At 34.9% G+C, this 144,179-nt stretch overlaps 1 protein-coding gene across 1 annotated transcript; it reads left to right on the top strand.

Annotated features, from left to right (window-relative positions):
- Positions 1-71,681: 71,681 nt before the first annotated feature.
- On the top strand, positions 71,682-143,595 carry LOC118185056 (lysosomal alpha-glucosidase-like). Its single transcript, XM_035354848.2, has 19 exons — positions 71,682-72,449; positions 77,483-77,628; positions 81,090-81,255; positions 83,162-83,258; positions 88,843-89,081; positions 96,336-96,467; positions 98,519-98,629; positions 103,464-103,580; positions 106,068-106,264; positions 110,061-110,194; positions 117,302-117,453; positions 118,957-119,105; positions 123,411-123,495; positions 125,065-125,243; positions 125,825-125,913; positions 130,929-130,978; positions 133,033-133,170; positions 135,716-135,829; positions 143,173-143,595. Exons 1-19 carry the CDS (start codon positions 71,931-71,933, stop codon positions 143,236-143,238), a joined length of 2,880 nt encoding a protein of 959 aa, XP_035210739.2. The 5' UTR covers positions 71,682-71,930; the 3' UTR covers positions 143,239-143,595.
- The last annotated feature ends 584 nt before the right edge of the window (positions 143,596-144,179 follow it).

Here is a 144,179-nt window from a genome sequence, read left to right as displayed (position 1 = left end):
TAAAAATAGATCATGACTCATCCTTTCTCTAATGGCAATCATTCCATGAATGAATCACGATTTGTTTTTCAAAAGAGTGAGACAACATTCCCAGACGAAAAGGGAAGGGGGTCGTTAATTTTTATCATGTCTAAGACAAAAAAGTTTTTTTTTTTTTTTTTTTTTTTTTTTTTTTTTTTTTTTGAGTTGTAGAATTTTTCTCAACTCTGAAAATTTTTTTCCAGCCGACTCATGACTTTACCATTTATATTTACGAATAGTCTTTGGATTATTTATTTATTTTCTTTTAAAAAGAAAAATTCTGAGCTAGACCTATCTATTGGCTTAACATTCTGGTCATAGAAACAGTCTAGAATCTCATTTTATTTTTCGAGGCTAATGCACGGGTTCTCCAATCAAAAGGGTTACTATAAAGGGATTGGTTTGAATGCATTTATCTGCAAATGTTGTAGGATTCTGTTGTTGAGAAGGGGATATATTATTATTATTATTATTATTATTATTATTATTATTATTATGATAATGATGATTGTGGCAGATTCGTTTTCTACATGGAAGTCTAATCTCCTCCGAAGACCTTTTCTGGGGATCGTCGATAGATGGTTTTTCAATAGGAATCGTTTCCCTCGGATCCTCAAGAGATAGAGGGGGGTCCTGTCTTGAGACATGGAGCGGTCTCTCCTCCTCCTCCTCCTCGAGAAGTCTTGAGAAAGGGAGAGGATTTTCGGTTCCCTTATTCTTGAAGGGTCTTGACAAATTGAGAGGTCCTTCCTCTTCGAAAGAGAGAGAAGTTTTGGTTCCCTTATCCTCGAGGGGTTTTGACAAATCGAGAGGTCCCTCATTTTCGAGGGGTCTTGATAAATGGAGAGGTTTTTCATCTTCGAGGGGGTTTGATAAAGGAAGAGGGCCCTCCTTCTCGAGGGGTCTTGATAAATGGAGAGGTTTTTCATCTTCGAGGAGGTTTGACAATGGGAGAGATTTCTCCTTCTCGAGGGGTCTCTCTTCCTCAAGGGGTTTTGAGGAAGGGAGAGGTTTTTCATCCTCGACGGGTTTTGACAAACTGAGAGGAATCTGAACAGGCTTCTCCTCATCCCCATCATTATCGAGGAGGATGAGGATAGGCTTTTGGAAAGGTTTTTTCTTTTTCTTCTGAACAGGCTCCTCTTGATGCTCGGGGAGAGGGATGGGGTAGTTGTTCCACCATTCTATTTTTTCTTGCTCGAGGATTTTTTCAAAAGTCGTGGCCTATGATGAGACGAAAGAGGAGAGTCCTCGAGAAGAATATAATAGGTATTCTTCCCAGTCTTCTCGATCGAGAGAGGTTCGTGCAAACATTTATGCAACCATTCACTAAAATGAACGAGAATCCCTTTTGTCTTCTCAAGACGATCCATAATCCTATTCATTTGCGAGACGGTTAGAAAGTGGGACGTGTAAAAATATTTGGCTCGTTTCATCAACAAAATTTGTGCATCCAAAGATGGAATGTCACGAGCCATCAACACGTTTTCGTCGGACAAAAATTCGTCCCGCATCTTTTGATAACTCCCCACGGTATAATAACCCGCACATTTTGAAAAATCGGAGGCTTTCAGGTAAACGACTCCTTGGATGATATAAAAGGAAAGATCAACATATTTATATTTGAAAGGAATACACGTAGTGAGCTGGGGATGCCTCCTCATGATCCACTTGGACAAAAATACGACTTTGGGGCTCTCCCCTTTTATTTATAGAGAGAAAGAGAGTGTGACCTTCCCTTCCCTCCTCCTCCTCTCTCCCTGCTTCCTCTATCTCTGGACGTCCTTGGATTGGAAAGGTTGACTTTGAAAAAAAAAGAAGGTCATGGTTGGATAATTTTTTGTTTATTAAATTATTACTTTCACTTCCTCATTCCCACACACATTCATCTTTTTAAGAAAAGAAAAAGAGATCATAGAGATAAGATTTCTTGGAAAGAAGAGAGAGAGAAACAAAAAAAAACAAATAAAACGGACGTCATAGAGCCTCTATGTGTGTCTGTGTGTGTCTATATAGATATATAAAAAGACGAGAGTACTGGGCGAGATCATTTCGAGAGTACTGGACGAGAGTACTGGGCGAGACCATAGGGAGCCATGTCGCTATTAGACGTTTTTCCAACTCAACGGATTTCGAACGGGGAGGATTTGAAGACGCTAAAGCAAATCTCCAACTTGAAAATTTTTTTCGCGTGTCATTGTGCGACATTTATTCCGCATTTACCACCTCATCAAGCGATCGTTTCTTTCAACCAAGATGTCGAATCCTCCAACCTGCTCGTTCAGAATATATACAGAAATTTATTCGAATCGCAACAAACGAAAGAGGAATCTCCCTTCTCTTGGAATCGGATGGATCGAGCTTTGAGACGGCCCATTCAAACAGACCGGCGATATACAGATCCGCGCACGAGTTTTCGGTGGAAGAATATTTTTCTGTCGAAACGATATTTTACGTTTGGAGTGAGAACGACGGCTGAGGACGAAGTTCATATTGTTCAAACCACAGCCGCTCCTCTCGCCTATTACGAATCATCGTCCCCCAATCTGAAGGAAAGAAGTTTTAAAGTCAGCGACCGGATGAAATATAAGAAATATATTCTAAGACCTTTTCAAAACTATGTCGTTCCCCCGAAAACGCAATATCTCATCGTCACAACCCAGAAGAGTCTCTTTCTCGTCGATCGGTGCTCGTACTCGCTTTGGAAACAATTGAAAGAGGAGATTTCTTTCCAATCGCCGATGATGTTTCAAGAAAAAGAAGAAGAAAACCCTCCGCCACCTTTACCCATCCCTTCCTTAAATGATAAGAGGAGCTGGACCAAACCGTTATTTCCCGAAACAAAATCGACCCGGCAACGGAATGAAATTGAAGTCATCACAATTGAAGATGAGGAGGAAGAAAAAAAATTACCTCTTAAAAAACGGTCGACTTACCGGAACCTACCTGGCGTGCAAGATCCGCTTCAGAATCCAGAAGCTTCTTCTTATTATTCTTCTTCTTCCCCGACTTGTTCAAACAGGCAACCTCTTTCGGACTCCTCACAGACAGAACCTCTTCCAGTATCCTCTTCTTCTCCTCCAACCTGTCCTGACATCGTAGAGGTAGAATGTCAGACGGGTCCACAAGCTTCAAAAAGTCCCGACATCGTAGAGGTAGAATGTCAGCCGGGTCCACAAGTTCCAACAGGTCCAGAAATCATGGAAGCAGAATCACAGCCGGGTTCACAAGTTCCAACGGGTCCAGAAATCATGGAGGTAGAATTTCAGCCGGGTAAACAAGTTCCAACGGGTCCAGAAATCATGGAGGTAGAATCGCAGCCGGGTCCAGACATCCTAGATCCCTCCACTCATCCCAAAGAGACTCCAAGTGTTTCAAGACAGCCTTGTGAGGATCCAGCCCTTCCCGTATGGAATGATTATATGGACTTACAAAATTTGGTGCAACAGGAAGGAGAAGAAAATAATCATACGGATGGGTGGGTCAAAGACTGTTTAGATCATTTAACCTCGAATGAAATTGAACTGTTATGGAATTGCATTTCTGAAATCACATCGGAAATGGGATAAAAACCAAAACAAAAAAAAACAATTTTTTTAATAACAAATGGGAGGAGGGTCATGATGTCAATTAAAAAAAATATTATATAGAGTCCAATCTTGGTGGTTCACTTCAGTTTTCCAGCATGAGGTGATCCACGTTTCCCGAAATATGGATCCCATTCCAAGAGAGATTGTGTAGAGCCTTCACTTCAGTTCTTTTTTTTTCTACCAAGAGGAGAGGGTCCCCAAAGGGTTACCCATGTCCAAAGAGAGAAAGTGTAGAGCATTCATTTCAGTTTTTTTTTCAAGTTTAGGGGAGGGAGGTCTCAAAATGACACCCCCCCATTTTCAAAGAGAGATGGTGTAGAGCGTTCATTTCTGTTTTTTTCCAAAGTTAGGGAGTTTTCAAATGGCTACCCATTTCAGAGAAAGAGAGAGAGAGAGAGAGAGAGAAGGTGTAGAGCGTTCATTTCAGTTTTCCAACATTAGAAGGTCCCAAAATACCTCATGAATTCAAAGAGAGATCGTGTAGAGCGTTCATTTCCAGTTCTCCAAGATCAGAAGAAGAGGGTCCGCTTTTCCCAAAAGGGCTTTCCGCATTCAGAGACAGCGAAATGCAGACTTCAGTTTTCTCCCTCCCCAAAAATAGAGGGTCCCAAAATGGTTTCCCATTTCAAAGAGAGAGGGAGAGGCGTTCATTTCCATTCTCCAAGATAGGGTCGTCTGCTTTTTCCCAAAATGGCTTCCCAATTCAAAAAGAGAGAGAGAGAGTAAAAGGGTGTGTAGAGAGGTTATGTTCATTCTCCAAGATAGGGTCGTCAGCTTTTTCTCAAAATGGCATCTCCCCATTCAAAAAGAGATCGTAACCAATTTTTTCCAGTTTTTTCCAAGATGGGGCAGAGAAGAAAACCTAGGATGGAATAATACGACACACAGAGAGAAAGAGAAAAAAAAAACGCCATCTTGTCATTTTCTGATAGGGTACCGGTGTTCGAATACTTTTGTGACCAATTATACGAAATGTAATGAGTACCTTCTCTACGCCAAAACGAAATTAACCACGTTCCTAAAAACGATCCTACAGAATGACCCTAGTGATGAGAGGGAAGATTGGCCGCAAGCTGTTGTCCATCAACTCCTAAACGTGATTCACGAGCATCGACAATTTCAAGATCTCGTTTATAAACAAATTGTCACGCTTCGAGCCCAGTTTCCGAACATACCGGATCCCATTGAAGAATTGGCGAATTCGGTGATTTTATATTTCGAGCAGGAACGAGACCTATACCGACGGCAGTTAGAGGAACGTCCTCACATTACCGAAGTGAAAGAACCCACTACTGTACCGGCCATTACGTATCCTACGGATCAAGTGGAGGAATTACAGCGGGAAGTGAAAGATTTACAAAACCAACTGGAAGTGTCTCGGTCTCGAAACCAAACTTTAGAAAACCAACTGGCTAAAGCTCTCGTAGCTCCGCAGGATGTAGAAATGTCCGATACTTCGAAATATAAACGAAAGCACGTATCGACGGTCGACGAAGACTATGTAAGAGGTCTGTCATTGGATTTACAAGAGGCCAAACACGCTTTAGATCGATGTCTGGATGAAAAAGCCCACTTGCAAAAGGAATTGGAACACATTAAAACCGAACTAACCCCTTCTCCCTCCGTATCGTCCGATTTCAAAATGCTCAGCGACCTGTTTTATCAATTATACGTGTCCTATTTTCGATTACGATTTGATGTCGTGTACGGAAAAACCGTTTTTTCGTCGGAGGAATATATTAGATCCGTGCTGAATAAATTGGATTTCGTGGATCGAAGCATTCGATCCAATATGACTGTGAAAGAATGGACCGATGTTTTATTGCAATACATCAAATGGGACGTACAAACTCTGACAGGAGGGTTAGATTGGCAGGGGTCGCATACAGCCTACATTAAAGATGAATTCTTAACCTATTGCATGAATCAAACGATTGAAATCATTGACCGGTACGCGAAAGAATTGAGGAAACAGACCGAGATGTTTAGAAGTCCATAAAATAATAATAAAGGGGAACTATGGAATATTCAGAGTTAATCGATCGTATTCTTGCGCACCCGATTTTAAAAGCGGGGATTGACGAAATCGTTGAAAATAACCCGAGAACGTTAAACCTCGTGAGCCGAGAATGGAAAAATATATTAGCCAACAATCCTCAGTTTCAAGATTTTCAAGCTGAAGCGATCCCGTTCCAGCATCCCGTAGAAAAAGGTTATATTCAGATTGAAAATATTAAAGATTTCAATCATCATTATAATATTCTCGTAGCGGGGTATTGGGTTCTCTGCGCTACTAATTATAAGAGGAATCTGAATGCCCATTCTTTCATATGTAAACTCTGTCCTCCTCTGGTGGACATTACCAAAGCCGTGGCTGCCGATCATTCCCAAATGCTGATTTCAGAACAATGTCGGTTCTTCATTGAAAAATGTAGACCTTCTCTCTGTAAAGCGTGTCGGCAAATGAGTCAACGAAATGATCTGAATTCTCAGATGTCTCAAAATCAATGGTGTTTACGCAAAACCAAAGTGTTTGATGGAACGACCCTTTTAAACGTGTTTCAAGAAACCCTGGACCAAGAATTTGTGAATAACGATATGTTTATTGGTATTTTAAATATTAAAATTAATTCGCGGTACTTTTACGAAACGGACGCTTTGTATTGTAGAGTAGGAGGCATTTGTAGAGATATGATTCTCTTTCAAGAAGATGCTCTGAATATGATCGAAAAATCCGTGTTTCAGTTAAATATTTTAGAACCTTCTTCGAGAAATATTATTAACGAAACCATTTCCACTACCTTCGATAAAGAGAAAATCAAAACTGAAAAGGTGGATCCAGACCAGGTTCCCATCAAAAGCAAGATCAATCCAGATCTGTGCAAACCATTCAAGAAAGAGAATTCTAAGAAGGAGGCTGAGGATGTAAAAGGCAATGAGGATCCAGTCTATTTAGGTGAGGTTTCTGCCAGTTCTATGAAGAACAAGTTTAGTAAATTTGCGTATAAACCGTACGCTCTCAGGTCTCGTCGTGATCTGGATGATCTGGATTAGAAGTTAAAAAAAAAAAAAAAAAACACTTTTTGTTAATTTTTATCATATCTTTAGACATGATAAAAATTAACTACCCTCCCCTTTTTGTCTGGGAATGTTGTCTCACTCTTTCGAAAAATAAACCGTGACTCATTCTTGGAATGATTGCCATTAGAAAGGATGAGTTATAGTCTATTTTTAGAAAGTGTGAGACAACATTCCCATACAAAAAGGGAAGGGGGTTGTTAATTTTTATCATGTCTAAAGACATGATAAAAATTAACAAAAAGTTTTTTTTTTTTTTTTCAGCCGACTCGATCAACAAGACCATCATTTTTTTTTCAAGAATGTGTTCTCACTTATCTACTTAAGCCATTCGAGTTTCATTTCCGATCGTTTGATGCTGTGGCCTGTGTACAAGCTTCTACATGATGAAAACAGATTCTGTGTCAAGGTATATTACCATTTTGTTTTTTTTTCCTTTTTACATAATAGAAATTTTTCTGTACTGACTTTTTAACCCCCAACCAAATCAATTTTTTTCTCCATTTAGCAAGTTAGGAACCGCGTATCAGAAAACTGCATAGCATTTTTCATAATGAGATTATCGGGCAAATCCTTTCTCGTCAATTGTTTATTTAAAGCCGTTTCTTTGGGATACGTGATGCATTTGGATTGATAGAGATACGAAGATCCTGTTTCTTCTCCCATCACAACAATCGGTTCAGGGTGACAAATATCTTCTAACGTATAAAACCCAACCCCTTTCTTGTACGCGACATTCGAAATGACGGTTTCGGGAACGAGGTCTAAATTGGGTAGTTTATGAAAATCGAATAAACAATGCGCCAGCAGGAAATTGTAAAAAGGAGAGAATTCCGTTTTAGGGTCGACAAAAAGACCTCCATTCGCCATGTCGCATACCTTTATCTTGTCGAAGAGCGTCGCTACATTTGAATTATTAATATAGTGATATAAACCGCAAAGACGTTGCTGAAGCGTGCTCTTGAAATGCACCATCATTTCTTCTTGCATCTTCGTGGTATTGTTCACGCCTAAACCAATTTCGTTCGTGTTGCCAACACTTAAATTCCGTAGCAGTTCGTAATGGAAACGCCGATCAAACACATCCATGGCGTTATTGCGTTTCAAGTCGGTCGGGTCTTGAGAATACAGGTGGTTGATATAGTGCTCGATGCACGGGTTGAGTTTAAATGTGAGATCGTCCAACTGGACGTCGTGTAAATCGGGTCGGAATCCAGGATCCTTACCTTTTAAATGTAGTGTGTCCCATAGGACAAACCGGTTTGTCCTATGGGACACACTACATTTAAAAGGTAAGGATTTTAGGATCTTTGTTATTTTACGGTCAAGGAAAATTTAAAAGTTTTATGGAATCCTTATATTTTTTTAATCAATTTACTTTTTAGGTACCAAAAAAGGATTAGATTAAAAAATATAAGACGAAGTGAAAAATAATAGATAATAATTAATAATGAAGGGTAGGAGTCAAGATGGATACTGAGGAACCTACAATTTTATCTGAAAGGAAAAGAAAAAGAAAAGCATATTTGAAACATTATTGGTCACTGGAACGAGTAAAAGAAGCAAATCGATGGAGAAAACGAGAAAGGCGAAAAGATCCAAACGTTCGATTCAAAGAAAAAGAATACCAACGAATGAGACGATGGAAATGTTGGGATAACGCTCTTCCTAAACATAGACATAAGCCTGACAATACAGTATTCAAACAATGTCCGTCGATGGAGGAATGTCAAAATATTATTAAACGTATGAATATTTCGGAAGGAACACGAGCTAAGTATGAATTTTATTTTAATGAATTCTATGATTGGTATCAAAAACATGGTGACGGTATAAAATATCATTATAAAAGAGCACTAGAGATATATGAAAAGTATCTGACTGAGGAAAAGAGGAAATCGTATAATAAAATAAAAAATAAAATCGTGTTTTTATACCGTTTGCTCGGTGAAAAAAGGGAGCGCTCGAAACAAATTCATATTAAAAGATGTCAAGGTCCTCTTCTTACATTAAATGATCTCAAAAAACTTAGAAAAATAGTTATAGATCGCTATGAATATGAAGAGATGGCTTTATTTATTCTTGTCATTCTTGAAACTGACTTAAAAGCAAACGAAATTTTAAAACTTCTGAACGAAACAGATCTTCGACGACATTATGCAGAAAAGAAATTGGCATCGTCCAATATATGGGATCAACGTAATCGGTTTTTGTATGAATTTTTGGCTTGGGTTATTGCCGGCCCACTTTTCCCTCGATCATTAGATGGTTGCTTAAGAAAATTAAAACGATTCTTTCAAAAGTATTTTCCGAATCGATCCTTTAGTCCTTCCTTTACCATCATTAAACGTTCTATGAAAATTGCAGGTTATCGTAAATATATACAAGAAGAAGCTAAAAAGGAGATGGAATCAGTAACACAAGAGTCTATTCTTTAAAAAACTTTCAAAAAATATAGGGATCATTGCTTTTATGGATTGAAAAAGATAACCAGATTGGATCTTCAAAAGCACTTCGTAATCTGAAGTAGAACTCAAAACACTTAGATAGGTTCAAAAAAAATAGGATAATCATTTCTTTCTAGTAAAACGAAAAATAATTAAGAAGGAAAAATCTCTTACCTGTATTGAAGCATTTGTCGTAACGTAGAAGCTGCGTTGAAAGATGTTACCTCTTCAGCAGTACAGACTGATCTGTAGGGAATGTCGGATTGTTTAAATAGATAAGTGAGAGTCTGGATAATTAAAAAACCATAAGGATCAAGTCGATTAAATTGGTAGAAAAAAAAAAGAAATCTCTCTTTTCGTCCGAAATTGATGTCTTCAATTTTTCGAAATTGTGAGACATCATTTTCGGACGAAAAGAGGGGTAATTTCTAATTGCACCCAATGTAAGATAGAGTCACGGTTTGTTTTTTCAAAAAATTTGAGACATTTTCAGACGTACATTTTTTAATGATCCAGTTCATTACGGATCCCGATAAAACCGAGCTATATTTCTATGCACACACTGAGGTTTTCCTTGAATCATAGCCTTTACTTGTGGAAATTGACACATGCATTCATGCTGATTGAACCCCCTATAGATAAATGTACCATTTTGACAAACGTCTTTCGCCAATTCTCCACAATCCGGTCCATTGTAAAAAGCTGGATCCGTACAGTAACACGACCACTGATAGAATCCATTTTTTTCGGTAAGAATAATCATACCCCCTTTTTCAGTTTGACACGGGTAAGGATTCAGTTTGGGCATACAGAGTCCTCGAACACATTGCATTTCTTCCCCGTTTGTGCAAAAAAAATCACATGTATCCACACACCAGACTTTTTCTCGTCGACAATCTTTAAGCGGTATAGATTCGTTCATGGGGATGGAATCCGATTCTATGACAGAAGTAGGAAAGAAAAATAGAAAGAGACCAAACATCATCAAGAATATATACATTTCAGCCATCTTTTTTTTCTTTGGACAAAAAACAAAGGATAAGGATATGGAAAGACGAGTTGATCAACACGAAGAACGTCGATCTTGTCGTCAAACGGCTCTTCAGTCTAAAATTAATACTTGGCGAGATGCTTGTACGGCATGCTTTAAAATCATGGATGATTGGGCCACGATCGATTTTAGAAAATTCCATTTCATATTTGAACGATGGGTCTCGATTCTCAATCGTATCTTGGAAAATCCAATTCGTCGATTGGAATTCGTCGATTGGACGAAATGTCCATGTATTATTGTGAAGAGCCAGGAGGACCCAAAGAGGTTATTCAGTTATATATTAATGAAACCGAAACCGAGGAAGGAAAAATTCCCGTCTACGTTATTTTTAATCTTTTCGAGTTTATTAAAATTCATCGCAATTACTGCTTAAACTATTCCACTTCGAACAAGATGCTAGTAGATCAAAACAGGGGCACGATCAATATGAACACCTATTATGCTAATCAGGTCAATGTAGATCAAACTCGATTTTATCGTAATGAAACGACATGGCAATTATTATTCATTTTTACTTTACATGCCTTGGCTCATTTAGATGTGTTTGATTTATACGATCACGCTTACTATGATACACACCAGCACGTTCGAGATTCAGTTTTCTTCCGATTATATTTCTATGGACAAGTCATTTGGGGAATATAAAGCAAAAGAAAATGTCTTATCCTTCCAAAGTTCCTATTGAGTATGTTCGAAAAGTGTTAGAAGAGAAATTAAATCGAAACGTGCGTCGTTCTGAATTGACAGGGACATGTTCGTTGGGGCACGTTTTATTCGACTTGTCTCATTTACAAAAATTTTTTCCCCGCTATAGTCCAGAAGAGTTTATAAAGTTTCGAGACGATAAATTTATAATCATTCCGGGAAATTACTGGTATGACGCTATGAGTGAAGAACCTCGTGTCCAAGACTATGTAAAACGTTTCTTAAACCGTAATAAAGTAGAAATAAATCCAAATATGCGGCGTCGATCTCAACGTCAACGTTCTAGAAGTCGATCGAGAAGTCGATCTCAAAGTCCAACGAGAGTCCGAACACGATCTCAAAGTCCAACAAGAGTCCGAAGTCGATCTCCAAGTCTAACAAGAGTCCGAAGTCTAACAAGATCCCGAAGTCGCTCTTCGAGTATAGATATACCCATTCGGCATTACTTGGCTCCTCTACCCAAAAAAAGAGGGAGAAAGAGAAAGTCTAAACTCAAAGCTCGTGTTGGCTACGATCAAAAGTTTATAAAAGCCCTCGAGACAAACGAATCGGGTCTGATTCTAAAACCGACTCGAGGAATGGATCGAGATTTAAATTTGCCGGGATCTATTTGTCGGGGTATTCGCCAAGTCTGTCGCTACAAGGATCCTCAAACGAAACGTTACATCAATTTTGTTCGTGACGGGAGTGAAGACGATGAGTACGTGCTGCAACTGGAATATTAACAAATGATGGGATTTTCTAACGGATTAAAAGCCAGCGGGACAAGAGCCTTCCAGTGATCCGAATAATATAAATTATAAGGATCGTAATCATATACATAAGACGGTAAAATGGCTTTATCGGTATGATTCTTCCAAGCATAATCATCTCGAAGGGACAATAATACTGATTTAGAAGTGCACGGTGACAATAAACCTTGAATCATGCGTGTTTCCAGTAAAAGAGATGAACGAGGTCCAAAATATTCGGGATCCATAATTTGATGAGTGATCTTGGCCGTTTTATAGTTATACACCCATAATCGTATGGACTGGGGTAAATATCGAGTACTTTCGTCGTGAGTTAAGTTAAAAAATTCTCGAATGGCAGGAATGTTACTATTCAGATACATTATGAAATTATAAATTTGTTCTTCGAACATCTTGTATTTAAACATATCAAATTCAGCAAGATGGTGACTGGACAGTTTAACACGAAAACATTTTTCCGGATATTGATTTATATTAAAATCTTTAGGATCGATTTGTCGTCGAATAACCAATTTACTACTCTCGTCCGAAGTGATAAATTCCAGTTTATATGGATTGGGTTCTTCTAAATATCTTTGATTCAACTCGAAACATGGGGAGTCAAATCGTTTTACTTTCCCGTCTGATTTATAAACCTCTTTGTAATAAATATCCATGACCACATAACCCAATAAAATGGGATATTTTTTCTGTTTCAATAAATCGAGGACGAGTTGTTTATAATCCATCTTCTTGTTTATCTCGCAGAAAGCCACGTTCGAATGAGTTGACGAATAGGCTCATGGGGCATGAGTTCTTGAAAAGTATCTAAAACCTCGGCCAGACTGCGTTGTCGACTTTTACAAATCAGTTGATGCGTTACATCGTTGAAGACGACTTTCTCGGAGAGAATGCATTGACCACGACATTTCTTCTTAAAATAATCCGGATGCATGAGTTTCACGTACCGAATAATGTCTCGAGTCGTTCGTCGTTTCAAGAACCGATGCCATTTCTTCTCGTTTAAAAATTCTCGATGACCGATGCGTTCTCTCTTTTCCACATTCAGAGCTCCAATATCCACGAGCACGGGATGATGGTCCGTGTACACAAAAGAACATAATTTTAAAACGGGAGCCGTTCCTCCGAGTCGATAACAAATACTACACAAGAAAACAATGAACGTGTAAAACGTTTCTGCTAAATATTCCGGTTGAAGAATGCGAGCACTATAAAGTCCAGGATTCATTTCAAAGAGACCTATTGTATATCCCGAACGTTCTCGGAAATGCGTCGCAAAAGGCAACACATACTCCGAACTCAATTGTCGATGAAGAAGGATCAAATCGAAAAAATGTTCGGGCAAGTCACAAGAGCTGCTGGCACTGTAAGATCTCCACTGCATCGAGTGGGAAGTAAACAGGCAGTGGAATCGTCTTTGATTGAAATTATTTAAAATGAGAAAACAGGCATAATCAAAATGCCAAGGACATTTGGAAGGAGCATAATAAACAATTTCTTTCACGTGTTCAATAATAGTATGAGTGGTGGATCGACTCATCTTCTTCTTTCTTTAAAAAAGAAAGATGGTGGTGGTCTGTGTCTTAGATATGGATGAGACGCTTGGATACTTTGAAGGAGAAACATTTCAAATTCGACCCAAAACCAATTTCCTGATCCAGTTTTTACGTCTTTGCAATATCGATATCATTTTGTGGAGTAAAGGTTCGGATGATTACGTCGAGCGAGTGATCAATAGTTCATTGCACGATATTGCACGATATGCGTATCGGATATTTGGCCGCACGCAATGTGAAAAGTCGTGCCGAAAGTATAATATTTCAAAATGTTCGGAACATATCAGAGTCTTGTACGATTACGACATTCTTTTAATTGGGGTCGATGATAACGTCAATGAAAATATGGACGAGCGCTATGATTTAAGAATTCACGTGAAGCCGTACAAGCAGATAGATCCCCGTGATCAAGAACTGTATAAAGTCGTGGAAAAAATTACCCAATTTTGTATCGATCATCAACGAGAGTTGTAGATGAAGCGAGATAGGGTTTTTGCTATGTCAGCTGGGAACCCCATTCCGTATAGAGAAGTGAATACGAGAAAGTTATGTGTATATAGTTCTTGAAGCAATGACGTCATTTTTAAACAAACCAATAGTGAGCCAGTTTTAAAAAATGATGATTGGGAAAAGGTCGGTTGAAAATCTGGCTGGAAAAAATATGTCAGAAAAATTTACAACCATTAAAAAAAAAAAAAAAAAAAAAAAAAAAAAAAAAAAAAAAAACTTTTTGTTAATTTTTATCAAATTAATGACCCCCTTTTTTGTTTTCAATGATGTCTCAGCACCATGTTTCTAAAATACACCATGACTCACCATTTCTAAAAATAAAATTCCAAGAAAAGAATGAGTCATAGTTTATTTTTAGAAATGGTAAGACATCATTCAGAGACAAAAGGGTGGTAGTGTTAATTTTTATCATGTCTAAAGACAATAAAAATTAACAAAAAGTTTTTTTTTTTTTTTTTTTTTTTTTTTTCCTCCAGATATTTTTCTTCCAGCTCTCACAAATTTTTTTTTTCCACTCGACTTCATCAACCAAACAAGACATTGCCAAATTCTTTCTAGAATGAATTCTCGCTTATCTATTTAAGTCATCCCATTTTCGCTTCAAATCAGTTTGTGCTGCTGAAGAGGTAACATCTCCTAAGGCCAGTAGTCTAATAACCAAGATACTACATTCTACTTTGTTCGAAAAGAAGAAATCTATTGAGTAAGAATGGATTATTCGTTGATTATCAAGAATATTCTTTCTTCTCCCATCCTTGAGAAAGCTATCGACGAATTAAAAGAACGTCAAGGTGCTCTCATCTTAATATGTCCCGACTGGGAAAATGTTTTAAATCACGATCCGCTGTACGAGACACATTGTCAACAAAAAGTTCAATTTTCCAAAGGAACTCGAAAAGATACTGTTCACATCCGAAACATTATTGGTTTACAAAATTGCTATAATGTTCTCGTGGCTGGTTATTGGTATTTGAAACCGGGGGAGAATAATAAAACAGCATGACTCGACTGTGTGCTCCTTTAACTAAAATTGGCGAAAGCATGAAAGAGAATCCGCAACACAAATTTGCGGAGAATTGTCGTTTTTTCATGGACCGGTGCGATCCCGCGTTCTGCTCTGCTTGTAAAGGAGCCCAAGATAAATTTCAAATTCATAGAAATATGTGGTGTATACGAAAGAGTCGGATCTTTAATGGAGAGGGTTTAAAAAATACTTTTCAGTGTTCGACTGAAAATATGTTTGGTACGACAACTTCTTTTCTAGGTATTCTAAACCTTCAAATTTCTAACCGGTACACGTTCGGAGAAAATTCGTACAAGGTAGGAGGTTTAGTTCGCGAATTTATCTTATTTAAAGAATCTGTTCTGTTCTCAACCGATCTGGATATCGAAACTCCTCTTTCCCTCCCTGTAGTCGAAGAGATGGAAGAAGGGGAAGAGAAGTGTCCCGAAATTATCGGCATTCCCAATTACTTCAAACCCGTTACTCATTTTTAAATAAGAAGAAAGCATTTAGAAATGGATTTATGGAAAATCCATCGTCGACATTTATTATCCAAACGACGTTACCGATTTTTTGCCAAGATGGCTCAAAAAGAAATGGATCAACTTCCCTATCTCACCCCTCATAATATGTTTATTCATCGAGGTTTATCGGAATCGCTGTTGAGTAACAGTTTTGTGATTACCGATCATATGCTTTCCAGAATTATACACCGAAAAGATAATATTGATCCTCAGTACAGTCAATATTTGAACAAAATCGTTCCTTGCCGCAATTTTAATCAACCTCTCTTCCTTCAGTTAATAGCCACCTCGATCGCGGAAAAGGTGAAAACGGAACAGAAAGAATTACCGATGGACACAAGAGGACTTCCTAAAGACCCAATAGAGGATCCAAATGCTAAAAAAGTAAGTGTTATTAAGGGGGGTCCAGGAACCTCCACGGAGGATGCACTGAATCAAATGTTTGGCGTAAACAAGTAATTTAAAAAATAATGGACGACCCTGTCAAAATGGTGAAGGTTCAACGAAACGATATGGTCTACAGTGTTCGAAAATATTTATTATCGATCCAGAATCTACAAACCAAATATAAATTTTTGCAATATTTTGAACAAATAGGGGCTCAACGAGATAATGCCGGTCTGGTGCATGAAGATCGAGGCGATAAAATAAAAGTTGTGAACCTCTATTGAAAAAAAGAAGATGACGCTTTGGATATTTCTTCTCGTCTTTTATCTTTACCTGATCATGATCTACCTGTTTCGAAACGTCTGTTTCAATCCATTTCCTACCACCCTCCTCAGCGGACGACGCTTTATTCGACTTGCATTCACGCAACCGATTGTGACGACGATCAAATATGTTTTCGGGGTGAATGTCTTCCCAAACTCCTTCCCCATTCCACTTGTTCTTTAGCTACGGGAGAGTGGGTTCTGGTGAATCAAAAAGGATTGAAATTCGCGACCTGTTTTTGTAAATATCCTCATCTCGTCACGCAAAAAGAACGCGGGGGGAATTGTGACGTAGACATTGCTTGCGGACCTCACGGCCGATTAGAAAGTTTAGACAAAGATCCTTTGAAAGAAGGTAAATGTGTTTGCGATTTTGGATACAAGCCGCTTTTGCAAGGTTTCGGGTGTGAAGAAATGACCGCTCACGAACGATTAGCGTTTTCGAAGGAAGAAGAAAAAAACAACGTATGGGATCCGACCGTATTTTCCGAAAAGTATCTCGCGTCTTTCCAAAAACCCGGTTACTTCCAGCAGCCCTGTTCCTTCGATGCTTTTACAGGTCAGCCTTTAAAACATACTTTTTATCATGCAGAATTTGGAAGTTGTGTGTGTGATCCGAGGTATGGGAATATCGGGGTGCGACTCGATCATCCCTATTATTTGAAAAATAACGATAAGGGCTATAATGCTTGCGCGAATATTTTTAAAAGCGAACCCGATTCCCCGATCCATCATGTGAAACTGTTTGCCTATTTCTACATGTTTGATTATTCGCCGGTCGCGTTCATCGAATTTGAGAATTTAGACCCGACTCAATTATCCTATCCTTTCAATTATTACGTGGTCCAATCCAAGAAACACCATCTACAAATCGAAGAAACGTGGCCTTTTGACTACATGCAATATGTTTTTAAGTACCTTCCCTTTACGGTGCATACGCGTCACTGCCACGAAGATCCTGTTTTTCATGTTAAAACGTGCTACGAAACCATTATTCGACAAAACCAGCTCACACGTTGCCATTTGATCGAGCAAGAACTGGATGGAAAATTAAGTCAACACGCGAACGCCTACACGCTCCTGTATCGATATCCCGTATGTCTTTTTTCAGAGGAGGATCGACGCGTTCCCGAAATTTATCAAGGCCATGTCGTTCTCAATCCTTTCCATTTACTGTTGAAAGCCCTCCCAAACCTTCTTCGATCGAACGGTATTCAGATGAAACCGAATGAGGAAGGCATGTGGCATGTTACGTTTGCTCGAGCTCCTTATGTAGAAACATATGCGGCGACGTTAGATCCAGCCGTCTTTCCCGATATTAAAGGAGAACCCACGAAAGCGTTGGAAAAAGGTCATTTCTTTTAAAGAGAAAGAGAGAGAAAATCAAAATAAAAGAAAGGGAGACATATAATCAAAATAAAAATGAAACGCGCTCATGAAGAATCCGAAAAGGAAATGGACCATGAAGAGGGGGAGAAGGAGGAAGAAGAACCTACCCATAAACGAATTAAACAGTCGGACGTGTCTCTATTATTAGAGCTTCAAAATAAACACACGGATCCCGGTCAGCAAATGAATCGAGAATTGGAAACGGCTCGCGAAAAATATCTCGTTTCTTATCTACGGAAAGTCATTGAAAAACTGCCCATGAGTAAACACGTTCTAGATTCAACGACCGAAATTCCAGAAGGCTACGAAGGATTTTTAAAAATGTACAGTATCGCTAAAACATGCGTCCATTCGGAAATTCAGTTAAAAAAATTGATGGCGTTTAATTCCATCTTTGACATGTTGAATGGCGTGATCGGGAAAGTCATTCACGATAAATATATCGCTCCATATTTAACGAAACTCGTTACCGATCATGATTTGAATCGGGCTTTTGCCGTATTCTAAGAAACTCTGCAAGCAGACGATACGAACGTATCCACGGAACTCCATTGCGTTTCGTTTTTGATTCAAGACGAATTGTCAAAGAAGGAACCTCTCAAAGTCCCCAATCCTTTGTATAATCGTTTCACGCAGCAAATGTATGCCGTCAGTAAATACGTGACAAGTATATTAATGGCGATCGCAGCGAATCATGCAACTGCATCTACGCCTGACTTTGAAATGATCGGAACACCTAGAAAAGGAGAAAAATAACCAATGAAAAAAAAAGCTTAGGAATACGAAAGTCCATTAGTAACAAAACATGACAACAAAAATTTTCTAAGAGCTAAAAAAAAAAAAAAAAAAAAAAAAAAAAAAAAAACTTTTTGTTAATTTTTATTATGTCTTTAGACATGATAAAAATTAACTCTACCCCCTTTTTCTTTTTTGTTGTGAATGATGTCTCACACTTTCTAAAACTAGATTTCTAAGCAAAAGAATGAGTCATATCGTTCTTGGAAATTTATTTTAGAAACATGTTGACACCTGATTCAAACCAAAATAAGGGGTGAGGGGTAGTAAAGTTAATTTTTATCATGTCTAAAGACATGATAAAAATTAACAAAAAGTGTTTTTTTTTTTTTTTTTTTTTTTTTTTTTTTTTTTTTTTTTAGTCAATTCGATGTGGACAAGAAGTTACCCTTTTTTAACCAGAATAAACTTTCACTTAACTATTTAAATCGTCAGTCAGTGCTGTGGCCTGGATCCAAGCTTATACTCCATCATAGGAAAAACCTTCTTATTTGGGTCCATATTCTTAAAAGAATTTCTTTTTTTGAATGTCTATTCTCCATTCGATAAACCACGCAACGAACACCAGAAACACGATCCATCGAAACTGAAATATATAGAAGAGTTTAGGAAAGAAATGAAATCCATGGAATATAGTTTCGGCCGCTTCATGGTATCGTAAACGCCGATCAAGGTTGACGAGCTGTTTAACCGGTTCAGGAGCGATTAATAATTGTCTGTCTTGATTCACCAGGATCACGGAATGAGCCCAATCCACCTCATTTAAAGAATCCACGTTGAATTTTTCTGCCGAGGGGTAATTGGGATAAACATGTTCCGTTACATATCGTAAATGCGCGTCTAAGAGTTGAGCTGTAAAAATAATATTTTTGGGATACGTCAATAACAATTGACTTCTTAGAAATTCTTCCTGATAAGGAATCCAAGCTGATGAACGATCAAGAATCGTTTCCATCATGATATTATTTCATCTACTCTGTTTTTTCCTTCTTTACCTATTCCAATGTTTCATGTACCGAAATTTACTCGTCTATTATTCGGGACAATCGATCCCTTTACATTTCAATCTTCTTCAATGGTATCGACAAGTCCATCAAGAAATCACATAATAAAGGAATCATTAGTGGATAAAACAATGTTTGGTTTTAATCTTCGTTCGACTCTCGCCATAACCATTTTAATATGTCTGGTGACAACACTGGTCATCATGGCCCTCATCGTATATCGTCTCTCCTACGGCAGTGTGGCTTTCGTTTACGATGCTGCTGATCCGAATAAAGTCACGACCAAAGGAACGACAGCGAGCGATTTCTGGGCCAACAATAAAATGTTGCTCATTGCTCCAACGGTTGTCAATGTGATCAATATACTAATGGTCGGTTTATTACTTTACGTGTAACCGAAAAGAGAATAAAGACTAGATTCAAAAATACATCACGATGGATACAAAGGCTATCATGGTAATTATCTTATTAGGAATTGTATTTGTCTCGTTACTCAATTTCGGCTACCTGGCAACAGCTATTTACAGTGATGCGACACCCAAAACAGGAGCCGAACATTTTAATCAACGCAACTGGATGTTTTACGGAAATATAATGCTACATATTATTGCTCTGATGCTAGGTGGAGGCATTTTTATGAAAAAGTAATGATTTAATTAAAAAAAATATGACAAGACCTACCCAAGATGAATCCAAAATCTTTCAGAGAAATACTTTCATAGATAACGATGAGTCACTCGTATTCATAAACACGTTCAAGGTGATGGACGGGCGTAACTTCAATCCAAGAAGAAATATACCAACAACTGCTTTTATTGACATCTTGCCCACTCAAGAAGGAAGAACAAGAATGATCAGAGTCAGCTAGAAAAATTTCCCAAGAGCTGAAAAAAAAAAAAAAAAACTTTTTGTTAATTTTTATCATGTCTTCTAGACATGATAAAAATTCACTCTACCCTCCTTTTCGTTTTGAATGATGTCAACATGTTTCTAAAAATAGATCTCTAAGAATGAATCATACTTTTCTTGGAAATCTGTTTTTAGACACATGTTGACATCATTCAAAACGAAAAGGAGGGTAGAGTTAATTTTTATCACGTCTAGAAGACATGATAAAAATTAACAAAAAGTTTTTTTTTTTTTTTTTTACTACTAGAAAATATTTTTCTCAGCTCTCAGAAATTTTCCCAGCCAACTCGATTGACCAGACATCACCATTTTCTTACAATAATGAACTTTCACTTATTTATTTAAACCATCCCAGTTTCACTTCAAATCAGTTTGTGCTTGAATACAAGCTTCTGTTCAGGTATGTTAATAATATATTTTTTGTTTCTTTGGCTTTTCGCGTTTAGTTTATGTGATTCGTCTTTCGCTATAGAGATCCAATATTTTATAATGGCAATTTTGATTTAGATGGTCACCATTTTCGCCATTTTCCGTAGCGCTTGATCTGCTCGAGTGTCCATGTTGCGTCTATCTTCATAAGACATATCTAAATACAGCTCATTGGCGTTCGGTTCAATATTTAGGTGATACACTTCATGATTGCGTTCTTTGTCCATGAGAAACTTGAACACATCAAATTCATTTGGTCGGCGATCGGATTTGAACGGTTTCAGGACTCTCGGACTGTAAAGTCGTTTCTCCTTCGGATCAAAGACGAAACCCGGACAAGGTCCACCTTTTTGAGAACGAACTTCCACCTCGTCCGGTTCAACATCTTCTTCGACCTGTCGGCCATTGTCGGAACGATACTGTAATTTAAACCGTCGCCAATTGTCAATAAACGCGTCGAGAGTATCCTCCGATTCTGGAAAATATTGTCGGTAAAGCGTTTCGGCTTGAGTTTGTTCTTCGGGTAATAAATTGGCATACTCCACATATTCAGTGAACAATTTCCGGAAAATAGGATCTTTCTCACTTAAATAAGTGGCCATTTCATCCAACGTCATTTCGTATAACTGTTCGACAAAATTCATGATGGAAGTGCTTTTTTCTTCTTATTATTATTATTGAATTTTCAAAGCGGACATTATATCTTCCATTCTCTCACATTGATAGCGGTATTTTAAATATTTGAAAGATGTAATGGCCATGAGCGCTAGAAAAATGATGAGCGTTAAGACCGTGAAATGAAATTTAAAGTGAGTTTCTTCCTCATGCACAATCAACACGCAAATGGAATAGAGTAATCCGCCCGCTAAAGCAAAGATACCGAACGGTTCTAGCTTCGAAATATTCATGGGGATCCTAAAAGCGACTGGGCAACTCTCAAGTTAGTAAATACTTTATTCCAAAATTCTTCGTGAATAGCGAGCGAATTTTCTAAAGAGGCCTGGAACGTTTCGTACTGAGGCAGAGTTTGAGCAAACGATAAAATACAGTCTTTGGGATTCTGCATCGGCGTATGAACTAACCATTCGCGTAACCGGTTCCACGTCTCGGGCCAACATTGAATTTTTTGGTTGAACTGATCGGCAATTGAGGGACCGAACGTTTCATTCAAAAACCAAGAAATGCAAGCTACAGTTTGTTTCATAATCGTTTCTGAATTCATGGTTCCTTATTTTTAAATATTTTTTTTCATTTATTTCAGAAAAAGAAAAAGAAGAGCAAAGAATGAATCATTTAGATGAATTGTTTCAGTACCTTCTCCAACACAAGAAAACAATTGTGTTTGGGAACTTGAGTCGATTACCCTATGTAATCAACGATTACATTTCCAAACATTTATCCCACCTCACCATTTTTGTCATTTGTCCCTTTTATACGTACCCGTCTTCCCCTCATGTGCGTGTAATTAAACCGGAAGAATTGAGCACGAACACGTGCGATTTATTATTCTACATTGAACCTTTTCCGCATGCCGTTTTACACCACGACATTAAAACGGCTCAGCGCCTCGTCATTTCAACGAGCCACATGATTTTTATCGATCGATACCATACGTGTTCCTATTTATCCTATTTTCATTTCCCGGGAAGTTTAGAAAGGTATATGGAAAAAACCAAACAGCTGATGGATTTGGAACAGACGTTCCTTTACAAAACGGATCTACCCGAAGTTAAAGAATCCAAGAAAGCTCTTTCGATCGGTCCTAGTCCTACCCTGGATCGATGGATCAGTCCCGAGAATCCCGATCCGACTCCCTTAGAAAACATGTCATGGATTTTAATCGATCTCACGTCCTTCCGGAATACGTCGTCACTGTTATTTCATTTTTGGACAGCTTTTGATTACATGCTGAATCATATCGATCGCATTGAAGGCTGGCAATTGTGTTTTAAAACGTCCGCGGAGGCTCGTGCTTATAAGAAACTCGTTCAGAAATGGATCGATTATCTCTGTTGTAGGGAATTCCAGCACGGGAACGTGTTACAATTGAATGAAATTCTCTCCCTCACGCCTTTTTATCGAGCAGGGACGGTCGATCTTCCCATTATTTTAGAAAAGAAACGATTCGGACCTTTGGAATATATTCTTTGCACATCGGTTCAAGATGCGTATCGAGCTTCTATGCGATATAACTTAGATCCTGTCGTCGGATCCGTGTTTCGATTGAAATAAAGTCAGAATGAATGATCCTAACGAGGATGATGTTTCGAAGGAAATTCCACCTCTTGGAACACCCGAAGTTATTTATTATGACGATATTCTACCTTCACAAATTCAAAACCAAGTCGACCTTCCCGACGATTTCGAACTTCAATTTCCTCTCCACACGTATGCCAAATCCGATGTAACCACTAGCCCTTACATTATTCGACCGTCCGTTTCTCCTTCTTCTCGAAGTTCGAGTCCAAGTTCAAGAAGAAGTCCAAGAAAACGCAGTCCGAGTCCAAGAAGGATCAGAAGTCCAAGTCCAAGAAGAAGAAAAAGTCAGAGAAATCGTAGTCGTAGTTTAGAAATACGTCATTCTAGAAGAAGAAGTCCTGTAAGAAGAAGTCGTTCGGCTTCCTTTTTATCGTCTGCATCTTCTTCTTCCTCTCCTTCCAATATCAATCGTAGAGGAACACAAAGACCCATTCGTAGAAGACCTATGAGAAAACGTCGAGGATACGTTCTTGGATCTCGAACCGTTCGTGTGGGTCCTAATCGATTGCTTCATAAATATGGTAACCATTCCATTACGTTTGTGACCGAAGGTGGGGCCCACATACGAAATAAGAAAATTCCCAATAAAGCTTGTCGATATCTATTAAGTCATTGCTCACGACGGCATCCAACAGCTCGAGATCGATTGCCACGACAAGCTCGTATTGTTTTGAGAAAGAAAAGAGCTTAAACACAACGAGTTGAAAAAGAAACAATATCCAAGCAATTCAACAAAATAATAAAGTTCACTTACCAAAATGTGTATATAATAGACTTTAACTGAAGCTCTTTCGAGGCTGGTATCCAAAGCACAGACTGATCTGAAACCAAAACTCGAGTAATTTAAATAGTTAAGTGGAAATCTTTTTCTGGTTTTATCGATCGAACCAACTGGGAAAAATTTCCAAAGCTGTATTAAAAAAAAAAAAAAAAAAAAAAAAAAAAACTTTTTGTTAATTTTAATCATGTCTTCAGACATGATTAAAATTAACTATCCCCCTTTTTGTTCAAATGATGTTAATCTGTTGTCTCGATATGTTTCTAAAAATAGAACATGACTCATTTCTTTCTTGGAAATTTATTTTTAGAAATATGTTCGAAAAGATGAGACATCATTCCCAGACAAAAAGAAGAGAGAGTTAATTTTTATCATGTCTAAAGACATGATAAAAATTAACAAAAAGTTTTTTTTTTTTTTTTTTTTTTTTTTTTTACTACCCAACTTTTGCTTCTCCTTTCTACCTCCCCCCTTTCCTTTCACAGTATATAAACAGCTGGAGCTGAGACGATTTTCTCATTTCATACTGAGGACAAGATGGATCAGGAAAACACTGTAACCCTGGAGCCTTTGACATTACCCTTGAAGGATCGTCTCAAGTACGTGTTGGATGAAGTCGTGCTGGAAGAATTTAATCAATCTAATTTGTTTACGACTAAAACCACCGTTCAGTTGAGAGTTTTAAAAAGAATAGCTAATATGATGATGTTTCCGTGGACCTTGATTCAAGATTTGAAACCTCTTGTACCCGTCCATCGATACTGTTTAAATACCATTTGGCGTTTATGGATGGATGTGCAACAGCAGTTGGTACAAAATAAAACCATCTCCACGCCAGATGAATGGAATATGATCGAGAAAGTTTTATTATAAAGTTATTATTAAAGTTATTAAAGACTTTTCTAGATCGACCGATCTAATAAGACTTTCCAACATCTTATTCAAACGACAGGAAATACCTAAGATAGAAGTGTATAAATTATTTTCCGTAGACGGATTGCTGGGCGAGGATCTGCAAAAGTATGATTTTAATCTACAGTACGGAGGAGATGAAAAAACACCTTTAAACGAACAAGAAGCTCTAGATTTTAAAGCAGTTCATGCTCGAATCGTCCGTTGTTTATATCACGAAGTTTCCAAACAATCGGAATCTCTTCTCTACGTGGATGTGATTCGACGTACTATAGAAGAAATAATAAACACTACACCTTCTACCAGTGATGAAGTAAGCGAATGGGGTGCATTGTATTTAAAGTATCTTGGAGAGGATCTATTTTCAAATATATTTTACGAAATTAAAGTCTGGAAGACGAAAGAATTGGAACAATACCAGGCGAAAAAGAATCAACAAGAAAATAATTCTCAAAAGAGAAAGAATGTGAGAGAGGATCCTAGAATCAAGAAGAAAAACAGAAATAATATGTCGGACCCTACTTTAGCTTCAAGTGATTATTTCGACCCTTCGATTGTCGATTTGCAACCTGTTCGTTATCCTTCTCCCAAGAGTCCACCTCCATCGGAAAAGGGGGAAGAAGATCCTATTTCTCCCGAGAGTCCACCTCCATCGGAAAGGGGAGGAGAAGATCCTGTAGAAGCTTCCTTCGAAAGACTAGAGTGTGAAGACGAAAATGTAGAAACTACAAGTAGTGAACAAGGCAAAATGAACCCCTAGAGACTCGGAAAATTTTTTCCATGGCTCTTTAATGGAATATAAAGAGTGAACAGTCCAATAATACATTGAAGGTATGTGGGAGACTATATATATATATATATTTTTTTTGGAATAGATTTAAATACTTTAGATGCACAAATATTAGACGAAATGAACTTGTTTTTGTCCTTTACAAGAAGAACTACTAACCATGATAAAATGTTTTTCGAATAGCATCCTTTCCAAAATATTTTTTCATCAGGTTCCATCCTCAACTGTAAAAACTGATTTTGACAAGATTTTATAGATAAGATAGTTCATTAAAAAAAATTTTTGAGAACTGGTTTTTATCGCTATTCCATACGCAACTGTAAAAACTAAAATTTATAGGATTTTATAGTTGAGACAATTTATTTTTTAATTAAAAAAAAATTTTTTTCGAACTGGTTTTTGTATATGTTCCATACGCAACTGTAAATACTGAATTGAATCTCATTTTATACTTGTTACTATATAAAAAAAAAGAATCCTTTTATTTTTGTTGTTAAAAAAGCAACAACATCGAACATTTTTTCGATATATAGGAACAAAGCCCTCCTCCAAGATGAAATGGGATTCCTTTCAAAATAGAAATGAATATACTGTCACTTCTTACGATCTCGATCACGCTATTCGGTATGCTCAAGAAGCGACTCAACTCTATATTTACGAACAAGCTCTTCAAAGTCGGTACGCTTTTATTTTTAAACATACCACCTTCCAAATAAGAAAAGCCGACTCCAAACGGGATTACTACATACCTAAAACCCTCAATCCGGAACAATGTCACGTCGTCGAAAAATTTGTTTTTACGCAAACGGGATGTGACATGATTGCCTGCTTCCCTTTGCAAGAAAATTTAGAATCGTGTTCCCCGGAAGATGAACCGCGATGGATTCGACTCGGAACGGGTTTCAGTTTAGCTTGCCAACCCGCCTGCGATCGTTTATATTCCAACACGCAGCAGAGTATGGACACAGAATATCGAAATGGAAAATGTGTAGCCGTAAATCTCGCCAAGAAATTATTAGCTCTCTTGCCCGAACAAGTTTTCTTTCAATCAAATCATCCTTCTCTTCCTCGTCATCATGCCGACCTCAATCTCGTCGAGGGTCATTTACGACTCAATCAGCCTTATTGTGAAGCGTACGGTCTTGTTTTCAACGGGTCTGATTGTGTGACGACGACGGGGCAAGATATTGGCGAATTTTTCTTGGGAAGCAGTATCTATCGATCTATTTCCACTCTGCAAAAAAATCATACATTACCACCATATCCTCCTCATCTTCCCGACTTTGTACAAAACTGGCCCAAGAAACATGTGAAACGGTCCTTGGTTCATGAATTGGCGATTGATGTAGGGATCGATATCGGATTAGAAGCCGCGCAAAAAATCCTTGAAAAACGGATGCCTAAACTCTTAACCAAATTGAGTATGCAGTCTCTTCCCATTCAATCGGCCATCCTTCAAGCCGTCGTTCGGACCCAATTAAGTACGCTCGCAACACTTTCCAGAATCGCCGCGACAGGATTCTCGATTACTTCCAATGTGCTGACGGGTATAAGTATTCTGTCCGCCGTACTCGATATATTGGATCCGTTTCATTTCAATAAAGTGCTGACCGCTCGAACTCTTTACGATATCGACTGGCGATTAGACGTTCAGTTTTATCAATCGGAAACGGACCATGTTCTAGAAATCACACCCGATCTTCTATGGGACGTGTTAGAAGAAGATGCGAGCGATCGATACCTCTTCTTTGCCGAGAAAGTGCAAGAATATTTAGATGCTATCCATAAAGTGCCCATGACCGATCGACCCCAAACGCGAATGTCATTTCTCCAAAAATCACGAACAGACGAAAGAACCCCGAAAAATTGGATTTATTTCACGATAATTGTTTATTTGTTAACAGGATTCACCTTCCTATTTCAACCCTACATGCATTACTTATGCGTGACCATCTTTTTCCTATTTGTGTTTTATTTTTATCGTCATTCTAAATGAAAGCTGAAGATTTTTGGAGGGGAAAAAAACGAATGACTTGGAGGGGAAGTAACTAACCAGTGAATAAACTAAAAAATCAGTTAGTACTTACAAATTATAAGAAGATGTTTCTTCTTTCACAGCACAGAGTGATCTGAAGTGAAACTTGGAGTTTAAATAGATAAGCAAGAATCCCTTCCAGAAACAATTTTGACATGTCTGGTTTTGTGGATCAAGTCGGCTGGGGAAAAACTGTAAGAGCTGAAAAACATTTCTAGATTAAAAAAAAAAAAAAAAAAAAAAAAAACTTTTGGTTAATTTTTATCGTGTCTAAGACATGATAAAAATTAACTACCTCCCCTTTTGTCTGGGAATGTTGTCTCACACTTTCTAAAAATAGACCATCACTCCTTTCTAAAGAATAGAATTCCAAGAATGAGTCCTGGTTTGTTTTTTCGAATGGGTGAGACATCCTTCCCAGACAAAAAGAGGGGACAGTTAATTTTTATCATGTCTATAAGACATGATAAAAATTAACCAAAAGTTTTTTTTTTTTTTTTTTTTTCAGCTGTGAAAAATTTTTTCCCAGCCGACTCGATGGACAAGATACCATTTTTTAAGAATGGACTCTCGTTTACCTATTTAAGCTTTCCAAGTTTCGTTTCAAATGAGTCCGTGCTGCGGATACTGTTTTTCTGAAGATCTTTCAATAATACCACTTTCTCGGATAAAATTCATCACCATTCGCTTTTTTAGCATAACTTAGATAGATATAGAGAAATTCCTCGTTTTTATGATCTTTCGGGTAATACTCATTTCCATTTTCGTCTCGTGCATATCGGATGTAATTCGTCTCTGGCTTTTCCCGAATTCTATCCTGTATATAATATTCTTTTCCAATGCTGGATTTAGGATAAATATCTCCTCCCCTCGCATTGACAGCATACGTTTTCACATTTACATCCAATGAATTTAACGGGTATTCTCCTCCATTGTTTAATTTAGGATAAAATTCGTCTCCGGAATTGGATTTGGCGTACCGACGAGGAAGCGCTATATATTCATGACCCCGATATTCCACAGCGTAATATTCATTTCCATGCTCGTCTTTGGCAAAAATAGGTCGATTGTCATTATCGAAATAATACAGCTCCTGTTTAGGTTTTTTAGGATCTTTTGGATATCGTTCTTTTCCAAATTCATCTATGGTGTAAACCGAAACCATGTTTTTTTCCTTTACCGATCTTGATATTTACATGAGTCACCTCCGATTATCCAGTTATCTTTTGATACATCTTTCGAATCCAGTCTTCAATCGATTGGCCCGTCGTTTTGAGATGTTCGGAATTATGAACGGTCAAATAAGCCATGTAAGCGGCTAGACCAAACGTAAGGACTAATAAAAATAAAAAGATGAGCCGGTTCGTTAAGAGGGTGACTGCGACTAAGATGATGCTGATATAAACCGTAGAGTAAAACAATATGCCTTGACCTAAATAGCGATCCATTTTTTTTCTACTTTATTCCATTTGAATCAACGAGTCGGCCGAGACCGGATAGTCATCGGTCGTGACGGGCTTTTCGGTCATTTCACCTGTGTACAACAACGTCATGTCAGGATCGGGGAGGGCTTTTAATTTTCGGTCTTCCCAGTAAGCTGAACGAGGATGCGTGACGAGAATTCTAAAAAACAATTTCATGTCGCGCTCGGTCCAAATTTCATAGACTGAGGTAAGGAGGGGGATACCTTCGGGATGCTGCGTCGCATCAAAAACAGCTTCTCGTCCATCTATTTTATATCGCGCTCCATGTTCCGGTATAATACGACTCAGCTCTTGAACTTCAAGTCGAAGGGTTAAATAGCCGGTAAAATCCCTTCATAGGCTTCTTCTTTGGGTACGCATACGTGATACCCGTACGGAGTGGCTCGAATTCCTTCTGTGGAGGAAGAAGGACAAAAGACAAAAGGTTGACGCCAATTACAAGTGGCGTATAATACGGAATCGGGAATAAATCGTCCCGATCGTATGCGATGGCCTTCACGACACGTTTCGGGAACGCTATAAGTCGAAGCCTGTTTCACAAATCGCTGCGACCAAAATTTAAAACCTTGCCGTCGAACGCGTTTCTTTCGAATTTTTCCCTTTTCGAAAAGACACATGTGAGGAGAAGTGGGTAAATAAATAGCCGTTTTCAATTGTTTGAGGAATGGGTACGGCGTGCAGTCGGGATGAGAACAAATATTATAGCCGGGAATATAAACTTCTTCGTTGGTTTCGTCACAAGAGGTACGAGGTTCATGATCAAGAGTCGTCCAGGGCCGAATCCAATTCGCAACGATCGATAAATGATCGAATTTAAACACATCGAGATGCCGATACTGAAACGCGCCGGGGATGCACTGTCGACATTCATTTCCGTCAAAAAAATGTTTGAGGAGGACACGTTTGAATTTCCCTCCGAGCGCAATCAAAATATTGATCGCTCGTATCGCCTATCGCGAGTTTCGACGACTTATCCTCACAAGCCCATTCAACCGTATATTGATCCGACACTCGATAGCCTGGTTCTAGAACCGTACGTTTTCGGGTTGGATCACACGTGTAAGCTACAGCTCGATCCAAGGATGTTGAAAATTGATAGGACGGGAGATGTTTCGTATACTCGTGAGCGGGAACGACAGTTTCTTTTGAGCTCGGTTGAACATTTTCACAGAAAAGAGGCGGTTGACATGTTTGGGACGTTTCGTCGTACACCATCGGTAAATGGAATAAGGCATCGCCGGTCCATGTATCCCAGGAAAGAGGACAGGATATAGTGTCGCGAACCATTCCGTTTTCACAAATCGCGTAACCCGGAGAGTACAGAAAAGATCCTTTTTGGACGATGGGGAGAGGTCGTTGCGTATTATCCGGAAATCCGTCGCAGAGATCAGACACGCATCGCCGATAATGTGTCGAATATTTTTCTCCGGGCGAACATCGAATCATTTTCGGTCGATGGCCACGACACTCGATATACGTCACCTCGTCAATCGGAAAATGTTGACCGTCTTCACAGTAAGATACGAAATGTTTTCGCGAAGTGCAAGCGTCGTAGTAGAAAAATGTCTTGGGCGGACAGGCGATTCGAATCGGTTGTTCGTTCTGGCATTCGTAATAAAAACGTCGATTGGTTGGATCGGGTAAAACCGATCCGTCATGCTGATCGATGCAGGGATTGACGGAAATGCAGGTAGAAGGAGAATGTTCTTCTTGACACATGAGCACGTCTAGAACACGACCGTGCCGACATCGATAATAATAATACATTATGGACTTTTCGCGGGGTACAAAACTGCGATCGTAATAAAAACAGGTAGAGGTTTTTCCCCGTTGCGGGGAGCTGAGTATCATCGGGCTGTCCAAAACATTCATCTTTTTCCCAAATCCGTCCTTCCGCGAAATAATATTCGAGTGGGAGAGGAAACGTCCATGTTTTTCCCGTGGAGGTGTGAAACGAAACCTCGTTGTCGTTTGAGGTCTCGATCTGATATTGGAAACGCGTCGTTGTCGTCCGAGGAGAAGAAGGAACTTTCGGGGACGGGACCGAAAAATTATAGAAATACAAGTAGCAGGAGTATAAACCCAAAACGAATAAAAGTATGGCGAGCATCCAGCCTTTATTCATAAACGAGATGTGCCAATTATGGAAAGAGCAAAAAATTCCGAAAAAGGACGCAGCAGCGTGTTGTTCCAAACCGAATTATCGACATTTTTTAAAACAAGATCGCGCGTTTGATGAAATGCCGGCTCTGTATCGTGAATGTTTATCCTGTCAACAAAAAAGAAAGATCTTGTCGCGATAAAAAAGTAAGTCAGAATGGATTCGTATCGTCTAACCCGACGTTATTTTCGTCAATTGCAACGGCTTCACTTCCTCTCGCAAATGCGGCAACGCGATTGGTATCATCATATCGTCATCCAATACGTGATGGATCCCCAAAAAGGACGCCATTTCACACTTTTTCATCCGGCTATGGATACCCATACAGAAGAGTCGCTGGTCTTCTTTGGAAAACGTCGCTTGTTTCTTACGTTTATGTTGAAACGGATCGTTCACCAAGGTTTGAATGCCGAACAACGGTTACAACCGAACGCGTTATTACCTCTCAAATCGCTCGACGATCCCGTCTATGAAACACAACGCAAGGCTATTCAAAATATTTGGGAGGTCGATGCTCATTGGTATACTACGGAGAATAAAAACGATATTGCCGTGAAGAATACGGCTCCTTTCATCAAAACCGAACCTCAAGCTCTGTAATTTAAAATATCCATCGGATGGGTGAGATGATTCGGATACGACACGATTTCAATCGTATGAGGCCATTTTAGCATGTATTTATAATGTAAAAGATCGTGCCGCTTCAGCGTATCGAGCCGGATAGCTGAAATATAGGTTTTTTCTTCGTTGGTTTTCTGGTACAAGTAACAAATACCTTGATCGAAGAACACGTAAACATCCTGAGGAAACAGTTGCAGAAGCGACTTGTCCTTGGAAAAGTGTCGAATCACAGTATAATGAGAACTCGTAGGGATCGGAACCGGTTCTAATTTATAAAGGAGGAAAGAAAGAAAAATGATACACCCAAACGCGATCATTCTATGCATTGTATTTCTAGTGACTCTCTTGAATTTTTTTAATAAACCCGATCTCCGGATGCCTTCTATTCCTCCCTCATCATCATTAGCCTTACCAGAAATTTCAACCGAGACGTATTGCCCTTTCCAAATCTTTCAGTGTCCCGATAGCCATTGCGATTGTTCTCAGCTCTGTGAAACAAATCCCACGTTTTACGAAAAACTCACTCTTTCTGATAAAACATGGAATCATCTCGAACCGGGTACTTATTGTATTCCCCAAGGAATCCGGACCGCTTGTCTTTCTTCCTCGGAAATTCCTATTTTTTCGGCCTCGGGATGGCTCTGTGCTCCTCGTTCCTCTTTCACCCATCCCTGTCAACATCCAGAAGCCCGTGATCCTTCTCTCAATGTTTTAATAAATCGTCGAACCCAACAACCCGTTCAAGAAGTAGCCGATTATTACGAAACGTTAGAAGATGGATCGTTCCGATACCAATGTCAATGCCATTCTTTAGATCGACGAGGTAATCGAATGATTCAAACATCTCCGTGGGTCTGTTCTGCGTTCGAGATTTGTGGAACGTGCCCGGACTAGGATGGGACGCCGAACGACACGTCTGTGAATGTGGACCCTACGTGCATCGAGTTCTGGGCGATCTATCTTCCCCCTGTGTCTTGGAATATACACACATAGACGAAAAGCATAGGTTAACGTGAAAACGAGAATGTATGACCGACCAATCTGTTGAATTCCGACCGATTTATTGTCCAGAGAATCAGTCGGTTTTACGGTTCACAAAACGGGTCTTGCGAGGCAACACAGCGTACGATTATGTCATTGTACATGGAACAAGTGTTCCTAAAATTTCGAGAGGTCAAGAATGACATCTCATTTCAAACGAATCGAGAAAAACTTTCAAACGGACCAAGAATTGAAATATATTCGTTGAATATGGGACTTGAAGAGTGGATGATATATAAAAAAAAATTTGAAAAAAAAAATGAAGAGGGAGAAGAGTAATAAAAAAGGAAGAAGCAATAATTTAACCATGGCGATGGATCCTGTACTTATTCATCTATCTCCCAAAAATTCTGAAGGTAAAGAGTTAGATTTGGAAATATGGATAAACCCCGATGATACGGATGACAAGATTATAGAAATACATCGTCATGATCGCAAAGACAAAACGAAAGAATTTGAACCCTGTTGTCAAAATCCTTTTTTAACTCCCGCTATCCTCCAACGTAGAGAAAATGAAAAGAATAAAACGATAGATAAAACAGTAGAATTGACCAAAGAAGCCATCCACATGTTGAAAGAAGTCTTTTCGGGAAATGGAGAATTCAGTACAATGGAATTTGATGCATCGTCCACTGAGGTAAGAGCTGATTTTAGACAGCCGACCAAAAAACCTGAAGTTGAGAAAGCAACAAGTTGTCAAGGTCGTAAACATAAGAAAAGAGTTAATAAAAAGAAATAGTACATTTAAAAAGACCTCCCCATCCTTCTATGAATTTCTTGAACAATGAACTGTTTTCACGAGACTCAATCCACATCTTTGCTGGATCTAAAGAGAATCTTGAGAGAAGACATGGCTTAAACTGTTTCCAGGAGAGTTGAAGTGCAGGCTTTTTCAACAGCACAGAGGGATCTGAAGCAACAGTTGAAATGCTGAAATATATAGAACAGAAATTCCATTCTTAAAAAAAACTGGGATGTCTTGTCAATCGAATCGGGTAGAAAAATTCTAAAGGTAAAAAAAAAAAAAAAAAAAAAAAAAAAAAAAAACTTTTTGTTAATTTTTATTATGTCTTTAGACATGATAAAAATTAACTCTACCCTCCTTTTTGTTTTGAATGATGTCTCACCTTTCCTAAAAATAGATTTCTAAGAATGAATCATACTTTCCTTGAAGTCTATTGTTTACAAACATGTCTAGACAACATATTGACATCATTCAAAACGAAAAGGAGGGTAGAGTTAATTTTTATCATGTCTAAAAGACATGATAAAAATTAACAAAAAGTTTTTTTTTTTTTTTTTTTTTTTTTTTTTTAAGGTTAAAGAATTTTTTCTCCCAGCTCTCAATCAAAAATATTTACGATGTCTCGATACCTCTACCTACTTTTATTTCCCCCTCCTCTTCTCTTAGTATATAAATGGTTGAAAAAGAAATCGGAGTTCATTCTGTTTCGTAAAAAGATAGCGAACACATGGCAACGGATAACTTAGTCATTTCATGTGAAGAAGATCCCTTTGAGGATATTCCAGATACGGAACCCACTTTTTATGGACCATTTTCACCCGTTTTTAGAGTACCGAAAAAGTCTTCTCCTTCTCCAACTTATTCTTTGGAAATACTGTCTTCTCCTCCCTCGTCATCCACTCATCAGCGCTCTAGAAAGAAGAAGTCCTCACAGACCAAGCTCCACCAAAAAATTGTTGGTGTGTTGGCTGTCACCTCTGATGGATATACTCTTACGAACTGCGTCCGGTTTATAGCCAGAGACCTGAAAACACATACGAAGGAATTTATTCAGCAATTGAATGCGGATCTGGAACGACTTCATATTGAAAAACTCTACGTGGCGAATGAACCCACTCGAGAAAAAATTCATCAAAAGGTACATCTCAAGTTTTTATGGACTGTTATTTACAAACCTCAACATCGTCAGCCACAGCAATGTCCATCTTGTCGATCGAAATCTTGTCATCGATTTATGGCCATGCTAGCGCTCCAACAATTAGTGAAATTTGCTGTTCATAAATGTATTCATTCAGTGGATAGGTAATCAAGGAATTTTTCTCTCTTTTTCCTTTTTTTCAGATGATCCAGAGAAACAAATACTCTACTTCATATGGTTTAGTGGTAAAGACCTCATCAGGACAGGTGGTGATGATTCATTGAAAAATGCCATACTGTTTTCAAAATTATTTAATTCAGCTTTTAAAAAATAAACGTATCGAACCACCCTTCGATTTGGAAAAAATATCGGTGCTTCAAGATGAATTTGAAAACCATATTTATCTGACTCTCCATCCCAATTTACAAGACGATTATGATCGGTACAAGGCTAAATTAGCTTATGAAGATGAATGGGATTTTCCGCATGGACAAATGGATAAAAGACGCTTCAAGAAAGACGACGACCCTCGATTCAAATGGTTCAGAGTCGCGTATCAGGAATTTGAAGAAGAGTCCGGCTACCGATTCGCCTACCAACCCTCGGACGTGGCTCAGTATCCCTTAATCAAACTAGAATTTACGGGATTAGATCAATGCATTTATACACAATATTTTTTTATAGTCGAACATCCTAAACATTTACTCCGTAATACCTACTTTGATAATTATTCTCCTTTCCAATCTCAAGCTGCTTATAGAATGGCTCTCGAACGCAATATCGGGAGTATTGATGATCGGATGGTCTATCGGGGTTACTTAATTAAAATCGAAGAGGCTCTAAAGTATCTAACACATCAACAGGAAATGAAAAAGGACGGGAAGGATCAAGTGTTGCTATATTTTTTAGAAGGAGATAAATGGAATCCACCCGATTCTATATGTTATTTAGAAAAGTAAAAAAAATGGAATAAGATCCCTTAGCCACCCCGCATTTCTCATTTGAAGAATCCATCCTATCTATTCTTTTTTTAAATGTCTAGGGATGTCATCCGACGCATTCTCTCCGCCAAAAAAAAAACGAGTTCCTCCCACCTACCCCAAAAAGAAGAAGAAGAAGAAATTTCCCATGAGTCTTTTCGAGAACACTCCTTCTCCTCTCTCTTCCTATATATAAAAGAAGCTGAGAGAAAAGTTGTCTTTTCTTTTTTTTTCCATCTCATCCTCAGGAGAAAGAGAGAGAAAACCAAACGCCATGGAGTGGTTACGGCGAGAGTCTTTTTCCCTCGCGATTCGTTTCCGTTTCGCCAAGACAATTCCCCTCACATTTTACTTGGGGTCGGGCACGCTCTATTTTCGAGGATCGGAACTCGTGACTTGCCTTTCCCAGCAAGGGACTTGGATGAGTTCGAAAGGTCAACGGACTATTCAGCAATGGATCTCTCGAGCCCCTTTTCGCCCTTACCGATCCTTAACGACGGATCTCTGGATTGATACGTCGGACCGCCCCAGCCGGATTCTCCGCTATACCCCTTTTACCACCTTCGATTCCCTGGAAAGACTCCTCAACGATTTGGGTCCAGACGCTCTCCTCTTTTCGACCTGGCTTCAGAGTGTGATGAGAGAACCTCTTCAAATCCAAGAAGATTCTCAGACCGAGGAAACTTATTTTAGTCCCGTGGAGAACAAGGTGATGGACTTTCAGCTTCAAAATTTATCGGAACTGTTTCAATGTGCTTTATGTTTTTATTCTTCTTAAAGAGAAATGGGGGGAAAGAAAACCTAAAAATTGTAGAATAATCATAAAAAATAATTTTGTTTTTCTTTAAAAAAATATTGAGATAGTCCAATCTTGTGGAGGAGGTGGAAAATTCAAAATTATTATCTAAAACAGATATGGCGGTCAGTCCATTTCGATCCACGGAGGAGGATATGTGTGAGATTCTCTGATCCATAGAGGGTTTCAGGAAAAAAAAAACTGCGAAAGTTTCCCCCCTATCTCCAAAGAATGGGTATCCAGGTTGAATGCAGAGTACAGACTGATGGGAAGCCGAAACTCAAGTTCCTTAAATAGAAAAAAATGAGAGCTCCTTCTAGAAACAATTTTAGAAGTCTTGTTTGGATGAGTGAGTCGACTGGGAAAAATTTCTCAGCGCTGTGGAAAAAAATTTCGAGTTATGAAAAAAAAAAAAAACTTTTGGTTAATTTTTATCATGTCTTATAGACATGATAAAAATTAACTCTCTCTTCTTTTTGTCTGGGAATGATGTCTCACCGTTTCGAAAAATAGAACATATCCCATTCTTGAAATTCTATTATTTTAGAAAGGATGATGAGTGATGATCTATTTTTCGAAACGGTGAGACATCATTCCCAGACAAAAAGAAGAGAGAGTTAATTTTTATCATGTCTATAAGACATGATAAAAATTAACAAAAAGTTTTTTTTTTTTTTTTTTTTTTTTTTCAAATTCAGAAATTTTTTCTCTGAGCTTTGCCAATTTTTTTCCCAGCCAGCTCCATCCATAAAACAACACCTCTCAGAATCTTTTCTCACTTATCTATTTAAACCACTCGAATTTTTTTGCTTCCAATGAGTCCACGCATCTTGGCCTTTCTTCCACTCTGCTCTGAGAAAGATAGGATAGATTGCTTTGGGTGGACCGTCCTGTTGACGCTTCCGATTTATATAGAGAGCTATATATAGATAGGGTCCCTCCTAACTCCCTCTATTATGACTATTAGTCTTTTTCTTTTTTTTTTCCCAAGAAATATACAAAGAATGATCCACTGTTTTTTTTCCGTTAATGAAAAAAAAATATGCTTCTACCTTCCGACTTCTTTTTTAGTACCTCTTTAGGTGTCTCCTCCTTCTGGATCTTTTCCTTCTCCTCTCTTCCTCGCGAGCAGGGAATTGAAAATGCTGTTCAGGATGCAACGCTCGTAAAGACTCCACTTTCTTCCTGGAGAGGGCGTCTACGGCAAACACCGTCTTGTCATGAAATTGGAGTTGGTAGTAAAGAGGTCCGTGAATAATGTACACGGAGCGAGCTCGCAGTCGATAGAGAATCATACGATTGTTAATTTTTATCATGTCGGCTTCTGATTCCATTTCCCATCCATAAAGACGGATAGAAGCTTCTCCGGTTTGAAGAATATGAACCCACTCGGGTGAAACGTAAAACAGTTTTAAAAAAGTTCCAGCATCGACGGCGATCACATTTTCCCATCGCAGATAAGCGTGTAAGCGAAAGGTTCCTGCCTCCATCATCGATTGGAAAGCAAAATGCTTGAAAACTTCGATGGACGAAAAATAATGCAGGATTTTTCCATCGTAACAGGATAAATAGCACATGGTTTCTTGGACGATTTGTTCCATACGCTCCGGATCCCGAAACCATTCTTCGAAACGGGAGAGAGGTTCCCATTGATGAGCTACTTCGAGATGACAGACGGGCGTGATTTCCACCAGGGTAGGTAGAACTGCAACAGCATCGGTCGACATTTTAGTTTTGCTCGGTTGAGAAGGAAGAACGAGAATGAACCCTGTAAGCAGAAAAACTCGGATCTATATAAATACTAGAGGAAAAAAGGCGGGGGGAAGGGAAGTTCTTCCTTCCTCCCAAAGATTAAGAAAAGTGGGTGGAAAGAAAAAAATCATTTCACTCTCAGGAAAAAAAAAGAATTTTTTTTCTTGTCAACATGTTGTCTAGACATGTTTCTAAAAATAGATTTCCAACAAAGGTTCATTCTTTTCTTAGAAATCTATTTTTAGAAAAGAATTGACATATCCTTCAAAACAAATTTCTTTTTTTTTTTTTTTTTTTTTTTTTTTTTTCTCCCTCCAGCAGCCAACTGGATGGGCAAGCGTTTCGGGTCAGATCAGTCCGTGCTGACATTATTTTTTTTAAATACAATGGAATTAGTATAGGAATGTACTAGAAACTGACCCAAGGTTGAAAAGAAAATATCAAAATCAATACTCACTACTTGACGATTTCTTTTTCCAAAAACCTGTCGAAGAATTCTTGATGGGTTATCCAATCTCTAGACCTGTCTGAAGGGAATCCAATCTAAGGTGAGCGCGCATTTACCTGACGCGAAACTCGGAATATCTGCATAAATAACAAAACGTCCATTTTTAAAAACTTATCGTCTAGTCCATTGAGTTGGTTGGGGGGGGAAAATTTTTCTGAGTAATAAAAAAAAAAAAAACTTTTTGTTAATTTTTATCATGTCTTATAGACATGATAAAAATTAACTGTCCCCTCTTTTTGTCAAGGAAGGATGTCTCACCGTTTCGAAAACGAAACCAAAACTCATCCTTCTCATGGCAATTATTCCAAGAATGAGTCACGGTTTGTTTTTCGAAACGGTGAGACATCCTTCCCAGACAAAAAGAAGAGAGAGTTAATTTTTATCATGTCTAGAAGACATGATAATAAAAATTAACAAAAAGTTTTTTTTTTTTTTTTTTTTTTTTTTTTTTTTATCACTCAGAAATTTTTTCCAAAGCTCTGAGAATTTTTTCCCAGCCGACTCGATGATCCAAACAAGACAGATCCAAATTGTTTCTAGAAGGAACTCTCCCTTCTCTATTTAAACCACTCGTGTTTCCAACTTCAGTTCAGTCTGTGCTGTGAATTCGACCTGGATACACACTTCTCCCTCCTGGAAAGAATTTCTGTGAAGGTATGCGAACATTTTTCTCAGCTCTTAGAAAAATTTTACCAGCTGACTTGATCGACGAGAGACATCTCGAACATTCTGTTATCTGCGGAAGCCGTTTCATTTTCGTGCAGTCCATGCTGTGGACTCACCTGAATATCCATTGTTCCCTCCCCCTTCTGGAAAGGATCGTAGCTTTTTTAGATCCTCGTCGCTCTTTTTACGTTTCGTTGGATATCTAGGACGAACTTTTTTACCTTATTCCTTTCAAACTCTAATATTGCGGTTGGAGAGCCGTCATGGAAAATCAGCCATGATCCTGACGAATCTAAACCGACTCCTTGAAAACAGAGCTATGTCATGTTTTTTTTTTGATGACAGATTTCCAAGCTCCGAGTGATGAGAAATTTAGAAATTTTGCAGTGTTAACGGAAAGGAGGAGACAGAAACCTGGAGAATGGAAATGAAGCTGAGAAAAAATGCTAAGAGCTCAGGAAAAAAAAGGCTCTTTCCAGGAGGGAGGAGAAGCGCAATTCTAGGTTGAGTGCACAGCACACACGGATCTGAAGTTGGAAACGCGAGGGGTTTAAATAGAGAAGCGAGAGTTTCTTCTAGAAACAATTTTGGATGTCTTGTTGTTTGGATCATCGAGTCGACTGGGAAAAAAATTCTCAGAGCTCTGAAAAAAATTTTCTAAGTGATAAAAAAAAAAAAAAATTTTGGTTAATTTTTATCATGTCTTTTAGACATGATAAAAATTAACTGTCCCTCCTTTTTGTCAAGGAAGGTTGTCTCACCGTTTCTAAAAATAGATCATGACTCATTCTTGGAATAATTGCCTTGAAAAAGGGTGAGTGATGGTCTATTTTTAGAAAGGGTGAGACATCCTTCCCAGACAAAAAAGAAGAGAGAGTTAATTTTTATCATGTCTCTAAGACATGATAAAAATTAACCAAAAGTTTCTTTTTTTTTTTTTTCAATCTCATCTAGAGAATTTTTTCTAGCCGACTCGATCGACAAGACATGACATGACCATTGTTTCTTTTTTTTAATAATGGATTTTCACCTATCCCTTTCAACCCTCCGAATTTGGCTTTGGATCCGTGTCCTTGCTTCCACATTCAGAGCTCTTTTCTTCAACATTTCGATGCAGGGGAAGAATCAATTCTCTCACGACGTTTAGATATTCTTTCAGAATGCTAGAAAACTCATTCAAAGAAGAAGTATCTAAGGGTGGAGTTGCCGGTTGAGGAAAATTCACGAGTCTTGGAACCGGATTATGCGAATCCGTCTGTATGCCAAACTGTAAAGGAGAACCACCCGCTTTAGGAGAGCATATAATAGTAAGATCCATCTTTTTCCAATTTTTGATTTGAATATACTTGTTTCTTCTTACTCGGAACATTTTCCTTTTTCTTCCTCCTCATCCAGGAACTGAATTCCAGGTGGAACGGAAGCATTTGTAATAAACTGTTGTTTCTTGGTTCCACACGCCTGACATTTTCCCGTGACCATCGGCCGTCGATTTTTCGACATGCGATAGTGGACGTCGACCGTATCGGTCTTGGTTCGGCATTTCACACACCAAATGGAATACGAAACAGGTTCCGCGTCAGAATGCTCCATTGCAGTAACACACTCTTTATTATTTTCTTCTCTTTCGATAGAGAGAGAGAGATCTTAACCAGAAGTGTAGATATAAAATTTAGGATACGTTTCGGATCCGTCGGCTCTTTTCGCATACCCCACTTCTTCACAGAGGTATTCCGTTTGCTGATCCGCTCTTCGAGGATAAAACTCGTTTCCCCAAGCATCGCGAGCATAACGAATTCGATCGCCGGCCGTTAAACAATATTCGACTCCATCCGCCTTTTTAGGATACATTTCATGCCCCGATTCGTCTTTGGCATAAGGGAATAAAACAGACGTATAAAGCGAATACTCGTCCCCATTTTGAAATTTCGGGTAGTATTCTCGTCCAAAAGACGTTCGGGCATACCGTCGAGGAGCTAAAATGTATTGGTTTCCGTTTAAATCTACCGCATAATACTCATGACCGTTTTCGTCTCGAGCCAAGATAGGATTTCCTTCAGGATCCGTAACGTATAATTCGTAATGAGGATGTTGGGGGTCGGTCGGGTATCGTTCTTTCCCCGATGCGTCTACTCGATAAACAGACATGCTTAGTTCTCGTCGCTTGCTCCTTCCTTCCTCCCACTCGAGACCCGTTGAGATGAGGGTATGAGGTTGATATCTATAAAATGGGTTGACCCTTTCAAACTATTCCATTGTTTAAAGACGGGTGGGTTAGGAAAAAAAATATTAATAAAAGCAAATATCTGAACGGTTCAACACAACGGGTGAATGGAAAAAGGAATAGTTCTCTCTCTCCACTCACAGGATGGTTTCTTCTTCTTGAACGGCTCACACTCAACTGAAGCGAAACTCGGAACTCGAAATGTTTAAATAGATCATAGAGTCCATTCCAGAAAGAATCCGGAGATGTCTTGTCCATCCAAGTCGGCTAGAAAAAAAATTCTCAAAGCTTTGAAAAAAAAAAAAAACTTTTGGTTAATTTTTATCATGTCTTATAGACATGATAAAAATTAACTGTCCCCTCTTCTTGTCTGGGAAGGATGTCTCACCCATTCTAAAATTCGAAAAAACAAACCATGACTCATTCTTGGAATTGTTGCTATTAGAAAGGGTGAGTGATGGTCTATTTTTAGAAAGAGTGAGACATCCTTCCCAGACAAAAAGGGGGTTCATTAATTTTTATCATGTCTAGAAAACATGATAAAAATTAACCAAAAGTTTTTTTTTTTTTTTTTTTTTTTTTCAGAGTAACAGAAATTTTTTCCAGCCGACTCGATCGACAAGACGTCCCCATTTTTTATTTAAGAATGGATTCTTGTTTATTTGTGTAAGCATTCCGAGTTTCGTTTTAGATGAGTCTATGTTGTTGAAGAGGAAACATGGGTACCCTCATTTTTTTTTTCCTATCTGATTTCTAAGATGAATTCAGTGAGTTCACCTTGACCTTTTCAAATTTTGTTTGTTTACTTTTAGCCCAAAGGTCGACGGATAAATCATTCTGATTTTTTATACATTTTTTTTGTGTCGCTCTCTCTCTTTCTAAGAAACCTATCTCGTTCCAAGTCTTCTCGAAGTGCTATTGGTTCGTTTCGAGACGAGGTCATTTCACATCCCCCCCTCCTCAAAAAGTATATGTATATAAATTAAAGGAAGTGATTTTCTATACACACACTTCACCTTTTTGAGTGGTGTCACGATGAGCCTATCCAGTAGAGAACGTCTTAGGGAAAGAATGCGTGAACAGAAACGACGCTGGCGAAGCAATTCAGCTAATCGAGAGCGAGAACGAATACTTCAAAGGGAACATTATGCTGTTCTTAAAAAGAACTCCCGACCGCGAAAGAAACATCTTCCTCCCAAGCAGTGGGAAAGCTATACGAATTTGCAGTATAAGGATATGTGGTCCGAAGAAGCCTATCAAAAATGTATTCGACAATGTAATAAAGAGCAATACAATTTCCTGATCTACGTTCTCGTCCGTTTGTACACTTATTACGCGTTACCTGAATCGAAACGTCCCCCTCCTCTGGATATTATTGTGCAAGGATCTGCCGGAACGGGTAAATCTTTCCTGATCCAAGCTTTATACCAAACTCTGATTCGAACGCCTCTTTTTAGCGAAGCGTGCTCGATTCTCAAACTCGCACTTAGTGCTCAAGGAGCGGTTTACATTACGGGAGATACTTTGCATCATGCCCTGCGTCTTCAAATGAACGGGACTTTTGTTCGACCTCTGACCCAAGAGACTTTAGACTATTACAGACCCCTGTATGCTCCTTTACGGATGGTGATTTTGGATGACGTTTCCACAATCGGATCCAATTTATTTTCGCGCCTCGACCAGCAACTTCGACAATTGTGTCATGTGCCGGATAAACCGTTTGGGAATGTGCATATGATTAAATTCGGAGATTTGCAGCAGCTCCAACCGATTCGCGACACGCCCATTTTTTATTCTGAAGGGTGGTGGACGCCTCAATCCACGCTCTACTATGAACTAGTCGAATGTATGCGATTCTCTCTGGATTACGAGGAGAGACTCGATCGTTTAACGAGAAATCACTTTTTAGAACCGGACGATGTGGCATTTTTCCAGTCCCGCGTTCGCAGTTTCGACGAAATTCCTCGCGAAGCTATTATTCTCTGTTTTTCGAGCAAGGATGCAGAGAAATATAATATGAAACGTCTCCAATCCCGAGGGACGTACTGTTCGTGTCTGGCTCGAGACGTGATTTATTCCGAGAGCGAAAAATTGCGGAAGAGGATGATGAAACGGAGTCAACATTTACATCGATCTCAGATGGCGAATCTCGAATCCGTCCTCCATTTACAAAGAGGAGCGCGATATCAATTGACTAAAACGCTCGACAGATCCAAAGGATGGATGAATGGAGCGATTGGAACACTACACCAAATAGACCAGGATGAAGACGGAGTTGTGACGCGAGTCTGGCTGCAATTTTCGAATAGTCTAGCTCCTATCAATCGCGTCTCCATTCGTATTGACACCTGTTCGACAAAAACACTCGCATTTTATCGCGAACAGTTTCCTTTGATGTTAGCCGAAGCGATTACGGCTCATAAAGCCCAAGGAGCCACCTTTCCGTCGATCGCAATTTACATGCACGGACCTTTTAATCGATATATGTTTCGATTAAAATTAATCGATATATGACGGGAGATATATGTTTCATCTTGAAAGAACTGGGCTACATCACTTGCGATTTAACCTTATGCGGATCCATGATTTTTCTCCCTCCTGTCCATTACGATGACTTATCGTCCCGCAATCAAGCTGTGGTCAACCAGACTACAAATAACCGACACGGCCTGCAATGGACCGAGGGTCGTCTTTCCTACGAGCATCTTCCTACAATCCTGAAAATACTGACCGAAAATGTGGAGGTGATCTACGTCAATGGATACGATAAAGCCGAATTTTTCAGCAAGCTCTGCCAGCGATCCGTTTATGAGTTTTACATCCCAGGGAAAACCGAGTGGCGGAACAAGTCGAAATGCACGCGACACCAATATTTCCAAAAGATGATTCATTGTGCCGAGAACAAGGTGAGAAATTTTCGATACCATTTGATGGAGGGTAGTTACGTTTTCCGGAAATTACATTGTTACGCCTCCGAGAGCAAAGCTGTCGAAGACGAAGAGGAGGCGGAAGAATCTCCCCAGGAGAACTCGTGCGACGATGAGGAGGAGGAGGAGGATGAACTTTCTAATAATAATAATAATAAATGTCTAAGTTGGGATGCTTTAGAGACCCAAGAATATCGGTCTCAACCCTTATCTCACCTAGACCTGAAAGAGGATCCTCAAGTGTACTCTTTGTGGTCCTCTTCTAAAATTTGGTCTTGGAGAGAACCCTTGAATGTTCATGAATGAAATGGTATGTAAATCCCTAGAGAAAAAAAAAATAGAAAAAAAGTTCCTTTTTTTTGTAATATGTTGATTTCTTTCCAATCCCATTTCTTTTCCTTAACTCCACCCCAATCGACGAGAAGAAGAAGAATTTTCCAAGTTACACAAGACATAGAAATATTTCACAAGGATTTATAAATTACACGCTCCCACATGATATATGTATAGAGAGAAAAAAACCCTCTGTTCTCTAGCCAATACGTCAAGACTTCCCTAAACTAAGAGAGATCATGAGTACCGAGGAAATCTTAGCAGAGCAAGTGGAAAGACTTTCAAAGAGATTAGAAGAGTTAAGACGGGATAGATTTACAGTTCCGCCGACTAAAGAGGAAACTATCATCGATTTCAACAAACCGCTGTACTTTCATCCCCTACCCCAAAGAATGAGACGAATGGACTCGCCGTTGAACAGTTCCAATGAGAAACAAAATGTCACTTATTTGAATAGCCAATTTCAACACATGAATATTTCATAAGTATTTTTTTTGTTTTTTTCCCCTAAAGCGTAGGGAGATCGGATCAGTAGTTTTTCCCTTTTCATCGTCGAAAAAGATTGGGAGGAAAAATCTTTCTCAGCTCTCTCAGAAAAATTTTTAAGCCTTAAAAAAAAAAAAAAAACTTTTTGTTAATTTTTATCATGTCTTAGACATGATAAAAATTAACTCTACCCCCCCTTTTGTCTGGGAATGTTGTTTCACACTTTCTAAAAATAGACCATCACTCCTCCTTTCCTAAAGAATAGAATTCCAAGAATGGGATTTGGTCTATTTTTAGAAACGGTGAGACCCTATTCCCAGACAAAAGGCGGGTAGAGTTAATTTTTATCATGTCTAAAGTTCAGGGTCCATCCATCTTCTTATGTGAAACGGTGACCCTGACAAGATCGAGATAAACAAGTCCTGTGAGTTACTTTGTAATCTTGACGCGATCCAAGAGAGACATTTTATTTTATTTTTTTTGAAATAGGCGGGGGGTGGGGAGAGAAAATATTCTCACGACCCTCAGATATCTTTTCATAAATATATTTTTTATCAAAGTGAAGAGGTTGGAATGACCCTGACATTTAGGTGGGGTCGCGATCCCGACAGATGTCGCGCGAGTATAAAAGTGTGTATCCTCCGCGAGATTTCTTCAGAGAACAGAAGAAGACGTGAACTGAGCTGGTAAGTCCCTTTGGTCCTATGAATATGGTTTAATCATAACTTCATTTAAAAAGACCTTTGAAACTTTGAAACTTCTTAACCCTTTGAAAAGAAAAATGTCTCTTTCAAGACGACGACTCTAAAACTTTTTATTGTTTTTTTTTTCCCTTTCTAGATCTTCCCTGTTATACATATATACCTTTTCGATTCTTTTTTTTTGCTCCTGTTTGTGGAAGACATCACCGTATTCATCGCCATGGCGTGTTCAGAAAACTTTATCGTGCTCGATCTAGAGGGTTTCCAGTCCTACAACCACAAGAAGGGTGAATTTACCTACGATTTAAAAGAATTGGGCTATGCGACAAAAGATTTTTTGACCGTGGGATCGTTGACGTTTGCTCCTCCTCACCCCTTCCACCAACTGAATGAAAAAAACCAAAAGACGAATGCCTGGCTGACGAGAAACCGGCACGGACTTCGTTGGAACGAGGGTCATATTCCCTACAACCATTTAGGACGCATTCTCCAATCGCTCACTCACAGCTTGTCCACGATTTAAGTGGTGGGATGTCAGAAAGCTAAATTCTTTGCTAAATCCCTGGATTATCAAAAATGCGTGACGGAAATTTATGTGCCAGATGGAATCATTTGGAAATATCGGGAAAAATGTGCCCGACATCATCAAAGGATGAAATATTTCCATTGTGCCGAAAACAAAGTGCGCAACTATCGATGGCATATTACGGAAGGAGATTTTCATATCAATCACGTCTATCCAGACGGAACGGAGAAAGAGGAGAGGATTCAGGAGGAAGCAGACAATCCTCTGCAAGCTTTTGATAAGGCCTACGATCAGTTAGAGAAGGATCCGTCCCCAAAAGCGTGCGATAACCTCATCCAGAAATGGGATAATCTGTCCTGTTTCCAAGTGATGGAACATCCGGATGAGCATACGCCTTTAAACTTGATGGGCTCTTCTTCTTTGTCGTCAACTTCCTCCAATAACTCGAGGAAGACGGAGGGTTGGGGAGACATACCTGAAAATATTCCCCATTACGATCCAGCAGCCTGTCTGCACGAACCTTCCAAAGAATCTCATGAGACCCCCAAAATATCTTCAGAGGATCCAAAGACAAAATCCACTGAGTGTTGGGACAATGAACGGACCACTCATGCTCTAAAATCCACTAAGACTATGTCCACTGAGTGTTGGGACAATGAACAGACGACTCATGCTCCAAAATCTATTGAGACTATGTCCACTGAATGTTGGGACAATGAACGGACGACCCATGCTTCAAAATCGACTGAGACTATGTCCACTGAGTGTTGGGACGATGAAACCGAAAAGACGACCGAGAATTGGGATGACCGTTCTCAAAAGTATTTGAATTGATATATACATAAACTCAGGAGAAAAAAAAATAAAGAAAAGATTTTTAGAAATAAGTAGGGAAAGGTTCTCCGCTTTCCCTATATTTATGGAAATGGACTGAGAAGAGAGAGAGAGAGACGAATCAGGAGACCAAAAAAAATGGGTCTTGGAAGGAATGAGTGCAAATGCATTCGATTCCTTCCAAGACCCATTTTTTTTGGGGTCCCTCTCTCATCCAATCTTGGAAAAGAACTTTGTCCTATTTTTCTAGGTCCATTCAAAAAGAAATGAATCTATCCATAAATTTTCTTAAAAGAAAAAAAACAAAAAGATCCTTTACCTCTTGACGGTCCAAAGTCGAGAATCTTGGAAAACGTTATCCACTCTCTCCATCCAGTCAAGCTTCTCTGTAGAAAATCTAGTAGGTGCATCTGCATTCTTGAACACCCGGCAGTTATTATTGGACGCGAAACGTCGAATGCTGAAATAGTTAACAGTGAGCCCATTCTTAAAGAAACGGGGATGTTTTATTCATCCAGTCGAGTGCGGAAAAATTTCTGAGAGCCGGAGAAAAATTTCTCTAACTGAAAAAAAAAAAAATATACCCCCTTTTAGTCTGAAAATTGATGCCTTCAATTTTTCAAAAATTGAAGACATCAATTTTCAAATTTTCAGACTAAAAAGGGGGGTCATTTATTTTTCAGAAACTTTTCCCAGCCGACTCGATGTGAATAAAACTTTACTGTTTGTTAAGAATGTTATTTAATGGATCGATTTCAACCTATCGAGTTTCGCTTGAGTTCCGGCCGTGCTGTGGGCCCACCTGGATACAAGTTTTCCCCTTTTGGAATAGAATAAAACTTTACTGTTTTTTAAGAATGTAATTTAATGGATCGATTTCAACCTATCGAGTTTCGCTTGAGTTCCGGCCGTGCTGTGGCCAAACCTGGATACAAGTTTTCCCCTTTTGGAATAGAATTTCCGTCAAGGTAGGCTACTTTTCCTCTTTTTGCATTTTTCATGTCATTTCATTTGTATTACAATATACTGAAAACGGGCGTTCGAACTGATTTCTAGGCTATTTCAATACAAATGGAGCTCGATCCAAGAAAGAAATGATGTCTTTTTTTTATTTTGTGGACAGCCAATTTGTATTGGAATATACTGAAAACGGGTGTTTGAGTCGATTTTCAGTATATTTCAATACAAATAGAGCTCGGTCCAAGAAAGAAATGATGTCTTTTTTTTTATTTTGTGAACTGCCAATTTGTATTGGAATATACTGAAAACGGGTGTTTGAGTCGGTTTTCAGTATATTTCAGTACAAATAGAGCTCGATCCAAGAAAGAAATGATGTCTTTTTTTTTATTTTGTGGACTGCCAATTTGTATTGGAATATACTGAAAACGGGTGTTTGAGTCGGTTTTCAGTATATTTCAATACAAATAGAGCTCGATCCAAGAAAAAAATGATGTCTTTTTTTTATTTTGAGGACTGCCAATTTGTATTGGAATATACTGAAAACGGGTGTTTGAGTCGGTTTTCAGTATATTTCAATACAAATAGAGCTCGATCCAACAAAGAAATGATGTCTTTTTTTTATTTTGTGGACTGCCAATTTGTATTGGAATATACTGAAAACGGGTGTTTGAGTCGGTTTTCAGTATATTTCAATACAAGTGGAGCTCGATCCAAGAAAAAAATGATGTCTTTTTTTTTATTTTGTGGACTGCCAATGTTGTATTGGAATATACTGAAAACGGGCGTTCACGTCGGTTTTCAGTATATTTCAATACAAATGGAGCTGGATCCAAGAAAAAAATGATGTCTTTTTTTTATGTTGTGGACAGCCAATTTTGTATTGGAATATACTGAAAACGGGCGTTCACGTTGGTTTTCAGTATATTACAATACAAGTGGAGCTGGATCCAAGAAAAAAATGATGTCTTTTTTTTATGTTGTGGACAGCCAATTTTGTATTGGAATATACTGAAAACGGGCGTTCACGTTGGTTTTCAGTATATTACAATAGAAGTGGAGCTGGATCCATGAAAAAAAATGATGTCTTTTTTTTATTTTGTGGACAGAAAATTTTGTATTGGAATATACTGAAAACGGGCGTTCACGTTGGTTTTCAGTATATTCCAATACAAATGGAGCTGGATACAAGAAAAAAATGATGTCTTTTTTTTTTATTTTTTGTGGACAGCCAATTTTGTATTGGAATATACTGAAAACGGGCATTCACGTTGTTTTCAGTATATTTGAATACAAGTGGAGCTCGATCCAAGAAAAAAATGATGTCTTTTTTTTTATTTTGTGGACAGCCAATTTTGTATTGGAATATACTGAAAACGGCCGTTCACGTTGGTTTTCAGTATATTCCAATACAAATGGAGCTCCATCCAAGAAAAAAAATGATGTCTTTTTTTTATGTTGTGGACAGCCAATTTTGTATTGGAATATACTGAAAACGGGCGTTCGAGTCGGTTTTCAGTATATTCTAATACAAATGGAGCTCCATCCAAGAAAAAAATTATGTCTTTTTTTATGTTGTGGACAATCAATTTTGTATTGGAATATACTGAAAACGGGCGTTCGAGTCCTTTTTCCGACTATTTCTATACACATTCCACTATATTAAAATGACGTCATGGTTGAGTCCAAACAGAGTCGTCCCCGGATAGAGTCGTCTCCGGACAAAGTCGTCCCCGGACAATTTTATACCGAATTTGTATAGAAATATACTTAAAATGGGCTTGGAGGGGGGGCGGAGTCCAAACAAAGTCGTCCCCGGACCATCTTGATGACCAGACATATTGCCTTTTCAACAGCCCGTATTATTCTGAACAAAAATGTGGAATACTTTTATAGAAAAGAGAAGAATTGAAAGTGAAAGTCAAAAAGCAAAATGGGATCGGCTGGGAAAAATTTCTGAGAGCCGAGAAAAAATTCTGAGTCAGAAAAAAAAAAGAAAAAATATATAATATATATATTATATAATATATATTATATAATATATATTATATAATATATATTATAAATACTTTTTGTTAATTTTTATCATGTCTTCTAGACATGATAAAAATTAACTCATCCCCCTTTTGTCTGGGTATGTTGTCTCACCGTTTCTAAAAATAGACCAGAACCCAGTCTTTTCTTGGAATTTAAAAGGATGAGTCATGGTCTATTTTTAGAAAGTGGGAGACAACATTCCCAGACAAAAGGGGGGTGAGTTAATTTTTATCATGTCTAGAAGACATAATAAAAATTAACAATTTTTTTTTTTTTTTTTTTTTTTTTTTTTTTTTTTTTTTTTTACATCTCAGAATTTTTTTCTGAGCTCTGAGAAATTTTTCCTAGCCGATCCCATTTCGTTTTTCGACTTTCACTTTCAACTCTTCACTTTTCCTATCCACTGTCGTTGGAATTGTGTTCACTGGAGGCTATTTCTTTTTTTGCAATCTCGCTTTTAGTTTTCTCTGAGATTCTTTAGAAATGGCTATACAAATTTCACCATCTATATAGAGATGATGTCCAAACAAAGTCGTCCCCGGACCATCTTGATGACCGAATATGTATAGAAATAGTGTGAAAATGGGCTTGAGGGCCGGTTTCTGGACGATTCCTCTACAAATTCGGCCGCATCCAGAAAAACAAAAATACATCGTTTCTTTTTGGGTGGACAGGAGATGATAAATTTCTTTTCTCTCTCTCTCTCTCCCAATATTGGAGGAGAGAGTGGCCAAAAAAATGGGTCTCGGAAGGAATCGAATGCATTTTGAAATGCACTCATTCCTTCCAAGACCCATTTTTTTGGTCTCCTGATTCAACTCTCCAGTCTATGGAATAGGGAAAGCGGAGAACGTTTCCCCTACTTTAAGCGACTGGAGACCATATCGCATCATCATCATCATCATCACCATCACCATCGTCCTCTTTCTGATACTTTTCAACGAAGGCTTGATGTCTCTGGATGATTTTGGGGAGATGATGGATCCCGAATTGAGTGATGAAAAAGAGAGGACTCTTTTTCCTTTCTTGTTCGTCTTGCACAGTCTCTCGGAGGGTGATATACGTTTCCCCGTCCTCCTCAATTTTCGTCAGAGATCTCATGAATATTTTACACATCCAAGGGAAGAGCGACTTGTTATGCAGGGATTTCGAAGCGACGAAGGCCGCTTCATTCGAAGTGAGGACAATCTGGTTCGGTTGACCCCATTCTTTGGAGTAGTTGTCCAAATCGCCTAGTCGAAGAAAATGGTGTCGATTAGGAAAAAAGACTTGGAGAACACTCGTCGTATGCGAGACGTTCGTAGGCAAGAGAGTCAAGATATCTTTGGCATTCCAGTACAGGAATCCTAGATCCACATACGCGTGCACGTAATAGTCATCGTTATATTCCAGTTTGAGCAGCATGGCTTTTGTATTTTTTTTCCGTTCTCAAGGCGAAACACTCGTCTGATATGAACAAGAGCTCGCTGGCGATCCGTTTATATAGACTTCTCAGAGAGAGAGAGGGAGAGGGGAGGAGGAGGAACAAGGTTGATGAATTCTAAAATAAAAAAAAATAATAACGAAATGATTGTTTGTGAAGGTCATAGAGAGATGATTATAGAGTTGTTTTATTTTTTTATTTTCTCAAAAGAAAAAACCAAAAGGGTCCCATTCCATACGACATGGCCTTTGAGAAGGTGACGGGGTCATGTGTCTACAAAGTTGATAAACTTTAGAATAAAAAAAAAGCTTTCATCACGTAGCTCTCGAGAAGAAAATGACAGGGGTCTCTAGGAGAAGGTCATAGGTAGTATACAAAGGATGGTTGTTTTTTTTTCTTTCGTTCCTCTCAATCCCATGACCTTTGAAAAGGTGACGGGGTGTTCTTTAGGAAAAAAATAGAAGGTCATAGAGAGAGAGATAGACAAAGTTGATTTTTTTTTCTAGAAGTCAACCGTCACGTCGCCCATCACGTGGTCTTCTCGTATATATAGAGAGGCGAGTGGAAGACAGACTCTATTTCCCAGAGAGAGAGACTGCTATGCGTATCCATATTTCTACTCAAGATGATGATCCGCGTCTTATATAATGAGTTTGTGAGCATTCGCTGTTATGTGGATGACGGAAGATTGTTTTGGAACGCTACGGACATTTTGCCTCTGATTCATACTTCCAGTAAAAGAACCTGGGACATTCTCTCCGTGTTTTTCGACGAACACCACGTCTTCAGGAAAATAAAAGATCTTGAGAGTCTCGGCAGTTCTCAAGAGGGATATGTCCTCTCCAGCGAAGAAATGTTACATCTGGCCGAAAATAATCCTAAAAATAATCAGCTTCTGGCCTGGGTGTATAGCATTTTAACTCAGCCGCTGGTTCGAGTTGTACCCAATCAACCCGTTTACCGACTGCTCTATCCGGGGGAGAAATTTCCCTTCATCACCCTCTTTAATCTGGGAGTGCGCTACATACCGCCTCATCCAGGCATGACGGATTCTTCTACTTACCCTAAACAATATGCCAGCGCTTATTGCCAGACAGACCCCCGTCAAGAAAAGGTCGTCGAGACTCAAACGGATCCTCTGGTGGTCTCTTTAAATGTCACTAAAGTTATCACCTTCTAAAAAAAACAACCACCACCACCCAAAAAAAAATTTGCTCCTCCTCCAAATTTTTTTTTATCTTCTCGAAAGAAAAAAAAAAGAAACTTTTCCATCTAGCCTCTTTCTTTCAATCCCTCTTAAGAGAGAGAGGGAGGAGAAAAGAAAGAGAGTTCTGAGGAGGCAAAAGAAATGGGTCTGGAAGGAAACGGGTGCATTGCGAGAAAAAGAGGGTCCTCTTTTCTTTTCTCGAAATGCACCCTTTTCCTTCCAGACCCATTTTTTTATCACTTCTTCAAACCAATCTTGGAAAGGTGGGGATACAATAAATTGTGCGTAAAGTTCATTTCGATCAAGACTGGATTTTTTTTTGAAAAGAAAACATAATGTTATATATAGATAGCTAAATCTTTATCATGATATTCTTTAAGAATTTCTTAGCCATTTGTCAAAGAAGGGGACTATAATTGAAGAATTTATGAATTTGGGAACATGTCACCTATGACAAATCTAAAATATTGGAAGTGGATACTGGAAAGCCCCGCTCTGATTATAATTCTGAGTTCTAGCATGGGACATTTTTTAGATCAATAAGCTAAACTATTTTTCTAGTCTCATATTCTCTCGTGACTAGGGTTTCAGATTTGGGTAGAGAGAGACACTGTTCTGAACAGAAACGTGGAATGCTTTTATAGAAAAGTGAAGAGTTGAAAGTGAAAGTCGAAAAACGAAATGAGATCGGCTAGGAAAAATTTCTCAGAGCTCAGAAAAAAATTCTGAAATGAAAAAAAAAAAAAAAAAAAAGAAACTTTTTGTTAATTTTTATCATATCGTCTAGACATGATAAAAATTAGCTCACCCCCCCTTTTTGTCTGGGAATGTTGTCTCCCACTTTCTAAAAATAGACCATGACTCATCCTTTTAAAGAATAGAATCCAAGAAAAGACTGGGTTCTGGTCTATTTTTAGAAAAGATGAGACAACATACCCAGACAAAAGGGGGGTGAGTTAATTTTTATCATGTCTAGAAGACATGATAAAAATTAACAAAAAGTTTTTTTTTTTTTTTACATCTCAGAATTTTTTTCTGAGCTCTGAAAATATTTTGCCAGCCGATCTCATTTCGTTATCATTTTTTTTATTTTAGAATTCATCAACCTTGTTCCTCCTCCTCCCCTCTCCCTCTCTCTCTCTGAGGAGTCTATATAAACGGATCGCCAGCGAGCTCTTGTTCATATCAGACGAGTGTTTCGCCTTGAGAACGGAAAAAAAAATACAAAAGCCATGCTGCTCAAACTGGAATATAACGATGACTATTACGTGCACGCGTATGTGGATCTAGGATTCCTGTACTGGAATGCCAAAGATATCTTGACTCTCTTGCCTACGAACGTCTCGCATACGACGAGTGTTCTCCAAGTCTTTTTTCCTAATCGACACCATTTTCTTCGACTAGGCGATTTGGACAACTACTCCAAAGAATGGGGTCAACCGAACCAGATTGTCCTCACTTCGAATGAAGCGGCCTTCGTCGCTTCGAAATCCCTGCATAACAAGTCGCTCTTCCCTTGGATGTGTAAAATATTCATGAGACCTCTGACGAAAATTGAGGAGGACGGGGAAACGTATATCACCCTCCGAGAGACTGTGCAAGACGAACAAGAAAGGAAAAAGAGTCCTCTCTTTTTCATCACTCAATTCGGGATCCATCATCTCCCCAAAATCATCCAGAGACATCAAGCCTTCGTTGAAAAGTATCAGAAAGAGGACGATGGTGATGGTGATGATGATGATGATGATGCGATATGGTCTCCAGTCGCTTAAAGAAGGGGAAACGTTCTCCGCTTTCCCTATTCCATAGACTGGAGAGTTGAATCAGGAGACCAAAAAAATGGGTCTTGGAAGGAATGAGTGCATTTCAAAATGCATTCGATTCCTTCCGAGACCCATTTTTTTGGGCCACTCTCTCCTCCAATATTGGGAGAGAGAGAGAGAGAAAAGAAATTTATCATCTCCTGTCCACCCAAAAAGAAACGATGTATTTTTGTTTTTCTGGATGCGGCCGAATTTGTAGAGGAATCGTCCAGAAACCGGCCCTCAAGCCCATTTTCAGACTATTTCTATACATATTCGGTCATCAAGATGGTCCGGGGACGACTTTGTTTGGACATCATCTCTATATAGATGGTGAAATTTGTATAGCCATTTCTAAAGAATCTCAGAGAAAACTAAAAGCGAGATTGCAAAAAAAGAAATAGCCTCCAGTGAACACAATTCCAACGACAGTGGATAGGAAAAGTGAAGAGTTGAAAGTGAAAGTCGAAAAACGAAATGGGTCGGCTAGGAAAAATTTCTCAGAGCTCAGAAAAAAATTCTAAGATGTAAAAAAAAAAAAAAAACTTTTTGTTAATTTTTATCATGTCTTCTAGACATGATAAAAATTAACTCACCCCCTTTTGCCTGGGAATGTTGTCTCCCACTTTCTAAAAATGGACCATGACTCATCCTTTTAAATTCCAAGAAAAGACTGGGTTCTGGTCTATTTTTAGAAACGGTGAGACAACATACCCAGACAAAAGGGGGATGAGTTAATTTTTATCATGTCTAGAAGACATGATAAAAATTAACAAAAAGTATTTATAATATATATTATATAATATATATATTATATATTTTTTCTTTTTTTTTCTGACTCAGAATTTTTTCTCGGCTCTCAGAAATTTTTCCCAGCCGATCCCATTTTGCTTTTTGACTTTCACTTTCAATTCTTCTCTTTTCTGTAAAAGTATTCCACGTTTTTGTTCAGAATAATACGGGCTGTTGAAAAGGCAATATGTCTGGTCATCAAGATGGTCCGGGTACGACTTTGTTTGGACTCCGCCCCCCCCCTCCAAGCCCATTTTAAGTATATTTCTATACAAATTCGGTATAAAATTGTCCGGGGACGACTTTGTCCGGAGACGACACTATCCGGGGACGACTCTGTTTGGACTCAACCATGACGTCATTATAATATAGTGGAATGTGTATAGAAATAGTCGGAAAAAGTACTCGAACGCCCGTTTTCAGTATATTCCAATACAAAATTGATTGTCCACAACATAAAAAAAGACATCATTTTTTTCTTGGATGGAGCTCCATTTGTATTAGAATATACTGAAAACCGACTCGAACGCCCGTTTTCAGTATATTCCAATACAAAATTGGCTGTCCACAACATAAAAAAAAGACATCATTTTTTTTCTTGGATGGAGCTCCATTTGTATTGGAATATACTGAAAACCAACGTGAACGCCCGTTTTCAGTATATTCCAATACAAAATTGGCTGTCCACAAAATAAAAAAAAAGACATCATTTTTTTCTTGGATGGAGCTCCATTTGTATTGAAATATACTGAAAACCAACGTGAACGCCCGTTTTCAGTATATTCCAATACAAAATTGGCTGTCCACGAAATAAAAAAAAAGACATCATTTTTTTCTTGGATCGAGCTCCACTTGTATTGAAATATACTGAAAACAACGTGAATGCCCGTTTTCAGTATATTCCAATACAAAATTGGCTGTCCACAAAATAAAAAAAAGACATCATTTTTTTCTTGGATCCAGCTCCATTTGTATTGGAATATACTGAAAACCAACGTGAACGCCCGTTTTCAGTATATTCCAATACAAAATTGGCTGTCCACAAAATAAAAAAAAGACATCATTTTTTTCTTGGATCCAGCTCCACTTGTATTGTAATATACTGAAAACCAACGTGAACGCCCGTTTTCAGTATATTCCAATACAAAATTGGCTGTCCACAACATAAAAAAAAGACATCATTTTTTTCTTCGATCCAGCTCCACTTGTATTGTAATATACTGAAAACCAACGTGAACGCCCGTTTTCAGTATATTCCAATACAAAATTGGCTGTCCACAACATAAAAAAAAGACATCATTTTTTTCTTGGATCCAGCTCCATTTGTATTGAAATATACTGAAAACCGACGTGAATGCCCGTTTTCAGTATATTCCAATACAAAATTGGCTGTCCACAACATAAAAAAAAGACATCATTTTTTTCTTGGATCCAGCTCCATTTGTATTGAAATATACTGAAATCCGACGTGAACGCCCGTTTTCAGTATATTCCAATACAAAATTGGCAGTCCACAAAATAAGAAAAAAGACATCATTTTTTTCTTGGATCGAGCTCCACTTGTATTGAAATATACTGAAAACCGACTCAAACACCCGTTTTCACTATATTCCAATACAAATTGGCAGTCCACAAAATAAAAAAAAGAGATCATTTCTTTGTTGGATCGAGCTCTATTTGTATTGAAATATACTGAAAACCGACTCAAACACCCGTTTTCAGTATATTCCAATACAAATTGGCAGTCCTCAAAATAAAAAAAAGACATCATTTTTTTCTTGGATCGAGCTCTATTTGTATTGAAATATACTGAAAACCGACTCAAACACCCGTTTTCAGTATATTCCAATACAAATTGGCAGTCCACAAAATAAAAAAAAAAAGACATCATTTCTTTCTTGCATCGAGCTCTATTTGTATTGAAATATACTGAAAATCGACTCAAACACCCGTTTTCAGTATATTCCAATACAAATTGGCAATCCACAAAATAAAAAAAAAGACATCATTTCTTTCTTGGATCGAGCTCCATTTGTATAGAAATAGCCTAGAAATCAGTTCGAACGCCCGTTTTCAGTATATTGTAATACAAATGAAATGACATGAAAAATGCAAAAAGAGGAAAAGTAGCCTACCTTGACGGAAATTCTATTCCAAAAGGGGAAAACTTGTATCCAGGTTTGCCCACAGCACGGCCGGAACTCAAGCGAAACTCGATAGGTTGAAATCGATCCATTAAATAACATTCTTAAAAAACAGTAAAGTTTTATTCTATTCCAAAAGGGGAAAACTTGTATCCAGGTGGGCCCACAGCACGGCCGGAACTCAAGCGAAACTCGATAGGTTGAAATCGATCCATTAAATAACATTCTTAACAAACAGTAAAGTTTTATTCACATCGAGTCGGCTGGGAAAAGTTTCTGAAAAATAAATTACCCACCTTTTTAGTCTGAAAATTTGAAAATTGATGTCTTCAATTTTTGAAAAACTGAAGACATCAATTTTCAGACTAAAAGGGGGGTATTTTTTTTTTTTTTTTTTTTTTTTTTTTTTCAGTTAGAGAAATTTTTCTCCGGCTCTCAGAAATTTTTCCGCACTCGACTGGATGAATAAAACATCCCCGTTTCTGTAAGAATGGGCTCACTGTTAACTATTTCAGCATTCGACATTTCGCGTCCAATAATAACTGCCGGGTGTTCAAGAATGCAGATGCACCTACTAGATTTTCTACAGAGAAGCTTGACTGGATGGAGAGAGTGGATAACTTTTTCCAAGATTCTCGACTTTGGACCGTCAAGAGGTAAAGGATCTTTTTGTTTTTTTTCTTTTAAGAAAATTTATGGATAGATTCATTTCTTTTTGAATGGACCTAGAAAAATAGGACAAAGTTCTTTTCCGAGATTGGATGAGAGAGGGACCCAAAAAAATGGGTCTTGGAAGGAATCGAATGCATTTGCACTCATTCCTTCCAAGACCCATTTTTTTTGGTCTCCTGATTCGTCTCTCTCTCTCTCTTCTCAGTCCATTTCCATAAATATAGGGAAAGCGGAGAACCTTTCCCTACTTATTTCTAAAAATCTTTTCTTTATTTTTTTTTCTCCTGAGTTTATGTGTATATCAATTCAAATACTTTTGAGAACGGTCATCCCAATTCTCTGTCGTCTTTTCGGTTTCATCGTCCCAACACTCAGTGGACATAGTGTTAGTCGATTTTGGAGCATGGGTCGTCCGTTCATTGTCCCAACATTCAGTGGACATAGTCTCAATAGATTTTGGAGCATGAGTCGTCTGTTCATTGTCCCAACACTCAGTGGACATAGTCTTAGTGGATTTTAGAGCATGAGTCGTCCGTTCATTGTCCCAACACTCAGTGGATTTTGTCTTTGGATCCTCTGAAGATATTTTGGGGTTCTCATGAGATTCTTTGGAAGGGTCGTCCCAACAGGCTGCTGGATCGTAATGGGGAATATTTTCAGGTATGTCTCCCCAACCCTCCGTCTTCCTCGAGTTATTGGAGGAAGTTGACGACAAAGAAGAAGAGCCCATCAAGTTTAAAGGCGTATGCTCATCCGGATGTTCCATCACTTGGAAACAGGACAGATTATCCCATTTCTGGATGAGGTTATCGTACGCTTTTGGGGACGGATCATTCTCTAACTGATCGTAGGCCTTATCAAAAGCTTGCAGAGGATTGTCTGCTTCCTCCTGAATCCTCTCCTCTTTCTCCGTTCCGTCTGGATTGACGTGATTGATATGAAAATCTCCTTCCGTAATATGCCATCGATAGTTGCGCACTTTGTTTTCGGCACAATGGAAATATTTCATCCTTTGATGATGTCGGGCACATTTTTCCCGATACTTCCAAATGATTCCATCTGGCACATAAATTTCCGTCACGGGTTTTTGATAATCCAAGGCTTTAGCAAAGAATTTCTGACATCCCACCACATAAATCGTGGAGAAGCTGTGAGTGAGCGATTGGAGAATGCGTCCTAAATGGTTGTAGGGAATATGACCCTCGTTCCAACGAAGTCCGTGCCGGTTTCTCGTCAGCCAGGCATTCGTCTTTTGGTTTTTTTCATTCAGTTGGTGGAAAAGGTGAGGAGGAGCAAACGTCAAAGATCCCACGGTCAAAAAATCTTTTGTCGCATAGCCCAATTCTTTTAAAACGTAGGTAAATTCACCCTTCTTGTGGTTGTAGGACTGGAAACCCTCTAGATCGAGCACGATAAAGTTTTCTGAACACGCCATGGCGATGAATACGGTGATGTCTTCCACAAACAGGAGCAAAAAAAAAGAATCGAAAAGGTATATATGTATAACAGGGAAGATCTAGAAAGGGAAAAAAAAACAATAAAACGTTTTAGAGTCGTCGTCTTGAAAGAGACATTTTTCTTTTCAAAGGGTTAAGAAGTTTCAAAGTTTCAAAGGTCTTTTTAAATGAAGTTATGATTAAACCATATTCATAGGACCAAAGGGACTTACCAGGTCAGTTCACGTCTTCTTCTGTTCTCTGAAGAAAGGATACACACTTTTATACTCGCGCGACATCTGTCGGGATCGCGACCCCATCTAAATGTCAGGGTCATTCCAACCTCTTAAAAGGATCGGAATGAAAGAAACACTTTGATAAAAAATATATTTATGAAAAGATATCTGAGGGTCGTGAGAATATTTTCTCTCCCCTCCCCCCGCCTATTTCAAAAAAAAAATAAAAAGTCTTTCTTGGATCGCGTCAAGATTACAAAATAACTCACAGGACTTGTTTATCTCGATCTTGTCAGGGTCACCGTTTCACATAAGAAGATGGATGGACCCTGAACTTTAGACATGATAAAAATTAACTCTACCCGCCTTTTGTCTGGGAATAGGGTCTCACCGTTTCTAAAAATAGACCAAATCCCATTCTTGGAATTCTATTCTTTAGGAAAGGAGGAGTGATGGTCTATTTTTAGAAAGTGTGAGACAACATTCCCAGACAAAAGGGGGGTAGAGTTAATTTTTATCATGTCTAAGACATGATAAAAATTAACAAAAAGATTTTTTTTTTTTTTTAAGGCTTAAAAATTTTTCTGAGAGAGCTGAGAATGATTTTTCCTCCCAATCCTTTTCGACGATGAAAAGGGAAAAACTACTGATCCGATCTCCCTACGCTTTAGGGAAAAAAAACAAAAAAAATACTTATGAAATATTCATGTGTTGAAATTGGCTATTCAAATAAGTGACATTTTGTTTCTCATTGGAACTGTTCAACGGCGAGTCCATTCGTCTCATTCTTTGGGGTAGGGGATGAAAGTACAGCGGTTTGTTGAAATCGATGATAGTTTCCTCTTTAGTCGGCGGAACTGTAAATCTATCCCGTCTTAACTCTTCTAATCTCTTTGAAAGTCTTTCCACTTGCTCTGCTAAGGTTTCCTCGGTACTCATGATCTCTCTTAGTTTAGGGAAGTCTTGACGTATTGGCTAGAGAAGAGAGGGTTTTTTTCTCTCTATACATATATCATGTGGGAGCGTGTAATTTATAAATCCTTGTGAAACATTTCTACGTCTTGTGTAACTTGGAAAATTCTTCTTCTTCTCGTCGATTGGGGTGGAGTTATGGAAAAGAAATGGGATTGGAAAGAAATCAACATATTACAAAAAAAAGGATCTTTTTTTTTCTATTTTTTTTCTCTAGGAATTTACATACCATTTCATTCATGAACATTCAAGGGTTCTCTCCAAGACCAAATTTTAGAAGAGGACCACAAAGAGTACACTTGAGGATCCTCTTTCAGGTCTAGGTGAGATAAGGGTTGAGACCAATATTCTTGGGTCTCTAAAGCATCCCAACTTAGACATTTATTATTATTATTATTAGAAAGTTCATCCTCCTCCTCCTCCTCATCGTCGCACGAGTTCTCCTGGGGAGATTCTTCCATTCTTCCGCCTCCTCTTCGTCTTCGACAGCTTTGCTCTCGGAGGGGTAACAATGTAATTTCCGGAAAACGTAACTACCCTCCATCAAATGGTATCGAAAATTTCTCACCTTGTTCTCGGCACAATGAATCATCTTTTGGAAATATTGGGGTCGCGTGCATTTCGACTTGTTCCGCCACTCGGTTTTCCCTGGGATGTAAAACTCATAAACGGATCGCTGGCAGAGCTTGCTGAAAAATTCGGCTTTATCGTATCCATTGACGTAGATCACCTCCACATTTTCGGTCAGTATTTTCAGGATTGTAGGAAGATGCTCGTAGGAAAGACGACCCTCGGTCCATTGCAGGCCGTGTCGGTTATTTGTAGTCTGGTTGACCACAGCTTGATTGCGGGACGATAAGTCATCGTAATGGACAGGAGGGAGAAAAATCATGGATCCGCATAAGGTTAAATCGCAAGTGATGTAGCCCAGTTCTTTCAAGATGAAACATATATCTCCCGTCTTTGGATCATAACAGTGAAAGTATTCCATGTCCAGAACAATGTAGGAATCTTTGAGAGGTTTGGCACTCAAAATGTCCATCTTCTTCAATTGAGGAAAAAAAGAAAACAAAATTCTCTCTCTCTCGCTGTGTGTCCTGAAGGAAAAAATGGATAGCGTTCTCTCGCCGTCTCCTCTTTTATATATATAGAGAGAGAAGGTTGCACGTGACAGGTCGTATGAATTCTGGGAAAGGTCACATTCGTATATATATTTGTTTTTTGAATAATATCGTGCGTATCTCAATACACATCCATCATCATAATAATAATAAAGGTCACCTTGGAAAGAAAAAACATGGAACTCGTGCTCGACTTTGAAGGTTTCTACGATTCTCAAGGAGCCTTTATTGTGAAAGAATTGGCTTACGTCACATTGGACGGTACTTCTCGAGGGGTATTTATTTTTAAACCCCCGTTTCCATGGCAAATGCTCACCGAGAAAGAAAAACGAACCGCTGTGTGGGCGAGTGATTATTATCACGGCTTGTCGTGGTACGAAGGAGAAATTCCGTACAGTTATTTTCCATGGGTGTTAACGATGTTGACGGAACCTTTTTCCATGATTTGGGTGCGAGGAGAAATGAAACGGCGGTTTTTAGAGAAATGGTTGCAAAGATCCATTTATTGCATTTCGGGATCGACGCAAGAGATTCTCAAATACAATGGGATCGAACACATGAATTGTCCTAACCATACAAAAGGTTTTTTCCATTGCGCTCTACAAAAAGCAGTTAGGTATCATTATTATTTAAAGACACAGAGAAGAAATTCGCAAGGTCGATCCTGCACAATTCAATCTTGACAGAACTCATTAAAAAAAATACATATATCACGTTACTCTTCAACAGCATAGATGGTTCTGAAGTGAAACTTGGAATTTTGAAATAATAGATCAGAGAGAAATCATTCTTAAAAAAAATGGTAAAGTCCCGAATCGGCTGGGAGAAAAAAAATTTCTCAGAGCTGAAAAAAAAAAAAAAAAAAAAAAAAAAAAAAAAAAAAAAAAAAAACTTTTGGTTAATTTTTATCATGTCTTTAGACATGATAAAAATTAATGACCCTCCCTTTTTGTCTGGGAAGGATGTCTCACCCTTTCTAAAAATAGATCATGACTCATCCTTTCTCTAATGGCAATCATTCCATGAATGAATCACGATTTGTTTTTCAAAAGAGTGAGACAACATTCCCAGACGAAAAGGGAAAGGGGTTCGTTAATTTTTATCATGTCTAAGACATGATAAAAATTAACAAAGTTTTTTTTTTTTTTTTTTTTTTTTTTTTTTTTTTTTTTTTTTTTTTGAGTTGTAGAATTTTTCTCAGCTCTGAAAATTTTTTTCCAGCCGACTCAAGACTTTACCATTTATATTTACGAATAGTCTTTGGATTATTTATTTATTTTCTTTTAAAAAGAAAAATTCTGAGCTAGACCTATCTATTGGCTTAACATTCTGGTCATAGAAACAGTCTAGAATCTCATTTTATTTTTCGAGGCTAATGCACGGGTTCTCCAATCAAAAGGGTTACTATAAAGGGATTGGTTTGAATGCATTTATCTGCAAATGTTGTAGGATTCTGTTGTTGAGAAGGGGATATATTATTATTATTATTATTATTATTATTATTATTATTATTATTATGATAATGATGATTGTGGCAGATTCGTTTTCTACATGGAAGTCTAATCTCCTTTGAAGACCTTTTCTGGGGATCGTCGATAGATGGTTTTTCAATAGGAATCGTTTCCCTCGGATCCTCAAGAGATAGAGGGGGGGTCCTGTCTTGAGACATGGAGCGGTCTCTCCTCCTCCTCCTCCTCCTCGAGAAGTCTTGAGAAAGGGAGAGGATTTTCGGTTCCCTTATTCTTGAAGGGTCTTGACAAATTGAGAGGTCCCTCCTCTTCGAAAGAGAGAGAAGTTTTGGTTCCCTTATCCTCGAGGGGTTTTGACAAATAGAGAGGTCCCTCATTTTCGAGGGGTCTTGATAAATGGAGAGGTTTTTCATCTTCGAGGGGGTTTGATAAAGGAAGAGGTCCGTCCTTCTCGAGGGGTCTTGATAAATGGAGAGGTTCTTCATCTTCGAGGAGGTTTGACAATGGGAGAGATTTCTCCTTTTCGAGGGGTCTCTCTTCCTCAAGGGGTTTTGAGGAAGGGAGAGGTTTTTCATCCTCGACGGGTTTTGACAAACTGAGAGGAATCTGAACAGGCTTCTCCTCATCCCCATCATTATCGAGGAGGATGAGGATAGGCTTTTGGAAAGGTTTTTTCTTTTTCTTCTTGATGCTCGGGGAGAGGGATGGGGTAGTTGTTCCACCATTCTATTTTTTCTTGCTCGAGGATTTTTTCAAAAGTCGTGGCCTCTCTATGATGAGACGAAGGAGGAGAGTCCTCGAGAAGAATATAATAGGTATTCTTCCCAGTCTTCTCGATCGAGAGAGGTTCGTGCAAACATTTATGCAACCATTCACTAAAATGAACGAGAATCCCTTTTGTCTTCTCAAGACGATCCATAATCCTATTCATTTGCGAGACGGTTAGAAAGTGGGACGTGTAAAAATATTTGGCTCGTTTCATTAACAAAATTTGTGCATCCAAAGGTGGAATGTCACGAGCCATCAACACGTTTTCATCGGACAAAAATTCGTCCCGCATCTTTTGATAACTCCCCACGGTATAACAACCCGCACATTTTGAAAAATCCGAGGCTTTCAGGTAAACGACTCCTTGGATGATATAAAAGGAAAGATCAACATATTTATATTTGAAAGGAATACACGTAGTGAGCTGGGGATGCCTCCTCATGATCCACTTGGACAAAAATACGACTTTGGGGCTCTCCCCTTTTATTTATAGAGAGAAAGAGAGTGTGACCTTCCCTTCCCTCCTCCTCCTCTCTCCCTGCTTCCTCTATCTCTGGACGTCCTTGGATTGGAAAGGTTGACTTTGAAAAAAAAAGAAGGTCATGGTTGGATAATTTTTTGTTTATTAAATTATTACTTTCACTTCCTCATTCCCACACACATTCATCTTTTTAAGAAAAGAAAAAGAGGTCATGGAGATAAGATTTCTTGGAAAGAAGAGAGAGAGAAACAAAAAAAAAACAAATAAAACGGACGTCATAGAGCCTCTATGTGTGTCTGTGTGTGTCTATATAGATATATAAAAAGACGAGAGTACTGGGCGAGATCATTTCTTTTCCATTGGGAGCCATGTCGCTATTAGACGTTTTTCCAACTCAACGGATTTCGAACGGGGAGGATTTGAAGACGCTAAAGCAAATCTCCAACTTGAAAATTTTTTTCGCGTGTCATTGTGCGACATTTATTCCGCATTTACCACCTCATCAAGCGATCGTTTCTTTCAACCAAGATGTCGAATCCTCCAACCTGCTCGTTCAGAATATATACAGAAATTTATTCGAATCGCAACAAACGAAAGAGGAATCTCCCTTCTCTTGGAATCGGATGGATCGAGCTTTGAGACGGCCCATTCAAACAGACCGGCGATATACAGATCCGCGCACGAGTTTTCGGTGGAAGAATATTTTTCTGTCGAAACGATATTTTACGTTTGGAGTGAGAACGACGGCTGAGGACGAAGTTCATATTGTTCAAACCACAGCCGCTCCTCTCGCCTATTACGAATCATCGTCCCCCAATCTGAAGGAAAGAAGTTTTAAAGTCAGCGACCGGATGAAATATAAGAAATATATTCTAAGACCTTTTCAAAACTATGTCGTTCCCCCGAAAACGCAATATCTCATCGTCACAACCCAGAAGAGTCTCTTTCTCGTCGATCGGTGCTCGTACTCGCTTTGGAAACAATTGAAAGAGGAGATTTCTTTCCAATCGCCGATGATGTTTCAAGAAAAAGAAGAAGAAAACCCTCCGCCACCTTTACCCATCCCTTCCTTAGATGATAAGAGGAGCTGGACCAAACCGTTATTTCCCGAAACAAAATCGACCCGGCAACGGAATGAAATTGAAGTCATCACAATTGAAGATGAGGAGGAAGAAAAAAAATTACCTCTTAAAAAACGGTCGACTTACCGGAACCTACCTGGCGTGCAAGATCCGCTTCAGAATCCAGAAGCTTCTTCTTCTTCTTCTTCTTCTTCCCCGACTTGTTCAAACAGGCAACCTCTTTCGGACTCCTCACAGACAGAACCTCTTCCAGTATCCTCTTCTTCTCCTCCAATCTGTCCCGACATCGTAGAGGTAGAATGTCAGACGGGTCCACAAGCTTCAAAAAGTCCCGACATCGTAGAGGTAGAATGTCAGCCGGGTCCACAAGTTCCAACAGGTCCAGAAATCATGGAGGCAGAAACACAGCCGGGTTCACAAGTTCCAACGGGTCCAGAAATCATGGAGGTAGAATTTCAGCCGGGTAAACAAGTTCCAACGGGTCCAGAAATCATGGAGGTAGAATCGCAGCCGGGTCCAGACATCCTAGATCCCTCCACTCATCCCAAAGAGACTCCAAGTGTTTCAAGACAGCCTTGTGAGGATCTAGCCCTTCCCGTATGGAATGATTATATGGACTTACAAAATTTGGTGCAACAGGAAGGAGAAGAAAATAATCATACGGATGGGTGGGTCAAAGACTGTTTAGATCATTTAACCTCGAATGAAATTGAACTGTTATGGAATTGCATTTCTGAAATCACATCGGAAATGGGATAAAAACCAAAACAAAAAAAAAACAATTTTTTTAATAACAAATGGGAGGAGGGTCATGATGTCAATTAAAAAAAAATATTATATAGAGTCCAATCTTGGTGGTTCACTTCAGTTTTCCAGCATGAGGTGATCCACGTTTCCCGAAATATGGATCCCATTCCAAGAGAGATTGTGTAGAGCCTTCACTTCAGTTCTTTTTTTTCTACCAAGAGGAGAGGGTCCCCAAAGGGTTACCCATGTCCAAAGAGAGAAAGTGTAGAGCATTCATTTCAGTTTTTTTTTTCAAGTTTAGGGGAGGGAGGTCTCAAAATGACCCCCCCCCCCATTTTCAAAGAGAGATGGTGTAGAGCGTTCATTTCTGTTTTTTTCCAAAGTTAGGGAGTTTTCAAATGGCTACCCATTTCAGAGAAAGAGAGAGAGAGAGAGAAGGTGTAGAGCGTTGATTTCAGTTTTCCAACATTAGAAGGTCCCAAAATACCTTCTGAATTCAAAGAGAGATCGTGTAGAGCGTTCATTTCCAGTTCTCCAAGATCAGAAGAAGAGGGTCCGCTTTTCCCAAAAGGGCTTTCCGCATTCAGAGACAGCGAAATGCAGACTTCAGTTTTCTCCCTCCCTAAGAATAGAGGGTCCCAAAATGGTTTCCCATTTCAAAGAGAGAGGGAGAGGCGTTCATTTCCATTCTCCAAGATAGGGTCGTCTGCTTTTTCCCAAAATGGCTTCCCAATTCAAAAAGAGAGAGAGAGTAAAAGGGTGTGTAGAGCGGTCATGTTCATTCTCCAAGATAGGGTCGTCAGCTTTTTCTCAAAATGGCATCTCCCCATTCAAAAAGAGATCGTAACCAATTTTTTCCAGTTTTTTCCAAGATGGGGGAGAGAAGGAAACCTAGGATGGAATAACACGACACACAGAGAGAAAGAGAAAAAAAACGCCATCTTGTCATTTTCTGATAGGGTACCGGTGTTCCAATACTTTTGTGACCGACTGTACAGTGTCACCGATATGTGGGGCGCTGAGGTCAAATTTGAGGCTTACAGAGGCCGTAAAGGCCCTACTCAATGCTTTAGGTGCCAAGGATTTTTTCACTCCTCTGAAACTTGCACCCTTAACATCCGTTGTGTGAGATGCGCTGGCCCGCACTGGGCAAAAGATTGCACATTAAGTGACGATCAACCTGCTTGCTGCTGCAACTGTGGAGGTAGTCATCCAGCGTCCTTTAAATCTTGTCCTCGTTACCCAGGTAATAACAAAAAGAGCTCAAAAAAGAATGCCCCTAGGGCAGCTGCTCCTGCAGCCCCCCCCTCAGGGAACTACAAACACCCCAGCAAAAGCTGTACAACCAGCAACTGTGACTGCACTTAAAACCACAAGCTCGCTGTCTTATGCAGCGACCCTAGGTAAAGGACCTACAGAGCCCCGACCCAAAAATCAGGGTCCAAATCCGGCGGTTATGGCGAATGTGCCTCAAATAGCTCCCCCGGTTACCCAAGTAGAAAGTGGAGACTCAGAGGATGTTTTCTCCTCTACTTTAAAATGCCTAATTGAAATCTCACGCGATCCTGCGGTAGATAGGCATATTCTACTACAAGCCTTCCAAAGGGCCCTGCCAAAGCTTAGGCAGGCAGACGCTCTTACGAGGGCCTTCCTAATTTATGAAAGCTATATTATGCTTTCAAATTAGGATTTCTCGGCTATTTTAGACCCGTGTCTTAAGTTTTTCAGAGCTGTAACCTTTTGCCACGGCCTTAAATTCAACTGTTTAAGACAAAGTTCAGTTACCAACAGAGAACTTACCATGTGCACATGGAATGCAAACGGCCTCATCAATAAGATCGATGAAGTCAAAGATTTTATTGTAGTGCACGATCTTGACGTGTTATTAGTCCAAGAGACTCATCTTACCCCAGGGAGAACTCCCAAAATTGGGAATTATGACATGTACTCGACTGACAGGGTGTCATTAGCCAGGCGTGCAAGTGGTGGCACCTGTATCTACGTGAAGCGTTCGATTAAGCATCACATGATACCCCCTCCTGATTTAAGTATTTTGGAAGCGACAATTATCAAAATTTTCCTCCAAAATTCTCCCCCACTAACAGTCATCTCGGCGTACCTGCCTCCACTATCAACTGCACGTGGAAGAGGTACTTTTCCTGTCAGTGATTTTGATAAACTTTTATCATTATCAAATCACCTAATTATTGCTGGTGACCTAAATTCACGTCATACCGCATGGTTTTGCCCTAACAGGAACAGGTATGGCATTAGTCTAAATTCATGGTGCCAGAGAAACCATATACAGATCATAGCTCCTACCCTCCCGACTTACTACCCTGTTAGAGGGTCCCCTGCAGTTCTTGATCTGGCTGCCTTTTATAATGTCAATTTTAGACACGAAATAAAAGTGATTCAAGACCTTGACTCTGATCACTATCCAGTTTTGATCACCCTAGATATCCAAAATCGTTACTCAAAATTACAGGAGCAAGTCTCTACAAATTGGGACGACTTTAGATTTATCTTGGAACGTACTGCTACCCCCCTATCAAAATTACCAGCAATTCGGATTTTGACAGGTGTTTACTAAATTTGGAGTCCATTCTCAAAGAAGCGAGAGCTGCGGCTTCAAAACCAATTTTCTATCCGGGTGTCAGACTCCCACCTGAGACTAAATCCAAAATTAAGCAGCGGAACTTTTTGCGAAAACTTTGGCAAAGGTCGCGTGATCCCAATATCCGCGCCCAATTTCGCAAAATACAGAACGAGATAAGGACTGAAACCCGTCTCTTCAAACAGACGGAGTGGAAACACTACATTGAGTCCCTAACGACTGAAGACAATTCGATTTGGCGGGCTGCCGCTCGAATACGCAAACAATCCAGACACATTCCGCCGCTCCAAACGGCCGATGACGCACGGATGGCTTACACAGACACTGAAAAGGCAGAAGTCTTAGCCGACAGCCTTGCTACTCAATTCGCTCCTAATAACGACGCCTACTGTAACCGCCCGGTTACTCAAGGGCGCATACATTCACGTGTTGAAGAGTTTTTAACACAACCTTTCACGCCTGAACTTAGGCCCACTGATCCTAAAGAGGTGATGGAATACATCAATAGACTGAAACCCAACAAGGCTCCAGGCATGGATTCTATCTCTAATCGCATGATTAAAAATTTCCCTGTAATGTTTATTGTTTGGATTACGGTCCTTATTAATTTTATGCTAAGGAGAAGCTACTTCCCCGACCGCTGGAAAATTGCAACGGTCGTCCCCATTCCAAAACCGGGTCAAAATCTAAACTTACCCGTCAACTACAGACCAATTAGTCTGCTTTCCTCACTCTCAAAAGTATATGAATATGTCTTACTTAATCGCCTGAATGAATTCTGTCGAGATCAAAACTTAATCATCCCGGAACAATTCGGCTTCCGACCTAAACACTCCACGGTACACCAGTTACTACGTGTAGTGGAATTCATTCATGAAGGCTTTCGTAAGCGAGAGAATACTGAAATTGTCTATCTTGACATAGCTAAAGCCTTTGACAGGGTTTGGCATGACGGACTTATTTACAAGCTCATGCGACTTGGATTTTCGGCTCACATCATTAAAATTATTAGCTCGTACTTAGCCGGACGAAGCTTCCGCGTACGAGTTAACCACGAACTCTCCTCTCCCCGCCCGATCCATGCTGGATGTCCTCAGGGCAGTCTTGTCTCACCTCTGCTCTTCAATATCTATATCAACGACGTGCCTAAGGCACCTAGTATCGATTTAGCTTTATATGCAGACGATACGGCCATCCTAACTCAACATACCAACATCACCACAGTAATCTCTACATTACAGAGTTACCTTTCAGCCTTAGAACTCTGGCTTGGACTGTATAAAATCAAAATTAATGTCGCTAAATGTGCTGCCACTTTATTCATCCGAAGAAACATCCCTCGTTTAGATAACCTAATTTTCTTCGGTGAACCTATTCCCTGGGTTACTACTTACAAATACCTTGGTGTTCTACTAGACTCAAAATTAACTTGGCAACTTCACATTCAAAAAAATTATTGCGAATGCGGAAGCTGTCAAAGCCAACCTGCGCCCCTTTTTCGCTAAAAATAGCGACCTGTCACTTGATAACAAGATCTTGCTTTATAAATCTATCATAAGGCCTATTCTCACTTACGCGAGTCCCATCTGGGGCTCAGCTGCTCTGACTAACCGTAAACACGTCCAAATTTTTCAATCAAAATTTTTACGGCAGATATTAAACGCTCCATGGTTCATAAGGAACGATGACATTCATAACGACCTCAAAATTATGCCCATTAATCGCTTTATACAGCGACTTTCGGAAAGATTTTTCAAAAACATCCATCTTGTTGGAAATCCAGTATTACATACCCTGCCGGTATATGATCCTGCGGTTGCCTCTTCTAAAAAGCGACCCAGAGCAATCTTACAACCTGATTATGCTCAACTACCTTTTAAACGGCGTCGGTATTGGAATACAGATGCCCAAGTGGATGCTTACCTCTCGTTCTTAAACCCCAACCGCCCCCGCGTTAACAATGCGTAAGGGCATTGACCGGAGGAATCCTGTTCTTTAACTCTTTAAGAAGAGCCTTCTAACGTTTCTTAACAAGGGACAACCTATCTCCGCAGCCGCACGCGACTGCACTTAATTTCTCAATAGCTTCTTAAAAGCTTCTTCTCCACCCGCTAAACGGGTTGCTTTCGACCCCCTTAGGGGACCTTTTAACGTCGCACTAAATAGCGACCAATAATTTTCTTCTCCTCCTTCAGTGTATCACACTGAACTGCTACTAGAACCCGCCCAACGGGTTTCACCCCCAGCCCTTTTTGCCCAACTCTCCGGATTGCTTGTCCTAAGGATTTTATTTTGCTGTTGATATCAAGAATCAAGGAAATGTATTGCACCTTTTTATTCTTTTCAAAACTTTTTGAATGTTGACTCCTCTCTCAAAATTTATTCCTGGCCCTTTTTAAACACAAAATTTAATTTAAAGAATTTCTAAGAGTTTTCCTTTTTTTTTTTTTTTTCTCATGCGGAAGGCATTATCTGAAAAGCTTTTATTTTTATAATTAGGCTTCAAAATCTTCCCTTATTAGATGAACCCCTCTTTTGATGTAATTATTCTATCTCTGATGATGTGGAGTTAAAGGCCTAGCCTAGCGCACTCCGTAAATTAACTTCCTTGATCCTTGATCCTTGATGTAACAAGTTACAAGTATTACCATGTGACTGCTGTCATGAGAATGTGGTATGATTAGCAATGTAGTATCATCCTACTGATATACCACAGCTTTAAAATAGGATATATCTTCGAGTCTGTCACTTCTGATGAGAGTTTTCGGTATATATCGCGTATCAGTAAATTAGAAACATGATAAAATTACCCTTCGATACAGGGTATCTGCTACCGGAATCCAGAAGACAAAGATTTGTTAAGTTGAATGTTTTTATAGCTGTTTTAATTCTTTTGGGTTTTGGTGTATGTTTTGCATCACTGTCCTTTTTGTATTGGAAAACAGCTAATCAGAGATTAATCCGTTTTATTAACAAGAAAAGTCATGAAACTCCGATCTGTTCTAAAATTCCCGATAAGGAAAAATTTAATTGTTTTCCTGATGGACTTGTCACAGAGAGTGAATGTATAAAAAGAGGTTGTTGCTATAAGCCTGTTGCTGAACCTAATAAATCCCCCAACGGTTTACCGGCCTTGGGTACTCCTTATTGTTTTTATCCAGTTAATTATGATGGTTATTCTGTAATAAATGTGACACAAGATAATCAGAAAATAACAATCAGGTTGCAAAGAACTACATCATCTGGATTTCCGAGAGACATAAAGAATTTGCTACTTATATTGACTTTCATTGATGATTCCACATTGCGAATAAAGGTAATGTGTGAAAATTTGTATGAATTGCTTTACATCTGTCATGATTTGATATGTTACTTGTGAAGAATATTATTAATAGTACTGAGCATTTTATGTCTCTAAGTTATGTCACATCACACATTCAACTTTGTCAATGCATTTTGAATTAACTTTAATTTTTAAATTGATATATGCCTTACCAGTGGCCAAGTAGTTAAGGTCACTGAATAATGTAAGTTCAATCCGGGCCAACCCCAGGCAAAGGTCCTAGTTGTAGCTGGTTGGTTATCATTGGTTTCCCTATGTGTAATATGTTTTCCTCATGAAAATCCTTCATGAAGGCATCCTTTATCTTAGGCAGATTATCCTGTTGTGTTTTGCCATATTTATTTAATCTAACCTTAAAATGATATACTGTGAATTCTTAATATTTGTACTATTACGTGAATGTATGTGAATTTCTAACATGTGTGCTAATACTTCATATAATTAAGTTTTTTTAAATGATGTTTTATGAATTCCTGAAAATTAAATATTGAATGTTTTGCTATCTAATGTTTTATAATTTCTAAGTAGAAGTTAAAAATATTTTTAAAACTATTTCGTTTTATTTATCATAAACTGAAAAATTGGCATAAGTCTCCAGTATTTGTAAAGCTTAGTTATATGTAAAAGATTTTAAGAAATAGTTTTAAGTGTTTGATGCATTTTTCTAAGAATTTTGACATTCTGCTTTCAAAGTATTATGTAACTTCATGAAGGAAATATATATTTTGATCCAGAGCTGATTCATTTTCCATTTCTGTACAGCAGTAAATTGTGTATAGCGTAATATATTAATATGGTAATATATTTCTTCATGACGAAGCTTTAATTTCTGCTTTTTGAATTTTTAAAGGGAATTTCAAAATCATATTTCAACGTTCAGTGAATACTTACATGTAATCCCATTAGTGCAAATATAGTCATATATTAAGAGTGGCTGGGATAGCAGTAGTAGTATTTGATATGAAACAGATTATATGCTCTTAATATGAAAAGACGCAATATATTTTCAAATCATTGCAGCTGAAATCCTAGTTAGCTACTAGTTACTTAGATAACCTAGCTAGAAGCTATTTGTGGATAAATGAAATTAAGTCATGATTCAGATTCTTCAAAAATTCAATATCATTAATAGATTGTTTGTAGCTGTGGATAAAATATTTTTTAAAAAATTAAATATATATATATATAAAGAGAGAGAGAGAGAATCTGTTTTATAATTAACAATAGCTTCCTTCGCAGATTGTGAAGTAAAAATATAGTTGCTAACCTTTTTTTGAAAAGGACAGTCCTTTAATCAGTTTTCCTGTCCTTGTCCTTCTTTGAGTTCACAAAAAATCCTAAATGTCCTTTATTTTGAAATTAAAATTATCTTGTGCCTGAATAATGACATTTGGCATTGTTATTTGAACAGCTGGCAGAAGTAGGGGCCTTTTTTTCGCTAGCTGTTTGCAGCTAACACAAGTGTTGGCTGCGATCTTTGTTCTGTAATCTCTTCTCTGTTCTCCCAGCATAATAACCCAAAGAAAAGTTGTCATAGTTTCTCTTAATTTGACTTATATGTGACTTAATTTGACTAATCTGCCATAATGGTCATCAAATGCCAAGAGGTGTGATTGACTAAAAGGATAAGTGGCCTTACTTTATACACAAGAACCTTGCAGTTGGGAGACACTGCTCAACAGTCGCTGCATCTTCCCTTTTGGTGTCCACTTAGTTTATGTTTCATTTGCATTTATGTGGTCTAAAATATTCATTGTGCCTGCCTATGTATAATATTCACTTTTTTAATTTGGTATTTTTTTGTGTTCATCGCATCTCATTTTATTAAGTACCATTACTCCCACAAACAGATTATAGAACCAACAACGAAAAAGACCAAGCAAATATGTTCATGCAACCGAAATTGGGAAACGGATTATAAGTACTTTTTAAATTGGATATACGTATGTGTATTTTACAGCATAAGCAATCAGACTGTCATAAAAATAAAAGTGAAGGACTATCATCCACTTCTGTAATTCAAGGATTCTGTAATTCAGTAGCTTTGCTACTCGACTGCTGGTCGAGTAGCAAAGCTACTGAATATTGGTAGTTTAATCATTCATTCCAGGTGAATGGGTTAGTTGAATGAGTAGATAACAGAATTTTCCCCATGTGTAATGTGGATATGATTCAGTTTCCTTTAGAAAGTCCTCCATGAAAGCATCTCTTCCCATAGGCATATAGCCGTCATTTGCTTTGCCATAATCATATAAACCAAACCAGCTCTTTAACTGATAAGTTTATTGGGAAAACTGTACAAGGTATTTCTCCTGCCTTCATAGTGTAATGGTCAGCACACTTGGCGCATATTACAGAAGTTACTGTACAGAAGTGGTTCAAGTCCCTGTGAGGGCATTGCTCATTTTTCATCTCTCCTGCTTTCAAATAATTCAATGTCTCTACAGTGGCACCTGAACTAAAAAAGATGATAGATAATGCTTCTCCACCTCCAGAATTTGGCAATTGGGTTCCCTAGTCCCCAGTCGCCCTTTAAAAAGGGGAGTACATAAGGTATTTCTCACGTTTTCTTAGCATGCCTTCCTGGAGAAGTGGTCAGCACACTAGGCGTGTATTCGAGAGGTCCGTGGTTTGAGTCCCAGCGAGGGCATTGCTCATTTTTCATGTCTCCTGCTTTCAAAAAATACCTAATGTCTTGACAACTGTTTCTACAAAAGATGAAATAATTGCTTCAAAAATAACTAAAATATGCTATGAAGTTAAACACAATCATTCCTATAAATCACATGATTGCTTGATTGTAGTTTGAAATACAATTTAAATATTGAGCAAGGTTCCAAAGCAGCTGCAAGAATATCTTGTGGTGGAACAAAATTGAGTTGTTATAACTATGGTTGCTTAAAAGGCATTAAGAGTAGTTTTGAATGAATGGAAAAATCTGAATCCACTGTTATATTTTTGTCTTCATACTGGAGCTTCAAATTAATTTAAAAAAAGAAACAAAATAAAAGAAAACATCCTCGGTATGTATTCAGTATTTTAATATGGTATTCAGTATAGTGAATTATATAATTGACTTTAAGAATCCAGATGAAAATGCAGATAGTGATCTCCAGTGTGTGAGAAATACTAAGAATTTTTTAGTAAGCTGTAATGCAAATTGTAATTTTGCAATAAAGGATTTTGCATATACTAACATTTTTATGTTAAATGAAAGGATTGTTAAAGCTAACTGCAATATTTACATTGTATATGTATAGCAAAATGTGCTGTGGAGAACTTGAATATGGAGACAGAAAATGTTGTCCTAAAAACCTGTGGCCACTTTTCAGTGTCAGCAAACAGATATAAAACACTTATTTGTAGAAACAATTCTCTGAAATTCTCAGACTAGTGCCTACTAGGTGGCATTCGTTGAATTTTCTGTAAACCAGAACTGCTTCGCAGGATTTAAATGTTATAAAGAAATTTGTTCAATAATATTATTAATATATATATATATATATTTTGCTTATTACGTGCTCCATCTTTAGGCTCTACACGAAAAGGTAGGTATGCCCCGTGGAGGTCTTTTTAAGGGAAGCTGGCTCGTATCCACGTTACACATGGGGAAAACCACGAAAACGCCCGTGCAGCCAGCTCGTTCGCTGGGACTCGAACCCCAGACTGAACTACCAGTGTTCGGCGGCTTTTACCGCTCGACCAGGATGATAACAAAGCACCAGATCTTTAACTTGATTGATGCTTTGTTTTATAAGTTGAAGTTGAAGACCTACTAAAGCATGATTCATTTTTTTTTTTTTTTTCTGCATTCTCTGCTTTCCTTAAATATTTTGTACAGCTCAAAAACTCTTGTTTTTGGCAAAGTGTTGTCCTTAAAGGCATTTTGCAATATTTCAAACATTTCTGTAGCAGAAATTTGACAGCAGGAAAAAAATTTAAGGCATCCTTTTTCTTCAAGCCATTTGGAAAATAACCAAAGCTGTTTTGGACTTTGCAATTTATTTGTACCAAATTTATTTTAGAATATACATCCAATTTATTTTAGAATTTGAAATTTTGGAAATCACCAAATCCACCAAAAAGTGCACGTAATTTTAAAACAAATTTATTTTGAAATGATAAAATAGAATGAAATCTGGATTATTGTCAGAATTTTCTGAAAATAGCTACAATTTGTGGAGGGGGGAAAAGAGTCGCGAGTGTTTTTTTTGGGGGGGGAGGCATGTGTGCTTTTAAATAAATCATTTTCAAAACTCTCTCTTTTTTTTTTTTTTTTTATCACAGTCGTATTCTTGCATATTACTCTATTTTTGTTAAAATAGTTGGAGCAAAGCTTTTTCTTGCATTCTTTACTATGTCTACGAAAGGCCTGCATTAATTACAGTATAAAGTCCGTAATTGGGATGTCCATTATCCAGAATGATCTATAATTCGGACCTCAAAGCCACAAACTTACGCATGCGCGTAAAGCCAGTAAAGCGTTTACCCATGCATGCTTCCGATAGTGAAGAAAGTGACAGGTTATTGAAAACGAAAAAATTTCGATTGGCAAGTTAGTCAGTATTCTCGACGCAGCAATTACAGGACTTGAATAGTGGAACTTTGTCACTGAACAAGAAATTATGTCTGTTTATAGAATTAAAGAGAAAGTATTAGCACAAAAAAACGAAACAACTTAATTGGAAGAAATGTTTAATAAAGTAAGCAAATAAATATTAAGTTTTTTTTTTTTTTTTTGTAAATTTTGATACCCTTTAGATCATAATTGTTCTTTATTTCATAAATTATGGTTTCATATTTTTAATTGTATAATTTCTGCATGCCGTCTTACCAGATTTAAATTGATGATCTATAATCCGGAAAAAAAACCTAATCCGGAATCGCCGAAGTCCCGACGAGTCCGGATTACGGACTTTGTACTGTAGCATTCTTTTTAGAGTATTTTGTTGTAGCTTATAAACTTATATTGATTTATCTTAGAAGCTGTTTTAACGTCTTTTCAGATTACTGATCCTAATAATGCTCGATTTGAACCATCTATACCAATTTATCAGAAACCTAAGAAGCTATATAAGCCACACTATATTGTGAGTGTAGATTCTAAGAAAGGAGTATTGAGTATTATAAGAAAATCTTCTGGAATTGTTGTGTAAGTTACTATTTCAGGTTTTGGAAATGTCTTAAATGTTCAGTAGTTCATGATTAAAGTAATGGGAAAATAAAAATGTGTTATGAAAATTTATTTACCTTTGTTTGTTTCAAGAATAAATGGTCATATGAAAATTTATCTATCTTTGCTTGTGTCAAGAATAAATTATCAGTTTTGATGTATGTTCAGAAAATGTGGTTCTAATCACATTTTCTGAATTTCTATTAGAACATTTCTTATAAGTATCGTAACGTATTTGTGTTGCTATGCTACCAACATAATTCCACTAAGAAATGTAAAGAAACCTCGCATAAAGAATAGGCATGCACGCGCTTAAAAATGTTTTTCAGTTATTCTGTTGTAAGTTTTGACTAATAAAGTTGGTTGTTCATTCAAAAATGGCGAGATTTCTTTAAAACTTCATTATAGTAGTATTAATCCCTGATTATAATTTGATTATATTTTTTTTAAATAGGAGGTTATATGATAACAAAAAGCAATAAATACAATTAGTAAAATATTCAACATGGTTAAATTGGCAAAATACATACCTGCAAAATTTACTGAAATATTTTAATTATCTTCATGGAACCTGGTACAAATGTATTGATGAGTATAGTTTTGTTTGATATGGTAACATAAAATGTTTAAATGAGCAACTTTTCAAAGTTGCTCAAATTTATAACAAAAACAAACAACAACAACAAAAAAAAAAAAAAAAAAAAGAAAGAAAGAAAGAAAAGAAGGAGAAGAAAAGAAAAAACCCTTAAGTTTCACTCTGTAAAATGTATTAAGCTATTTCCTTAGCTATGCAATTTTTTTATGTCTCCCTCATCTACTTATTTCATGTATATTTGGTCTTAAAGCACTTTTTCTCTGTGTTGTTAATCAAAAGTCTAGATACTTTTGAAAAATGGGGATCAGAAAGGAAGGCTTTATTGGAAGGATAGCTTGTAGAAGACTTTCCTGCAAGTTCATTTTGGTTTGGTTTGATTTGTTTAGTTGATTATGGCAAACTAGCATACTAGGCTATCTGCCTGAATTTCCTGTGGAAACAGAAATGTTCACCTAATAAGTTTCCTGTTGTATCCTTCACCTCATAATGTCTGGACAGCTCACACACATTAAATTGAAATCTCTGGACAGTTAAAAATTGTGGATAGTCCACACACATTAAATTGAAATCTCCGACATCCTCTCTTCCTATAGCTGAGCAGTAGAGAAGGAGTACATTTCCATTTTTGAACTTTTCATGACTTTATCAGCATCATGAAACTTTAAAACAGACTTTCTCAAGTAAAAGAAAATTCACTAGTCTAAACTGAGTTTTAATCACCTTTTATAAAACAGTGGAATGTATCTGAAATGCTCTAAAATTTTTTCAACAAAATCGTGACTGCTACTCTGAGACAAAGATCTCTTCTTTCTGTATTTTTAATTGCATTTTCTTTTGATAAAAGGCAGGCAGGAAAGCCACTGCTTCTATATGAACACCGCATTTGTGAATTTTCTCCACTTTAGAGAAGTACTCCATTTGTGTTGCTGTTGTACCCTCTGTTGAGAAAGGTTTTTAATATCCCTGTGTTACTTAAGTAACTCTATGCTGGGAAACTAATGTTCAATCATAAATTGTGAAAAAAGCATGAACGATATCATATGTTTTTTTTTTTTTTTTTTTTTTTTTTTCTTAGTGTATTAACTTTTTGAGGCTGGGTAGCAGTAAAAGCTACCAAAGGACGAGGAATCTTGAACCGAATGCTTTTCCCCCTTTAAGAAATCACCTCCCTTTTGCAATAAAGATTCTTGTGTGTAGTTTAATGGATTCTCAGAGGGGTGCATCTATGTCGCAAAAGGAAGACTTTGAAAGAGATAAGTGGTTAAAACCCTAGGGACGTCAAATTTGACATTTCACTCCACTTTTCAGCCTGGAAAAAGACATGGCCACTAAAGTGGAAAACCCCGTCTTTTCAAAGAGAGGACTCTATGGCCACTATAATGGCCATCCCGTCTTCAAAAGGTTAAAGCATAATAAATATTTTGCTAATTGTAATCTCTGTTCTATTAGAATCATTTAAAAAGTTAGATTGTTATGAAACCATCTCACCTCTTGTACTCAATCTATCCTTTTTTCTGAAAGGTTTTTTTTTTTTTTTTTTTTTTTTTTTTAAGAAATTGCGTTTTTTTACATTATGGCAAAAGTGAAACTAAAAATCTTTTAGCCAATAATAACGTTAAATTTGCAAACCAAAACTCTTAGCAACAGCTTCGTTATTCTTAATTTATATAACAACCTGCACATTCTTCTAATTCTTCTCTCTGCTGTTGACATTCATCATTTCTGTTGCCAGTAATGAAGTAAATATATAAGACATAGTTCTCTATCAACAATTATAAAGTAAATGCATAATGTGTATGCTTGTAATTTTGAAAGCAGCTTCCTTCATGACAGAGCCTTCTGTATTTTATCAAGGGGTTCACCAGCAGCTGAGTGGCAAAACTCCTAAACCTTGGTAGTAGTTCAGTTCCAGACAAAGTGACTGGCTGTATGACTGTTTTCTAGGTTTTTCCCATGCATAATATAGATCTGAACTATTTTCCCTTAGAAAGTCATTCACAAAGGCATCTCTCCCATTAGGCAGATAGCTGTAGCATGCTTTGCCATGATCAAATAAACCTAACTTGCATTTTTCTTGTTTTATTCAGAAAAATATGCTTTTATAAACATGACTTGCAACAAAATATGCTTCAGTTGCATGAAGAAGATTGCATGTGACAAATTCATCATGCATTTACTTCTGCATCTTCTTCATCCAACATACATATATTCTGTATAAATAATTGAATTTCATAACTTCTAAAAATTTCATTTTGATAAAATGAAAGCAAAATGGAGGTTATTTACTAGGAATGGTACCATAAATAGAAAAAAAACTTCTCTATAATTTCAGAGCCAAACAGCAAATAAGGTTTAAAGAGATGGTAAATGAGAGGGAAGATCATCTATCAGATCTAATACTACCATCATTAAAGAGATGTTAGGTTTTTTTTTTTTTTTTTTTTTTCGTTGTTGTTTGTTTGTTTATAATAATTGTCAGAAATTTTTAATGTGTCAATTTAGTTTGAAATTATATAAATGTAAAAAATATTTTATTAACTAACTAGTACCAGCTAAATTGCCTTTTTCTTTTAAGTTTTTATGTGACTTGTTTTTAGTTTTGGTATAATCTTTTTATTTCATTTTCTGATAAAATTGAATTTTGAATACCTCATGTTACAGTGTTACAGTAGTAATAACAATATTTTCTCAAATTGAATTTTATGCGCTTTCCAAATTCTGCTAATAATTAAGCTAATAGGGTTGAATACAATTTAATTTTTGCCTAAAAATCATAACGTACTAAACATTTTGGCATGTTTTCCACTGTACATTTTCAAAATATGTTTTCTTTCTTCTTTTTTAGATTCAAAACTAACCTTTCTCGCCTTGTATATTCAGATCAATTTTTACAGTTATCTTCCTATCTTCCATCTTCCTACATTTATGGAATTGGTGAACATTATGGTCCATTCCTAAGAAGTGTAAATTGGACTAAGCTGACATTATTCAATTCTGATTTATCTCCTATTGTAAGAAATATATCTTTCTTGATAAATTTGAATTACTTTTATTATGAGCTTAAGTTTCTGAGATCTTTTCATTTCAAAACTAATTGTGATTAATTTTATGCCTTTTAAAATCCAAAATTTCTCTTAATTAGAATTTACTAGTACTACTACCACTTAAATTGATTGTAATTTCAGTTAACAATATCATTGTAGCAGATCTAGTATTAAAAAGAAAATATAGGCAAAATAATATGATGTCAAACTTTAACTATTTTTTATGATAAAATCAAATGCATATTATATTCAAAGTGTATAACTATGTGATTAATTGTACATCACATATTCAGATTCATTTTAGGATAGCTTGCTAGCAAGAAATTATGAAAAGCGAGGGAGGAAAGCAAGATGAGTTGCAAGCTGTTTCTCAATTACAAACTCGCTTTACTTTTTGGCTCAGTATAAATTACCGCATATTAGTTTTCAGTATTTAATGATTTGTTTAAAATGTGTAGTTTCTGTGCTAAAATAATATACTGTACCGAACAATTAAAGGAAAAAAATTCTTTTGTTTTCTAGTGTTTGTCCCATGTAAATAACTATTCCAGTTAAAAGGCGGTATATATGCCTAATCCCCTTACCCAGACTTTATTTTTGCAATTGCTAGTCATATAGAAATGTTTTAAATGACAAAAATATTCATGTTTTTGCAATGTCAAATTAAATAATAATGATAATTTAGGACAAATAACAAAATGTAAGTTTTATGTTATGACAAAATAAAATTATAAGAAGTGTAACTCACGTGTAGTGTAGACAAAACGTGACTGAGATATTTATTTTCAACTTGCCTTATCAATTAAATTTAGAATAATTCGAGGCAATAAGGTTAAATGCAGTGCAACAAAAAATGTGTATAATTTAATAGGCTGTGCAAGGAAGTCAAGATGTCTGCATCAATTATTTTATTAATTAGCATACATTGCCTTCATTCTGCATATTCCTAGAATGACTCCCCCTTTACAAAATATATGTAAATAATCTACAGAAGGCTGCACTAGATTTACAGCGACTACTCTATTGGCAAAAGGAATATGAATGGAGATTTCAGATGAATCCCCAGATGAATGGAGAATTTTAAACAGGATTCTAACACTGAAACCAGGCAGTGGGGAAAATCAAATGCATATCATAATTATCAACTATATAATTTAATAATAATTATCAACAGATGATAGAATTGGTTTGGGAGACTATAACTTTTTTTTTTTTTCTGAAATGAGCTGTGATCTCATTTCAATGTAAAAAATTGTGGAATACTTAAATTATCATAAAATATGTATAAAGTGGGTATTCAACATTTGATAGTTGATACGGAGGAAAAATGCCAATCATTCACTCTCATTTTAATCAGAAGAATTTGAACTTATTCAAAGAAGATTCAAAAGCTGGGCTCATCAATGACACAGTTGTACTACTTGCAATGAACATTGTTTTGAGTAATAGCTGCATGTAGAGCAAAAATTATTCTAGCAATTTGTGGAACCTGGGCTATGTGTATGAGTGAAAAAGTTTGACTGTCTTTTCTATTACTTTCAGCATGAACCTTAATGTATTTGGTAAAAGTCACAGTAAGGAATGCTGTAAAATAAATTACTCTTTGAGCTTAAATGCTATGATTTTTATTGATGTTTCTACTTGAAACTACTCTTTTGAAAAGATCTTTTTATTTAATGTCTTAAGATTAAATGCATTTCTGATAATTTTTAATAAAGCCCCAAAAGATATTTATTTTATATGCTTTAGATTATTTTCTCACTGTTCTGATAATTATTAATGCTTTTTTAATCATAATCTAGTTATTATTATTTTAATAATAATTTGATAGATAGAATGATTAAAGCAATATTTAACAAATTTATATTTACAGCCAAATCACAGTCTGTATGGATCTCAACCCTTTTATTTGTCTTTAGAACCATCTGGAAAAGCGACAGGTGTTTTCCTTTTGAATAGCAATGCTATGGGTAAAAGAATTTCAAATACTTTGCTGTGCAAATTATGTTAAAAAAATTGCAATGAAATTTAATTATCTTTATTGTGTTACTTTTGTTATAACTAATTTGACATAATTATTTTTGCCATTTCCATATAATTGCTTTTTGAGTCATAAAGGTATAAAATGCAGTATCCACACGTGCACACATATATATGTAAAGAAAGAAATTTAGAACCAATTATTCACAAAGACCAAAAATAGAAATTCAAATAAATAAATTTTAAAAAATCCTATAAATGCAGAATTGGAACTCTGAAAAATTAAAATAAACCATTACAAGAAAAACTAAAAATGTACAGTACAAAGTCTGTAATCCAGACTCGTCGGGACTTTGACGATTCCGGATTAGGGGTTTTTCTGAATTATACATCATCAATTTAAATCTGGTAAGACAGTATGCAGAAATGATACAATTAAAAATTTGAAATCGTAATTTATGAAATAAAGAACAATTATGATCTAAAGGGTATCAAAATTTAAAAAAAAAAAAGCTTAATATTTATTTGTTTACTTTATTAAACATTTCTTTCAATGTAAGTTGTTTAAGATGCTTCCACAAAAAATTCAAAATGTTCCTTTATCTTGTGTCATATATATTTGACGTCTCGCATAATTTTGAGACGGATAGCCTGTATCAATTTTTTGCAGTAATTCCACTTTTTGTTTAATGGACATCGAAACATGCTTTCGCTTTGTAGATCCTTTGGCAGCTCTAGAATTGGAAACTCTTTATGATATAATCGAAAGTTCAAGCTTAATTTTTATTAAAATTGTTCTAACAGTCTGCAAAAAATAATAAGCCGGATCCAATTAGAAGATTAAGAAACAGCGCAATCTGCAACATTAACTGAAATGCCTTAGATAATTTTAGCCTAGCTTATGCCGTCCATTATACATTAAACGTGCATGCGTAAATGCATTATGTGCATAAAGTTTGTAGCTTTGAGGTTTGGATTACAGACTTTGTAAAGTATTATTTACTTTACAAAGTCTCTTAAAAATATACCTTGAGAAGAAAATTTTGTTCATATATCAGTATATTCGTTTTTGCTAGCAGATTTGTATTATACAGAGAGAAGGGGAATGCATTTAAAATAGGCATTCTGTTTTTACTTATGTAGGAATTTCATTAAGTATTTAAATTTTTGAGATATTGCACATAACAAAAATGTTTCATGAGTTTAGCCAGAGGCAGGTGAAGCCATTTGAAGGTCTGGGGTGTTAAAATTTACGAGTCCTCTAAGAAAGTATTTACATTCCTGTATGCTTTTTATGCTTACTTTTGGCATTTATGTTTCTAAAGCTTTTACATTACTGTACTCACATATTCCCTTCGATTTTTTTTTTTTTCCCTCAACTCTTTTTGATTTTAGTGTACTTCTGCTAAAACCATTCAATAACTATAAATCAGGCGGGGATAAGGGAAGGGAACCAGAAGAAAATGCTTGTTTTTCTGTCTAAATAAAGAATATTCACTTGCATCATAAAATAGTTTCAAATTTTTATATCTGACTACACTGTGAGAGAAATAAAAGTTCTTGCTTATACTTAATATGCAACCACGTTAAATTACACATGAAAGCACACATACAGAAAAAAAAATTTTCCATTAATTAACTTCAAACATTTCTTTTCAAGAAAATTTGCTTGATTATTTTCAGAACAACGTAAATACGGAAATGCGAATCTTAACCTGTTCATTCGTCACTCTTGAAGTTTCCTGAACCCTAATATGAGGCTGTCAATGTTTTAAAGGTTCGCATCCCTGTTCTATATGGTCATTTGGTCTTCCACAACTCACTTTCAACTTTGGAGAGAACGTTTGTTTGGGTATTATTACATGTGTTTCAATTATGCATTTTGTGCTGTATATTTCTTTACATTCTTCTTTTATTACACAAGACACGCACTTCACTGTTACTATTGTTCTCTCCATGTCAGGACTGTATTAGGACTTTCAGAGATCCTGAGCACATAGATGATTTTGTGCCTGCACATAAATTTATGCCTATGTTTTTCTCATTCCTTCTCTCTCGGTCTTGGTTTACCTGCACCATATATTCCATTTTAAAATCGGCAATGAGAAATTTTTCTGGTGCCCCCTTTTATGAGTTCCTAAGTGGTGTCCTTTTTCCTTAATGCTTATTGATTAATCCAGCTCTGCCAGTGAACACAGTGATCCATTTTCACTCAAGAAAACATCAGAGAATAGCACAAATTCAACTTTATGCTCAACCTCAGCACCAAAATCCTAAAATGAGAAGGAAAAAAGAGGTGCATGATGCCTTTGAGTAAGACCCATTTACACTCTTTGCATGCAGAAAGCTAAGTCTGAAATTTCGGCAAAAATAATGAAAACTGCAGTATGCTGTCCACTACAAGGCTAAAATGCTGAAATTCTTACAAGAGGTACCATAATCTCCAGCCACACCAGCGAAAATTCACGAAGTGGAAATCTGTCTGGAGGAATGCTATGTGCTATACCTGGGTTACATTTAAATACTTTTTGATGTTACATTGAAATATTTTTAACAGCATCATGGATTGCCAAATAAATATGTTTTATTGACATGATATGTTGCTTCATAAGTACTTTTTCGTAGTTTATTGATGTTAGTGTGTATAATCAGAAAGTAATAAAAAAAGCTGATTAGCAAGATATTGTGCAGAAATAGATTAATTATGTATTTAATACACTGGACAGTACAATGATTGTTAAAATAATTTTACTTTTTATGTGGAAACAAGAAGAACAAGAAGTTCAATTAATAAAAATTTCATTATTCTTTAAGTTTAGTGTAAAATTTTGCTTACTTTTAAGTATAGAATTTGTGAAGATATTAGTAATTAATTCCATAAGGTCAGTTATGAGGTTAATATGAAGTGTTGTTTTATATAATTAAAGTCATTAAATGTGTAACCAAGTTTTGTTTCATGGTTTCTGTTCTAAATCTGAACAACTAGTTGAAGTTGCTTTGTAATAGAGGTTAAAATGTGATCAAAATCAATAAATTCATTTTGTAATACCTTCATGAATTTTTCATATAATTGTGTAGAACACTTTGCATTTAAAGCATAATGAGCCTTTTATTTACTGGACATTTTTTAGTCTTTGGAAACCGTATTTCAAAATTTTTTATAATTAGACATATATGTCAGGGATCAATATTATTTATGTTAGTATAGTCTTTATCCATCTTATTTGGATACTATAACCTGCTATATTGGATACTAACCTCTAAGGCTGCTCTACAGGCAATCCTGGATGGAGCGTCCTAATCACCAACAGGTTCCACTTTCACCTAAATGAGACTCAAAAATTAGGACTACATTAAATGTCTGCTAGCACACATCAACATCACAGGTAATAAGGATGCATATAAATTGGTAAAAGAGGCTCAAAATTTCAATGTAAGTGTTATAAGAAATAAATAATAAAAAATATTAAGGCACAAATGCTTTGGCCAAATAAAGGGACATTCAGTTCTAGTGAAGCGCTAGCTCCATAACATCAATTGAGATTGACTTATAACTAAAACTATAGTCAGGCTTAGAACTGGTCATCAGAGAGGATTGAAAATTGGCAGAGAGGGTAGGAAAACTACAGAAACTGAAATAATTTCCCAGACACAGAATTGACAACTTCACATATTTTTGACTGTCAGCCATCCTTGCTAAATTGTTAAAAGTTAATGTCTTATTTACAAGAATGCACCTCTACAGTGATAACATTTTTCAGAATTCCAGGGCTGTCATCTTCACCTATAGTACTACTGGAATAGGCCTTATCATAGACACGATTACAATAACATACCCTTAATTAAAAATGCCTATTAAAAATTTCCACAGAAATTTGAGGCTTCATTTGGTTTATGTGATAAATCCTCTTGGGGGGGCTATCTGCCTAAGGGAAATGATGCTTTCATCGAGGGCTTTCTAAGGAAAGCTAGCTCGTATACGAGTTGCACATGGGGAAAACCATGAAAACAGCCATGCAGGCTGCCCATTCACAGGATTAGAACTTCGAACGAACTACCAGTGTTCAATGAGTTTACCGCTTGGCCAATGGTGGGCCCAAATATGAGAGGCGTTTGGATTAATGTAAGCAATATATCATGTTAAAAATGCTCAAATTGCTTGGTTTCTTCAATCAACTTGTTTTAACTTTGCTTGAGGTGTGTGAATAGCATATATAAATTCTGAAATTTTATCTCAAAATTATTTTAAGTTGGGATTCAAAATTGCAGATACTATTTACAGAACCCACAAAGTGTATCTCGCATATTGAAATAATTTTGTCATTTTGGGTACAGTAAGAATCTGTACAAGTATTGCAGGCTGAAAAAAAAAATGAAATCTCTTTTAGGTTAATTTGTTTGCATTAATTTCTTATGATTGTAAAAGAAAATGTTTTTAATTTTGTTTTTCTGTCATGTGCATAGCAGGTGATGCATTTTTAATAACATAATTTACTTTTTCAACTACTTGTGTGACATAATTAAATTAAAATTTGTGAGGATTAAAGTTGATTGAGGCCTGTTAAGTAAAAGTCAATTGTTCAGCAACTAAGATGTATCAAAAAGAGAAACTGTTGATATTACTTTGTATTGGGGTGTATAAAAAAGTATTTCTGTTTTAGACATACTTATACAAATAAGCATATTGTATGAATCTATCGTATTAAAATATATATTGCTTTGTTTCTGCCATCAACATTCATTCGCTTTAACTTTGCTTGAGGCATGCAAATATCAGGTATAAATACTGAAATTGTCATTGCTTTAAGTTGGACTTCAAACTGCAAAAGCTGCTTACAGAATTCATGAAGTGGGAGGGTAGGAAAAAAATATCAGAGTTATATATAGCCCAGAACTAGTTTAAATGCATTAAGGCAAGTGATTCACTTTTTTATGTTAAGATAAAAAAATGGCAGTCCATAAATTTTGGATTATGATACACTTTAAACACAAATGCCAAGAACATGAAGTAGAGCTGAACTCGGCAACTAGCATTCAAAGACTTGCCTAAAACTTCCAACTATTTAAGATGATAATTTTTGTCTCTAATAGACTAGATTTATTTAAAAAAATAGTAAATAAAAATTATGCTAAATAATGAAAACATCTGTTCTGTAAAGACTTAATGAATATTCCAAAGCAACCATAAAATTATCTATAAATGTGCTTATGAAAAAATATTCTGATCAACCACTAGCTGAGTTCTTGTAACTGTGAACTACTAGTATCACATTTTCATGTCTTAGCAATAAAGCAGAATTGGCTGTTTGAAATTTTTTATGGTTTTCTCAATTGTGTGTCTAATTTTCTCTACAGATGTGTTTGTCTGTTCTTAAGTAGACTGCCCTCACATGCTTTGTTATTACTAAAATAACCAACCAACTGCTGAGACTAAATTTTCTAATAACGTGAACAAGCCTCAGTAGCAGATATGAAAATATGTAAATTTAAAATGAATTTAATTGGATTACCTTGTAGAATATTTTGTTTTCATGTGATATTAATTAAAGATGCACCCCCTTTTTCTTTTAACAGATGTTATTCTTCAGCCTACTCCTGCGATCACCTTCCAACCAATTGGAGGTATTCTAGATTTTTTCATCATGTTGGGATCCACTCCAGAAGAGGTTGTTCAACTATATACTGGGATTATTGGGAAACCCTTCTTGCCACCCTACTGGAGTTTAGGATTTCAGTTGTGTCGCTGGGGATATGGTACTCTAAATAAAACTAGGGAAACTACGGAGCGAAATATTCAAGCTGGAATACCCTTAGTAAGTTCCATTAATCTTGTTTTGTATCCTGAAGACAACATATAATTTCTCTTTCTGCAAGTTGTTTCACCTTTGAAATCAGCATTTAGATTTTCGTAGTAAATTATTTTGTAGATCTGTTCAGATTTAAAATCCTTATATTTTATAAATTTAATTGAAATATTTCATTTGTGTTTTAATTGCAGTTTTCCAGCACTATTTAAATGCCACATTTAGTTTTTATAATGCAGCCAGGATTGAGTTATATGTATTATTATGTATCATGTTTCCTCAATATTAAAAAACAGCCCTTAATTTTATTCTCACTAACAAAGAAAAATATTTTGATTCTAAGAAAATGAAATGGGTAAAATCAAGTGCTGAAATACATTGGGCAAATATTTTTTTAATAATTGATTTTGATTTAATACAATCAGTAGTATTTCTTTTTAGACTTGTAATACAAGAATTTCTTTCAATAATTGTAATTTTAAAAAAATCTACAGTTCTAAAATGCAGTTGATTCTAAGGGGCAGCCCCATTTTTAGTAATGCTTAGTTGAGAGTAAATTTGTGTATTATATTTAAACAATATCTTGTGCAGGATGACTAGAATATAGTTATGTATACCATACAGTAAATGTGTGATTTTAAATTAATGCCATGGATTGCATAAGCGTTTGAGAGTAGATGTTTGTGATCAGGCAACTTTTACTACTTATGTCAGCAGCAAGAGATATAGTAATATAATAAAATGGTGATTGGCTTGGAAACAGGGTTTTCATAGCTCAAGAATATGCATACAGTTAAAATTTATAATTAGCTTGTTGGTGTGATGTCTAGTCATTGTTGTCCAGATATTGTGATGTGTAGACAAGATGTGGTTGTGTCACAATTAGTCAATGCTAGTAATCAACATTGTATTATTTGATGAAAGGATTCAAGTAAACTGAAATATAACATTTGATTTTATAGCATCCTGTTTTAATCGTATTAATTTTTATTGATCTATAATTAAGTCATTGCAACACGTTCACATAGCACATTGTTTATTCCACCTAACATTCACTGACTATTACTTCACTTCAGTTTGACCAGCAACTAGTGTGTTGCCACATATATGTAACATCTCCCCTCTTTTGGGAAACTCATAGGAATCAATGCATTACATAATTATCATATTTGGATGGTCGATACACATTACGACCACTTCTTGTTTTATATACACAATCACGATTAATATTATTGCTATTATTTTGATGGTGAGGATCATTATGTATTTTTGGATGTTCACTACTAATATTTTCCTCATTTTCATTACATAGATCATAATAGTCTAATGTCACTAAATTCTGATTTTTAGTTTTTCTTAAATGGAATTTATTCCGTCTTAATTACCCTATTATCTTTTGTTCTAATCCAATATGATCTAGGAGTTGAATGCTTTTTTAAAACTATAGCAGGCTCCCATTTATTTTCCCATCTCAACATTACCTTTTCCCCAGGAATAAATTCAGGTCTTTCCCTTGCATGCTTATCATAATAGATTTTAGCCTGTTTCTGCTTACTCCTCACCTTTTCTCTATATTGATCTTTTACAGTTGGTTTCAATTCTGTTTGCGTAATTGGTAATCGTGCTCTTAAATTCCTACTTAATAGCATTTGACTTGGTGATAAATTTATGCCTGAAATTGGAGTATTTCTATATTCCAGTAAAGCCTCGTTTAATTTCTCTAATCCTGCTTTTCTAAATAAACTCTTGGCTATACCTACCAACCTTTCTGCAAATCCATTGGATTTAGGATATCGAGGACTGCTAGTGATTATTTCAAATCCCCAATCCCTTGCAAAACTCTTCATTTTCCAACTATTAAATGGTACGTTATCACAAATTAAAGTTATGGGTATTCCATGTGTTGCAAATATCGATTTCAATTTACTAGTAACTTCCACTACACTTTTATTTTTTAGAGGAATTATGTCTACCCATTTAGTTAAGTAACAGCCTATTACTAGGTAACTTTTCCCTGCATACTCACAGATATCAGCACCAACCTTTTCATAAGGTAAACTGGGAATTTCATAAGAAACAAGATGTTCTTTTACTGTTTGAGGCCTGAACCTATCACAAATTAGGCATTTAGAAATCATATTCTCAATGTCACTGTTGATTCCTGGCCAAAATAGTACTTGTTGAGCCCTAGCTTTTGATTTTTCAATCCCACAGTGAGCTTCATGCAATAATGTTAACATACACTTTCTTAATGCAACAGGTACTACAATTCGATTATTAAAAAAAACTAAATCTTGTTCAACACTCAACTCATTTTTAAATTTAAAATAAGATCTTGCTTCTTTAGGAACTTTATAAACACTCAAAGGCCATCCATTTTTCCAATATTCTTTCACTAGCATTAACCCTTCATCTTCTAATGTAGCTTTCTGAAATTCCCTTTTCTTACTCTCAGACATTTGCAGTTGTTTTGTTAGTGTATGAACAATCTCTGTCATATCCATGTTTTCATTCGTGTCTGTATCAATAAAGGAACGTGACAGTAAATCTGCAATATACATATATTTCCCAGGCAAATATTTAAGTTTTAAGTTATATTTTAAGAGCTTAATTTTTATCCTCTGCAATCTATTTGACAACACGTTAGCAATATTTTTGTTCATAATTAAAACTAATGGTTTATGATCAGTAAGCACTTCTACCTCTTTACCATAAATGTAATAGTGAAATTTATTAGCAGCAAATAAAATGCTAAGAAATTCTTTCTCAATCTGAGCATAGTTTTTTTCTGCATTATTTAAACTCCGAGACGAAAAAGCAATTGGTTGCCCATTCTGCAATAAGCAGCAGCCTAACCCATCTTTAGAACTATCTGCCTGTATAGTTATAGGTTTACTGCTATCAAATATTCCTAACACAGGTGCATTGGAAATTAATTTTTTTAATTCCCTGAATGCTTTAGAATGTAGCTGTAACCACTGCCATTCTACTTTGTTTTTCAAAAGTTCCCTTAATATGGCTGTTTTCTCTGAAAAATGTGGTACAAATTTCCTCAAATAATTACACATTCCCAAAACACGCTGTAATTCATGTTTATTCTGAGGTTCCTGTAACTCAGTAATGGCTTTAATTCGATCAGGATCAGGTCGCATGCCTGACGCATTAAATAAATGACCTAAATATTTAACCTCACTAACCCTATATTGAAGTTTTTGCTTGTTGAATTTAATATTGAGTTTTTTTAGCTCTGTTGATGACCTCTGTTAAAATTTTTATCATGTTCTTGTATAGTGCTAGCAGCAATGAGGATGTTATCAAAATAGACCAATACTCCTGGTATATCACCAAAGTTTTCAAGATTGCGTTTCTGAAAAATTTCAGGTGCACAGGAAATGCCCATTGGAAGCCTTAAAAATTTATAGCATCCAAATGGTGTGCTAAAAGTACAAAAATCACTACTATTTCCATCTAACGCTATTTGAAAAAACCATAAGTCTAAAACAGAGTAAATTGATTTATTACATAGCTTTGGTAAAATCTCCTCAATTGTTGGAATCAACACATGTTCTCTTTTTATAGCTTTGTTAAGATCTTGAGGATCAAGTCATATTCTTAAGGATCCATTAACTTTTTCAATTATTACTAGATTGCTAACCCAGTTCAAAGGTTGATCAACTTTGCAATAATGCCCTGTCTCTCTAATTCGCTTAATTTTAATTCAAGTTTAGGTTTTAAACTAAGTGGCACTCTACGTGGTGGTCTCACTACAGGAGCTATCTGATCATCAACCATGATTTTACACAATCCACTAAATTTCCCCACACCTTCAAACACTTCTGAATTATTAATAATAAATTGATCTTTAGATGGAGGTAAAACAATTGTATACTGATCTAACTTACCTTTAATTGATATTCCAACCTTATTTATAAACTGAATTAAATTAAGTTTAACACATGCATCGATTCCTAATAATGGACGTATATGCTTGCTAGAAACAATTAAAAACTCTAGAGTATGATCCACACCATCTGAGGAACATTGTAACATTAATGACCCATCAGGTTTAACCTTGGACCCCCCAAATGCTTCTAATACAACATTACACTTGTTTAAAATAAGATTAGAGTTCTTAGCATTCAGTGTTTCGTAAGTTTTCACAGGCAAAACATTCACTTCAGACCCTGTGTCCAACTTAAAAGTCACAGTTGTCCCTTCAACAATTAAAGTTTTAGTCCACTCTTTTGTAGATGATGTTGAGCACACACTTTTAGTTCTTTGAACATTTATGGAATTCACGAAGAATTCATTATCAGAGTCCCTATATACATCTGCGTTATCATGCTGAGAAACATTTTGGATGTGCTTCAGTCTGCACATAGTCGAAAAGTGATTTAGTTTGCCACAATTTAAGCATTTTTTCCCATATGCCGTACACTGTCCCTTAACGTGATGTCTGTTGCATTTTTTACATAAAGATGTCTCAATATTTGAAGTGTCATCATTCCATCCTCTGTGCTTCCTCACTGCTAAGGCTGCATTGGCTCCTCCTGTCCGATGTTGCTTTACTTTTTCTCTAGTTACGCTGTCAACATTGTGTTCTCTTAACGTTTGAGCACGAGCTTTGCTCAATTCAGCTGCTTTCCCTAATTCAATTGCTTTTTCCAAACTCAGATTATTTTCTCGCAGCATCCTCTCCTGTAAACTGGCATCTGATACTCCAAGGACAATGCAATCACGTATGACAGAGTCACTCTGCTCACCAAATTCGCAAGATTTTACAAGTTTTTTCAGGTCAGTTACGAAACAATCAAAAAGTTCCCCTTCTTCTTGTTTTCTCTTATTGAATAAAAATCCCTCCACCACAACATTTGTTCTAGGTGTCGTGAGAGCTTCAAACCTCTCAAGCACTTTTTCATAGTTACCCTGATCTCCTGTTGAAAGATTGAACGTGTTGAACACTTCAACTGCTTCCTCACTAGCTGCATTTAAAAATAAAGCAACTTTCACATCTGAATCTTTTGAAGCATTTCCTGAAGCTTTCATATAAATCTGGAACAGCTGCTTGAATCTGCGCCAGTTTTCAGCCATATTGCCGTCGAAACTTAGGCCTTGTGGTGGGCGACAAAATTCCATCTTGCGTCTGCTGAGAGGAAAAACAACCAAGGGGATTGATTGCCTGGCAATTAGTTGTAATACTATTCCACACGACTACGCCATGTTTTAATCGTATTCATTTTTATTGATCTATAATTAAGTCATTGCAACACGTTCACATAGCACATTGTTTATTCCACCTAACATTCACTGACTATTACTTCACTTCAATTTGACCAGCAACTAGTGTGTTGCCACATATATGTAACATCTCCCCCTCTTTTGGGAAACTCATAGGAATCAATGCATTACAATCCAAGCTGGAATTAAACTAGGATACTCTTGTTTTTTGGCGGATGTTTAGTGTTCATGAGATTTAGTTTCGGAAAGATGCCATCTAAGTTATATGTGAGTTACAAAGGTGCAGGAATGATGGTTGATTTGATATTCAGCAATATTTTACTCCTAATAAGTAAGGGTTTTCTTGACCTTAGTGTGGTAGCTGAAGTTTTGCTCTGTTACTCCATTCTCACAAGCAAGAGAACTTCTATGTTAAGTATCTTCTTCATTGTCAGTGACACCACCTGCTGCAAAATTCATAGCTTTAATTATCTGGGATGTCTTGGATGTGATTTTAGTAGACTTCTTAGAGCCTAGTAACTCTGAAAATTGCCCAAAGCCATCTGATGAAAACACAGTTTTGCTGAGCTTTGAATCACTTTATTTTATAATATCGCCAGGTCGTGTACAACATTATGTACTATGCAGTGTGCTTGCTCTACAGTGGTGAGGAAACAGACAACTTATGTGTGGAAACATAGTTTAGATGTGAACTTTTGTTTTTTATTCTGTTTTCAAACAATCTACAGTTAAAAATAATTGTAATTTTCTGGTATTTGCCTTGTTGATGTGGAATAGATATAACAAGGTATCTATATCAGGAATATGAATTTTTCTAATCTAGGTTAGGAAAAGTTAATTGTATGGTTTGGGATTTCATTAAAAATAACGCTTTACAAATTTTTTCGTGTCACATGCATATTTTTAACTTGTGCGTTTTCTTTTCTGCTTCCTGAAATATGAACATATTTTTTTCTGTTCATTCATCATATGCAGGATAACTTTTTTAGAATGAAATAAAAAAAATGAGAAATTTCTGTGCAGTGACACAGTATATATGCTACTTATGGTGCATGTTATTGCAATTTCCATGAGTCTTCCTTGATTTTACCGACTTTTTGACTGCCCAGTAAGATTTCCCTTCTTCTCTTGAAAGGAAAGAAATCACTTTAAATTTTAGATCTGTAAAGAAGTACACGAAGGTAAAAGTCACCAATATTGTCAATGAGTTTTTCTGTGCAGAAGATTTTCCCAGTGATCATTGAGTGACAAATATTTACAATCTACAGTTACATTCTGAAAATGTTCTTCTTTCATTTATTAGAAATCTGCTTAAAATTATTTTGGGATGCATGCACCCCATGGATTACCAATTTGAGACCACTGTTATTTTCCTCCCTTTTTTTTAATGAAAAAAATTCATAATTATAATTGATTTTTACTTTTCATTAGCAGGAGTTTTTTTTTTTTTTTTTTAATTTTTCAAGATCTGCATGATTGTGATTTCTTTTATCCTTTTTCTTCATCATTTTTTTATCATGTCTCTTTTTTTTCATTTTTTCATTCAACTAATTTAGAAGAATCTGCGTCATCTTATTAAATAAGTGCTAATTTTGTACATTCTATAGAAATATTTATTTTGTAATCAATTTGACCTCTAGTGAAGGGTTCTCCTCTCCCTTCCCCTTTAGTTAGTCTAATGAGAGCATCTGCATGAATAAAAATGCATGAGAACCAGTTGCAAGAGATGCAACCATTTGTTATTGGGGATGATACTGCAGATAGTTTTCTCATTATGACTTCTTGACTGAAACTTTGAAAAGGTATAAGACATGAATCATAATCTCATACATTAATACCTAATGCAATGTTTGGATATTATTTTTCAGGCAGAATGAATTTGTAACAAAGTTAGTTGTAGAATAAAAATTTGATTAGGAAAATTTAAATATGTACTCTTATAGTGTTTTAAAAGAAATATTTTGTATTTCTGATTTTATGAATGTTATTAATTTTTTTAAAAAAATTCTACAATATTCTTTGCAGGATGTTCAGTGGAATGACATAGATTTTATGGACAAGTTTGAAGATTTCACATATGATAAAACAAATTTCAAAGGTTTACCTGAATTTGTCAAAGATCTCCATAATAAAGGAATGCATTATGTGTTTATGACGGTAAGACAATTTTTTTATTTCTAATTAGAATATTTTATTAATCATATTTGCTTGTGTATTACTTTCATGAAAAAAACACAACCCCTGTTTTAATTGTTTCTATTTGACTTCTAAATTAATAGTGTAATTCAGCGTGAGAACAAGCTTCCCTAAATTTTAAAATTGATTCATCCATGTAATGACTGTTTTCACCTACTAACAAAGGTAAACCTTCACAAACTACCTGCAAATTATCATACCAAAACTTTCCCTTCTAGCTGTTGAACTTTATGCCAGCATAATACAAGAACCAAACAATAATAGCAAAGCAAATGCAAATTGACACTCAGTCTATGATTTCTCTAAATCAGCCACGCATTCACTTTCTTTAATTATTTGTGGATCATTTTAGGCTTGAGGAATAGCAGAGTTAACAATGAGAATGGGCAAGATTCAAATCACAAAGAACCAAAAATGAAACTATCTTATTAGCTATTTTAATGTTAATATTACTATGTATTCTTACTATAATGTATGTTTCTTTTAAATAAATAACATTGTGATAGTAACTTGTAATTAATCCATGACTGCTTAACATTTGCTATGTTCTTTCTGTAATCATCTCCTTTGGAAATCAAATTATTCACATAATTTTTCCCTCTTGATTTTGGAATGCTAAAAAAGGGGAGAATTACATAAAGAAGGAAGAAGTAAAGTGAACCTGTTTCGTTGTTGAAATGACAAGATCATCTGGTCATAAAACATTTTCTCTCTGTATTTAATATGCATAGGTAAAAGGCATAAAAGTTCTCAATAGATGTATTAGATGCTGAAGTATTGAGAAAATGGAAGAGACAAAAATGCGCCAAAAATGACATTTCTGAAGGAGAAGTTAGTAGCTCAGAAAGTAAAGGTGAGGCTGCCAACTATGAATTTTGTTTGTCTTTAAATTCTTGTCAAAAATTTTCTTTTTGTGAAACATCTCTTAAATTATTTCAAAATTGCTGTCTAAACCAACTGAATTATTTTAATGACCCTTTTTTATTTGTTTTCTTTGAATAATGATTGGCAACACAATGTATTATACGTGACAAATTTTCATGATAGCTGTTTATTGAAAACATTATTAATGCAAGCAATGTTTTTAATCAAATATGACATAAGTATTTAATTTTCTCTTGAGGTTTAAAAAATATGCAAATAGTTATATTCCTTAGCAGTGCATTGTATTTTCAATGTTTTTTAGGTAATGCTGATTTTTTTTTTTTTTTTTTTTTTTTTAAATCTTCTATCATTATTTTTTCAAGAGGGCTTCTTTTTTTTCTGCAGTAAATTTAGTTTTTGTCATATTTTAATTGTGATATATCTTTAACACAGTCAGTAGTTGTGTTCTGCTTTTAAAATTCTTGTTTCATGTTGTTAAAGCATATGAATGTATTTTTCATTATATTTCTTTAGATGAATTGTAGAATTTCTTATAATATAATTGTGATGCTAATGAACAAAAATAAGACAAATCATTTATGAGAGAATTAGAGGAAATTTATTAATATTTGTAGAAATAAATCTACAATAATTATGCTACATTGCATTTCCTATATTTAAAAGAATGTTATTCAGTTATTTCCATTTTATGAATTTGCACTGTTGTTACCCCATCCCATTTCTCCGCATTTTCATTTTTGCTGCCAAGAAACAGTCCTTATTGTATTTCAGGAAGTTTTATGAAAATGTATTTAAAAAACCATTGCTTTTTACATATTTTATATTAAGAATTATTTTTATTATGTCTCTGTAAATATCTCTCTTTTTTAGTATTCAAGTTTATAAAACTGAGATTTTAATTGCTAATTATTTAAAAATTTTTACATTGCAAATCTTATGTAACATTCTTAACTATTAACTTTTATTATTTATGCTATTAATATGAAAATGTAAAATCTTTTTTGATGTTAGTAGTTTTTATTAGTTAGATAAATTTTGAATTTTTAAAATATTTTTATGATTAAAAGTGTGATGCTTGCAATGATTACTTTTATTAATATTGAATATAAAAGTGTCTTTCTTTCTAGGATCCTGGCATAAGTAATGCTGAGAAACCTGGAACTTATCCACCATATGATGATGGAGTGAAAGATAATATCTTCATTAAAAATGCTGATGGCACTATTCTTAATGGAAAAGTAGGTTTAATAAGTAGAACTCTGTAATGGTTTAAAATCTGAATAAAATTTGCTGCCTTAAGAAAACTTTACCTGAAGTACATATGTTATTTTTTGGGGGAAAATACAACTTATTTTTTATATCTACATTTTGGATAAATGTAGATATAAAAAATAAGTTGTATTTTATATCTACATTTATCCAAAATGTAGATAAAGTGTGCATAAAGAAATTATGCAATTTTCATGAAACTTAACATGGTTATTAAGAGGCAAAAATAAATTAAAAGTCTATCCATCATTGAATAACATAAGATTTTGGGCATTCCACGTTTCATCAGACTAAATGACACTAGGTGTCCAATCCAACTGCTGAGCCAGGCCCAGGGGTTCAAACCTTGTCTTCAGACCTTGGAGAGGATTGACACCATCGCATTTGGCAACACTGGTTGTCAGTTTGATACCTGCTAGTCACACAGTTTGCTCATTGTCCAAGGACATTACCCAGAAAACCTGGGGCGCCATCCCCACCAACTACCCGGAACCCCACTCCGGGCTACTAGAACCTTAAGCTCTAGGACATGCCAGACCCATGGGCTGATTGATAATCAATCTTTCTGGGACCTTTAGGACCACTAGGTTTATTATTTGTATACCCCCTGTGGCCAAGACTGCCTAGGTACAGATCCTAGCCAATAGCTTTGCAGAGTTCTGTATGTCGATCCCCGGAGGAGGCTGAATATCATAAGCCCAAAATCATTACTTTTTACTGTCTGTCTGTGGTAAGAACAGCTCTCGCCAGTTTGTCTGCAGCTGTCTGTTGCCGTAAAAATGAGCCCTGACACATTTTTCATAGGGGTGTCTTGAAGATTTACTTCTCAGTTTGCCACCTTGGCGCATTTAAAGATGATTTGGTGATATTCACATTTTGTTTTAGTTTCAAGTAAAATGCTCGTCGACCCCAACATCCAATTTCCTAAAATGAAAATTCAATGGCGTAGATAAAGCTTTTGCAGTCAAGAAATGGTCTTTGATTTTGCTTTGTGAGGTACAAGTCACTGAATTTGGCATACCTCTAGCTGTAAAATGAGTAAAAATATACCAAAATAACTTGTAGGGAAAAAAAAATTTAAAATCCATGCTTATTTTTGAAGAAAAATTTTAATATTTGCATTTAAAAAAATCATATTATTATTTTGCTGTTTTTTTGTTTTGTTTCGTTTTGTTTATTTGTTTTCTTGCAAAATCATAGATGACATCTTAGAAATTTACCTGATTGCCCCATTCTCTGTAATGTAGTATAGACGCACTTCATAAATGCAAAATAAATTAAATTTTTATAGTTCTCCCCTCTAGCTAATCTACTGTAAACATTCAAAGCAATTTCTTCGGTCTTTAAATGGCGTTCTATGTTTTTATTTCAAAATTCTCTGTTAATTTATTGCTTGTGCTTTAATAATGACTAAAAATTTCATCATTAAATGTATATGGAATCATCTGAAAGTAAAAGTGTTTATTTACATATCCATGCTCTCAATAAATACTTTTTATGAACATTTCTTCTTTTCTCATACCTTCAAACTAAACCAAAAGCTGGTCAATTTAATGGCGAAAGGAAGCGAAGGTGAATTAAAATCAAAACAGCTTTTACCTTAATTACCAGTGACTTGGGTTGGTTTATATGATTACGGAAAGCCTCCAGGGTTAAATATCTAAGAGGAGGGATGCCTTCATGGAGGGCTTCCCAAGGGAAACTGGCTCGTATACACGTTGCACATGGGGAAAACTACGAAAACGCCCATGCATCCAGCATGTTCACGGAATTCAAACCTCAGACCTAACTACCAGTGTTCAGTGACTTTACTGATCAGCCACTGGTGGGCCTCTTAATTACTAGCTCCCATTTATGTATTATGCTGCTTTTTATAAACACTGATAAGCTAGTAACATAAATGTTAAAATCAGAACAAAATTAAGGTCTCTTAAATTATTCAGTTACCTAGTATTAAATTATTCAGTATTTAAAATTATATGAAATTTATATAATTATACAAAATTTGGCTTTTATAACTGCAGTGAGCTTTGTTGCATTAATGTAATTTTGTATTAATATTTTCATAATAAAGAAAAACTTATTTAATTTTCATTAAAGATTAAAAATTATTTTTAAGCAAATTATACCATGGCTTGTGGGTCCCCAAGAACACAATAATGGGAAATGAAACAACCATGCAGTGTTCTTTATTATCCACATGGGGGTTTCACCTCTACCAAAGGCTCATTGTTGCCCACTTTTGGTAGTCTTTCATTTATATAGTGGCAAAGAAAATACGGAACCTAGAAATATCCTCATAACTTAAGAGAGCTATCAGATGAAGAAGACGATGCCTTAGTGGAGGACTTTTATAGAGGTATAACATCTGAAAAGTTGTCTGAATCACTGTCGCAAGATTCCGTTTCTTCTGAATCAGAATCGCTGCTGCCAGTTTGAATTATTAATTCATTATCTCTTGCACCTGGAATAAATCCTGCGGAAGAGCCAGCATATACAACAATCGGTCTATTTTTTGAACTGACATTTATCTGTGCGCCCAAAACCGTATCATGCTGCCGCCATTTATTAAAAGTTAAATTGCTGTCAATTAATGTTTCATTGATGTAATTTCTGCGCAGATGGCACTTTCTTTGATGTAAAAGTCTTGTATTGTCTGCCGTATAACGAATTGGTCAAAATCGTCAATTTCTCACTTATGATTAGCAGAGCTTTTACGTTTCTTTCCAGGCGTATTTAGAAGTTTATTTTCACCCATTGTTGATCCTTCGTGCTTAATTTTTTTAATTGTATACTCCGATACTTCAGTAGCTTGTGATGCTCTCTTCAAAACTTGGAGAAGAGGAACTACTAAAGAGTTTGCTGAAGCTTCAGAAGCGCAAAATTCTGTGACGTTGTACACGATTTGACATGCCTTAGACTTTAAAGGTTGATCTTTCTTAAAATGGAAGGGCATTTTAAAAAATTGGTGATTAACAAAGCACTACGAAAATCAAGCTAAATAGAAGCAAATTGGAACAAATACCAGTACAAAAGATATAACAACGAGAATAAAAATAGCTAATAGTAATAATATAAGGCTTAAGAAAAAATGCGTACAGCTAGAATGAAACCAAGAAGATGAATGATAAACTCTTTTCTCCTCAGCCAACAGTCGCCAAAAACAAAATAACAATAAAGCAACCCTTGGTCGTCCCTATTTGAAATATACTAACCATGTTGCTATAGTGACCGCCACCAGCCAGATACCGTGGTGGAAGCTGTTCTTGCCATAGACAGATAGTATTCTGATATGGAAATTTATGAGAATATCTATGATGGGAATGAATGAGAATATTTAATATGGTCAGCACTTGCTAATATCAAAAGCTGCATTGCAAAATTTACTGTTAGGTATTCTATATTTACTCAAGAAGTTCATACATATTGCAAGATGTAACCAGTATTCTAATACAATCTCTACATATTTGACTAAAGAAAAGATCTTAATACCTCTCAGGCTAAAAAAGACAGTATCTTGATATGTACTGCATGTATGGACAGGCAGTCTGAAAAATACATCACTAGATACAAGAATATTAACAATGCAATTAGACCCAAGATGTCTTAAGTAAGTTGCTGAGCTTTAAATCCCGCAATAGATCATGTAGATGAGTAATAATGTCGAGTTTGGTGAGTGTCTGCTGTTTCACCGTGATATGTCATGAGTATCATTGAACGAGCCTTCCATACAAATTTTGCAGTCATTGGTACCGAAGCAAAAAAGTGATTCATTGTGTATCGTAAAAATCTGTACATAACACTCCAGTCTGATCACTGTGAACATCAACTATGAAATCCAGTCTTCTTAAGCTGTTTCTTCATGATATTACAAAACACTATGTCCTACAAGATATAGATAAGTGGTTCTAAATTGCAGGTAACAAAATTCTCAGTATGTGTATAGCAACTGTATTATTGCATGATTCTTTCAAAAAGTTGTCATCCTAAGCCTGTTGCTGCTTTGATAACAGTTAAAAGCCTTCTTTTAGAGCTAGCAATACAAGCATCATCTAACTGTCATCATTCAGATCCTCATATCAAGTGATTCATTAATATGACTAGCGCACATACCTGAAGTTAGTCAAATTTCTTTCAGGTATGTAGTACTTCTGTCAGAATTACTTGGTTCTCCCATCATTATGTGAACATTAATTTTTTTAGTGAATAGCAAAGCCATATAAGTAATAAGCAGTCTCAACATGTGTCATTGGCAAAGCAGTAATACACATACATGTTTTACAGTGCTTGTTTCTCGTACACTTTAGTTCCACTCTGTGTATTCTTTGCCTCTATGTTTTCTATCATATGCATGTCTCAATATGAGGTACTTACATATCAAATTTCGAAATTGTCAGACAATTTTATAAGTGCAGAATTTTTATTGATTTATTTTGAACAAAGTATATTATATTGTTTTCTTTGTATCAAGTATAACCACAACTGAGTTTTTCTTAATTCCTTTATGGAGAAGGTCTTCTTATAGGTAGCTGGTCCTCAAGTAGTTTATCTTAGTCAATTAACTAATCAACTTTGGAAGCTTAAAAAAGAAATGTCCTTATTATTGTCAGATTTCTAAAATATTGGGCAGTAAACCAAATTTCAAGTCTTCTGTGTAATGCAGTCAATTATTTGCATACATTTATATATGTTTAAAAAAAAACTTAAACTCATGACTGAATATTTTATTAATTTTTCAAATACACTGTAATTCAATATTAATGGTTTTCAATTTAATTTATTACTTTTGTATACTCTGTGCAGGTTTGGAATTATGGAAACACAGTGTATCCAGATTTTAGTCATCCATCAGCAGCATCGTATTGGACAAAACAGTTCAAAAAGTTCTACAATGAAGTTCAATTTGATGGAGTTTGGATTGTTAGTATATATTTCTATTGCTAGATATTCTTTAAATGATGCTCAAAAATAATAATGATAATGTTATGAATTAGTGGTTTGTATTCGTCCTCTCAGATGAGCATAAAGTTGATATAGAACTTTATTACAGCTCCAAAGCAATTATACTCAACACACGTGGTGAAAAAAAAAATGTATTATTGTAGAAGGTATTATCAAAATCATGTGAAAACAAAAATGTTTATAAGTTTATTTCCAAAATACGGAATTATAAATGGCAGGGAGCACTCATACACTCATTGTGAAAAGATTCAATGCTGGATTTTAAGCATCTCGCTAAAATGGGAAAACTCTTTCATTGAGCTATGCAACTACAGTTCCTGCATATTTTATTTTTCTAACTGATTATTCTTGTTAATTTCCAGACTATTGCCAGTGTTCTTTTATAACTTTCTTGCAGTAAAAAAGAGGATCTCCAAAATTTTCTTCTGACTCTATTTTTGTGAATCCTAGAGCTTCTAAACTGAAAATTCCAGACAACCCTTTTCCCATAAAAAATTCACAAATTTATAGTCAAATAAAAGCAAACATATTTTTATACTAATTTTCAACAATATAATATTTGTGGTTTTAAAAATATTTAGCTTATAAAATAAATCACTAAGCTTTATTTTCTTTGAAATATGCTCCTAATTTTATGTAAAACTTAAATGCATATATAAAATGATAGTTTTTTAAATGTGAGTGTTTTTTTCCAATTTGTGTAAGCAAATTCAAATAATGAAGAGCAACTTTAATAGCTGCAAATTTCATTTTTCGTGGGATAACAGTTTTAATAAAAAGAGGTCGATCATGTTTTAAAGAACAACTTTTTCTTTCTAGCGAGCAAAAAATATTTAGTAATTTCAGATTTAACTAAATGTTAATAATCAAAATTTAATAATTTTTAATTATGTTCAATGTATCAATCACTTTTGGTTTTAAAATTTTTTACAGTGCAAAGGTTTCACTAATACTCTACTGGCAATTGTGTACATTAAAGTACAGATGACATAATTCACTTCATAATCTAAAATAATAAATAATCAGTTAATAATCTGCTGTGAAAAAGCAATCATTCAACAGCATCCTATAGTTCAACTGAAGTATTGCTGTCTACTGTAACAGAATATTTCATCATCATGCGGAAGAAAAAAGTAGCGAAAGAAGAGAAGAGACCATACTACCATACAAGCCTCTTTCAAAAGAGGGTAGTCGCAAGAAACAAGCATAATCTCCTTTTTATTAAAAATGATGCCTACCCCTCAAAAAAGAAAGAAAAGTTGAATTTTGCTATTTATTTAAATAGTATTTTTTGTATCTTCAGTGTGCAATTTTATTTAAACTTTAAAGCTGAAAAATATCTGTCAATAAGAAAGAAAATAATTTATTTATTTTATTATTATTATCATTTAAAAAATTCCCTGTTATGTTAAAATAACTGAATATGATAAGATTCTGTTTTCTTTCTGCATATTGACTGAACATTTTTATGATTTTTCGAATTTATTACAGCAAGTAAGCAAATCTCAAAAATTGGGCAGAATCTATTCTTTCAAAAAATAGAATTTACTTTTAAAATTGGCGAATTCATTTATTTTTAATTATGCTTATCAGCTATTTTTATTCAATTTGCATTAATGCCAGCTTAAAAAACTATATAAATATGTAGGATAGTAATGTGTATAATGCTTTATTAAAAAAACCAACATTATTTAATTTTGGTAACATATTTGTGTGTTGATATATTCCTTTCAGTAAACTGAATGTCTTAAATAGTAAAATCTTTTCTGAAAATTGCTAAAAAATGTGATTCTTTATTGAAGTACACATTTAGGCCATCCTATAGCATCAACAAATGCAGTCTTATTTAAAGGAATTTTTGTTTTTAATTGTCCATTTTTGTCTACTATTTTTCTGTGTGTGAGATTAGTTGACCCACATTTATTTGCCTAATAACAAATTTGCATCATGTTTTTTAATGAAATCGATTCAAATTTTAAAATAATCATGAGCTTTCATGTGGACCCGTAAGAGAATGAAGTGGATATTTCAAGCTAATAATTACCTTCCGAAATTCAGTTTGGTAATGGCTGTAGATTCTTTCTCAAGTAATAAAACTGATGAATGATTTTAGCCAAGATTTTTCCATTTAATTATCTTCATCATAATAGGTGGCCAGATAGGCCATTGTGGGCCAAGGGCCTAGTGCTTTCCTCTGAAGATTTTTACATGATGACTTTTGGTAATCTTTGATCTCCAGTTCCTCTCATTATTTACTATGAAATCTGACTCCACTGAATCAGCCTGTCTCAATTGCAGTGTTAATTTCCTTGCATACTCAATTTAAAATTCTGTGTTAGTTTTCTGAACCTGATTATTTACATTCAACCATAAATTAAGTAAATTATATGTATTTTTCTTTTGTCTAGTAACTGTAAATATTATTTACTTTCTCTTTTTAATTAGGATATGAATGAACCTTCAAACTTTGTGAATGGGTCACTTAATGATTGTCCTGCATCATCTCTGGAAGATCCCCCTTATCTTCCTACTAATGTTCCCTTGCGTTATAAAACTGTCTGTATGACTGCCAAACATTATAATACTGTCCATTACAATGAGCACAATTTATATGGCTATAGAGAGGCTGTTGCTACTAATCAGTATGTAATTTGTTCTATTCTTTTTTTTTTAATTTGCTGTTCATTTTTTATTAATTAACAGTATATAAATTGCTGCTTCAAAACACAATTTAAAAGGTGTAACAGTAAAAAATACAAATTATATAAGTTTTTGTTCATGAAGGTTTGTTGTAAAGGTTGAGTGCATCCTTCCTTTTGCTCTTTAAACCTTTTACTTGTTTTGTAGAGTTTTGACAAATTTATTGCTTTAGTGTATTTATAATGGCTCTTTCGTGATACATTCAATAATGACCTTATTTGGTAGTGAAGAATCAGGAAACATAATTATGTATCATTGAAGAAAAATTGCAGGCAATGATGAAGCAGAAAGAAGTGTCAAGAATGAATATATGTTGATTAGTGGTGTGACAATGTATGATGTAGTCTCTTAAATCCCGGTTTCATCTTGCTATGGCTTTGAACTGGTTTTATGCACTCTGATATTCTTGTATTAAACTGCTGCAATTAATCCCACTTATATGTGCAGGCACTATTTAACTAGCTTCAGGTTGCAGTTTTGCTACCATACATATTAATTTTTTGGCTGCAAATTGTTATATAGATTGATACTTTTATTTTAGGAATTAGCATATTATTTATTCTTCTGAATTTAAGAAATAATTATTCAGTAGAAGAAATGGTATAGTATCAATATTGAGTCACTGCAAACTGATGTGAAAATTAAAAGAAAAAAAAAATCCATCCTCTTCACATGACAGATCTGTGCAGACATTACTGTGTTATTAACTTTAGATTGTAATCTTGCTGCCACACATATTTAGTTTTGATTTCTTAGTATTTTATATTTTGATACTTTTATTTTAGGAATAAATATGTCATTTTTTTCTTACAAAATTAAGAAATATTAGATGAAAACTTATAGTATCAATCTCGGATATAATATCATATGTTGTGCTGGTAATAAATAACAGCATTGTAACTTGAAATAAAAGTTGAAGAAAAATATCTTTACTGAATCTGATATCATCTCATCATTTTAATTATATAAGTATTAAATTATTGAAATTTTTGTTTTAACAAAAGATATTAATGAAGATTATTAAAAGCATTTGAATTTTTAATAATATTTAGTAATGATTGAAATTCTATTTTATCTGCTGAGTAGTAATTTTTCATTATTTATTATTTAAAAATTCATTTGACTCATTTTCTGGTTATGTATTTACTTGTTAATTCAAATAAGTAAACAAATGGTTAGCAATTAGCTCACCTAGGTCGCTGAAAAATGTATAATTCTTCAGAAAACTTCTTCACTTTTAATTATAGATAAAAAATTTTCTTCTTTTTAAAAAAAGGGTGGGAAGTCTTTTCTAGTTTACTTTTTAGCATAGGATTTGAATGCTGAGATTTAATGGTAAATTTAGAATATTGATAGGCTGCACTGTTCATTAAAGAGGTGAAATATCTTTTTGTCTCAGTTTTTTTTTAAATTTAATTCTGATTTTGTAATTTTGATTAAGTAATTTCATGTGCAAGTTGATTATAATTTTGAATGTTGATTAATATTATCTTTTGCTATGCTAATTCTCCCTTCTTATTAGTATTACCTATTATTGTCATTTTAAAATTTTCTGTGTTGTAACTGTGATTGATCTTAGCTATGTAAAATGTTTTCTTGGTGTCACTGTGTGAAATCAATAAATAAATATAAATAAAAAATGGAAAAAACAGGAAATATGTAAAAGACTATAATGCGTGATGAGAATTCTATTACCCTTAAATTTGGGGGTTAATTTTCAAATTTATTTTGCATTTTATAATTATGAATGTGTTGTACATAACTTGATAGCATTATGTTATGCATTTTTTTTTTTTATATATATACATGCGTAGAATAAACATATGCAGCTAAGGCTGCTACTTTACTGTCGCCTCTTGTTAGATCTAACTGGTCTCATGCCGCCCTTTATAACTGTTATAGTCAGTGGCGGATTGGCCATAGAAATCGGCCCTGGCGGCGGGAAAAAATATGCCCACCCTATCTAAAATGTATGAATGCATATAAGTTATCATTGTCATCATCATCATCATCATAAAAAAATAATTTTAGAAAATAAAAATATACCTTTGCAGAAAAGTAACTAAAAAACTAAACTCAGTGGCATAACAGCCCTAACGAGCCAATGCCTGCAGTGCCCCAAAATCTGCTTTCTTGACAGTGGACATCGAGGTGCGTAAGCGTATGCCCTGAACAAGTGGCCAGCTTGTCACAGGATCCCCAGTGTTTAGTCCCCAAGCGAACTTGGTACTCATTTTATCGAACCAAAGGATGGAAATCAAGGGATGAAAGGCTGAGTCAACCTTGCCCAGTCCAGGGTTCAAATTCCGGACCTGTGGTGCTGCTGCACGATGTGCTAGCCACTGCGCCACTGGGCCTCATGCAGAAAAGTAACACTTTATTCATATATAAATATATATGCAAATAAACTACAAACAATAAATAACAGTGACTCAATAATTATGTAAACAAAACAGCGGTTGATTCATAATTAGTCTTTTAAGTATTTTTAATTCCAGATGCCTGGGCAAATATTTCCTCCATTATACTTCAATTTTTGCTTTAGCCAAAATATCCTTCTCTGTGTTCATCAATGGCAATGACTGCTCGAGCTTTTAATGTACTTTTTACAATTCTTAATTTTGAAAAACTCTTTTGCATTCAACTTGCATATAAATACGGTGAGTACAAACTTGTGAGCAAAAAGACATTGCCATATGCACTACTGTATAAATTATATTTCAAGAGTAATTTATATACACATAAGACACAATTTTTGCAAAAATTGCATTTAGAGTTGGATTAAATGCTCATTACTAGATAGAGCATTCTCTCCTTCTGACTTGGTATCAGATTCAAATTTGTAATGATTTTCAGTTGAATTCATCTCCCTCACGCATAGAACTGTCTCGCCAAATGATTTGTGTTGATTCAATCGTTCAAGTTTCTTCATCGGTCCGAAATCACTCCGGCCTACCACGCATCTGCTCAGCCATCCACAGGCCCTATCTGCCACTAGTTATAGTGAACCAGTTGCTCCCGATTTAGTTTTAGCTGGTTATTTTAATAGTGATGTTTACTGATAGAGGACCCCTGTGAAGCGCATGTATTTTCTGCAACTCATGAGTATAGAACCGAGAAACATTTGATCTCAAGCCCAGCACTTTACTGATCACTCCAAATCACTCTCATGGAGAAAATGGTAAATAGCCGGATCTTTGGGGAAGGGGGCATTTGCAGCACCTCTGCACATATATAAAATTACTTTTCAACATTAATCTTATGGAATTCTTTGTGCATTTAAACGGAAATGGACACATCTTCAAGGAGCACAAAAATTTGACATGATGTTTCTTTTGAAAGGCGGAATAGTTGGTGTAATTGTTCCTATAGCTTTTTTTTTTTCTTTGTTCCAGTTGTTGTAAATGCTTACAAGCAGCAAAATACGTATCACTTTAATAAGTTGTTAAATTTTCATTCACTTATGAGAACAAAAGTGAAAATGAAATAATGGTAGAAATGAATGCATTCCAATTATATACGAAATTGAAGTTATTGCTCTGACACTAAATTTATCTGAAAGAGATATGCAAATAGTAATAACACATACTGTAACTTAATTACAAAATCAAAATATTTTCTTGCCTCTACATACATGTAATTTAAAGATAACATAGCTCACTTTCATCATCTCTTTAGCAATTTTGTGTTTGTGTTATTAAGCACATTTTAGCAATTCTGTGTGTGTATTTTTTGCAGGGCTCTGAGAGAAGTGAGAGGTAAAAGACCATTTATCATATCTCGAGCAAGCTTTGCTGGACAGGGAGTTTATAGCGGACACTGGAGTGGAGATATTTTTTCTACGTGGGAAGATATGCGCTATACCATTCCATGTAAGAAATTTCTGTAATTTTTTTAAATGAGAATTTGTTGATATTTAGAAATGTATGCTTAAATATCTAACATTTTTTCCCCTTTTTTGTTCCTTGAAATTTATTTTGAGATTATTGTTTGTTATAACATATACTGTAACATGATACATGATGCAAAAAAAAAAAAAAATTAACATGTAATATGTGTAAGGTATGCTTAAAACATATTTTTAGAATGTAAAATTTTTAATTTAGGCTGAAAATTAGAGGTCTAAATGTGTTATATGCAATACTCATGATGTTTATTATCATTCAAAAATGGTATAAAAATGTTCATTTAAATAATTGAACAACTATTTTTCATCTTAAGTATGCAAATGCAGATATTAGATCAAAATATAGGAGGAAAATAATTCATATCAATTTCATTTGGAAAACAAATATAAGAAAGTTGCTTAAATGATGAAAGTGATTAAAATGTAATAATCATGTTATTTAAATAATTAGGGAATTTTTACTTAGCATGATATTTTTTTCTATATATTCTTATAGTTTGTTTGTTAACCTTTACATGTGATATAATTTTAAATGTGTTAATGATAGCCAGTTTTAAGATGGATTGTGTACATTTTGTTTGTAGTTAAACATATAAAAGTAATTTTTCTCCAAGCTGATTTCTATTATCAGACAACTGTTCTTTTGATTCCAAATATTTTAGGATAATTTTCTCTTATTTCTAGTTTTTAAAAATCTTAATCCTTTCACTTTTTTGTCTCGCCATTTTAATGCATTTGCTAAGTTAGGAAGAAGTTATGTTTTAGAAAAAATATCAATTTTTATGGCTTAATATTTTTATGCATATCTAAGCCATAATAATGAACAACACATATATACACTGGTTATCCTAAATTAAGGAAAAATCACAAAAATCACGATTGCTGAAAAATTTACTCATAGAATTTTATGAAACTTACCCACAATATACAACACATAGAAAGGTATCAAATAACATAAAAAGAAATTAGCACGTGTATAAAATGAACAAATCGAAGATGTCAGTTTGCTATATTAAAAGTACCTTCAATATGGAATATAATCGCCTCTAGAAGCAATGCAGCACATTCAGCGATGTGTAATGCTTTCAATTATGCGGTCTATCAGTTCCATAGGAAGCGAGAGCCATTGCTCTTGCAAAGCAGTTGCAAGCGTGGAAAAGGTCTAAGGGGGCAGATTGAAAGCAGCTAAACATCTTCCTAAAGCATCCCAAATGTGCTCGATAGGATTCAAGTTCGGGGATCGAGCTGGCCACTCCATGTGCTAAATTGTTTCCTGTTGAAGATAATCATATACGATGCGAGCTCTATGTGGTCTTGCATTGTCCTGTAACAGGAAAGAATCACCTATTGCCCCTGCATATGGGCACACATAAGCATCAAGGATGTCATCTCTATAAACATGAGCATTCACGGTTTCCCTTGGAAAAACATGTAGGTCTGTGCGTCCACCCAAAGAGATGCCACCCCAAACACAGACACTGCCCCTTTCGTATGCATCTCTTTCACGGATGTTTGACGGATGACAACGGGTTTCAGGTTCTCTCCATATCAAATAATGCCTACTATCGCGTTCTAGACTAAACCTGGACTCATCCGTAAAAGAATAGCCCTCCATTGCTCAGGCGTCCAGTGGACATGTTGTCGTGCCCACTGCAAATGGTTCCTCCTATGGCGTGACTTGAGCAGCACGCAAATGGTTGTTCGCCTCGCATACAGACCACCTTCGTGAAGCCTTCTACCCACAGTTGACGTTGACACCAACCTTCCGGTGGCTGCAGCAAGGGAGGATCTAAGAAGAGTCGGACGCCTGAGCAATGGAGTAGCGGTTCTATTCCTGAGTGCACATAATGTCAAATATCGGTCATCGGCATTCGTCGTAGCAGTTGGCCGTCCTTGGCCGAACCTCCTAGGTGCCAAATCTGTAATTTGAAATTGCCTGAAAAGTCTATGAATCGCAGAAAGACTCACATTTAGCCATCTGGCCACTTCTGTTTGACTTTGTCCTGCCTCTAGTCTCCCAATGGCTTTCTGTCGTAGTTCTGCAGGCAAATGCTGCCTGGAGATCATTGCTACGAATTGGCTATCTCAGATTTCTGATGTCACTATCACAGTGAAATATGTGGGCTTGCTCTCAAACATGAACTTTTATGCTCCTCTCAGATGACGTATTCCGAGTGCAGCGCCACTAATTTGCATATTGGAGTTTTACTCAGCTACTCTTATTTGGCAACATATTCAAATTTTACACAGTTTGGCTTATTTTTTAGGGAGTTATCGCTGTTTTTGTAATTTTTCCTTAATTTATGATAACCAGTGTGTATTGAATATAACACATTGAGACCTCTAATTTTAGGCCTCAATTAAGAATTCCGTATTCCAAAATATGTTTTAAGCATATCTTACTCATCATGTTAATTTTTTTTAATATTCATCATTTATCATATTAGAGTATGTTTTTTAATACACAGACTAACAAATTCTTATCAAACTGTTTAAAATGTCTGCTATCAGTAACATGCTGGCACATAATATGGCATAGTTGCTGAAGCCCCAATTACATACTATTACATTGTGTGAGGTAAGTCATGCGCAGGCATACGAAAAAGTATGTCTTATGTTTATTTTCCAACTCAATCAGCATTACATTCACAGTATGTATGCCAATATTTGCATTGAGTGAAGTTTAGAAACTAATTGCAAATGTATGTTGTTTGAATTAATTGCTTTATTAATTATTTAAAATTTATCTTGTAACATGAGTTGTACAGATTATAGTTCTGCGGGGCTTTGTGTTAAAAGAAAAGAGTGCAGAATAAAAGGCCTCTTAAGTCTGATGAAATTGCAAATTTATTTGCTGAGCTATCAAATGCTTACCTAAGTGATTTTATTTATGACAATGGCAGTAATGAGGAATTCCTTTCTCCCAGAAATGCCCATTATATTTCGGATCTAGAAGATGAAGATGACAAGCATATCATGCAAAGGGAGGCATTTCTACAGTATGATTCTGCTGTGGTAGAAAACATAATTTGGGAAAATGATTCATCATCCATGAAACAATTCTCTATCATAAAATTTGTCTGCTGCAGCTTGTTTCAGATGACAATCTTATGAATTACTTTTGCCACTATTTTACTGATAATATATTGGACGACATAGTTTCTGAAACTAGTGACTATGCTTGTAAAATATTTTATCCCCATGAGAAAAAGATTCTCAAATTCAATTTTCAACAAATTGGATGGATACCACAGAAGATGAATTATTGGTATTTGTGGGAATAATTCTGCATGTAGAAACAATATGCATGAGATGCATACAGGATTACTGGAAAACAGATACTCTGTTTGGCTTATGTATATTCTCAGATAATGTGAACAGGGATCGGTTTTTATTATTACTAAGGGCACTGCACTTCATAAAAATCCCAGAGCGGAATGCAGAACCCTCAAAGGATCAACAGAATAAAGTCAGAGCTATGGTGAATTTGTTTGACACATGATTATCTAAAATGTATCACTTACGATGAGAAATTACTTTAGATGAATTGATGATGTTGTGATATGGCAGACTTATTTTTAGACAGGACATACCAAACAAATACCAGAAACATAGTATCAAGTTGTATGTCATAGTAACAACTTATGGTATGGTTTTAAAATTTATAGAATGTTGAATGATCCTGTTGGACCATGCACAAAAAGCTGTACTGAATAAGTGTTATTTTAAAAAATGATATTAAAATTAATTGCAATTAATTATTATTGTATGCTGTTACTAAATTTCTTTTTCATATGATAAATTTAATTTACACAGCTATATTTAGTTAAATCCAAAAGATGAGTTTTGACATGATCCGTACTGGTGTAATAAATTGACATCTCACATTTTGATCTTCTTTCTTCATTTATATCCTCATTAGAGTTGTCTTGATCTTTAATTTTTGGCCAGTGTTCATATTGCACATTTTCAACCATCTTGGACCATTGAACTAAAAGGTTGCTTACAATAAATAATTCTAAAGAATCTAGAAAAGCTCTAGAAATCAAATCAGCTAAATTTTGAACTGAAGGAATGTGATTCCAGCAATGAGTAGGAGTAAGATCTTGTATTAATAAAACTCATTTGACCACAAAAAGTCCTCCACTTTCTTGGCAGGCTTCAATCCATGATAGAATTATAAACTGTCTATGTGTGCATTAAACTGATATTCACATTTAAGTTTTTTTTTTTTTTTTTTTAACTTTGTTAGTAATTGGCCAATAGAACAGCTCCACACAATTCTAAGCAAGGTAATGTCACTTAATGCCGAGACGGGGATTTTTAATGTCAAAAGCTGAATACTTGCGTCTTAATATGGAACAGCTCCTTTAGCCCTTTCAAATGCATCTGAAAATCAATGGAGCTGAAAGGTAGCAAAATTATCAGTCATTACATATTATAATATTTTCAGCTTTTCAAGATCACAGAAAGGAATTTCTAAAGTTCAGATATTCGATTTTAGTTCATATGGTGATTCTTCATTCCAATTAAGCTATCCAAAGTTTCTGGATAATTAATTTGGCTAAAACTGGTCCCATGAGACCAAGAGGATCATGCAATTTTGACACTTCTAAAATTATTTTCGTTTAGTTATATTTCCAGTTTCTATGGTAAGGTGAACCTTAAAAAAGAAATAATCAGATGCTTCATACCAGTGCATTCCTAAAGCCTTTACTGAATTATCAATATCAATAGCAAGTGAAATTTTGATTTCGATGTAATCTCCAGCAAAATATTCAATAAATTTGGTTCATTTGATAACTATCTCTTGAGTTTGAATTCACCGTAATCAAAAAGTAAAATTAATTCTCTCTGTAACTTAATCCAGAAGCGATGGAATTAGTCTCACTGAGTTAAATCTTCAGCATAAAAAGTCACACAGTGGGATATCTTTAACTAACGGAAATTTTGTGTCTTCGTGAGGAAGTTGTTAAAGAGCTCTAATGGCTAAATAAAGTGGAGGAGGTACCATTACTAACAATTTTTAAATGATATTCTTCCAATTTATCTGTAGGAGACCTTCTCCATACTGTTCTTTGTAAATCAGCATTGGAGTCAAGTACTGGTACTAGTTGCTACATTTTCGCAATATCTGAATGAATGACATATTTTTAATAAAGGAATCAAATCAAAATATAAAAAATTATCATCTTGCAATTTAGGGCCAACCATTAATTTATCATTGAGTGATATACCTGATGAATGATGTTAGCACGAAACTATCAAAAAAACTCTCAAAGGCAGTTGTTGCACTATTTTCTTTTATTACAAAGTGATCAGGTTGATAATTTGTTTTATTTAATATATTTAATATTTTTTCTCATAAAGTAGTATAATTTTCATATGATTTAATTTTAAATATGCGTCCATGAACTTATTATACATTTCTTGATATTTTGGATTTCTTTCTAATCTTGATTCAATGCTGAGAAATCTTTTTCAAGCCAGCATTTTTTTAAAACGCTCACACTTTTATTGTCATTTTTTATTGGTAATCCAGCGTAAAATCTATTGTTTGAAAGCTTCGTATAAATGTCATAGAAGTGCATCTTACACATTTTTTCTTCCAGTGTGAGGTAATTTTTTTTATTTAACGTCCAACCTCCCAGAACTTAATAACACAATAAATCATTTAAATTTTCATTTACAGGCACTGATTCAAAAGCAAATAATATACTTTCACTGACACACAAATTTTGAATGTCAATGGAATTAAATTGGGATTCATTATTTGCATTTCTGCTGAGAGTATCCCCAAATAGAGTATAGTTCAATAATAGTACAGAACCTTTAAAATTTGTTTTATATTTCCTGTGTTCGTAATCCAAAAGGCATCTGCTGCTATTAGAATGTCAACCCTTGATCCCAAACTAGGGAAAGGCATCTGTTTCAAGCATTAATTTTTGGAACCAGAATAGAGACATCCATATTTGCGTGTTATCAGTAACTAAGAGTTCAAGCTTGATGCGTTTTTGTGAATCATCAATATTTGCTAGCTGTACCCTAGTGATTGGATAAATTTTTTCAAGTGGGTTTCTGGAACCCAAGAACTGAAAAGAAAATTTTCATTTTACATATCCAATATATGTGTACACTTTTATGTATATGTAGATGGATAAACTTAAAGCATTTAAAGTTAAAAGTAAATTAGAGTCAAAGCAAGGCAAGGCTATAGTGCAGGACGGGTATAAAAAATTTATTTAAAATTTTTGCCTCTTATTTTCTTTATATATGTAGAGATATAGATGCAATAATTTAAAACCTTTTCTATTTATGTGCTGATAGCTGCAACAACTGGTATTTAAAGTAAAAATAAAATGTTTTTACTATTTTTACTTTTTTAAAGTACTTTTTACTATTTTTATATTTTAAAATAAAAATAAAATAAGGCATGTAAATCCTTTCCATATTCAGTTCAGAAAGGGAAGAAAAAAAAAAAAAAATCCAAAATAAAATCGAAAAACACAGTGACTAAATTGCATGAAAAGATGCAAAAAATGTGTAAACCAAAGGTAAAAAATAGATCATTTATATCCTTCTCATATTTACTTTCATCAAGGGGATAGTATAACAGAAGAAGTAAATGAATCAACCTGTTCCTGAACTGACAATCGCACAAATGACCAATGAAGATATAATTTTCTATGTTTCTCAAAGTGTTAAATTCTAATTTATAATTTGGTCATTATCAGTCTAGAAACAGGCCAATTCATTTACTTTTTGTTGCTCCAACCCTGTGATGATGATGTGACGAAGGATATGAATAACTTTTTTTACTATTTTCTTTTTTGATTTATGCATTTTTTGCACCTTTGCAGAGTCACTGTGCTTCTTGATTTTATTTTGAATGGTTTGTTCCAAGTTGAATGTGGAATGGATTTAAATGTCTTATATTTATTTTTACTTTATGTATGTATATCTATATACATACATAGAGATAAAGTAAAAATAAATACATCTCTCTCTCTCTTTCTCGATGTGTATATAGATAGATTGGTAGTAGACAGGTACTTTTTTCTCTTTTTTTTAGCTTTACTAAATTTTAACCTTTATGGAATGCCTATGATTGGTTCAGATATATGTGGTTTCAATGGCAATGCTTCACTTGAACTCTGTGCCAGATGGCATGCTCTTGGAGCTTTCTATCCTTTTTCAAGAAATCATAACACAGTGGGAACTACTGTAAGAATTTTTTTAATTAAAGTTATCAAATTATTAGCATTCGAATAACTATGTCATTCTCATGTGTTTTAGTAGTGTGATAAATTTATGTTAATCTTTTTACTTCTTTGTACGAAGTAAAAAGGAAGTATTGTAATCGCAAAAAGCTTCAGGCAGCATATTTCAACGAAAATATCCACTTTGACCGCTTTCGAATGCAATTTAATAATGTTTTTGCGTGATATCTATACGTAAGGGCAGAATAAAAGACTCTTTTCCTCCAAAAAAACTAAAAAACTGCTTTAAAATGAAGTCTGAAGAGAATTTTTTGTGGCGTCTGTACGAACGTATGTACGTACGTATCTCGCATAACTCAAAAACGAGTAGCCACAGAACGTTGAAATTTTGTACATAGGACTATTATAACATGTAGATGTGCACCTCGTATTTTGGTTTCAATCAGCCGCGCCAAACATATATAAATATATTTATAAATATATCCACTCTGTTACCCGGCTCAGTGATCTCAGTTTCTTTACTCTTATATGTTTGTAAATTGTACATTTTTTTCTTTAAAAATGATTGAATTATGTTGTTTTTATCTTCCGGTTAAGGGTTTTATTCCTTTAGTAAATCTGTACGCAATATTTTTAGAATTATCAACAATTTAAAAGTTGTTTAAGTGCCGCTAAGCCTATTTCGATGGCGGCCATTGCTTGTTTACATTTGAAACAGCTGAGTAGTCAATTTGTTGCCAATCTAAAGAAACGTAGCTTCGCAACAACAAAGATAAAAGGCCTCATTTATTATTGCGATTTAAATCATGCTTAATCCTTTCTGAAATTTTTTCGAGGAAATAAGTGTTTAAGATTTACTTAATTTTTAATAATTATTAATTTTTAGTAGAGATATTTTGAGTTTTTATGTATTTTTGCCTTGTCACGAAGTGAGAACTGAGTTAATTGAATGAGAAATACTCAATCGTCTGTGAAAAACTGTTTCTTTTTTGTTTTGTTTGCTTAATTTCTTTTATACATCGTTCTAGCTTTATTATAGTGTTTGAATAGAACATGTGGCAATGATTAGATAATTCTTTAAATGATACAAATTTTGTGCATTCTGAGTTATAATATGAACGAAATATAATACTGTTAAGTGAACCTAGCGCCAGAGTGTCGCTATGGTAAACAAATAGAGTGAATTTTAAAGAATGCACTTATTCTATTGTGGTTTATGCGCTGTCGGCGAAGTACATATAATTGAATCCAATAAGTTTAAACAGAATGCAAGAAAAAATGTGTATAATTTAATATTCCAGACAAGGAAGTCTTGGTGTACACATCAGATTTTTTAAAATTAGGAATTGTGCATGTTTCATTTTAAAATAACTTTTAAAAATTAGAAGTAAATAAATTATTGTGTTAATTATAAATAAAAAATAATTAATTATTATTTAATTAAATATTAATTAATAATAAATTAAATATAAAATATTTAATTAAAAGCTGTAATTTTTCTTTGAAGGAACAAGATCCAGCAGCTCTAGGAGGTGTTGTTCTTGCAGCTGCTAAACGTACCTTGCTAAAACGTTACCTCTTATTACCTTATTTATACACTTTGTTCTATCGAAGTCATGTATTTGGGAACACAGTAGTAAGGCCTCTATTTTTTGAGTATGTATTATTTGTACTTAACAGATATTCATGCTTATTTTTAACAAATAAATATTTAATAATATCCACAAATAATTAATTATAGTAATACTTAATTTTCTCTGAATTTTATTACTCAGTTTAACAAATAATATCTTTTTCCTCACCATTGTACTGAAACTTATATGTGCCAGTTATCAATTTTTCATCATAATAAAAGTGTATGGTAAATAAAATGAATAAACTTTAAATCCAATGTTAAATATTAATTGTATATTTTTGTAGTGGTAATAAAAATGTGGATAAGAAACTATTTATTGGTTTTGGATATTTTCTTTAGGTTTTGATTAATTATGTTTCGTTTGGTCGCATTATAGTGAAGCACATGAAGGCTATCTACTTAAAGGGAGGTATGTTTTCATGGAGGGCTTTCTTGGGGGGAAACTAGCTCATGCTCATATTACACATGGAAAAACACTCATGCAGCTTACCTGTTCTCCAGAATTTGAACTTGGATCAAACTAACAATGTTCAACATTGTTACTACTCATTCACTAATGGCTCCAGTTAGCCTGGAGATGTTTGCCTGACCAAGTGACTAATTATGCAAAATTAAGTACAAATAAAGGGGAAATATGTAACTAAAGCAAACCAGTATTTGACTGAGTTACAAATTTAAATTGTTTAATGCCTTATATTTTGTTCTTTTAAAATTATTTTTTCTAATGTTATTAAAATTATACAATAAGTTACAAAAAGAATTTATAATGTTAAGCATGTAATATATTAAAAAAACTTGCATGTCAGTTTCATAATTTTTTTTCTTTGCTTTAGTAGTAAAGCTTTAATAGTCAGCAAAAAGTATGTTCTAGTATAAAGTAAGTCTTATGTACTGTTGTATCATAATCATTTAATGCAGGCAGGAAATAATCCTTATTTCTTTTTATCATATTATTGTTTAACCCTTTGTGGTGCACTACACTTTAAAGTCGGTATTTCAACAAGAAATGTTGTATGCAGTCTACCTAGACCTAAAGAAGTGTACAGATAAAATTTTTTAAAAATTGCACTTACCATTTCAATTCTGTGGGTGTTCCATGAGGTGGAACACTGCGCCACCAGAGCTCTTAAAAGTGCGACTGAGCATGCATTGCAGTGAAGCACGGAAATGAGTAGAAGCTTATGAAAAAACACTGTATTATAGCTGTATACATGGTTTTCTGGATATACACAACTTTCTTGAATATATATGGATAAATGAGATAAATATATGTGTATACACAAGTCCTATATACAAAAATATTTACAAATTTTTCGATTTCATAGCTTCGTGAAATTTTAAAAGCATGTCACATCTTTCTGGTAGAAGCACAAACCAACTTTGCAGGTTTTGAACAAAAAACTTGCAACAATATGTTTAGAATTCCAAGTAAAAAGAAAGAGAAAAAGATGTTTTTGTGCCATTTATGAATAATTAATAATAAAAAATTAACTGCAATTAATATTAACAATAAAGAAAAATAAGCTATATACACAAAAAAATATCTACACAATTATTGTAAATAAACAGGAATGAGACTAAAAAGCGATAGCAAAATAATTCGCGGAGCTCCCCTAAGTAAAGTGACTCAAGCTACTGATAAAATTCCCTCCTGAAAACTACTCACAAAAATTTCAAGATGACAATATTAGAGCTTTCATAGCACAAACCACACCTCACCCCTCAAGACTGCTTTGTTTGAATTCATTCCCTCAAAACAAGGTAAATAGAAAACATATACAACAGATGTTTTCTCCTAAGACAGATGTTCTGATGCATAATATCATGAGATCGCTAAAGGTGCAGTGTTCCCGCTAATGGAACACCATGTTTTATTTAATGATTCTGTACATGCTTTTTGTACGAAAAATATAAAAAAATATATAACATAGAGTACAGCTTTCAAAATTATACAGAATTTTTTTTTCAAACAAATTTCTTTTTGCGTCACAAAAAAATATAGAAAATTACTAGAAAATAAGTGGATTTTAATTATACATCATAAATGAAAATTCTATGTCTCCTTGTGATATGCTGCCATCTACTGTTTAAAAAGAGAAGTTTGAAGTATATTATAAAGACATTTTTAGCCATTTACGGTTGAATTTAACGGTTTCAGAAGCAATTGTATTTGTGTGTTCCATGTAGTGGAACATTGAGCAACAAAGGGTTAATAGTAAATTTTTATAAATTTCTGTATGGTAACTTCTTAAAGCTTGGTAAACTGGGCTGTATAACCAAAATCTGGTGATATGAAATTGTTTTAAGCAGTATGTTCTGAATAACATTTGTATTCTGTCAAGTATGTCAACCTATATTCATACAGCAGTTAAAAATATTTTTCAAACTCTATATTGTTAATCCATTCTGTAGCTCTCTTTGAACCTACTATAGTAACTTCAGAAGAAAGTATTCTTGTATATAAAATTTAATATTAATATTTAGGAATTTGAATTAGGTATGAATTTGTTGTAATCTTTGATTCTTTAGTCCTGGTTTTTAATGTTCTTAGAAATCAGAAATTACAGAATGGAAAACTAGGATGGTCACACAGCTGTGTTAGGGAAAACAAAAGGCAGATAAATTCTTTTTGTCAGATTATTCTAAGGATGACCAGAATGGAAATCTTAAGGTAGGGAGTTTCTTAACTGTATCCATGAGAAAGAGTTCTTTATTTTCTTTTGTATTGTTTTCAGTCAGTTAAAGATCAAGCTTTGAATTTCACTTTAGTATACAAATTCTTAGTTTGGGAAGCTAACAAGATGTTTGAATTTTTTCCCATGGAGTTAGAATTCCATTATGCCAGAATGTCTGGCAATTTATTGCTCTGTTATTGTAGGTTAAAGGTGAGGCTAAAACTAAGTGATTGGTTGAAGATAAATTTTAATTTTTAATAGAACCAATCATGAAATTCAAGGTGTGTTGTCACTGAAGATTCTCAACACCCCCTGGACTAATACATAGATTCAGGGGTTATTGGTTATCTTTGGAATTTGTTAAGATGGTGAGAATTAGATTTGTTTCAGCTTTAGGTGTGAAAAAGAGGAAAGAAGGTCATTTTGCCTCAGCCAATGGGCTTGCGAATGCTAGGTGTTGAAGTCACTTTTTTCATGTCTGGCCACTTTGAAACTCCATGCTCTCATAATGAATTTTGTTTTCTTTAAGTCTGCTGAGTCTATGTCTCCTCTAAGAATGAAAGTACAGAATGTCTTGGTAATCAAAAGCTGTGTCTCCAACAAATGTTGATCAGGAGAACTCATGAAGTTCCTGAACTGTTAGATTACGAGATTGATGCACTGCCTACTGTGCTAGCGATGCTTCTCGTGAACTATTAGAGTGAGATATCTCATTTATACATCTGGAGAAACTATATGTTCAGATGAACTGTACTGCAATGCATTTCGTTTGTGAATTGTAGCTAGCCACATATGGCTTTATTTCCATCTAGAATTAAGGAGTAGAGACTTTTCACATATATGAGCACACCTAAAGATCCTGAATTTTACCTATTAGTTGATCTTCTGACTATTGTTTGTACATGTTACTGAGACAGACCTTGCTCATTTGATCTATTTGGCATTATCTTTGGTAAAACTGGTATCTTTGGTATTTCTGGAGGCAATGAATGAATTTTCATCTCAGTATACTTCTTGGAAAGCTAGTATTTTACTATAGATCTAAAAGTGCACTTTGAGCTCTAAAGCCGCTACATAGACTTGTTCCTTAAGGTTCTACATCAGATTTTTCTTCATGTTAAATAAAATTATACTTAGATTTTTACATATTTATAGTTATTTTTGCACAAGATAATATGAACTCTGAAATTGTCAAATAAATAGTTTGAAAGAATTTTTGCATTTAAATCCTTTACTTCCATGTAACTTGAGCATCTTAGATATTTTCTTTTTAATTTAAAGCTAAGGGGAAAAAACCAAGCTGCATATAATGCTGTATATTATTTTGATATATTAGCAATAGCATAAAGTATGCATCCTTGGTACGGTAATATTTTTATTTTCATCATTTTCTTTATGAGTGAATTTTGCAAACATAAGTTGCATGGGCATAATGTTTCGTATGACCAGACATTTTGTTTGTTTCGTTGTGTTCCTTGTAGGACTTAAGCTATAGTATTATTAAGACTTCATTATTATTAATATATAAAGTATCACATTTTTGCAACAGATTCATCTGAAATGGATCTGAGGTTTTATGTTACATACATTTATTTTGTTTAATTCTAGCATTGATTTTTTTTTTTTTTTTTTTTTTTTTTTTTTTTGCAGATATCCACATGATGTCAACACTTACAATATTGATGAACAATTTCTTTGGGGTCCAGCTGTGCTTCTAATTCCTGCTGTTTATCCAGTAATGTTCTCATTTTTTAATCATTTCATTTTCATGAGTACGGCCATTAATATGCAGATATTTTTTAATGTGCAGTAGATTCCCGATTAACTCTTACTGACTTTACCTCTCTCACCCTAGCCTTAGCCTGCTATTTCTGCCATATTTTCCTCTGTTCTTTCAAATTTTTATAAAAACTGCACCATTTGTGCACATTGATTTTTGACTTTGATTGTTTTATGGTCAAATACTTTTTTATAGTGATCAGTGTTACCATTTTGAGAGATTCTGCTTTAATATTGTGTGAAAAATGTTTGAAAAAAGAAGTGTATTGATCTTTTCATTCATAAAAAATTTGAAATCATCTTTAAACTGGAGAATGGGACAAGCATAAAATCACTGTCATTGAAGTGCAGGATAGACAAGTAGATTGTACATGATTTAATAAGATTAAAGAAGGAAGAACTTATACAGTTTGCATGTGTGCATCATTCAGCCACAGAAGTGGAGGCAGGCACTTGCCTATTCAGCATTGGTCACTCCTAAGGCCTTAATATTACTCTCAGTTTTTGATGCAATTTCCTTTGATTTTGGTGCAGTTAGCCCAGAGACCCATTAAGCATGATTCCAACAGGAAAAAAATGCTTCATCAGGCTCTTCAAACTGTTTCTGAATGATATCCTTCAAAGCATCATCTCCACTGTAATGTGAACCATGTTAATTCTGCTTAACAAAATTAAAACAAAAAGAAATCACATTAATCTGATGAATGCTATGGATAGTGAAGAAGCTGAAATCTACACTGTTATATAGCAGTTTTTGAAATGTGAGTTATGTATGTGGGAGTGTTGTCATGCAGGAGTAACACTTTTCTGTTAAATTTTCCATGGCATTTCATCTTTATGGTTCATCAGAGTTCACTTAGCAAGTTAGTGTAATAAATGCTTATCACCAAGTTATGTAATAAATGCTTATAATGCAAGTTAGTGTAATAAATGCTGTTTCATCATCCTCCCAAGTATTTCATCATACTTGTGTCTAATATTTGTTGAAAATCCTCTGTAATTTCATCCTTTTCCATGGTAGGGAGGATGAAGCTTTATTCCACTTGAATTTGTCTCTCTCGTTAAATTCTGAACTTACAGAGCATGACAGCAACCATACATTTTATGCAAATAGTTATGAACATTACTGAATATTTTTGCAATATTTTACCCATGGGTATATGTTGTTCATTGTTTCATACCTTTAAAAAACAAAAAAGCAGGTGTAGGTTTAGGCAGACAAATAACTTTAGTTTGGCGTATATTTTTGAATAAAACTATAGATTTCACTGACAATCAGACACAGTCCCTCTTCCAAAAAATTTTTTACTCTTAAAGAAGAGGGCTGTGTGTTTGATTGCACTTAAAATTGATAGAGTTCTGTTCAAAACTATGCCAAACTATACTTCCTTGTTTGGCAATTTTTAAATTTACATTTTCATGTTTTTCTTCTAGTGAAGTGGGAAAGACTACAGTATGCTATATAAACTAATGCAAATTGCATGTAATTTAATGAAAGTTTTTGGAAAATAATATTGTTTTCCAGGGTGCTAAAAATGTATCTTCTTACCTGCCTCAAGGAGTATGGTACTATGGAAATGGAAGTGCTTTCATCAGCTTTGGAGGAAAACTTGCACAGCCTTCAGCTATTGATGACATTGTTGCGATGTTCAGAGGAGGTTATATCATACCAACACAATTTCAAGCTCAAACTACAACTGTTAGGTAAGAGAAATGAAGAAAACATTCTTCATTTTGCATCGTCAGTTGCTAGGATTTAGATTGTGTATTTTTATGTCATTTTTTTTTTTATTACCATTAGAGCGCATCCAAGGATTATGAATTATCTGTTTACTTATTAAAAAAACTGCTTTTCTTCTCTTTATCAGTACCATATTTACTCGTCATTTTTTCTCTTTTTCTTAGTCTTACTGCGTAATAAACTGGAAGGAAAAAAATATGTAGTCTATACTGTTTCTAAAGAGACGACCAAAAATCATGGCTTCCTAAAGTTTTTTGGTCACTCTGGTATACTGCCAAAATTAAAAATTCCTATCCTAATCTTTTCCCATGTATTTTATAAGTTGCGTAGTTCTTAACTGATACAGAGCAAGTTATTTCCATTACTTTTTTTCAAATTAAATTAATCCAATCTTTTCATAGCAAATACAGAGACCTGCATTTGTAAATTTCAAAATATCAGAGAATTATTTAGATTTAAAATTGAGTTATAATGTCACAAATTTGCTTGCACGCCTAATGTATTGTTTACTTTCTGTGTATTAATAATGTATTAAAAATTTCAGTCGTCAGCAAAATTTTATGCTGTTGGTGTATTTGGATGAAAATGAAGAAGCAAGTGGGGAATTATATTGGGATGATGGTGATTCTTTAGGTGAGAATATTTTTTATAGTATAAGTTTATTTTTATTGAGTTTTATTCTGCATTTTCATTTCATTATGTAATTTTAAGTAGTGTTACAATATAAAATTGAAAAACTTAAAGTATTAAAATTTTCTTAAAAACAGCACAGCAATTCTTATATGCTGTATATTTAATTCAGAAGTCAAACAACAAAAATCAGCGTTATAATTTCAAAATTTTCACAGGACTAGTTTCGATGGTTTTACCGAACCACCATCCTCAGCAGCAAAACCGCAAATGAACGAGATAGGATATAATGATTAGAAAAGATAAGAAAGCCTGGACAAGAATAAGCAAGTGGTGCCATCTGTTGAGGAAACCAGAACTAAAACATAATTTCTTTAAAGGCCGAAGGCAAAGCTGCATTGGAATTAGGATCATTAACTAGAACAGAAAGATTTTTTTGAATGTGAAATGCCTCTAGAAAATCCAGTTCTCCAATGGAAGATGTTTTTTGAATAATTTTGGCAGCAGAAAAATTGAAAGATTTTCGGACCAACAATGTTGAACAACAGAAGACTTCTGTGTTTCCTTCTTTCTAACATATGCCTCATGTTCCTTGAAGTGAAATTTCAAGGCTGTCAGCTAATTGATGGAAAGAAGGGGATGAACGTTAGAAAAAAGGAAACACAGAAGTCTTCTGTTGCTCAACATTGTTGGTCCGAAAATCACACTTTCAATTTTTCTGCTGCCAAAATTATTCAAAAAACATCTTCCATTGGAGAACTGGATTTTCTAGAGGCATTTCACATTCAAAAAAATCTTTCTGTTCTAGTTAACAATCCTAATTCCAATCCAGCTTTGCCTTCGGCCTTTAAAGAAATTGTGTTTTAGTTCTGGTTTCCTCAACAGATGGCGCCACTTGCTTATTCTTGTTCAGGCATTCTTATCTTTTCTAATCATTATATCCTATCTCGTTCATGTGCGGTTTTGCAGTTGAGGATGGTGGTTCAGTAAAACCATCGAAACTAGTCTAGTGAAAATTTTGAAAATATAACCCTGATTTTTGTTGTTTGACTTCTGAATTAGTATTTGTTCGGTGTGTTATTGTGTCTTAATTAATGCTGTATATTTCGACAGATAAGACAAGGTTGAATCATAAAAAAGGCCCCCAAAATCCAAGGTTTTTTGTAAATATATAAAAAATGAAATTTATATTAATTATAACCATTATAAAATAAAATGAATCACTCACCAATGTATTTAAAATCCTCACATTCATCATCTAAGACAAATAGTTTTTCAAGTATATCTTCACTTTTGTTGTTGAGAAGCAACTCATCATATGGGTTCCATTCTCTACCCAGCGAGTCAATTTCCACCTTGCCATTAGTATTCCATAGCAAATCATGCTTAGTTCCATCCACAACATTAGAAATCCCACATTTTTTTAAAGATTTGGTCACTGTTTCAATTTTCCCCATGATTTGATCATGAAATTTCACACCAAATCAGCCCACATAACTCCACCTTTCATGTAAGATTTTTCACCACTCATCATCCAGTTATTCCTTTAGTCATACATATGATGTTTGAATGGTTTATTCAGAAAAACCTCTAAAAGTTGTAGCATCAAAGTTAAACCACTCAGTGTAACAGCAATCTTAGTATTGTTCCATGCTAGCAATTTTTAGTGTTCTCAGTAACATGACTGTAAAATAGTATATCTCACACCAACAAACTGCGTTGATTTCATAGAGTACCTGCTCATCTCTGCCACTCATTTTTCATCCATAGTTTTATACAATTCTCATCCATCCACCTGTTTTCATGAAAATGTACATAAACGCCTAACAGGAATTTTATTTTAGTAGTTTTCTTCTTGAAAAGGATCATGGGTTTTAGCTTTGCTCCATCTGCCACTGTGTTAATACCTAACAATAATATGTTGGTATCTGAATCACTAGAAATATTACTCTCTGTGTATTAATACCTGGTCTTTTCATGGCCTGTACTTCTGACTGGAATAGTTCCCCCCCCCCAGTTCTTTTGTTTATTAAATGAAATCTCATTAGCGTTTCATCCGTATTTCCAATTAGATTATGGAAAGTTGTATTTTTGCCTCATACCAGTAATGAACTTATGAGAATTTGTGACTTGATGGTCACAATCTTGTAATAATTTCTGCACAATTTTTGTTTTCTGTCATATTACCAGATTTTTTTTTCTGTTCATGAAGTGATTGTACCAACCTGTTGTTGATTTAAACTCTTTGCCTTGTTCTGCATTGGCCCTTGCCCATTTCAATGCATAAGTCCTGATTATATTTTTTGTAATGGCATAACAATTCTGACTCTATTCTTGTACTCATTGTGCAATATTATTTTCTATAACTGTCCAGCAAACTGTTCCTCTCTTCATAGAACATTTTTTAATAGCATCTTCATTCTTTCTTCAGTCTCTTATCACCTTCTCTGTTATATCAACCCCCTTGCTGCAGCACATTTGTTTGATTCTTTAACCTGTTTTATAACTTTTAACTTGAAGCTTCCTTCACATTTTCTTCTTTTCAGTGGTTCCATGATTAGGCCAACACTTTGCAAATTTTTTGCTGCTTACATCTGTAGTACAAATTGTTTGAATACACACAACAATATGCAACAAAACGTTTTAGAAGTACATGGCAATTCGTTATTCAGCACATGCCTCAATAGACAGTGCTGCCAGATGTAAGAAAATAAATTTGTTTGAGGTACATGTAAGCTCAGGATATGACATGTGCTTCTATAGGCATTACTGCCATATTCAAGAAAATAATATTTTTCTCAGATGATGATCGCTGATCCAAATTAAATTCATAGGCCATTGTTAGTTTGGAGGTCATCTTTTAGTATAAATGGATGCTAAAACTATAAAACTTTGACAAAATTTATACCTCATCTTATCTTCAGAAATATATGGAAAGTATTTATTGAAGGAAAAATCGCATTTCTTATTGTAATAACTTTTTAGTAACTCATTCCACCCCCCCCCAATGTACTAGTCATACCATTTCATATAATTCTGTATTCCTTTTTTATATAACTGTTTGTGTATTTAAAATGTTTTTTGTTAAAGCAACGATTCCCAGCCTTTCTGTATCAGTGACCCCTTATTAAAAGAATGGTTTTCTTCATCGACCCTGTTACACTTTTGTTTATGAAACATAATCATGAAACAAATAATTGCACATAAATAAAGATAACAGTTAGACTAAGAATATGAGCAAAAGTTTTGAAAAAAAAAGGGGGGGACGTTTAGATGCGTATTTCATTATTTTTTCATTATTATTATTTTAAACCCTTTTGAGAAACAGTAGAAGAATATTTTGAAATTAATTTTTATTTTGTTACAAAAAACAATATTCCAAAATACAGCAATAAATTTATATATTTTAAATCTGTACTGTAGTAATGTGATACTTACAGTATAATACTATTACAGTACAGATTATTATTCTAAGTAAACAAATGATTGTTGATATCTTAAAAAACTATACTGCAGCATTAAATTAAATTGACTTGTTCCTCTACTTCAGGTCAAAGTATTAAATATAAATCAAGATATTTTCTGGAGGCAAGCTGATGATTCCACAGATGTAAAAAGTATCTCTGATTAATAAATGTCTTAAATTTATCATTTAAGTAATTAAAGTGAAAGATTTTAAACTAACATGATTGATTAAAAGTCATATGTACTTTATAATTTCCTAATAATTTGGGGAAATGGTACATTTATGTCCTTTACTTCTCGTGAAAACTTTAAATAAATAGTGAAAAGATTTATTTATTAAAAATATTATTTTAAGAAGTGTTTTATGTACCATATTTCTTTGTAATTGTTTTGCATATTTTTTGCTAATTTTTTCATTATCGAAACTGGGGGGTATGAATTTTGTTAAGGTAACCCAATAACAGTAATAACTATTAAGAGTTACCTTGATTAATATGAGTCATGCTTCATAAGCCACATTTAATATTTTAAAACGTAACATATATTTTTGTAACAACTTTCTTTTCAACAACCTATATAGTATTATTTAGTCTATCCTAAGTGTAAGTACTTTAAAAATAAAAGCAAAATAAATTAATGGTTGACTGTTTGGTTCCTAAAAGAATCAGAAACCATTTTATGTTATAATTAACTTTTGTTCAAAATATTAAATCAAGATATTAATGAATTCCTGATTTTTTTTTATATAATACATCACTATCCCTGACAGGGATTCATAAGGATTTTCAGTTTTACCATCTTGCCTGATTAAATCATAATAAGACCCATCTATGTCCTTGAAGATTCTAGTTTCCTTAAAATTTATCTCAGTGCTTTCTTTCATTCCATCAATAGCGAGGCAGCCAATCCACTGGGACAGTTAGCATATCGGCCAGATAGTCCCGCTGACAGCATTAATTTGGTCCACATAATACACTTGGGTACATATTGTGCTCAAGACGAGTGCTTGGGGTGGTACAAACAAATGCTTGGCTAGACGATAGTGCAGTGATGGAAGGAGGGTACATTGCGGGTGAGGAGAACAATTACAGTTACATATTTACAGAGTTGAAATTAAACCTTCAAGAATCACAGCTATGTCTGTTCTTCTAAACAGCAAAAATTAAGAGATCAAAAAGTCATGTCTGATAAAAGCAAGGATAACAAAACATAGGTAGGAAGAACTATGCAAAAAATAAGTAAATAAATAATAATAGCACTATGATTTTTTAATAAAACAAAAAAGTGGTGTTTAAATATCTTGGATCCCTTTTATATTTATAATGATACTAAATGTAGTTTTGTAGTTATATCAGGAATATTATATTTTAAGATTAAATGTGTAGTAGCCCATGTTTTTGCAATACTTGAGTTCAAGAGCAAAATTTTTAATTTTAACTCAATATTTTTATGGAAATGTTAAACCAAGTAGTAGGAAGATATCTTCAGTCAGTAGAAATGCAGAAAGTAGAGTTTATATAATTATATCGTATAATTCTTTTCTTCTTATTTAGATTCATATGAAAATGGGAAATACAATCTTTTTCAATTTAAAGCCAGTAAGGTAAGAAAACTCATTTCCAATAAAAAAAATATAAAATTTAATGCTAAAATATTTTATCGAAGTACCAAGTTAATTTATCAGTTCTAGTTTGAAGAGCATTAAAAATGAAATACATACGCACACAAATTACAAGCTGTATGAAGAAAAGGAAAATAATATTAATATTAGATTTTTAAGTATATTTATAAATTTTTCCAAATATAATTCAGTTAATAATTTTTGTATTTTATTATAATTATTTTTACTCTTTCAAAATTATTTTTATATAGACATGAAATTTAAAAAAGTATTAAGTACTTATTTAATTTACTGATAATTTTATGATAATGTCTGAATTTTACATCATTTTGACGAAGTTACTTTGGAAGAAAATAATTTAGATATCTGTTACTGCTTGTATAATTGTAAGGTTTTAAAGAAAACAATGCTTGAAAAAATTTGAAATTAGTCTTATTCCTTTTATTTCATTCAGTCCTTCTCCAAGCTTGCTAGTCAAGTTTGAAGCTAAAAGTAAAGCGGTTTTTAAACTATTACAATACTTAGCCATCTAAAAAAAACAGAATAAATCATATAAAAAAGTAATATTTTCAACAAGTTCTTTTAAATGTTTATACTATTATCGTAATTAATAAAAGACATTTGTAATGCCTTAATATCATGTCCTTCTTCATAAGTTCCACAGCCTGTTACAGGCCAAGGCTGTTTCTCCAAGTTTCCTTCACCTGACCCCATTCAGCGCAAAGGCCTTCCATCGATTAACTCCTCCATTAACCTTAAATCCTGCTCGAGATCATCTGTCCAGCTAATGGGTGGTCTTCCTTTTCATCTTAGTACCTCAATTCTCGAAAAGGTTATCTTTTTGGTTGGAAATGCTTCATCATTTCTAAACACATGTCTCAGCCATCTGATATGAGACGCCTTTAAGATTCTCACAATATCAGTTTCACCATATTTCCAATATTCTCCATATAGTTCATGATTATAGAGAATCCTACACATGTCATTTTGTTGTACTGGTCCAAAGATCTTTCTTAGGATTTTTCTTTCAAAACTTTATATTAGGTCTTTCTCTGCTCTCTTAAGTATCCAAAATTCACTTCCGTAAATGGCAACAGGCCTTATTAAAGTTTTATATAAATTTAATTTAGTTTTTATGTTGATTAGTTTAGATTGAAGTTGTTTTTTAAGGCCATAGTAACATCTATTAGCCATAAATATTGTATTCTTTATTTCAATTTTTATATCATTGCAACTTGTGATCAATGCGTCCAGATATTTAAATTGTTTTGCAGTTTCAAAGGTATAACTGTAATATCATGTCCTCTTGTACAAAATTTCTCTCGAATTCTTTTGCTTGTAACTCTTTGCATCAAATATAAAACTTAATTACAGAGTCTGATATTATATTAATTATAAACATCTCATTTTTCTAAATGTCATTAGGAAAGGCAACTAACCTTTAAGTTTCACTAAAATTATAGTCACATAATTTATATTTACCGTGCAAGTCTTATTGTTGCACAATTGATAAACTTTTAAGAAATATTTCATTATACAGTGCACAGCAGCAATTTTTTGTGCTATAACAGAAGTTGTATGCCAATTAGATTTTGAATTCGTATTTGTGGCTGCAATTCACTTGGCACTCCAATCGTGCCTATTTCCAGAACAATTTTGATACTATTGCGATAGAAGCGAACATAGATGATTGCAGCAACGTCTTACTGGGAGGAGAGCACAAGCTAAAGAGAAAAGGTGTCGCAGTAGTAATGCATAGGAAGAAAGGAGAGAGTCAAAAAGTTTTGGTTTACAATTGCTTTGATTAGGCAAGAGATATCTGCATTAAGCATTATGTAAGATAGCATGATTAATTTTAATGATGCAGTTTAGACTTATGGCATTGTTTCTAAGACAGAGAGAGGAAGTCCCCACATTAAGTAGAAAATAAAAGAGGTTTTAACCAATTAAAATTAAGTTTGCTTTTATGTTTTTATCTTACATATATATATATATATATAATTTGTATTAATTACTTTTAAAAATATTTTGCTTAGAATGGATTGAATAGTACTGTTTCAAAGAAGGGATATGAAACTCAGATGATATTTGATGCAATTCAACTTACCGGAATAAAAAGTGACCTTCAAAAAGTTACTGTGAATGGTGTGGAATGTAAAAATGATTCCCCTCCAGTAAGTACATACTTTTTCTTAGAAATGTGTGAAATCTATGTCGGAGGAATGATGTAATTAAATGTTACTCAAAATAATGCACTTTTTTTTATCTTATTTCATAATTAAAATTAATATGCATTATTCAAACTTAATCTGTATTCTGTTATAATGAAAATAGAAATTAAAATTTGTTAAAAAATGACCTGTTTGCTTTAGCTAAGAATCAGGTCTAGTGCTTTATCATTTGGTGATGACATGTGTCCCCTGAGTCATTGAAGTCTTTCTTAAGTGGAGATGCTGGTGTATGTGCATTTTAATCTCTTCTGTTTTTGCCTTTGGACTAAGGCTTCTCATCTAAGATTCCCTATGTTTTTATTTAATTCCTAATATAATATGCAGCAATTCTTCCTTTTATCAATGAAAAAGGCTAGTCAACAGTTCTGACTAGCATAATGTCACATGCTTCACTGATATTCTTCTATGTGTTATGAGAGAGAAAACCAAAGAAAGGTATTCAATTCAATAAAATCATCATGCAATTAATTTTCTTTCCTTTCAATCAGTGAATGAATTTTGTTTATTACCTAGGTTAATGATTGAGATAACTGTCTGCAGTTATGCCAGCTGGAGATGAAATTAAGGTCCACTTCTGTTGTTTATCAAACACTAAATATGATAATATGTATTTTTAAACAAAACTTTAGGCCAAAATAATTTTAAATGTTAATTCAGAAGTCAAACAACAAAAATCAGCGTTATATTTACAAAACTTTCACAGGACTAGTTTTGATGGTTTTAAAATCTAGTTCTCCAATGGAAGATATTTTTAAAAATGTTTTCAAGATTGAAGATGTTGATACAAAACAAACAAGATTGATTGTTGGAGGATGTTTTCGGATTTTCTAGAGGCATTTCACATTCATAAAAATCTTTCTGTTCTAGTTAACGATCCTAATTCCAATCCAAATTTGCCTTCAGCCTTTAAAGAAATTATGTTTTAGTTCTGGTTTCACCAACAGATGGTGCCACTTGCTTATTCTTGTCCAGGCTTTCTTCTCTTATCTAATCATTATTTCCTATCTTGTTCATTTGCGGTTTTGAAGCTGACCAGTAAAACCATCGAAACTAGTCCTGTGAAAGTTTTGTAAATATAACTCTGATTTTTGTTGTTTGACTTCTGAATTAGTATTTATTCGGCGTGTTACTGTGTCTTAATTTAAAATGTGTTAAACTGTGGAGTTTTTCTTAGTTCCATAACGAATTATTTTAAGTTTGATACCTTTCCTGAGCCTCTCATTTTCCCTTTGCATTTCCTCATCAGGATGCAAATTTAAAGTGAAGTGAGTATGAAATCAGATGAAATTAGTAGTTTATTCGAAGCGTGATTTTGCTAGCCAGTTCACATTACTATTTTGTCCTTGCTGTTACGCTGAGTTGCTGATATGTCTTTTTGGTCCTTTAATAAGTGTATTGCCGGGTAGATGGTTGAGTCAGCCTAGTTAACCTTAAATTAAATTGTCAGTCCAGCATTACTCTTCATCTTTTAATTTATTGTGAAATTATTCTTAAGTTCCACTGCAAGTCATTAGTGTTGCTGTAAGCATGAATTACATGCATTTGTGTTAAGAGTTTGAGAAATAATAAAGATTTTATTTTACCCTTCTTCTGTGCTTGCTAGTAAAGAAATAACATTTTGCTATGCTGTGTTCCCTTATCAGAATTGACTTCAGTGAAGTTAATTAACTGTTAGTATTGTTTGCATATAATCTTAGTGACAGCTGTGCCTGTGTGTATTTTTGCTTTCTCTGAATTTTTTTTTACAATATCTATTTTGATTTATGTCAGTCTTACAAAAAATATGTAGATCCATCAATTAATTTTAACAATTCGATCTGATGTTACTGTCAGACGAGTGAGATAAGTCATAATAAACTTAAGAGTTAAAGAGCTGATGAGTGATCTTCCTAATTAAAAAAAAAAAAAAGCACTGAAAATATAGTTTGCTTTTATTTTGTCTGATTTTGGTGTAGATGTATGTTGAGAGCAATGATATCTAAAAATTCAAGCTTCTTTTCTTGGAAAGCTGGAAATTCGAGCTGGAAAATTCCAAAGAACTAAGTATTTCAAATTAAATGTCTTAACTTCAATAGTTTATATCTTAACATAGGAATAACAATTGATCAATGGGTGTTAAGGAGTACATTTTAAATTATTCTTTAGTATGTAAAGTAATATTTCTTCTCTTATTAGGTTATACAAAATTTTCAAAATCTGTATTCTTATTGGTCAAAATCTAAATTAATTAAAGCACATGTTAATTTTCTGTTTAAGCTATGAGCTTTTGAACTGGCAATAACAGTGTATTTGCAAGTGGGCAAATGTTTCTTTAAAATGTGACTTTTTAATTTAAGCTCGAGTATGAGTTTAGATCAAGACTTATTCATTTTAATTATTTTAACCAGTTTGGCCTGTAAATATGTCAGTGAGATACTTATGATTTTATTTATAATCCTTTTTGTGATTTGAGTTGAAAATTTTTTAATCTTCACTTTATGCATTTCAGAAAAATAAAGAATATCTAAGATTTTTTGAAAGCACACCTAAACAGTTTGAAAATAAGGAATCTGTTGTTGATGGGACTGAGTGGAAATGTGATTTTGTGTTTTATAAAAAATGGGTGAGTAGCTTTTGCCTTGTGTATCCATTTTATTCATTCTTTATTTCTCTAAAAGTGGGTCTTTTTTTTTGGGGGGGAGATACACATGCTAATATAAAATTTAAAATTAGATTTTTAAAAAAAAGTAGCAGCCTTCAATTGGCATAGGCTTAATTTAAAACTCTTTCAGTTTTATGCATGTTTAACATAGTCTATCTTGTTCGGGAGGAAAAAATGTTTTTGCGTCTAAAGAATAGACATCCATGTTAGTTGCTGTCCTTTTTTTTTTTTTTTTCTTTTAAATTAACATCAAACTAAAGTTTTGTTTTTGGCCTAATTTCGCAGTATTTTACATTCAGTAACTGGCTTACTCCATATGTGCATATATTATGCTCTGCAGTTTAAATTCTTAGTCTTTTCTCTTTCCCCCCCCAAGTGTTTTTATGAATATGTTAATGGAAAAAAAACTAAATGTTTTCTTCTAGTTTAATAAATGTATTTTTTTTTTAAATCTGATGCAGTATTAGCTTTTTTATTTGCCATATGTCAGAAATTCTCAGTCATTATGATTAAAAAAAATTAATAAAAAAAGACAGTTCTTTTTATGTTCTATACTAAATTTCGGGTTAAACATTTGTATAAACAATTGTGATTTATTTCTTTGCTCATTGAATTTGTAGAAGACTAAAAATCCACACAGCTTAGGATCTGAGATTGTATGGATTTTAGAGATTTGCAAATTTCAGGTCATAAATCAAAAATATTTAGATTTAGACTAAAAAAGAAAAGGAAAATAAATTCAAAAAATGCTTAAACCTGATTTATCGTTTTGCAATTGGTTTATGCAGAAATATATTGGATGTTCTAAAAGTAATAGAAAAGTAAAAAACTGAGTAATTCAAAAATTATAGACAGTAACAGGATGCAGTTTTCACTGAAATGCAGAGAATGGAGGAGATCTTTTAATAATAATGACAATTTTTATTTCTAGAATAGTGCATTTTTCACTAATAGATAATGCTTTAGTTGTGTCTTAAGTTTGTACTGGACAGGAGAAGAAGAAGTTGGCATAGCACACTGCAGTTCATAAAGAAGCTAGGATTATAAAGGTTCAGGGGATAGTTAGCCATTCTCTTGTAATCACTATCACATGACAGTGAATCACTTCTTTCAATATGGACAATAATGTTGGCCGATTTCTTAACATCTGCGATTTCAAGTAACCTTATAACCAAAAGTCACAAGGTGTTAAGTCTGGAGACATTGTTGACCATTCGTGTGGGAAAGAGCAGCTGGGAAAATGTCAGTTCCACTTGGTTTGGTGTATAACCTGTTTGGAGGCACACTATCCTGCACAAGAAATCCTATTCTGCTTGCCTGTCTTGTAAGGAGGGCATGATGGTATCTCTTAAAAGTGCTACATAATGTATATTTGTTATAGAAACATTTCAAAATATACCACATACTACTATTATTTTTCTCAAGAAAAAAGAGAACTCTAATGAATAGTGCAGTGAACCTGCATCAGGCTGTCATGCATGGTTTATGAAAATGGTTTTCTGCATTCATGTGCAGGTTCTCTTTCATCCAAATCCAGCACTTACATGCATTTATCCTTCAATTAAGTGCACCTCATCAGTGTATAGGACTGCTGACATGTTATTTTCCCTCTGTAAGAAAGCCCAGTTTCAAATTAATTAGTCTTACAAAACTGAGGTTATTTTTAACTCCTGTATGTATTGGATTTTGTAAAGATACATTTTGAGGATGACCCTGAATGATCGTCACACAGTATTACATGAAATGCTGGTTCTCAAGCCCTGCTATAGTACAACCTGTCTGTGCAAAATGTAACTATTCTGGCAATAAAACTTTTCATTATTTAAAAAAAAAAAAAAATCTGGGGAAATTGCATCATGCTGCTGTCTTTATTTTTCAAAATTATTGAATTTTTACTTTCTCTGTTACTATTAAATTTATTATAACTTGCTTAAAAAGAAATAAAGATAAGAAGCATTTTAATTTTTTCTCCTCCCATTTTTCAAATCTTTTTAGTGCTTATTTTTCAACTTAATTGTGTATTTCAGTTTACGTTTCCCCCTCTCCTCCCCACCTAAATTATACAGAGTTAGTATTGTCTGATAATACTGTACTTATAAATTTATTTTCTATCATTTCTTATTGAAAATTTGCACATTTATTTAGAATTTGATATTCTGATTCAACAAAAAAGTGTTTCTTCCTTTAATGAGAAAGTAGTCATCATTCTTGTTGTTATTTAAACAAAGTCTTTTACAGTGGATAATTCCTTTTCCTAAAAGAATTTAATTTCTTTAAAATCAAATTTGATTTGATTTTTACATATTTTGGCTGCTATCCTGTTAATGAAAGAGTATCAAAATTCCATCTGCAGTGATCTTGCTTGATTAAAACAACAAGGGTTAATCTACATTTATATGTACTAATTACTGGTTGCAACAAAAGTTTTTCTCAAAAAAAAAATTCTTAATACAGTTAGAAAAAAAAACATGAAAGCAGTACTTTTAGTGTAGGTAGTAATCACCACCCAAAACTTTGATTTTCTGCCAATGTTTTCGTAGTTTTTCAAAGCCTTCAGCCCAAAAACTTGGTGACCGCAAGTCCAAAAATAGGTCAATCTCATTTTAGACATCCTGTGCAGAATAGAAGATAGCACCAGCAAGATGTAGCTGCAAATGTGAAAAAAAGTAGAAGTCTGAAGGAGCGGTGTTGGGGCTATATGGTAGGCGTGGCAGAAGATCCTATTTGAGTCCATACAAAGTCTTTCTGGTGAATACAGACACATATGATCTTGCATTATTTTGATAGAACATTACCTTTTTGCACCAGAACTCTGTTTGGCATTTTTCTTTGATAGCAGCTTCAACATGGACAAGCATCTTCCTGTACACCTTACTGTTGAGAGTTTTACCTTTTTCCAGATACTCTATGTGGATCATACCATGGCAATCCCACCAAACGCAAAGCATGATCTTTTTGTTAGACACATTGTGCTTCGCGATGCTGCTAATGGGCTCGCCGGGCTCAGATCAGCCCCCTTTGCATCGTGTGTTGTTGAAGTAAATCTCTACTTTTTATCACAAGTGAAGATCCAGTCCAGAATTTTATCCTTGCGTTGTTATTCGAGCAGATTAGTGCAGGCCCAAACATATCTGTCCTTGAGTCAGCTCATGTGGTATTCAGCAATTGAATCTTCCTGTTACGTCCAGTTTATGCGATACATAAGTGCGACTAATGGGTGTGGGAGTACTGTCTAACTCCTTAACAAGCTCTCAAGTAGTTGCATAGTTATCTCCTTCCACAAGTTCTCACAGGCAGGCCTCATCAACATCAGTAAGCCAGCCCGAGTGCTCTGCTTCTTGAATGTCTTAATCCTTGTTTTTGAACTTTCGGTAACAAACCTTCACGGTGTCATATCATACAGCATTAATTAGTACCTAAAACTGTACACATATTTGGTGACATTCTATAGCTGATGTTTTGAAACAGAACTCGAAGTAAATGATGATTCTAATCTGGTAGTGTGATAGTTCCATTTCTGACATCTTGTACTTAATAATAATGATATTTTTTTACAAGTTCCACTATACAGTGTTCTAAAGTAAGTCTCTTTCAAATGCCAAAAATCGTTTGGCGAAATATGATTTTACATGCCAACACAAACTATTTGCACAGACGATATTTGCAGTGGCAGTAAACTTTCATTAAAACCCGATGTTTATTTGGCAGCAGTTGTAATAACAATAATCAGTAGAGTATGGTAGCTTGCTTAAAATATTTAATATGGAAACCTATTCCCAGTAATGTATAAAATGTCGTCAAAAATTGAAAAGGCCATCCGCATTTCCCATCTAAGAGTCTACAGATTTCAAGCATTTTTGGATCAGTCTTCTATGGCATTACAGTTTTTGCCTTAAACCTGAACCTAGTAATTATTCTTCTTAAAGTTATTGAAAAACAGTGTAAGTTAACATTGTCACTTCAGTTTTCATGCTGCTTTTTAATATTAGAAGCATATCTTTTGGTTTTGTAGGCTTAACAAATTTTTCAATCATCTTTACTTCTAACTAAATAACAAGTAACATAATAATAAGTAACAAGTAACATTAACATAAAAGCAAGTAACTTAATTAACATAATAACTAAATAATCTTCAAACTAAATAATAAGATAAAATTAACTTTTAATGATTTTGACTAAGTTACTGGGATTGTGAACATTTCCTAGTCTTGGTTTTTTTCACTGGTTTGTAATATAATTTTGTAAAAGTGTAATTTGATTTTCTTATAACGTAATGTAAGTATTCTGACATTTAAAAAAACATAGACTGTTATCTGTTTTTATCCTTAATTTAAAATGAATATATAAATATATATTTTTAATTTGAAATGAAAATGTTTTGATAAGTTTCTTTACAGTTACAAAAATTGATGGAAATTGTGATGCTAATTGTTATAATTATGACCTTTTTGAGAAAATTGCAGAAACATGGAAGAGTGGGGAAAAAATTAATAAACATTACAATGATTATACTTCAGAACATAAAGTATAAAAATAACTTTGGGAAGGAACTTGTGGGAAAAAAAAAGAGTCCTTTATTCTGTCCAGTGTACAGAATAAAGGACTCTTTTTTTCCACAGTGATCTCATGCAAAAATATCACTCAGACGGATTTAAGAGCAAGTTAAAATGGATATTTTCGTTGAGATGTGATGCCTGAAATTTTTCATGATTACAATACTTTCTTTACTTCATATAAAAGTAAAAATACATGGCAATAAAATTTTCTAGCGGTATTCTTTTTTTTTGGGGGGGGGAAGAGTGAGAGGGACATGAGGATCAAGATTTATAACACCTGATGCTAAAAAAAAGATAATCATAACTGTTTTAGCCAGTATGGAAAATTTGTCATTGAAAGTATTATCAAGTCAAAAGTCCTCTTGAGGGTTTATTGGTTAGGGAAATGTTTGAGGGGGTGCTTTCCTTTTTTTGCTGGTGTAATTTGGTTGGCCCAGTGGTGAGCCCTGGGCAGTGTGTTTGATGATGAGACGGTCAAGTGACTGATGTCAATGAATGCTTAGTTAGCAAGTGTCCAGCCATTTGGGGAAAAGAGATTTCAATATGTGACATAATTTAATATGTTGTGCATTTTCATTGAAAATCAGAATTAGAAAATGTACCTAGATTGTATTTAGCATAAACTTAATTTTGGAATTGCTTTTATCTTTCATAATGAGGCAATCTACATCAGTATCAGTAATATTTTGGAAACTCTGTATTGGATACAGTAATTTTGGTGATTATTCTAGATATCTCATAGTCTGAAATGTTTATCTCATTTTTATTATCAAAACCTTTGTTTTGCTGATGTATGCTTATTGGTTGATGTCTTACTGTTTCAGATTTTAAAGCCAATGCTAATCTTTTGTATTTTCATGTGCTCAAATGAAATCACTGTTGTCTGTTCTTTCAAAATCTAGTTTGATTAATAAATAAATAAAATTAAGTTTGGAAAGAAACATTTAATGAGAATTTAATGCAGAATCTTCAGTGTTTAAATTTACAAAAGTGTTTCACAACATAAATTGTAATGTACTTATCTCATTTTTCAATTTAAATAAAAATTAAATGCATTCATATCTAAATTAATAAAACTTCACATACTTAAAAATTAAATGAAAATATTATCATTTGTGTCTTAAGTGGAATTTAACATCGTATGGTTTTGATCTGATTACAGTTCTAATTAAATGAATTTTAAAATGTTTTCATCTGACGTGATATATATGTAGCTGCCATACTATATGGTTTAAAATAGCAATATTATGTTTTCCATATAAAAACTAGTAATAAAAAAGAGAAAGAAACTATTTTAATTGCATATTTATTATTTATCACAAATATTGAGAGATTCTTGATTACAACAAGAATCATACTTATTATAGAAAGTAGCATTTTAACAAAAATTACAATTATCACCAAGAAAAAAATTATTATTATATGGCAGTGTTAATATTGGAATATTTTGCAGCTTTTTCATAATAATTCTTCCAATCGTGTTATTGCTATTAGAATGTAGATATTAAGTTTATCTTTTTGTTTTTATAAACTTGCTGAAAAAGCTTAATTCACTAATCCTAGTCATTCCAAGCATAAAAATGCTGAGTATAATACTCTAAAATAGTTTTCTTTTAACAGTTGCATTCAATTATAACACAAATTTCTCATTCTTTTTTTTATAAAATTAATTTTACTTTTTTTAAATTAATACACTGCAAAATTAATTTTTATTTAAATTAATCTTGCAGTGTATTATTTTCAAAATGATGCATGTTTGCATGAGTAATTGATTGCAGTTTACTCTATGCAAGTGGTAGAATGAACTAATTGAGTGAGAAAGAAATATAATTTTCTTACAAAATTTCAAATAGGCATAATAAAATATATATATGGATTTTTTTTTGTATAATTACAAATTTAAAATTGCAATATTCTTCATCTCGGTAGTCACATTTTTAGAGTTAATTTACCATTTGTGATTAGCAATCAATATATTGAACAGCACAAGTCTAAGAAGTTAAGCAACTGTTTCAGAAAACTTTGGAAACATGATAATTTTGCTGTGTCTTATATATTGAATAGTTTTATAATCTGAATCTGTTTTTCTCCCCTTATTTTACTTTTAAGATTTTTGAACAAAAGTGTTAAAATTTCTTCATGTGTATTTCCTATGTGTAATTTTATTTCGTAGATTTTCATTTTAAATATTTTCTCATTTAAATGTCTTAACTGTTTTTTCTTTGCCTCTTACATTTACATACACAGATTGAAGATTAATTTCTTACACTGTTTCTCCCCCTCCTTTCTTTTTATCTTCCAATTTTTCATCAGTTTTCATGATATGTATTACTGATTAGTTTTCTTTACATCAATATAAATTTAATTTCTTGTAAAGTTTCTCCTTTCAATGAGCTTTAGCTTTTAGTTATTTTTATTCCTAATTATTATTTTCAGTTAGCTTATTTAGCATGACAGATATGTGTGTAATTTCCTGTATTATTTAATGATGTATTATAATCAATCCAAGTAAAAATATAGGATCAAACTGTGAAAGTCAAATGCTGTTATTCTAAACAATATATTAATCAGTTCTGAACAGTAGTTTTAGATGACATGTATATTTGTTTTCTACTGCAGCAGTGAGCCTATCTAACTTATAATATATGTCAACTAATTTTTTACTTTGATTTTTTTACTTTACTTTGATTACTGATGATTTTTTTGTAAACTGTTTTTAAATTTATTGTAATTTTTACTTATTTCCAGGGTTTCTTGTTTGTCCTCTTCACAAATTACAATTTCCTCAATTCCTTTGTGGTTGCATGGAGTTAGTAGTTGAAAACTCACCGATGGCTTTGCTTAGTGGAAGAAAAAACAATATGTTCCATTTTGCAATCAATTCTGTGACTGTAAATGTACTCTTTTTGTGTGAATATATTTATTAATATTTGAGTGAGATAAATACTTTTCTATGGCTTAAACATTTTTAAAACTGTTTCTTGTTATACAACTACTTTCATTTTATAACTTTGTACACATAATTTATGTACTTTTGTTTGTACCTCTATGGAAACTAGTCATTCATTTGTTAAATATTTGATTAGAAGAAATTACCACATTACATATTGAAGTTTGTAATGAACATAATTCCTGTAATACTCAAAATATATTAAAATTATTTTTTATGTCTTTTTTGTTCTTCCTTTAGTAATTGTTTTGTTTATCAAAGTTGAATTAATTTTAGATATCTATTACTATAAAGTTGAATATATTTGACTTTACTATATCTTTACGTTAATATTTCATATTTTATTATGATAATAATTTATCTTGTTTTATATTTGGTATTTATGTTGTATTTAATTATAAACATAGTATATGAATTGTTCATTTCTCAGTGTTTGTTTTAATACTTGAGACAAAAATTGTGTTCTGATTTAAATTTTAAGATACAAACTTTTTAGCAATTATTGTATGTATATACATGATCTTTTTTTCAAACAGTATTGTCTGGATTTTCAGAATAAAATTTTTTGATTTGCATATAATGATGAATTATTTCTCTTCTGTGATACAAAACAATATGTGGGGGGAGGGGGAGAGAGCATTTATTTTGTTGAAATATGGTGTTAAGAATGGATTAAGGAGAAGAAGTATTCATATTTTTTCTATTAATTTTGAAAATATTTTTATATTATATGCAGATTATGAGAATATTATTTTGATATTATATGTCATAGTTTTATGTAACAATATAGAATTATAAAACATAA

Source organism: Stegodyphus dumicola, chromosome 5 (assembly GCF_044657685.1).
Source record: "Stegodyphus dumicola isolate Sdum_Otavi_A_Nest chromosome 5, ASM4465768v1".
Classification (NCBI taxonomy): domain Eukaryota; kingdom Metazoa; phylum Arthropoda; class Arachnida; order Araneae; family Eresidae; genus Stegodyphus; species Stegodyphus dumicola.
This window is presented reverse-complemented; position numbering and strand designations above follow the sequence as displayed.

What these genes read in the sequence shown, in the direction of transcription:
- LOC118185056 (XM_035354848.2), top strand. Translation starts at nt 71,931, where the DNA reads ATGATAAAATTACCCTTCGATACAGGGTATCTGCTACCGGAATCCAGA. An exon ending in ATTCTGATTTATCTCCTATT is followed by an intron (nt 81,256 to 83,161) that starts GTAAGAAATATA and finishes TTATATTTACAG; the next exon opens with CCAAATCACAGTCTGTATGG. An exon ending in TAATTCCTGCTGTTTATCCA is followed by an intron (nt 123,496 to 125,064) that starts GTAATGTTCTCA and finishes ATTGTTTTCCAG; the next exon opens with GGTGCTAAAAATGTATCTTC.